At 40.7% G+C, this 144179-nt stretch overlaps 1 protein-coding gene and 1 long non-coding RNA gene across 4 annotated transcripts; both read right to left on the bottom strand.

Moving 5' to 3' along the window:
* Positions 1 to 56463: 56463 nt before the first annotated feature.
* LOC140466626 (uncharacterized) lies at positions 56464 to 95555 on the bottom strand. The gene is made up of 3 exons (XR_011955235.1): positions 95469 to 95555; positions 59690 to 61336; positions 56464 to 57678 (listed from the first exon to the last, which is right to left on the bottom strand). It is a non-coding gene; the product is annotated as an uncharacterized lncRNA (long non-coding RNA).
* Positions 95556 to 97210: 1655 nt separating this feature from the next.
* Positions 97211 to 133541, bottom strand: bpgm (2,3-bisphosphoglycerate mutase). 3 transcript variants are annotated; one of them, XM_072562162.1, is made up of 3 exons: positions 133448 to 133541; positions 116999 to 117640; positions 97211 to 101375 (listed from the first exon to the last, which is right to left on the bottom strand). In XM_072562162.1, exons 2-3 carry the CDS (start codon positions 117594 to 117596, stop codon positions 101176 to 101178), a joined length of 798 nt encoding a protein of 265 aa, XP_072418263.1. In that variant the 5' UTR covers positions 117597 to 117640; positions 133448 to 133541; the 3' UTR covers positions 97211 to 101175. The 3 variants fall into 3 exon arrangements, with proteins under 3 accessions (XP_072418263.1, XP_072418264.1, XP_072418262.1); XM_072562163.1 differs by lacking the exon at positions 133448 to 133541 and adding an exon at positions 133240 to 133437; XM_072562161.1 differs by lacking the exon at positions 133448 to 133541 and adding an exon at positions 126810 to 126888.
* Between the last annotated feature and the right edge of the window lie 10638 nt (positions 133542 to 144179).

Here is a 144179-nt window from a genome sequence, read left to right as displayed (position 1 = left end):
GCAACTTATCTAGGTCTCTCTGTAACCTACAACATCCTTCATCACTATCCACAACTCTACAAATTTACTAACCCATCCTTCTATACCCTCATCCAGGTCATATATAAAAATGACAAACAACAGTGGACCCAAAACAGATCCTTGTGGTACCCCACTAATAACTGACTCTAGGAAGAACATTTCCCATCAACCACCACTTCTTCTTTCAACTAGCCAATTTCTGATCCAACTGCTAAATCACCCTCAATCCCATGTTTCCTTATTTTGTGCAATAGCCTACTGTACGGAAGACTATCAAACATCTGAATGAAATCCATATACACCACATCAAGCTCTTTAAAGTTTGGTCACTTTCTCAAAGAACTCAATAAGGTTTGTGAGGCATGACCTACCCTTCACAAAATTGTGTTGACTATCTCTAATCAACTTGTTCCTTTCTAGATGATTATAAATCCTATCTCTGATAACTTGTTCCAATACACACAACCAAAGTAAGGCTCACTGGTCTATAATTTCCAGGGTTGCCTCTACTCCCCTTCTTGAACAACGGGACAACATTTGCTACCCTCCAGTCTTCTGGCACTATTCCTGTAGACAATGGCAACACAAAGATCAAAGCCAAAGGCTCAGCAATCTCCTTCCTGACTTCCCAGAGAATCATAGGATAAATCTCATCCACCCCAGGGGACTTATCTATTTTAACACTTTCCAGAATTGCTAATACCTCTTACTTATGCACCTCAATCCTATCTAGACTAATAGCCTGTATCTCAGTATTCTCCTCGATCACACTGTCTTTTCCAGTGTGAATACTGACGAATAGTATTCATTTAGCACTTTCTCATCTCCTCTGATGCCACGCACAACTTCCCACTACTATGTTTGATTGGCCCTAATCTTACTCGAGTCATTCTTTTATTCCTGATATACCTATAGAAAGCCTTAGTGTTTTCCTTGATCATATCCACCAATGACTTCTCATGACCCATCCTGGCTCTTTTTAGCTCTCTCTTTCCTGGCTAACTTGTATCTCTCAAGCGCACTAACTGAGCCTTCATGTCTCATCTTAACATAAGTCTTCTTCTTCCTCTTGACAAATGATTCAACTTCTTTAGTAAACCACGGCTCCCATGCTTGACAACTTCCTCCCTACCTGACTGGTACATACTTATCAAGGACCCACAGTAGCTGGTCCTTGAATAAGCTCCACATTTCAATTGTGCCCATCCCTGCAGTTTCCTTCCCCATCCTATGCATCCGAAATCTTACCAAATCGCATCCTAATTGCCTTTCCAACAGCTATAACTTTTGGCCTGCAGTATCTACCTCTCCCTTTCCATCACTGAAGGAAACATAACCGAATTGTGGTCATTATTACCAAAGTGCTTACCTACCTCCAAAGCTAATACCTAGCCGGGCTTCATTACCCAGTACCAAATCCAATGTGGCCTCGCCCCATTGTGTCAGGAAACCCTCCTGCACACATTGGACAAAAATTGACCCATCGAAAGTAGTTGAACTATAGTATTCCCAGTCAATATTTGGATAGTTAAAGCCCCCATAACAACTAGCCTGTCACTCTCGCTCCTATCGAGGATCATCTTTGCTGTCCTATCCTCTACATCTCTGCAACTATTTCGAGGCCTATAGAAAACTCCCAACAGGGCAAGCTCTCCTTTCCTGTTTCTAATCTCAGCCTAAACTGCCTCTGTAGACGAGTCCTCAAATGTCCTTTCTGCCACCGTAATACTGTCCTTGACTAACAATGCCACACCACTCCCTCTTTTATCATTTTCTCTGTTCTTACTGAAACATCAAAATCCCAGAACCTGCAACAACCATTCCTATCCCTGCTCTACCCTTGTCTCTGAAATGGCCACAACATCGAAATCCCAGGTACCAACCCATGTGCAGGTTCACCCACCTTATTCCAGATGCTCGTGTCCCTACCTCTGAGCCAAGCGGCCCATGTTCAAGTGTCCCCTGCTCCAGAGATGTGTGGTAACATCCCTGAAAAAGTTGATTAGAAAATATCTACAACTGCCTTGTAATTTCCTTAACTACACTGATAGATTGGATCCTGTCTGGACATGAGGGGCACAAAGGGATTGAGAAGGACTTTTACAATTAACTTTTAAAAAGATTCCTCATGCTAACTACTGTTCATATGGCTCTGAGGTTCCTTTAACTGTGACTCTATGAAAGGCTAGCCCAAATCCATGAATATTATGGAGCACAAGAACATGCCTATTTTCGCAATGGAGCTAGTCTGGTCATCAGTGTTGGGTTTGAACTCATGACATAAACCAACCTGCACCCTTCAAAGGCATTCATGAAAACTGGAAAGACTGTGATTGGAGTTGGGAATCCTGTAATCAAGACATGGCCATCATTAAAGGGGTTAAAAATGTGTTGCTGGAAAAGCGCAGCAGGTCAGGCAGCATCAAAGGAGCAGGAGAATCGACGTTTCGGGCATAAGCCCTTCTTCAGGAATTGATTCCTGAAGAAGGGCTTATGCCCGAAACGTCGATTCCCCTGCTCCTTTGATGCTGCCTGACCTGCTGCGCTTTTCCAGCAACACATTTTTAAGCTCTGATCTCCAACCTCTGCAGTCCTCACTTTCTCCATCATTAAAGGGGTACCGAGTCATCCCAACTTGGTGAAAATCCAGGCCCCCAAATCTGAAATATATTTTAGATTCTGAAGCTGTATAATTTTCAGATATCACAGTGCATCCTGTACAGCACCTGCAAATTATTCTTAAAGCTGCCCTAACTCCCTTTAGCTCCAATCTCAAAAGTTTGTTGCACCAGGGGTCATTTACTTAACTCAACACCTTTTTGCACTTTCACATCTTTCATCAGTTTGATCTATTTCCCAAGACTTCATAGCTCTATAATAATTTAAAATGAGTGTTGTGCATTTCTGACAAGTGCTGCTTTTTCTGAGTCTGAATAAACTCCACGGCAACCTCTCCCTAATTGTTAATTCAATTGTTACTTTCAGCTCCTGCATTAGCAATCATGAAAAATGTCCTTGTTTGATGTCTTTTTGTTACAAATAACTGTTCCTCTGAATTCCATTTTGCTTCAGTACTTGTGGTGCTGACATATGGTGTCATTTTAGAGATTTGTATTTCACATTAAATTGTTTGATAATTAGTGATATTACTCTCCAAATTTCATTGGCATACTGAAATATTTGATTATAAAATTCAAACAGTGAGTTATTTGTTCATTCACTTACTTACCATATTTAGTAATTAATAAGCATACCATCTGGATTGTGTACCTCACGCCATTGCTCACTTTATTTCAAAGCGTCAATTGATGGAAAACTATTTAAACGTGAATTTGGGATGGATTTTATGAAACTGGTACACAGCGTCACACAGCTGGAGCATAATTTTTGAGTTCACATGAGGAGGTCAGTACATTGTGTGGAATTTTTCACCATCTAAAGATTGAAAATTATGTGGGAATGCTAAGATTTGAAATCAAACTGAGCAATTTGCTCCATCAAACCCTGCACCAGCAACCATACTTCACAACTCTTGAATTTTCTTAACCTCCTTGCTGCAGTTCCTTATAATTAGAAAGGGTTTAGAATTGGCACTCAAAAATATTGAACCAATTCAGATTGCTGTACAAAAGATACATGCTCTGATTAGACTGGCATTTCTGGATTACAAGGGAACTGCAGGCACTAGACTCAGATCCAAAGGAAAAACATTTATCTTTCCACCCTGGAGGCTTCCTGCCTCCATTCCTGATGAAGGGTTTTTGCCCGAAACATTAATTTTCCTGCTCCTCGGATGCTGCCTGACCTGCTGTGCTTTTCCAGCACCACTAATCTAGACTCTGGTTTCCAGCATCTGCAGTCCTCACTTTTGCCTAGTTGATTTTAACCTTATTGCGAATCCTCTTGCAAGGATGCCTATCTTGAAGAAGTCCTCCTCCTCTCTCCACAAGAATCTCAGTGAGTCTCTCTCTCACTGCAGCCCCCAGGTCATCTCCTCTGACCTTCCCCCATCCTCCTCTCTGACCTATCACCTCCATCCCCATCCCCATTCACCTATTGCACTCTTTGCTACCTTCTCCCCAGCACCCCTCCCGCCCCCCACCAACCCGCCCACCCCCCATCATTTATCTCTCCACCCTGGAGGCTTCCTGCCTCTATTCCTGATGAAGGCCTTTTGCCCAAAACATCGATTTTCCTGCTCCTCAGATGTTGCCTGACCTGCTGTACTTTTCCAGCACCACTCAAATCTAGACTCAGATCCAGATCCAGTCCTAAAAGCAGAGAGCTTGTGAGGTTCCGCTGCTGAACTCTTAAGGAAAGTCCAGAGAGTTGAGTGGGTGTGAGTGTCTTGGAAAGTTAATAAGGGGGCAGGGCCAGCCTCCTGTCCTTCCTGGTTTCACAAGAAAACAGATTAATCAGTATGAACTGCTGGGTTAGCCAGTGTGTGAGATTACATTACTGCAAGCTGCAATCAATCCAGTCCAAATCTGTGGATGTTGGTCCCATTCCTGTTGAAGTATAATGCCTGCAGCTTGTACAGGTCCAGCCTTCCCCAGAAATAGTCCCAGAACCTCAGAAATCTAAAACCCTTCCATCATCTCTCCAGCCGCACATTCACTGAGGTGCTGTCTCACCAACACTCCTTAGACAGCACCTTCCAAACCCATGAACGCTTCCATCTTGAAGGACGAGGGCAGTAGATACATGGGAACACCATCAACTGCAAGTTTCCCTCCAAGTCACTCATTATCCTGACTTGGAAGTTTATTGTCAAAAAGTGTGGTGCTGGAAAAGCACAGCAGGTCAGGCAGCATCCAAGGAGAAGGAGAGTCACTGTTTCGAGCATATGCCCTTCATTAGGAATGTCACTTTTAAACTCTGATCTCCGATATCTGCAGTCCTCACTTGCTCCTTGGAATTTTATTGCCATTCCTTCACTGTTGCTAGGTCAAAATCCTGGAATTCTCTCCCCAACATCATTGTGGGTCAACCCACAGCACATGGACTGCAGCAAGTCAAGGAAGACCTTCTCAAAGGCAGTTAGGGATGGGCAATAAATGGCAGCAAGCCAATGACACCCATGTCCCAAAAATGAATAGACAATACTTCTGTTCTTCTACTCATTACTGCAGGCACCAAGATTAACACAAAGTCCTCCTTTTCACTGTTTGTGATACTTTATTATTCCTTCTTCCTATTTCATAGATCCCACATGGATAACAGCCTCTGGCTGTTTACCCTCCCTCTTCAGAATGCCCTGTAGCCATTAGCCTTGACCCTTGACCCTCCCTTCTTAGAGTAGCTGTCAGAATGGCTTCAGGACCTCAAAACATGCTATTGCTGTAAAAAGGAGGCCAAACTTCTGCAACAGCCCATTCTACTGTCTCCTCCATGGTCTGCTGAACTGCATCTGTTATGAAGGCCCCTACCTTTAAAGATAGTCTGGTAAACTCCTGGAAAGGCAAGATGACCATTTTTTATCTGATCTGGGTTGGAAATAAGGATTCCAACTCAGACAAGGAGATTGGAGCCCAGTGTTCATGCTGCTTTTATTTTTTTCTAAAAGCTATGTATTCTTCAATTTACTGCGAGTACTGATGATATGATGTATTGTAAGATACAATCCTCCAGTCTTCTCCAGCTTTCATAAACTCCCTGCATGATATTTGCAAACAATTGGTAATTCTGAAGTACGGCACTGAGTAGATGAAACTCCAATGTAATTCCATTCAATTACCTTGATTAGTTTATGGTAAGATTGTGTGAGTGATTCTGATGTTGGTCCTATATTGCACTTTGGTTCATTGGATTTAACTGGTAATAAATCCAACTGGTGACGAAGGAACAGTTGAAACTAGATGAGAAGCAGAAATCTGCTTTCCTATTTCTTAAATGTGTTTAACTAGATCTCCAGGGAGTTAACTAACGTATTCGATTACATAGAGCCCTATTTTTGATGGGGAAGACAATGCCAGCAGTCATGGGCAAACGTAAGGCCAGACTAACGTGATATATATCCAGCTGCCAAGGTAAATTAAATGTCTTCTGGAAATTGTGCAAAAAGGACAGCTGGCAAAGGAAAGGTTCCTAGCAATTTCTTCCCCCAGTACAGACTGTAACTTTTAAAGGTACTTAAGTGGCGATTATGAAGATAAAGAGAAAAACTGTGTTTTTCTCCCTAAATACCATAATTGATTGTAAGACTTCTGATCTGAATGCCAATTTTCTTTTCTGCATCAGAGTAGCCAGCAAGGTGAGTTCTTTGAGCAGTCAGCTACCATCTTCTGAACATCTAACAGTCAATTCATCTTTGACTTTTGCAAAATTCTGGGGCTCAAAGGAATTTCCAGATCAGTTGGTTGATATACAGAGCAGAAATGGTTGCAATGGAGAGACCCATTAGATGGAGAGGCGGAGGTCAAATGACAGTGTGGGGATAGGGAGGAGAACATGGTCAGTGGAGATCAACACTGGGAAGAGGCCAGGTAAAGAGAACTGGGAGATTGGACAAAGAGGATTTTGTTTGGTCAAAAGCTGGTCCTTTTCCAAAAATAAGCCCTTGAGCTTTGTGACCAGCTGTAAGAAATTCTGCCTGTTAGTGTGCCATGAGTCCAACTTACCCAGATATTGTCCTGGCTGCAGACTTACTTTGTGCAATTCGACAATATGCTAGTGGCAAAATACACAGATGATAGAAGTTCCTGCCAAACAAACTTTCTCAATCTCTTTGACGAAGAACAGCCCAAACTGGACTTTGGGAAACATTATAGCATGCTGCACTTAAAATATCAAAAAATAGATTTGGTAAAGATGTTTTGAAAGGTTTTTAATGAAGGGCAAGGCTATAGAGATTCAGCTCGATCTCAGGAATAGATGGATGTAGAATTGAAGATTATTAAAAAACAGTATTTGTTAGTAAATTCAGGATTAGGCAAATTATAAAATGGGGTGCCCTAGGGTTCAATCTTAGTTTCTGGGTCACATCATCTCAAAACCTTAATGTGAATTAGTCAAACTTGCAGATGATATCAAATTCAGAAGAGTAATAAAATCAAAGGAGGTAGAAAATATGCTAACATCTTTATGTGCAGAAAAAAGTGGCAGATTAAATTAAGTATTGTAAAATATAAGGCATTGCACTTAGAGAGGAAAATAAGCAATACATGAATGATGTTGAAATTGGTAAGCAGGAAACAGAACACACATCAGCAATCCTGGTTAGCGTAGCCAAAAACAAAGTATACAGCAACATCAACAAAAGCAATAAAATGATAACCCACATGTCAAATAGTAGAATATCAGCCTGAGGAAGGTCTGATCAAATAATACTCCAATCAGACCACATCTTGAGTTCTCTGTGCAGATTAGTTTGGGAGTAACAAAGGAGAAATTCAGGCGCAGGAGGCAATGTGGAGAATTCAGTGCCTGACCTCTGGCACTGAAGATGTAAAGGAAAGTATGGAGGAAGCCTGGAGATGATTTTTGTCAAAAGGTGAAAACCTGAAGCTCAACGGATGCATTTTTGAAAGTCCAGTTTGAATCCACAATTTTGCTCTTAATTTCTGATTATCATAATTATAATTTGTCTAGAGGAGCAAACCAGGAAACTGCAGGTTTCACATTCAAGTTCTGAATAGTCACAATTACTATGAGGCAGTACATATCTGGCACTTGCACCCATTTTTATTGGGTACTAAGGGCATTGTGCATCAATACTTTGCAACAGTATTTGCAAACAAAGAGAATATTGTGTGTTGATATTAATCCTGAACTGATTAAATGTGAAATATAAAATATGTCTTAATTTTTTGTTTTGTTATCTCACACTCTTTACTGATAAGGAATTATATGCAATACAAGTCTGAATCAATTTCCTTGGGATTATGTGCACAGCCTGATCATAACCTTTTCTTTTCTTAACCTCTATCTATGTGCCAATTCTGAGCTAAACCTTAACAAATGAAATAGCAAAACTATTGCTATGTTCTTTTGTACATCATGTTTACATTCGGTCTGAAGGACTAGTTTGCATTTTCCAATGTAAATGAGGCAGGTCACCAATACTTAATCAAATTTACTTGGAGATACTGCAAAAAGCCTACTGAGATTTATATGTTTAGTTATTCACAAGATCTGAGCATTGTTGGTTAGTCCACCATTTATTGGCAAAAATGAGGACTGCAGATGCTGGAAATCAGAGTCTAGATTAGAGTGGTGCTGGAAAAGCACAGCCGGTCAGGCAACATCCGAGGAGCAGGAAAGTCAATGTTTTGGCCAAAAGCCCTTCATTGTCCATTGCTCATTGCCATTGAGAAGGGAGTTGTGAGCCATTTTCCTGCCCTTGTGCTGTGCATACACCAACAGAACTCTTAAGAGGGGTGTTCCAGGAATTTCGCCTTCTGGCAGTAAAGGCTCTGCAATATCCTTCCCAAGTCAGGAGAAGGTGAGGTTTTCAGGTTGTGGTGTTCCCATGCAGCTGCTGCATTTATCCTTCTTAGTGGGACAAGTCACAGGTTTGGAAATTTTTGTGGAATTACTCTTGGTAAATCGCTGCAGTGCATCGTACAGATGATATACACTGCTGCCACTGTGCATTGATGCTGGAATGAATGAATGTTGAAACATATGGATGGTATTCCAACCAAGTGGGCATTTTCGTCCCAGATAATATTGAGTTTCTTGAGAGTTGTTGGAGGTGCAGTCATCTAGGTGTAATGTGATCATTGTGTTCCTGTGCTTCAGAAAATTGCGAGAGAAAATCATGCTGTAGAAGATTGCTGTACCTGTGCAGTAGAAAGTTTGTGTTATCCAAACAGCGTCCACTATTCGTCAATTGCATTATAACCAATTCACATTGACACGTTACATCAGAAATACCTGTATTTCACCACACTCCTGACTTGTGTCTTGTAGTTAGGTGGATAGTAATCGAGGAGTCAAGAGATGAGTTAATTTGCGTGCAATTCCCAGTCTCCAATCTTCAGCCTGTTAGCCTTCAGATGATGTGTACGTGGGGACTTGCAAGCCTCACTGCAGTTCTGAGAACAGACATTTCCCATTGAGCCCTTCCTGACTTTTTAGTTGTTTTAATATTTATTTGAATTTGCTATGGAAACAGAAGGTACCAGCCCACAGCTTGCTGGAGCTAACGTCACACACTTAAGAGACGATCAGCACAGTGTTTATAGCTTGTGTAAATTACGACTATGTCGTTTGGTTATTTTACACACACTCATTTTCATTTTAACAATTAGCTACTAATATGTATTAAAGTGGGTGTGGCAAAAATTTGTCACAGAATGCTTACCAACTTTTACAATTTTTAATGAAACAGAAAATAACTCATATATAACTCATTAGATATTTGCAATTTGTTAATCAAAAAGCAAAACACATTCTGGATTGTTATTCTGATTTCAGACTAGACCTACTTTACTGTTACGTGACTGAGAATAACCTTTTAATGGGCCATCATTTCATGTTTACTAACTGTCAAGAATCATCCCTTCCAAAGTCAGCTTCTAGAAATGTTTAATGATTTTGATAAGATTGGTGGTTGCAGTGTTAATGCAAGAAAACTGTTTCCAAAACAAATCCAATGGTGCAAACGCATTTATATTCATACAGGTCCCGAGCACCCTTGGGACTCAAACAGTGCTGGATTTCCGATTTTCCCATATTTCGGACAATAACATCAGGCAACCTCTCCTCGCCTCAATTCAGAGATTAATTAATCTATTGTGAGATCTGTGAAACAAAGTTTGAGAAAGAATGAAAGATAAGTTTCTTTTGTACTTAAATATTCTTCCTGAACACACATGAACACAATAAATACCAGGGTGTCTGATTGCGAAAGGTGCAACCACAGTGTTAACAGTGCATGGGCAGAGATCAGGAGGTTTAGTCTGGACTAAATCTGGTCAGGTTGAAGATTAGGCAAAAGTGAGGGCTGCAGATGCTAGAAACCAGAGTTTAGATTAGAGTGGTGCTGGAAAAGCACAGCGGATCAGGCAGCATCCGGGTCCATTCTCAGGTTGAAGATTGCTCAGGTCATTCAAACAAACGAAATAGCAGCAGAAGTAGATCAATAGGCAATTCAAGCCTTCTCTTACATTTAATAAAGTCCTGGCTGATCTGTTTGTGTTTCAGGTTTGACATTTCTATCTACCCCTAGTAAGTATTCATTCCCCCACCATTTCTGTCTTCAAGGTATTCAATTACACACCCTACCAACTTCTGAGGTAGACAGTTGCAAAGACAACAACTGTCTGAGAGAAAGAAAAACTCCTTATCTCTGTCTGAAAAGGGCAACCCCTCATTTTAAACATTGCCGCCATGATCCTATTTAATGTTGGTGCAGATGTGAGGAGCCAAATAGTCTACTTCTGCTCCGCTTTCTTATGCTTTCATAGTTCTGCATTGACCCATGAAAGGATGGGTCTTTTCCACACTGACCTTGTACAGGCCTTTGGGATGTTACACCCTTCAATCAAATCACCCCCACTCTTTTAGAATCCAATGAGAACAAACCCAAACTGTCCACCCATGGCTTTTGAGATAACCCACTCATTCCAGGAGTAAATCTAGTGAGGCTCCTCTGAATTGCATCCAATACATTTACATCTTTCCTAAAGTAAGAAAGCCAAAATGGCACATCGTATCAGGATGTGGTCTCATTAATGCCATGTATAACTGAAGCATAACATTCTTATTTTTATGTTGAATTTCTCTCTTCATAAAGGGTAGCATCTCATTAGCTTTCCTGATCATCTGCATACTAAACCTCTGTGACTCATAGACAATTACACCTAGACCCCTCTAAATCTTGGAAAGCAGAGGTTGTTCTGTTTAAGTAATATTCCATATTTCTATGCTTGCGACTAAAGTGAACAACTTCACCTTTTCCCACAGTATACTCCCATCTGCCAGATTTGTGCCCACTCATCAATCTATCTATGTCTGTCTGTAACTTCCTCACATCTTCTTCAAAACCTACTTTCCTGTTAATGTTGGTGTTGTCTGTGAACTTAGCTACCATGCCTTTGCTCCTGTCATGTAAGTTATTGATGTAAACTGTAATAAGTAGAAGTCCCAACACAGACCCCTGCAGGAGTCCACTTGTCCTATCTGCCAATCAAATGAAGATGCTCTTATCTCCTTGTCAGAAAATCTTCTATCTATGCATTATGTTGCTCCAACATCATGAGTTTTTATTTTGTCAAATGCCTCATCCTAGGATCTTAAAACAAGTTACTGTTGAGATAGTAGCACACACAGGAGCAGTTTGGCACCAGGCGCAGGTAGCTCTGGAGCAGAGATCTCCAGCAGGAGGTAAGTGCTGTAAATGTCTCCTGAAATCCAGAGGTTTACAGGCTCATCTTTATCCTCAGTGCATGTTCGTCTTCAAAAAACTCTAATAAATTGGTTAATCATGACTTCCCTTTGACAAAACCACTTCCTGATTACTTTGGGATTTCCTAAGTACACAGCTAAAGTGAACTCAATTGTTTAAATTCAATTACAGCACCTTCCCAATGATTGATGCCAAACTAACTGGTTTATGGTTTCTCCTATCTGCTTCCCTACCTTCTTGAATAGAGGAGAATATATTTGCCGCTATCCAATCTGATGGAAACCTTTCCTGAATTCAAGAATCTTAGATAATTAACACCAACATATCTAATTTCATTAGCAAACCATTTTAAGATCCAAAGTTGAAATCCATCTGGTCCTGGAGATATGGCAGCTTACAGCTCCATCAGTTTGCTTATCAGGATTTTATACATCCTGAATGATTGTAAATTTGCTATGTTCCTATTCCTTTCCAGCTCTTGATTTACAACTATTATTGAAATGTTTTCGTTTCAGCAAAATTAAAGACAGGAGCAAAACATTTGTTAATTCCACCTGCCATATCCTTTTTAGTGACAATTAACTCCCCATTTTCATCTCAAGAGGGTCAACATTTACAACTTGTTTTCCTTTTTAAATACCTGCAGCACTCTCGCTATCCATTTTTACATTCCTAGCTAGGTTCCTATCATACTCTAACCTTTTCCTCTTGATTAACCTTTAAGACATTCTGAGTGGTTCTTTCAAAATCCTGACGAATCATCTGAACTCCCATTCATCCTCGAAAAGTTTCTTTAAGTTTGGTGCTTTCTTAAACTTTTTTAGTCAATTATGCATGATGAGCCCTCCCTTTAGAATTCTTCTTTCAAGTAGGAATATGCCTGTTTAATGTATTCTGAAAATATCACCTTAAATGGCTGGTAAAGTTCCAGGATTTTGACCCATTAACAGAAATTGATGATACATTTCCAATTTATGATGGTGTGGGACTTGGAGGAAATCTTGAGGGTGGTGATGTTGCAATGTCCTCACCTACTGCTCTCGCCCTTCTAGGTTATAGAAATCTTTGGTTTGGAAAGTAATGAGAAGAAGCTGCGATGAGTTGTTGTAGTCCAGCTTATATCTGGTATGTACTAGTATTACTTTGCCGTTGGTGAAAGGAGTTAATATTATCGATACCAATTGAGTGGACTGCTTTGTCTTGTATGAAGTTGAGCTGTTTGAGCATTGTTAGAGATGCTCTTATCCAGGTGAAAGTAGAGTATTCCAATGCTGACTTGTTTCTTGCAGATAGTGAACAGGCTGTAGGGAGTCAGCAAGTGAGTACTCTTTGCATGATACCCAATGATATGCTTTTGTAGCCACAGTAATCTTATGACCAGTTGCAATACGTTTCTGGTCAATGGTGACCCCAAGAATGCTGGTGGTAGAGATTTGATGAAAGTAATATTATTGATGTCAAGATAAGATGGTTAGAAGATCTCTTTTGTTAAGGATGACATTTTTACATACAGATGTGGTGCAAAGACTTGGACATACAGCAGCAAGTTTTCACATGATCAGATGAATGTCAACATCGCAACACACACAGGAACAGTTTGGTTGAGAGGAACAGATCATTCTGGAGCATAGCTTAAAAACCAAAATGCTGCTGTATTCAGTGCGCATGGCTGCATCATAATATCACACGGGATATTTGAAATGACTGAAAACTGATTTCTGAGTCTGAGGGGACTTCATGAGGAGGTCAACATGGATCACACGCTGGCTCGAGACTTTAGTGCAACACCTCCAGCTTTTCCTGCTCTCTTTTGTGAACAGCCATTGTTGACATCAATGCTGAACCTGGTCTTTTCCTTGTTTGTGGTCATACATTCATTGAAATAGTACTTAATGTTAGAATGTGCACAACACTGGCAAGGTTCTACTTCCTGTCAGTTCCTAATGGCCTTAAGAAAGATGGTGAGACTCCTTTTGAAAATATTTGTAATTGTGTTGGAGGAGTATAGTCCTTGATGCCTAACCCTCAATAGAATATCAAGGCCGTGCCTGTGCAATTTTCAATATGCAATCCAGACGGCTGAGTCTCGACGGGAGATCTGTACACGAGTGAAGTTCATCTGCAGACATCTGACTCAGAGTGGGAAGCTTTTCAAAAGCTGTTTGGTTTTCTTGTATTCAACACTGAAAGAAGAAATTTGACATTGAGTTATTGTCTCTCTCAGATTCTTTCTTTGACTAGACACTGCATATAGAATGCTGTGATACCAAAACATAGAGTCACAAACATATTTTGAGTTAAACATTCAAGAAAACCTCATTCTCTATTTGAATGCCCAACATTTAGCTCATTGGGAAAGAAAATCTGAAAGAATGACAGATGCTGCAAATCAGAAACAAAAACAGAAATTGTTGGAAAGCTCAGCAGGTCTGGCAGCAAGTGGGGAGAGAAATTTGAGTCAACATCGTGGGTCAAGTGACCCTTCCTCAGCATTGTTCCAACAATTTCTGTTTTTGTTTAGCTAAATAGGTTCAGGGATAAATGCCACTACTCTACCTGCCCATCAAAACCTTTTCTGTGCTTATCACTAGATCACGGCTTGGCCTGGTGTCCTACTCCTCTGGCACTTTCTCCACCTTCCAGTATCTTAGCTTCTTCCACCCTCTATCTCTCATCTAAAGTCCTATTCTCCCCTACCCTCCCAAATACAATAAAAATGTTATCACTAAGACTTTTTTCCTGATTTCCTTCATCAGCATTGACTGACTCCACGTCCTCAAAGATTTAACCCACATCTCAACTCATCATGCTCTTTCACATGAGTTCATTGCCTTCTTACCTTCTTTAACTCTCTTTCTCACTCATCATGTGAAATTCCCAATACAGATTGACAGCCATCTTCTTCACCTCATCCTCTCAAGTCCCATTGTATCAATTATAGATCAGATCATTTATGCTCACTTGCCAGCATAGTTCTCCTTGGACCACATCATACCTGTTTCTGTATCCATCCCTCAAAAAAAACTATCCCTTAATTCACTTTTACCAACATTCTCAAAATGCCAACTCACTGACCTAGGTGTCTCTGTTTGCCTCAACAGTTCTGGAGCTACTAACCATCCTTTCCTCTATACAGAGCTGTATCTTACATTTTTTGGCTGACTGAATTGCGTTCAGATTTTTAAAGTGGATTTCTGCTGCAAGGCCTAACGAGGCCTATGGTGGTGTGTTTTCTTGCCATGACTTACCATAATTGCCTCATTGGCTATCTATCCTGCTCCTATAGTATTCACCACATCTTATTCTGGCTCTGCTTTAATGTGGATGTTCCCAGAAAAAAAATCTCACCGCTCATTGGCTATCCTGAAATTCAGCAGAATCCCTTGTGTACGTGTCACCTTTAAAAGCCCGTTGTGCACCATCAATGCAGAGCCCTCTTTTGCCCTGAAAATGGCAGAAAGGAGGAACTTGGTGACAGGGCAGGGATCAGGAGGACCTGCTGGACAGGACAGTGCAATGGTAAGGTGTCCTCCTCCTTGAGAATCAATGGTGGACATCACAACACCAGATCACGCCAACCTTGTCCAAGGTTGCCACCTGTAGGTCTCGGCCATCCAAAAGAATGTCCATCCCTGTAGGAAGAAAGCCAATTCTCCACTTTCCATCATAAGTGTCACCATTTTCTCTCCGATACCTCACACTCATTCTATCTCTGTGACCATACCCACGACCCACACAGGCTTTACCACTCTCCCCATTGCCTATAACATCGTCCCTCACTCACTCTCACCCAGCATAAACACCAACAGCACTAACCTCCATGTCCTCTGTGCAGTCTACTCACTCAGTATTGATACCTCTCCACCTGTAGCTGTACCACCCACTTTCATCTCCCTTAACAGCTGCCTCTCTCTCATTCCAGGAGGGAAACAATAGGGCAGAAAGGTGGGTGTTGGGCTGCCTGGCATTCAGCTCCTCATTCCTGATGTAGAGAGCATCCTGACTCTGACCATCCCGAGTGGTCCACTGGCCATTTCCAAGCCCTGGTATCACAGAAAGGCAGAGCAAGGAGGAACACTGTGAGCATCCAGTTAAGTTCAGAGCAAATGTGCACGATGATGGAGCAAAAAACACAGAGCTCTCAAGTTCAGTCTAGCACTGGGGGTGTATGTCCCTGAGCACAGGAGTGTTCTGGCTGCAGCATTACAGTGAGACTTACCAGGGTGGCCCCAGGTGAAGCATTGAATCATAGAAGTGTATTGTAAGTGGGTGGGAGATGTATCATGAGGACCCTTGGACGCTGGTACATATTGGATGTCAATGCCTCAGGGCATGGCATGCATACGTCTGGTGCCCATAGAGTGTGCCCTGAGAGGTTGCTCAAAACAAGCAGAGAGCTGAAGTTGGCAGGTGTCCATTCTGGTTTCCATGTTTAATTTTTCTCAGCATCAAACTGTTTGGCAAGTTTGGTAAAATAGAAAGCTGATAATTAATGAGGTGAGTTAGGCATTTAACAGGCAATAATCCCCTTAATTAGAAACTCATTGCTGCTTAGCAATAAACTCACAATGGTGCTTGCATAAAAGATATGTTGAGACACTCCCGACATTGAGATCAACCTCATCTCCAGTCATTCAGATGCCTATAATTTCAACCCATTACTTAAAAACCATTTCTTTCTCTCAACATGCACATTCTTCCTGGCTGAAGGGCTTTTGCCCGAAACATTGATTTTCCTGCTCCTTGGATGCTGCCTGACCTGCGGTGCTTTTCCAGCACTACTTTAATCTTGATTCTAATCTCCAGCATCTGCAGTCCTCACTTTTGCCCCATTGCCCTGCCTCTGGTATAAGGAATGCAGACTTGAAAGAATATTTTTGACAAAGCGTTGAGTCATCTGAGACCAAATCTGGCTGGATGTTATCCTGATGTCTGTTAATAAAACTGCTCACAAATCCAGGATCATCTAAGATAACATCATTCTTTTACTTCCGAAATTACAAATTATTTTGCTTGCCTGTCTTCTTTGTCTCCCACCCCATCCTTATTCCAATAATAACTGTGAGGATCGAATGGACTTTGCTGTCATTAAGATCAAGAGAACCAGATCAGCTATCCCTACACTTCCCTCCCTTCCATTATAATGATGCAAACCTTTGCCTAAATGTCCTGCTGCTCTAGTCCTGAACTCACATTTCTTTCCTATCTCTTGTTCTTGCCTCTCCAAACTCATTTTGTCTTTACTTGTTTGGCACAACATTCACAAACATTCACTCTCTCCACCACCAAAGCAGTAGCAGAGGTATATGCCACCTAGAAGATGCACTGCAAGGCTACTCAGACAGTATCTTCCAAACCAACTCCCATTCCCATCTAGAAAGACAAGGGCAATAAGTACATGGGAACACCACCACCTGCAAGTTCTTCTCCTAGCCACACACTAACCTGATTCGGAAATATAACGCTGTTCTTTCAGTGTTGCTGGGCCAAAATTCACAAATTTCTTCCCTAATATATTGTCAGTGTCTCTATACTAATTGGACTGCAGTGGTTCAAGATGCCATTATCTTCTCAAGAGCAGTTAAGGATGGACAATAAGTGATGTTCCAGCCAATGAAGGCCAGATGCTCTGAACAAACTAAATAAAAGTTATATAGTTTGTTTTCCATACATAAATAAATATTTATGTGTATTTTATATATTTTTGACTTAGCTCTTTATCCAGGTTGGTCTCCTAGTTTATTTTCTTTTGCTCCAGTAAAGTATCTTGGAATGTTTCAATATAGTTGAAGACATAAGCTGTTGTTGTTGTATTTTGGTAGCCAAATTTATTCTGTGTAGAACTCTCCGATATCAATTTTGTTCTTGTCTCTTAACTGTTTATCTTGTCTCCTGGCTGTATTTTCATGAATTAATTTGAACAATTTTTCATGCTTTTATAGAGTCATAGTCAGCATAGAAATAGGTCCGTTGGCCACTATGTCTTGATTAATATACACCAAACTACAGTGATCCATTTAACTGCACTTGGTCCATAGTTTCCCATGCCTTGACATTCTAAGTGTTTGTCCACTGTTTGTCTTTTTATGAATGTATTAACTTCAGTAGTTCCACATGTTCACATCCCAACAGCACAAATTTGACTGTAGATATTAAAATTAGTTCAACCAAATAAATTTAAAATCTGGTGTCCTGGATTCTAATTGGTTTCTATTGTTTGGGTAATGTAAATGAGGAAAATAAAATATTCATTCTGATATTAATCTTGTTGGGATGATATGCATTTTGTAAAACAATATTTAATCAGCTGTCCATTTGCCAGCATTCCTTAAAAAAAATAACAAGTTTTTTTTAATATAACTTATTACTGCAGTTATTTGTACTAATGTAAACTTTCAGAGACAAAAGAGAACTGGTTACAAAACAGTATTGTTTACATATCACTTCTCTGAATGGAAACTTTCCTAACCTTAGATGCTCAGACATATTTCACAGGTTGCCATATGACAGGTTTACCATAACTATGATGGTGATAACAGTCCAACCAAAGTGGAATGTCAATGTGAGAATGCCTTTGCATGATTAAGGAAATAGCTTCGTCAAACCACTCTCTATATGGTCAAGTCTGGAATCAATATGCTTTCACAATAAGCCGTCAACCATATGTCTGCAAATTTGTATTTCTCTTGGAAGGGACAATGTCTACAAAATGCTCAGTTCTAAATAAAGTGCAGTGCCTGCGGTTACAGAAATCCATTTACAGCATTCAGTACGAAAAGGACAAAGTTTACTTCTTTTAATAGAATTGATAAATATTTTTGTCAAATAAAATATACATATTTTATGGAATTAATGTGGCACAGTGTGTTAACACACTGACCTCTCACCTCGGAATGGTGTCTCCAGCGATTTTTTGTGAAATAGGCTTGTGTAATCTGGAGTGGGTCCCTGACAGGTACGGGACCACGACATGAAATTCCCACCAACTAACAATCCCATTGCAAGTGAAGCCACACAATGGCTGCTTCTAGAAATCAAAAACGTCCACACTTGTATAACAGGGTACCGTCCTGATGTGGAGTTGAAGCAAAATGGTTCCTAAATGAGAGTCAATGAAAGAAATTTACACTTTCTGCAGACTTGGTACTCTGGTACAGGCCTAACCTGTCTAACAGTTTCAATAAGGCAATCTGCTCATTCCAGGCTTTAATCCAGTAGACATGCACCCTATCAATCAAATATCTCCAATCTCCAAGCACTGCAACTCAGACCCAAACCATACAATTCCAGTCTCTCTCACAAACTTGGCCTTGTTGCAAGCCTCCCATCCATTTCACACACCTTGCACACATTCCCTAGCTATTTAACAACAGCAGGCGCTTTGCACAATGCTTCCATAGACGCTTCTGAGAAACAAAGGCAGTATGCCATTTCCTGAGAAACAATAACATATTAGGCTGTCTTCTGGGAGTGTTACGCAGAATCAAAGAAAAAAATTCTTCTTGATTCACTTCATAGCTACTGTGACAACCTTCAGAGAGGGACTTTAAGTACTTTGCCACATTGTCACTTGTCACAAATCCACTTCATGCCTTCACATTGTGTTTCCTCTCATTTTATTTCTACAGAGCTCGCACTATCTTAGTAAACAGTGACAGATAATTGAAATCCACTTTGAGTCTTTTGAACCAATATTGACCTCACGCTTAGGCAATTACTTTAATTTGGGCGCGGTCATTTAAATTTCAGCTTCCAGCCAGATTTTCCACATGCCCAATCAGCTCACTTCTGGCGCCAAGATAGAGCTGTGTGCATCTTAACTATTCCAGTGAGCTGACCACAGAAAACCACAGGCAGTCAGCTCCTTGTGCTTCTGGCGAGCGTTCCTCTGGCAGTGATTATTCCTCAGTTCATTTTGTCAGGGTTGCAACATAAATCAGTGGCTTCAAATTCTTTCCTAATGCCGCTTCAGAACCAAAGCACTTCATAAAATGGTTTTGAACTATCCTATTTTTGAATGGTTGCCATTTCCTTTCGCACTATTTACCAATTAAAAATGAGAACAATGGTGCCAGCAGTAGCAATTAGAACAATATGGGTGAGTGTCAAAGCCAAAAAACACAGTCAGAAAGGTTCAATTGTAGCATCGTTGAGTGCGTTCTACCTCCTCGTTTTTTTTTGTACAGCCTTTTGCTAATATTTTGCTGACTCACTTTTCTTTTGAAAAATACAGGTATGTACTCTTAGATTCTGTACCCAAGAAGATTTGATATTTGTAGAGTAATAAAGACTAAAGTGTCTATTTAGCCATTTATCCGTGAGTTATTCATCTTAGTTAGGGAACACTACTTGGTTCAGACAGTAAAGAGCATCATTCAAATCAAGAATGATTTGGAGTTAAGGCCTACAATGTTATAGCTCCATCTCCCATCTACTCTCATAATTAGCTCAGAGTATAAGAGCAAGGAGATCATGTAGAACTTGTACAAGACTTTTGTTAGACTTCACCTGCAGCAGTATTGTGGGCAGTTCTGAGTGTCACATTATAGGAAGGATGTGAACATATTGGAGAGAGTGAAAAAATGATTTACAAGAATGATTCAAGGGTTGCAGAATTTCCTGTATGAGGATACACTGAAGAAATTGGGACTGTTCTCCTTGGAGAGGAGGAAACTAAGAGGGGATCTGATGGAGGTTTTCAAAATCATGAGCGGGTTGGATACCATAGTTAGGGGCCTTTCCTGGTTCCCTTTTTGTATGATGTATTGAGTAACTCATGAGGGTGTAGGAGTAGTTATCATGATATAGCATTTGAAGATGTTTTCACTAACTTTGACTACTCTGGCACAGATCAATCGTCCTCATGATCACTACAAACACTCTTGTGAAATTAAAGGAATGGAATGGTACCCCATTTAAGCAGTGACAGGAATGCATGTAACAATATAGACACAAATGAAGCCACATACCAAGTGGAAAAATAAAAAGTTTCCAACAAACATGTAATGCTCAAACATGGCTAAAGGCCAGGTCTGCCAAACAGTCAAGCATCCATAATATATTACACACTTCACCAGGGGGAATAGTGGATTCCCCAAAGGATCGATTTGAATAAAATTTCAGAGACTTTCATGAGTTGACAGTGTCAGCTGCAGCAAAGTATGAAAGATTGCTTTGCCTAGTTCGGGGACTTACTAGAATTCATGGTTGCTTACCCCTGATTACAATGTGGTGTGCTCACAGGTAATGTGGCTTCATTACAAATGAAGAGTTATCCCTAGAGCCCATCCTTATTATCAAAAAGTAAAGGCATTGTTAGAGATGGCTTATTGTGAAGTATTTAACAGTCAACTCATTTATATTGTTGGCTTTTCCTCTCGTGATTGTTCCACTGCTTTCTCAGCTGAGCTCAGTAGATAGAGTTGCTACCTTTGAGTCAGAGGTCATATTTCAGAAACTGCATATCTCGACTAGACCTGATTTTTGTCTCCCAACGAAGAGAGGAATAGGGTTAGGAAATCCAAAACCTCAACATTCTTGACATCAGAAATACATTTCATTCTGGCCTCCACACTTGGCTGACCTATGTGTAACTCAGGAAGGCCTTGTGCTATGACATAGACACAACGAAAATAGGAACTGTAGGCTAATCAGCCTACACCATTCGATACGGTTATGGCTGGTCATCCAATTCAATATCCTTTTCCCACTTTCTCTCCATATCCTTTAGCCCTAACAATATATCTAACTCCCTCTTGAAAACATTCACTAATTTGGCCTCAACCTCTTTCTGTGGTGAGAATCCTACAGGCAGACTCTCACTCTCAGGCAGACTCCTAAGTTTGAGGCTGTCACTGTGAGCGGCGTGGTGGCTCAGTGGTTAGCACTGCTGCTTCACAGCGTCAGGGACCCTCGTTCAATTCCCGCTTCAGACAACTGTCTGTGTGGAGTTTGCACATTCTCCCCGCGTCTGTGTGGGTTTCCTTCGTCCCACAGTCTAAAGATGTGCAGGTTCGGTGAATTGGCCTTGCTAAATTGCCCGTAGTGTTAGGTGGATTAGTTAGGGGTAAATAGAGGGGGGTAGGTTTCTCTTCAGAGGGTTGGTATTGGGTCGAAGGACCTGTTTCCACATTGTAGGGAATCTAATCTAATTAGCCCTATAGGAAATTTGGAATCCCTCCCCTTTACCACTATTTTCTTGTACTAGTATAAGTTTTGGAAACACAAATAAAAGCCTCTCATTGGAGAGGCCATGATCACCAGAGGAAGTCTGATAAGGTGGTAAGGATTTTCTGACAGGTAGGTGTTAGATATTTTGACAACTTCAAAAGTTGTCACTATTAGATGCTCCTTAGGAATTTAGGTGTGCTTTAGTTGCAGTGATTTATCATTACGCCTGCCCAGAAAAAGTCAAATTTCCAATTTAAAATTGTTCAAGCATGGAGTTCCATTACAGTACATTTCCATTTGGGAAAAGTACTGCTTAAACTTAGTGGACTGGACCATAAGCAAGAATTCAGTGGACAACTTAGATGAATGTGTCACCAACATCACAGACTATTTTTAACAAGTGCGTGGATGACCGATTAGATTAGATTCCCTACAGTGTGGAAACAGGCCCTTCGGCACAACCAATCCACACCAACGCTCCGAAGAGTAACCCACCCAGAACCAATTCCCTTTGACTAATGCACCTAGCACTACGGGCAATTTAGCATGGCCAATTCACCTAACCTGCACACCAAGGAAACAGGAGCACCCAGAGGAAACCCACGCAGAAACAGGGAGAATGTGCAAACTCCACACAGACAGTCGCCCGAGGCTGGAATCAAACCTGGGATCCTGGTGCTGTGAGGCAACAGTGCTAACCACCGAGCCATCGTGTCGCCCTAACTGCATGCCCATGAAGTCAATCCGGATGTCAAACCTTGGATGAACCGTGAAATTCACTCCCTGCTGATGACCAGGAGAGCAGCATTCAAGTCAGAAAGCCCAAGCATGACCTCTGCAAAGTCATCAGAGATGCCAAGAGGCAGTACCAGACACGTTAGAGGCCCAAATCAACCAATCAGACAATCATTACCTGTGGCAAGGCCTACACAATACAAAGCAGAGCAAGATAGCAAACAAAAACACATCCCTTTCTGATGTGCTCAATGCTTTCTATGCTCGGTTCGAGCAGAATGCCAGTGGCGTGGTGTCACCTGTCCTGAGAGCTCCAGGCACACCTGTTCCCTCGGTCACCGCTGCAGACATAAGATTGGTCTTCCTGGGAGTCATGAAAGTAACTGACCTTGACTTGTCCGACCTGCCTATCTTCTTTTCCACCTATCCACTCCACCCTCTCCTCCTTGACCTATCACCTTCATCTCCTCCCCCACTCACCCATTGTACTCTATGCTACTCTCTCCCCACCCCCACCCTCCTCTAGCTTATCTCTCCATGCTTCAGGCTCACTGCCTTTATTCCTGATGAAGGGCTTTTGCCCGAAACGTTGATTTCGCTGCTCGTTGGATGCTGCCTGAACTGCTGTGCTCTTCCAGCACCACTAATCCAGTATTTGATTTTCAGCATTTGCAGTCATTGTTTTTACCTTCCTGGGAGTCAGCCCAAGGAAAGTGATGGGCCCAGATGGAGTCCCCAGCCTTTTACTTTGATCCTGTATGGACCAGACAATGGAGGTATTCACTTGACATCTTCAACCTCTCCCTCCTTCTAGCCGAAATCCCCACCTGCTTCAAGAAGACCACCATCATTCCAATACCAAAGGAAACATAAGCAATGTGCCTTAATGACTACTGTCCAGTGGCTCTGACCTCCATAATCATGAAATGCTTCAAGAGACTGGTCATGACCCACATCAACTCCAGTCTCCCAGCCTGCCTCGATCCCCTGCAATTTGCCTACCGATATAACAGGTCCACAGCAGATGCCATTTCCCTAGCCTTACAGTCAGCTCTGGAATACCCAGATAACAAGGAAATCTACGTTAGACTTAAGCTCATCAACTACAGCTCCACCTTCAACACCATTATTCCCTCCAGACTGATCTCAAAACTCCAAGACATAGATCTTGACTCCGCCCTCTGTAGGCTTCCTGACCCATAGATGGCAATCAGTAAAAATAGATAACTGCATCTCCTCCACAATAACATTCAACACTAAAGCCCCTAAAGGATGCGTCCTCAGCCCCCTACTGTTCTCCCTATTCACCCACAACTGTGTAACCAAATTCCGAATGAACGCCATCTACAAATTTGCTGAAAACACCATAATGGTAGGATGGATATCAAACAACAATGAGTCAGAATACGGAAGGAAGATAGAGGGCTCAGTGTCATGGTGCAATGATAATAACTTCTCTCTCAATGTCGGCAACATTAAAGAACTGAACATTGACTTCAGAAATAATGGAGGAGGACATGCCCCCACCTACAATGGAACTGAGGTGAAGTGTGTAGAGAGCATCAAGTTCCTAGGAGTGACGATAACTGACAACCTGTCCTGGACTTCCCACATACATACAATGGTCAAGTAGGCCATTGTATGTATGTGGGAAGTCCTCAGGTGGCTTAAGAAATTTGGCATGTCCATAAAGACCCTCACTGACCTTTGGACGCACCACACAAAACATACTGTCCAGGTGCATAACAGCCTGGTGTGCCAACTGCTCTGCCTAGGACTATAAAATAAGTATAGAAGATTGTGTGCACAACCGAGACAATCACGAAAGCCAACCTTCCATTCATGGACTCCATTCACACTTTTCAGTGACACATAAAGGCTGCCAACATGATCAAAGACTCTTCCCACCCCTGTAATGCTCTCCTTACAACCTCATCTGTCAGATAGAAGATATAGAAGTTTGAACACATGCACCAACAAGCTCAAGAACAACTTATTCCCTGCCATTATTAGACTGGCAGGACTCTGTAACTTCAAATAATATTGATCTTATTAATGTTGTTCTTGATCAGCTCTCCTCCTGTGCAGTTATAACCCTGTATGCCTTACTCTGTCTAACCACCCTGTGATCTTTATGTCCTTGTTTGCTATGATTTTCCTTTACTGCTCGCAACATAAAGTTTTCACTGAAATTAGGTATATGTGATTACAATAAATCAAACACTAGAAAAAATTAGAAGATTAGAAAATGAGTCTAAAAAGCAAAAATTAAAATAAAATACAAATTAGTCATTGGCTGGTCAATGATGAAAGCACAGGGAAACATTGCAGCTGTTAAAGCGCATAGTTCCAGTAGTGCTGCCTTTGGTTGTTGAATAGATATTTGGAGATTCTTGGTTTTGCAGGGAGCCAAAAATTGTTAGTCCAGATTCCTTTAACAATGGCTCAGGGAGTGTTTAATTTTTTTTCCTCGACCCACAGGAAGGTCCATTTGCTGAGCACACTATATGCTACGATACACGAGCATACACAGACTAAGGCTTACAATTGGTTTTTAATCCTCTTCCTTGTGTATTCCTGGAAAAGTAATGCACAACTCGCCTTTCACCCAAAACTGCTATACTTTTGACTTGTATCTTGCCGACAGACAGGGACACAACACACAGGAAATCACAGTTCAGTTTTTTTGAATGGCATCTCTCCCTTTGAGGTATTGCTGTCTGAAGCCCCCTTAACACCCTTCATACGTAACATCTGATATCAGCAAAGGAATTTTGACAGCCATTGAATTTATAACCTTGGACACTGTTTGGCATGTCTTTCTTTTAAAAAAAACACATTGTTCTTAAAAGTTTGCTTTATCTGTAACTATTTCAGGGTTATGGTCCATTTTCATGACACAGTGAAAGTGCATCTAGTTTGCATTGATCATAATAAAATTGATTTTTACACTTAGTTTGAGGGAGAGAGGTTATTAATATTTTAAACTTAATGAATGCCAATAATAAGAGCATTAAAGCAGAGCCAGGAAATTAGGTTAAGGGATAGGTCAATCGAAACTCAGCAGCAGACATTTAAAGAGTTATTTCATTCCAACAAGCAAGACTTCCAAGGGGTGGAACTGTCATCCGTGGTTAAATACAAACTGTAAAAGGCTGTGTATACTCAATGAAAAAGGCATATAACTGTAAAGATAGAAAATTGGACAGGTTATAAATAACATCAAAGAATGACTAAAAGATTAATAAGTACGGAAAGATTAGATCCTGAGAGAAAACTAATTGCGTTAAAAAAACAGATTGCGAGACTTCTTCCATTTGAAGAAGCAAAGCTAACACAATGAGTCTTGGTTTTCTAGGCAATGAGGGAGGCTGGGGATTTAATAATGGCAAATAAACAAGTGGCAGGTGAATTGAACAGGTTGAGCATTAAGTAATCTTCACTGTAGCGGATACAAGTAACACTGTGGGAAATAACAATAAATCAGGAAACAAAAGGAGGGAAGAACACATGTAAATTACAATGAGCAGGGATGTGGGAGTGTAGGCGACAAATACCACGGCTCTGATAGACTTCCTCCTAGCCTAATGATAAAGGTGAATAGTGAGATCATTGATGCTTTGGTTCGAATTTTACAAAATTCTCTACATTTGGGAAGGTTACATTAGATTGTATTCAAAAACGGAGGAAGACAGAATACAGGAAATGACTGACCAGTTATTTTAATGTCTGTATAAGAAAACTTTTATAATCTATTATTAAATAAATTGTGGGAGGGGACTAATGAACGTTTAAGGTAATCAAAGTCAACATGATTTTATGAACTGGAAATCAGATTTAACACACTTATTGGAATTCTTTGAAGAAATGATGTGCTGTGGATAGAGGAGAACCAGTCAAAGTACAATACTGAGATTTCCAGATTGCATTTGAAAAGGTGCCACAGCAAAGTTTATTGCAGAACATAATGGCTCATGGTGTGAGTGTAATGTAGTGACACGGATAGAAGATTGTCTGGCTAACAAAAAAGAGTTGGCATAGATTAGTCCTTTCTGGTTGACAAGCTGTAATGAGTGATATACCACAGGGATCCAACGGGGACATGAACATTCACAATGTCAATGAATGACTGGGATAAATGGAGCAAAGTTTTGGTTTCTAAATTTACTCATGACACAAAACTAGCTAGAAAAGTAAGCCATGAAGAGGACATAAAGAGGCTATGGGGAGATATAAACAGGTTATATGAATTGGCAAAGATTTGGTATATAGCCTATAATGTGAAAAAAGTTAAATTGTCCATTTTGGCAGAAAGATTTTTTTTAAATCTCAATGGTGAGAGATCACAGAGCTCTAAAATGAGAGGCATCTGGGTGTCCTAGTGTATGAGTTACCAAAGTCCAAGCTGCAGGTACAATGAGTAGATAGGAAAGATAATGGGAATGGCATTGTCTATTGTGAGGGAATCAAATACAAATGTAGGGAGGTTATGCTTCAGTTAGGGCACTGGTGAGATTATCTGGAGTATTTGTACTGCATTAGTTTCCTTATTTAGGGAAGGTGTCAATGCATTGGAAATAGTACATAGAAGGTTTACTGGACAAGCAGGTGGGTTGCTTCAAAGGAAAGATTGGATAGAATACGTTTGTAGCTGTTGGAGTTCAGAAGAGTAAGAGACAACTTTATTGAAAGATATAGGGTTGAATCTCATATTGCTTTTATGTACAATTTGCGTCAAGTTTCCTGGAGGATTAATCAGCACAAAGGCTAAAGACATTTCTTGTAAAACTTATAAAATGTGTCTCATTAACTACCTACCTTGCCTCTATACCATCCCTCAAGTCCGATTGTAATGTCATCTTACTACACAACATCCCGAGAATAGCTTGCCATTTAATGGATATCTGCCAAAAGACTGACATACCTTGCACATGTGAGAATACCTCAGAGAGGCCTCTGTGCATCTGGATAAAAACGTTGGCAATCTGGCATTGTCTCTCACCAGCAACATAATGGCACAGCAGGGTACCCAAGGCACAGAGCTGGCATGCTGACACTCCTTGCACATGCCACATCACTCTCTCGCCTGAACTGCCATTTACCCACCAGACTACGCATTCTACCTGTCCTTAGATAAATCCCATCTGAAGACCCTTTCAGAGTCCCTGCTTCTCTTTCTCCCATATAGAGGCCAGGTAGGTGGTTAATGGGACACATATCATAAGTTTTGCGATAAATCTGTTTCGCCCTTGTGGCAATTATACCTCAAGGAAACTTGATGCAAATTTTACACAAAAAGATTCAGCCCTATATCTTTCAATAAAGTTGCATGTTACTCTTGTGAATTCCAACAACTATAAATGTATCCTGTCAACCTTTTCTTTGAGGCAACCCACCCGTTTGTCCAGTAAACCTTCTATGTAGTATTTCCAATGCATTTACACTTCCTGTAAACGAGAATACTAATACTGTACACATTACTCCAGATGATCTCACCAGTGCCTGAACTGAAGCATTACCTGCCTAATTTCATTATCTATTCCCTCGCCATAAACAATGTCCTTCCTATTATCTTTCCTATTTACTGACTGTCCCTGCATTCTAGGGACCAGGTAACTCATGCACTAGGAGACCCAGATACCCCTACATCTTAGAACTCTGCAATCTCTCACCATTGAGACTTTTAAAATTCTTTCACTTCTTCCAACAGTGCCTCCTCCACCCCATGACTGAATTGAGGGGTAGCCCATATCCAGTTTCTGACGTGGCCATTGGGTTGAATACCCTTGCAGTGTATTTGCTGTGCAGGCAGCTGGATGTAATTGTTAAAGTGACGTCCCAGTGTGTAGTACATCAAGATGTCTGCCCCACCCACCCCAGACAGAGTCCTACTCAGAAGAATGATTAACAGCTCTGACTATGTCTCTGTGCTAAAGAATGCTTCAGTACAGCAGTACTGTTAGCATTTGGTTCTGACTGAATTCCTAGTGCTCTGACAGACATGGCACAGCATGGATGCTGTAAGCATGTAGGTAGGGTGCAAATGTACTCATCCCCGAGATATAGCCTTGTCCAATATGTGAGCTGAGTGCCTCTCCCTGTGTGTAATGTGCCCTTACTTCAACCTCTGGAGATGGTCGAGTATAGACTGACAACCCCAACCCAAAACAGAACTGTGCTTGATGTAACATACAGAATTCCATGGAACATTCTTGAAGATGACAGCCAATCACAGCATGCACTTGAGAGCAAAAAAAAGCAATGATCACTGTAGATATAATCAAGAACATGATTAAATAATGATTACATTCTCAGGAGTAACTGCCAAAAACACGGTCTCTCTTGACCTGGGAAAAAAACACAGGCTAGTTCATATTCACTCAGTTTGCTGGGTTCTTAGGCAAACTCCCTTGACTGAATTTTGAACTAATTTAGCATTTTTACAAGATTGCAATTGTTGGTACTGTAATTAGTGCAGATTTGAATGGCATGGTATTATAACTATATGCCAAAATACACAGACAATTTCTTCTTCACATTACAAAACTGCTAAGTTCCACATTCCATTCAATTCACTGCATATATGCATGAAATGAACTGTAACATTAGACTGTGCATAACTTTGGGGGTTGTTTTGGAAGCACTGGTCATTTTGATGGCAGCATGGTGATACAGCAGGTTAGTTCACTAGTGCCGGCTACTTTGATGATTTAGAATGTGAATGCTATTTCAAGCAAGGCCAAGTTCCTGGTCTCAGTTGTCTGGAAAAGGAATCAATAAACAGATGTTAGGGAGTAGAAATTTATCTCAGGAGGTGGTGCAAACTGGGTGGCTTTGGAACCAAAGTTAAACACAGGCTCTGATATTTATTTCCATTAACTGCAATGAACTGTATATCAGGTGCTGCCTGAGACAAAATTTTAGAAGGTGGAAGACAGCTGGTGAATATGTTGCCTTGTGAGCCGTTATTGATTATAAATCAGCATTGACACAGACAAACCATTAATAGAAATTGACCTCCAAACAATTTGAAGATAATTTGAAACAAAGAAGTGACTTTATTTGTAGTCCGCATGACAATGAGATCCAAATAACGCTCAAAACATTGTTAAGGAACACATAGACATCTTTGCCACCAACACTGTCGTCATTCATTTAGTTGCATCTTTCATAATTTTTCCACCCCCTTGCCCACCAAGCTCAGCTTCCTCCAAGCCCACCTATGCATGGATTATTCCAGATTTGACATTCTCTATGATTTGCCTTTGTTATGGCCTCACTATACTCATCTTGTTCAGTAGACTGACTTCCTTTTTTTCACATTTCTATCAAACCGTTGACCACCAAATATCCTTCACTGACCCCAATGCTAGCCGAGATTGGGAAATGGCTCATTCTCCTCAGGCATTGTTCTGGACCCTTTCAAGCTTTTAACAATTCTAACTTCTCTATTCCTGAAAATAACCACACCATCTTCAACTTGCCATTAATCTCAAAGTCTTTAGTCTCCCCAGTTTGTGTCCACTTTTCCTGATCACGTTTACAAATAAGTCACACTATTATCTCCAACATGTTTCCTTTGTTGGCCATTTTAATGGGGCTGACTTTGCCTGACTCAATTTTGAGTTAGAACTGAAGAGTGCCCTACAATTAATTTTCTTTCTGCCCTTGCACTATTGCCTCTGAAATCCACATGGACCGACCTTTGGCCCCTGTCTATTTCCATTGACATATCGCCCTTGACATAGTCAACTGCACTTAATGTCATGTTCCAACAGGGTGCAAATGACTCCTAGTTCCTCTGTACCTCCAGAACCCATCCCAACTCTTTGTTAGTTGACCAACACAAGCACCAACATCATTTCCTTTGGTGAAATAAATAACCTTATTTCTAACAATAGTCCCTTATGTTGCAATCTGGGTTGTTACATTTGGATGCTGTTCACTAGTGTCCTTCAGTCTGCTGTAGCCTGAGTAGCTGCAGGTGTAGGTTTTCAATAGATTGACTTGTGTCTGTGTCAGTACAGGCATATCTCAAGTCCTGGCCAGTGCAATAGTTTGGTCCCTGCTTAAGCCTCCTAACCAACAGACTTCACTGGATGTTCTATGAACCTAATATCTAGGAAGTCTGGCCAGGAAAGTTATTTTGCATCCATTTTATCCCTGTGATTGCTTTAGTTAATATCTGTTTGAAAGACATCCTTGAACTAAAAGAATTCTAGAAGAACTAATCTTACATTTCTTGACCTCTGTGTCTCCTTTTAAGCTTCAATTTTTGTTTTAATTCTTTGGATGTAGGCATTGCTAGAGGGGCCAGCATTTATTTCCTACCACTAACTGTCTGGTGGATATGGTTGTTGTGGGACTGGAGTCACATGTAGGCTAAATCAGGTAAGGATGGCAAATTTCCTTCACTAAAGGACATTTCTGAACCAAATTTTTTAATGACAATTTACAGTAATTATGTGGCTGCTATTGGATTCGCTTTTGTTTTTATTCCAGCCTTTTATTAAATTCTCTTGCTGCCATGGTGGGATTCAAATTCACATTCCTAGAACATTAGCCAAAGGTTCTAGATTACTCATTAATCTAGTGGCATTACCACCATCCCATAATTGTCATCCCAACTTGAAGTGCTGAGAAGGTGGAAAATTCCTCAGGTAACTAACTGGTTACATGCTGTCTGGTTCCAGTAGACGATGTAAGAGTGCAAAAGTTTTCTGAGTGAAAAAAGAGATATATAGGTAATCATTGAAACCACTTGACAGCAACTGTGTACAGATTACACCTGGTACAAGAATCTGTTACTAATTAAATCTATATTTGCTAGCATGTCACACTTGGAGACAAAACTGTTTTGATATTATTCATCATTGTTTTCTTAGAGTCATAGAGATGTATAGCACGGAATATGGACAATACCATACATAGCAATCAGGGTCTTCTGCTACAATACAAGCCTTGATACATCAAGGCCACACCTGGAGTATTGTGTGCAGTTTGGTCTCCTTATTTGAGGAAATGTGTTCTGGCTATGGAGGGAGGGCAACGCAAAAGTTTAGCAGATCTATTCCTGGGATTTCTGGATTGATGTATGAATAAAGATGGGATCCAGTTAAGACTATACTAACTGGAGTCTAAATGATCAAGTGGAAGGAATCTCATAGAAACCTGTAAAATTCCAACAGGTCGAGAGTGAACACAAAGGAAGAATGTTCCTGATGACTTGGGAGTCCACGAGCAAGGATCACAGTTCAAGAAGGTTCGAGAAGGCAGCTCACCACTAGCTTCTCAAGGGCAATTATGGACAGGTGATACAAAACTACTGGCCAGCAAGTTTTGTCCTCATTTTACAAATGAAAACAGAATATGTGTAGGTCATGTAGGACTAAGATGAGGAGAAATTTCTTCAGAGAGTGGTGAGCCTGTGGAATTCTCTGTCACAAGAAAGCAGTTGAGGCCACAACATTGAATGCTTTCAAAAAGAGTTAGATAAGAGTTCTTTTGGGCTAAAGTGATCAAAGGGTATGGGAAGAAAGTGGGACCAGGGTACTGAGTTGGAAGATCAGTCTTGATCATATTGAATGGCAAATCAAGTTTGAAGGGCCATTCCTGCTCCTATTTTCTAAGTTTCATGACCCATTTTCACAATAAATTAGAATTTAATGCAAAATATTACCAAGATAAGTACTTTGAAATGAATTAGTTTGACAAGCCAATGACATATAACTCATACAGTCAACAGCACTAATGCAAAAAACAGATACATAGGCATAATTTTGTATTATTTTCTTATTCCATAAATTTTAAAATTACTGTAAAATGTGCCACTTAATCATTACCAGTAGCTCTGCAAAATTGCAAAACTCTGATAAATTCCAGAAATACAGTTTATATAAACTCATATTTCCATTTCTTTCCCGATAATTGGAGGTTTGGCTATATTTAATCCCACTAAAACATAGCAGAAGAGATTTATGCATTTTTTCACCATACTGCGATAATATTGAATTTGATCAAAGTTCTTTGGTTGGGTGTACAGACAATTTCCTTCCTTCGACACTGTAATGTAATTGTGGGAATATTAACACCCATTAACTCCACCCTGAACTATAGCAAGAGGAACCAGAACAATTGTATCCACTCCTGTTAAATAAATAACACTTTTCAAAAATGCCTGGCAAACTATGAGAATGTCATATAATTTAACTATGAAACACCACAAATGGTTTTATTGTAAATCAAATCCCTCATAAATTCTGTCAAATTACTAAACTAATTCAATACTAAGGCCTCTGTTGTTCTCTTGTGAGCAGAGTCATAGAGTCATAAAGTCATAGAGATGTACAGCATGGAAACAGACCTTTCGGTCCAACCCGTACATGCCGACACGATATCCCAACCCAATCTAGTCCCACCTGCCAGCACCCGGCCCATATCCCTCCAAACTCTTCCTATTTATATACCTATCCAAATGCTTCTTAAATATTGCAATTGTATCAGCCTCCACCACTTCCTCTGGCAGCTCATTCCATACACGTACCACCCTCTGCGTGAAAATGTTGTCCCGTAGGTCTCCCCTCTCACCCTAAACCTATGCCCGCTAGTTTGGACTCCCCCACCACAGGGAAAAGACTTTGCCTATTTACCCTATCCATGCCCCTCATAATTTTGTAAACCTCTATAAGGTCACCCCTCAGCCTCCAACGCTCCAGAGAAAACAGCCCCAGCCTGTTCAGCCTCTCCCTATAGCTCAAATCCTCCAACCCTGGCAACATCCTTGTAAATCTTTTCTGAACCCTTTCATGTTTCACAACATCTTTCTGATAGGAAGGAGACCAAAATTGCATGCAATATTCCAACAATGGCCTAACCAATGTCCTGTACAGCTGCAACATGATCTCCCAACTCCTGTACTCAATACTCTGACCAATAAAGGAAAGCATACCAAACGCCTTCTTCACTATCCTATCTACCTGTGACTCCACTTTCAAGGAGCTATGAACCTGCACTCCAAGGTCTCTTTATTCAGCAACACTCCCTAGGACCTTACCATTAAGTGTATAAGTCCTGCTGAGGTTTGCTTTCCCAAAATGCAGCACCTCGCATTTATCTGAATTAAACTCCATTTGCCACTTCTCAGCCCGTTGGCCCATCTGGTCCAGATCCTGTTATAACCTGAGGTAACCCTCTTCGCTGTCCACCACACCTCCAATTTTGGTGTCATCTGCAAACTTACTAACTGTACCTCTTATGCTCGCATCCAAATCATTTATGTAAATGACAAAAAGTAGAGGACCCAGCACCGATCCTTGTGGCACTCCACTGGTCACAGGCCTCCAGTCTGAAAAACAAGCTTCCACCACCACCCCCTGTCTTCTACCCTTGAGCCAGTTCTGCATCCAAATGGCTAGTTCTCCCTGTATTCAGTGAGATCTAACCTTGCTCACCAGTCTCCTATGGGGAACCTTGTCGAACGCCCTACTGAAGTCTATATAGATCACATCCATCACTCTGCCCTCATCAATCTTCTTTGTTACTTCTTCAAAAAATTCAATCAAGTTTGTGAGACATGATTTCCCACGCACAAAGCCATGTTGACTATCCCTAATCAGTCCTTGCCTTTCCAAATACATGTCCATCCTGTCCGTCAGGATTCCCTCCAACAACTTGCCCACCACTGAGGTCAGGCTCACCAGTCTATATTCCCTGGCTTGTCCTTACCACCTTTCTTAAACAGTGGCACCACGTTTGCCAACCCCCAGTCTGCCGGCACCTCCCTGTGACTATCGATGATACAAATATCTCAGCAAGAGGCCCAGCAATCACTTCCCTAGCTTCCCACAGAGTTCTAGGGTACACCTGATCAGGTCCTGGGGATTTATCCATTTTTATGTGGTTCAAGACATCCAGCACTTCCTCCTCTATAACATGGACATTTTTCAAGATGTCACCATCTAGCTCCCTACATTCTATATCTTCCATTTCCTTTTCCACAGTAAATACTGATGCAAAATACTCTTTTACTATCTCCCCCATTTTCTGCGGCTCCACACAAAGGCCCCCTTGCTGATATTTGAGTGGCCCTATTCTCCCTAGTTACCCTTTTGTCCTTAATGTATTTGGAAAAACCTTTTGGATTCTCCTTAATTTTATTTGCCAAAGTTACCTCAAATCCCCTTTTTGCCCTCCTGATTTCCTTCTTAAGTATACTCCTACTGCCTTTATACTCTTCTAAGGATTCACTTGATCTATCCTGTCTATACCTTACATATGCTTCCTTCTTTTCTTTAACCAAACACTCAATTTCTTCAGTCATCTGGCATTCCCTATAACTACCAGTCTTTCCTTTCACCATAACAGGAATATACTTTTTCTGGATTCTCGTTATCTCATTTCTGGAGGCTTACCATTTCCCAGCCGTCAATTTACCTGCGATCATCTGCCCCCAATCAACTTTTGAAATTTCCTGAGTTTGGATTAGAGTGGTGCTGGAAAAGCACAGCAGGTCAGGCACCATCCGAGGAGCAGGAGGTGTGGTCTGGTAGTGTGGCCGAGCAGTCTAAGGCAGTGGATTAAGGCTCCAATCTCTAAGGAGGCATGGGTTTGAATCCCACTGCTGCCATCTGTGCAAGTTGCAGGTTGCACTTGTGTGTTAAAGTTCACGTTAAGCATGGCTGCATTTAAGCTCAGCACCACAAGTTAGGTTTGCTTCAGTCTGGTAGCGTGGCCAAGTGGATTAAGGCTCCGGTCTCTAAGGAGGCGTGAGTTTGAATCCCATTTGTGCAAGTTGCAGATTGCACTTCAAAGTTTTGAAAGTTTTTGCCTAATACCGTCAAAATTGGCCATTCTCCGATTTAGAACTTCAACTTTTAGATCTGGTCTATCCTTTTCCATCACTATTTTAAATCTAATAGAATTATGGTCGCTGGCCCCAAAGTGCTCCCTCACTGACACCTCAGTCACCTGCCCTGCCTTATTTCCCAAGAGTAGGTCAAGTTTTGCACCTTCTCTAGTAGGTACATCCACATACTGAATCAGAAAATTTTCTTGTACACACTTAACAAATTTCTCTCCATCTAAACCCTTAACACTATGGCAGTCCCAGTCTATGTTTGGAAAATTAAAATTCCCTACCATAACCACCCTAATATTCTTACAGATAGCTGATTTCTCCTTACAAATTTGTTTCTCAATTTCCATCTGACTATTAGGGGGTCTATAATACAATCCCAATAAGGTGATCATCCCTTTCTTATTTCTCAGTTCCACCCAAATAACTTCCCTGGATGTATTTCTGGGAATATCCTCCCTCAGCACAGCTGTAATGCTATCCCTTATCAAAAATGCCACTCCCCCTCCTCTCTTGCCTCTCTTTCTATCCTTCCTGTAGCATTTGTATCCTGGAACATTAAGCTGCCAGTCCTGCACATCCCTGAGCCATGTTTCTGTAATTGCTATGATATCCCTGTCCAATGTTCCTAACTATGCCCTGAGTTCATCTGCCTTCCCCGTTAGGCCCTTTGCATTGAAATAAACGCAGTTTAATTTATTAGTCCTACCTTGTCCCTGCCTGCCCTGACTGTTTGACTTGCTTCTGTTCTCAACTGTACCAATCTCAGATTGATCTCTTTCTTCATTATCTCCCTGGTTCCCCCCTTTACCCTCCCCCCCCCTCCCCCCATCACCTTACTAGTAAACTCCATGATTGAAAGAGAATATGCCTAAACAGCTGATAAAAATGGAATATTCCAGCCCAGGTGTTTGCTAACATATGAGAAGCTGAAAGGCCCTCAGTTGGTTTACTGTGGCCAATTCTGGGCACTGCACTTTCCAAAAGTGCCCAGACCTTGCTGGACAGCAGGAACATCAATATGATGCAGAGGCTAAAGAAACTGAGATTATCCCTGACAGCAGTGAAAAGTGCAGATTGAACAGAAGTGTTGAAAGTTACAACCATTTTGATGGAGTAAGTAGAGGGATGAATTTGTTTCCACTTACAGAATGGTCAGCAATCAAAGGATTCAGGTTAACGATAACTGGCAAAACATCTATGGGAGAAATGAGGAGAATTTTTTTACGCAATGAATTGGAATGTGTTGCCGGAACAAATGATAGAAACAGATTTAAGAGAAACGTCCAACAAATAGTTAGATAACTGCATGAACAGGAGAAATTTACAGGCCCATGGGGAAAGATGAGGAGAGTGGACTAATTGGACAGATCCTTCAGAGTTTTGGCACAGCCACAATGAGGCCAATGGTTTCCTTCTGCATCGAATGACTCTGGGAGCTTCTGGAGAACCAGGTTAAGGTTACTTTGGATAAGAATGACCTTATGAGGATGTCTGAAATTGAAGATTCCTTTCACAAACACGATGACATGGGAAGAACCCTTTCCTTTGGCAAGATAAATGGAAACATAAAACAGCTGCTGCATATAACTCAGAAAAGAAAACTGGGCCACTGTCCAGGATCCTGCAGACTATTCATTGTCACATAAATCTCACATTGTATGGAATCCTGTTCATAATCTTTGCATCAAAGAGCCCCTGGTCTTTTCAATTTGATGTTGCAGTTAGCACTCGTACTAATTTGTATCTCATTCCCTTCATAGTCCAGGGACCCGTTAGGTTGTTGTGGACAACAGCCAATCCCTCAACACGATTGCCCTCAAACTTAATTGTCACTATTTCCCTTCCAGCCACAGAGAAAGTTGTCTCTCTCCAACTTGGAAAGCTGGGTTTGACAATGTTTACTGAAGCCAAATAGAAACAGTCAGCATTACTGCTGGCTGCTACCACTTAGATTCTGCATTTGTGAATTCAAAATAAAAAAGTGAATCTTACTGAAAATCTAAAGATTTTCTCCAAACATATTACTAGTAAAAGGAGGGTCAGAGGAGGAATGTGGCAGATTAGGGATCAATGTAGAGATAATTTTGGAGGCATCATTGAGACATTAAATGAAGGTTTTGCTAAGGAAAAGGACATAATTGCCAAAGTTGGCATGAACAAGGAGATTAGGAGAAAGTGAGGACTGCAGATGCTGGGGATCAGAGCTGAAAAATGTGTTGCTGGAAAAGCGCAGCAGGTCAGGCAGCATCCAAGGAGCAGGAGAATCGACGTTTCGGGCATAAGCCCTTCTTCAGGATTTTGGCACCCTCCTTATGAACAAGGAGATTGCTGGGATATTGGATATGATTTAAAATAGATAAAATGGAGGTACAGGAATCACTATAGTTGTAAAAAGTGAATAAGTCATTCGATCCAGATGGAATCCATCTGAAATTGCCAAGGGGAGTTTGGATAGTAATAAACGGAAGTGGTGTCCACGGTCTTTCTATCCTTCTTAAGAGGCACGGGTGGTATCAGATGCCTGAAGGGTTGCAACAGGCTCATACCTTATTGAAGAAAAGATGAGTAACTAACCAGTACTGGTCAGAGAGTTTAATATCTCTAAGGAAGTCTTTAGAATGAATAATCCAGGAGTACATTAAGAACCACTTAAATAAGCACAGACTAATAAAGGAGCTTCAGCATGGATTAGTTCAGGGCAGATCATGTTTGGTTAATTTTGACAAGAGTTTTTTTGATGAGAGGATAAATAAGGACAGTGGATATTTGCAATTGGTAAATTTCCAGATATTTCTGAACAATCCTGCTGTGTCTGAAAATATTTAATAAAAGCCTGGCCTATGCTGCTGCAGTGAACTCCACCATTTTTTTATTCATTCACAGGACATAGGTATCACTAGTTGGCCAGGATTTTTTGCCCATCCCTAATTGCCCAGAGGGCAGTTAAGAGTCAACCATATTGTTGTGGGTCTGCAGGCACATGTAGACCGGACCAGGTAAAGTTGGCAGTTTCCTTCCCTACCTTTGCTGACAATTGTTGCATGATCACCATTAGACTCTGAATTTCACATCTTTATTGAATTCAAATTTCACTATCTGTAGTGGTGGGGTTTGAACTCAGGTCCCCAGAACATTACCTGGTTAAGATTATGATATTACAGCAGGTCTCACTCATCCCTACTCCCCAAATTTCACACCGTCCCCTAATTGAGATCATTCCCTCTTATTCATTTTTGCCTTATTCCATCCTTATGTCTTCCAGAGGAAATGTTAAACCCAGGCGCCATCTGCCTTTACATGTGGATGGACAGGATTGTGTGGGGCACCAATTTGAAAAAGAGTAGGAGAGTCATCTCTAACCAGAAGGAGGATATAGGTACAGAATTTGAGAAAATGCTAGGGTCTGAGGTTTTTGAGCAACGTGATATGGGGAGTGGGGAAGTATCGGAGTTTTTGGCAAGTTTAAAGTGGACAAACCCCCAAGTGCTGATGAAGTGTATCCCTGGTGACTGTGGGAGATGCAGGAGGAAATTACAGGAACCCTGACCCAAATTCTCATTCCTTTCTGGCCATAGGTGAGGTGCCAGAAGACTGGAGGTCAACTGATGTGGGAGGGAAACTTTTGGAGAAAAGTCTGAGGGAATTAATCTTGATTAGAGAGGCAAGGCTTAATCTGGGGTAGTCTGAGTGGCTTTGTCAGAGGGAGGTCATGCCTAAGAGTCTTAATTGAATTTTAAAGGAGGTGGCCAAGTGGATAGATCAGAGTAGTGTAGTTGATGTAGTTTATAGGAATTTCAGTAAGACCTTCAATAAGGTCCCATTTAGGACATTGATAAAGACGGAAAAAGCACTTGGAATCCAGAGTAACCTGTCAAATTGGATCCAAAACTAGCTTTGTGGTCAAAGACAGAGGGTGGTGGTGGAAGGCTATTTGTGAGATTGGAGCCCAGTGTGAAACAGTATACCACAGGGGTCAGTGCTGGGTCGTTTATTGTTTGTGATATTCATAAATGATGTAGGTGAAAATGTGGAAGGGGTGACAAACAATATGGTGGATTCCACAAAGATTGCTGGGTGGTTGACAGTGAGGAGGAAGGTCTTGGGTTGCAGGAGGATATAAATGGTTTGGTCAGATGGGCAGAAGAGTGGCAGATAGAATTTACCTCGATAAGTGTGAGGTGACACACTTTGGAAGAAGAAACAAGACAAGGGATTACTCAATGTACAGCAGTACACTATGAAGTTCAGAAGAACAGACGGATCTTGGGTAACTTATCCACAGATCCCTGAAGGTAACAGGGCAGGTTAATAGGGTGGGAGAAATTGAGGACTGCAGATGCTGAAGAGTCCGAGTCAAAACGTGTGGTGCAAGAAAAGTACAACCAGTCAGGCAGCATCTGAGGAGCAGGAAAGTCAATGTTTCAGGCATAAGCCCTTAACGACATATGGGAAACTTACTTCTATCAGACATGACATAGATTATAAGAGCAGGGAAGTCATGCTGGAGCTGTTCAGGACTTTGACGAGGCCACAGTTGGATTACAGTATGCAGTCTGGTCACCGGGAGGATATTATTGCAATGGAGTGAAGGGGAGGTTCAGAGGAGATACACCTGAATGTCACCTAGGATGGAGCATCTCAGCTCTGAAGAGAGGCTTGATAAGCCCAAGTTGTTTTCTTTGGAACAGGAGGGACAGACCGGATAGAGGTAGATGAGACTATGAGGAGCATAGACAGGGTGGATAGAAAGCATGGTTCTCCTTAGTTGAAGAGTCAATAAAAAGGGGGCATAATTTTAAGATGGAAGGCAGGAGACTTAGAGGAGACTTGAGGAAAAATATTTTCACCAAGAAGGTGGTGGGGGTCTGCACTGGAATGGGCTGCCTGGGAAGGTAGCTGAAGCTGAAACCTTAAATTATTATTTAACCTCTATTCTATGAATATTTATCCCTGAATCAATGTCAGAGTAAAGCAGCTTTTCTGATCATCAACACAGATGTAGGGCACATCATCAATTGCTATGTGCGGTCCTATAGTAGAGTGCAAGAGTCCAGGTGAAAAAGTTGTTATCCGTAAGTACAAGTTGAAGTCTGAGCTGTTAAATAAGGCTGTAAGAGACCTTCAAGTAAACTGAATCCATGTAACTGAAACCTATCAATAAGGACCAGAAATATGAAAACTCTCTCACCATGAGCATGACATTATTCCGAATGGTTTGAGTGAGACAAGGCCCGGGGTGTGACTGCGAGTTCAAATCTGGATCTTACATTGCAATGTTCATGGGGAGTTAAAGAGTTTGCCACCTGCTTCAGCATAACTTGTGAATCATGCCATAAGTTAAAGCCAACCCTTATTTGACTGAAAACCTTCCCTTCCTGATTGCACTTGGCTTGACGTAAGCAATGGCACCCAATAGCAGGCATACTCTGACTGCACGTCACTTCCTGAACATGGACACTAATTTTCCACATGGATGCATCCACAGTTAGATGCCAGGAACAGATGCGGATCAACCACAGGCACATCCTGACCATGACGACCCTGTTGGACATCAGTCCCATCTTTCAATACAGTACGACTACAGAATATTACAGGCGCTGAGAGCCTAAATGATTTTCATTTCCTCTTCTGGAGTTTTGTTTTCAAGAAGCTCTTCTCAAAGAACACAATACACACATATCAGCCAAACAACACTGCACCCAACTGCAGCTGGTTTCAGGCTTCAGCCAGCTTCCAGGGAGGTACTGTCAGAAAACAAAGAGGAGAAATCCTGAAGCGATTAACAGTCAATTAGCTCATACAAGTTTGGCAATCGCTAAAGATGTTACATAATTTTAAAGTGCAGATGGGTTAGGGTTAGCCATTTGTCCCAAAATGAACGTGTCAGCTCTTTGCAAACACTGCCTCATTAGTACCAGTCTCCTGCTCTTTCCCCATGGGCCTTGCAAACGTGTCAGACTGATAAAGGAAAGTAACAAGTTGTTGAAGTAATCCTGTTTTTTTTTAGTATTGGATTGTTGACCAGACCGACAATATTTATTGTTGATTCCCAGCTTCCTTGAAAATCTTTGGAAGGTAATCCTGTCATGTGTCACTGGAGACGCGTGTAGGCAAATTCCTTCCCTTAAATGATTTTAGTGAACCAGTTGGGATTTTATAACAATTCGGCAGTTTATAGTGATCTCGAGATAGACTATTGAACTTAATTTCAAAAGTTGGAATGATGGATTGTGAATTCACAGATTGGTTTATAATGACTAGGCTACAGCAACCTGGGCATTGCGAATGCTGGCTCCCAAAGTAGAGCACATCATTGTGCTAATGCTGCTTACAACCCATGGATGGAAATCTGTAGGAATGCACACCCTTAAAAATCATAGAATAATAGAATCCCTACAGTGTGGAAGCAAGCCATTGGGCCCATCCCAAACTTCCCAACAGCATCCCACCCAAAACCCATCCCCCTACTCTATCCCTGCATTTCTCATGGTTAATACATCACCCTGCACATTCCTCAATACTACGGGAAATTTAGCCTGGCCAATCCACCTAACCTGCACATCTTTGGACTGTGGGAGGAAACTGGAGCACCTGAAGGAAACCCACTCAGATACGTGAAGAACATGCAAACTCCACACAGGCAGTTGTTTGAGAGTGGAATCAAACCCGGGTCCCTGGCACTGTGAGGCAGTAGTGCTAACCACTGTGCCACCCAAAGTGATCAGTTACACCTTCAGACCGAATGCATTCTTTGAAATTTTGATGTTTTTATCAAAGCTTAGGAAGGAGAAGTAGCATTGGGATTTTTTGCTCCTGTGGGGTGATTAGTTGAAGGGCTAGCATTGGCACCGTGAAGCAAATTATATTCTTCCTTGTAGGTCTATCATGCTGGAAATACTTAATTTCTCCCCTAAAACTGCAATTGTAAATAACTTCAAGCCGATACAGTTTTTAATGAAGTGCTTTTAGTTTAAAGGGATAAGGTACAAACTTCCTACCACATGAAGCATTCTTCTTGTCCAGATTCCTTTGATTATCTTATTTTTAACAGCCCTCAGATGAATTTGTTTTTTTACAATGGCTATGTTTCTCCCTTTCCTGGTTTAATTGATGCATAGATATTGCTGCATGGAAGGATAGGCTATTCAGCCTATTCTGCAGAAGATCCTAGCTCAACTGACGTTAATCCCATTTTCTCCCTTTCTCAAATTATTCATTCGGATATTCTTATCCAAGTCTGCTGAGATTAGACATGGGGTAGCAGGTAACTGGATAGGGTGGCGTTGAACCTGAACACTGTGTCTTCTCATCTCGGCCAGAGATGATTCTGGGAAGGCCCAGGATCAAGCTAGTAACCCACTGCCAAATGAGGCTTTTGTGTGGCCAATTAACTCCCATTTAAACACTTCGTTCCACTGGCCTGTAATGCTTGGGCCTGTAACCCATAGTGTCCATGGTAGATAAAACTATCCAAACAACTTGTCATCTCCTGAGGTGGGGAGGTGGCCCTTGGCACCTGATGAAAAAGGAGGGCCCTGCTGAGAGCCCCATCCTTGTCTGTAACCGTCTCCGTGTTACCCTCTCTACAACACTAATTATCTGTAGCCTGGCATGCTCCACAATCTTGAGCCTCCATTAGGTGTTTATTCTGTGCCAGCCATCACATCCCCTGGGGCGCTACTAAGCACAAGAGCTGCCAGCCTCTGATTGGCCAGCAGCTTTCAATAGACAAGACTTCCTATCCTTGAGGGTTGAATGGAGGGGAATCCCTATAGATGGCCTTAACATTACTGGATTAGTTTATGGTTTTGTTGGTCTTTCCAGACAAGAGATCGCACGGGTCTGCCCCTTGGTACCTCCACAAGATTTTACTCCACATCTACCAGATATTATAAGTATCCAGATTTTAGGAAGCCAGTCTGTTTGAAGAATATCTCTAACTTTGATAGCCACTTGTGGGGAAGCGTTGCACTTACATTGTCTCAAGACTTTTTACCATTATTTTTCCTATAATTTAAGACATTGCTTTCTCCTGATGAGAACAGTATAACTGACTTTGTGGTTAAGGCTAAACTTAGGTTGGAATGCATAGTTGTTGTGCCAAATGTGCTGTGAGCTGACTGCCTGCAATTTTGTAGAGGGCAGCTTATTTATATAATTGTTTCATAGCTGCCTGTTCAGCTTTTCCTTGTGCCGAGGACAATGAGGAATCAGAAAAGTACAAGCTGAAATTCATAGGGAACGACCACATAGTAGAGAGTCACTCATTGACACAATCAGACCCTATGTGTAGGTTTATACATCACCATCACTGTCCTCGTGAAGAAAATCTTCACATTGAAAAACACTCCACACCAGACAAGCCTGTACCTTTATGTGACATCCTGTCATATGAGTTTTCAGTATAAAGGTACCTACTTCACCTGCAATTACTGTCTCTGTGTAATGGAGTCAATGCAGTCAGTCAAAATCGTTCTCATTGTCCTGCCATTAAATTGGAAAGGGTGCCAGAAAGAGTTACTGTCCTCGTGAAGAAAATCTTCACATTGAAAAACACTTTTTGACTGATTAAATACTTTCAAAATGTAATCCCTGTCATAGAGAAAGAAATGCAACAGCAAATTTGCAAGTTCCTCGAACCAGCAATATGATGTTAACCACACCATCCACCTTCATGATTCGGTTGAGGAATACATCAGGACAAGGAACCCTTCTGGAAGACAATAATACTATTGGTTTCTTTACATACACTTGAGAGGAAGAGGGTCTTAATTTCACGTGTTATCCAAAAGAAATTCCACTAACAATGCAATATCAAGGGAGATTCTACAGAATATTCCACAACTTAGATCTGCATTTCGGTTCATTTAACAAGGTGCACCATAACTGAAGGGCAGCAGCCTTTGGAAACCTCACTAATTAAGGTTAGATAGCAAAAGCAAGTCTCACACACTACCATGTCACTACTCTGTGTACTCATAATTGGCTAACCATTCTGCCATTCAATCCCACCTTAGAGTGAGGTGGACCTCTTTCAATTCCTTCCTCCACAATTCCTCTCCATCTTCAAACACCTTAAAGACAAGAACTAAAAGCCAACTTTAACAGGGCCTGATAATTGGGATCTTCAGATCCCCTTTCAGAGTCAAATAGTTAATTTAGTTTCACCGTGGAATGAGGGCATCTCTGGAAAGGTTAACGTCTTTTGCTGAGCCAAATTGCTCTTGAACTGAATGGCTTGTGTTGTTTTATGTGATAGACTCCACACCAGACAAGCCTGTACCTTTATGTGACATCCTGTCATATGAGTTTTCAGTATAAAGGTACCTACTTCACCTGCAATTACTGTCTCTGTGTAATGGAGTCAATGCAGTCAGTCAAAATCGTTCTCATTGTCCTGCCATTAAATTGGAAAGGGTGCCAGAAAGAGTTACCAGGATGCTACCGAGACTGGAGGGTTTTAGTTATAAGGAGAGGCTGGATACCCTGGAGTGTAGGAAGTTGAGGGGTGACCTTAAAGAAGTTTATAAAATCATGAGCAGCATACATAAGGTGAATTGCTGAAGTCTTTTCCCCTGGGTAGTGGAGTCAAAAACTAAAGGGCATAGCTTTAAGGTGAGAAGAGCAAGATATAAAAGGGACCTGATGGGCAATATTTTCACGCAGAAAATATTGTATATATGGAATGAACTGGCAGGGGAAATGGTAGGGGCAGGTACATTGAATTGAATTGAATTTATTGTCATGCGTACTGAGACACAGTGAAAAGCTTTGCCTTGTGAGCAATACAGGCAGGTCATAATTATAACATTTAAAACCCTTTGGACAGGTACATGAATAGGAAAAGTTTAGAGGGTTATGGACCAAAAGCAAACAAATGAGACTAGTTTAGTTAGGGGAACACTGTCGGCATGGACGAGTTGGACCGAAAGTTATATTTCTGTGTTGTATGACTCTATGATTCCAGAGGAAGAGTCCTTTTTTTCCACACATGCTGCCAAACATGCCGAGTTTCTCCAATACCCACTGTTCTTTGTTTTATTATGAAATGTTTTTTTCCAAGCAGGTCATCAATCTGTCTGACTTCAGAGGTGAAGTTACAACTACAACTAAGATTAATGTATTCCAACCAACTTAAGGCCGCATACCTACACTGACAGCAGTGAGCATCCTCCTATACTCTCTTAACAAATATAAAAATGGGATACAGCAGCCCTGATTATAATGACTGCAAAGATCCTGGCAAAATATTGAGATCAACTTAAAGTTCAAATCAATTTCAGGATACACAGCTCTGAGTTCATGTTATACTGCCAACAGACAGGTCAAACAATCAACTGCTTTATAGGCAGATGTTGATGCAAAGGTGCAGAATATTATTTCATTGAAGCTAATGGAACTGAAAGACTTCACAAGTCCAACATATTTACAATACAATAACACTTGTTATTACCTCTGTACTGTATAAACTCCTAGGAAATACACTTCTGGAGAAACCAATAGACACACAACTTAAAGAAACACTCAAGCTCCAAGCAACAAGAAGAGCAGCAACATCTCTGTGCTTGGATAGCTATTGTAACCGTCAACAGCTTTTAGTGGAACATTTAGGTCATCAATATGTAAGGCTCATTTCTTTCACCAAGGCATTATGCTTCATTTTATGACATATTCTACTGAAGTCAACCAGAGAACATTAGGCCAAAATGTGTATGAAATCCAATTGCCCAGAAAAATCTTAAATACAATCTAATGCTCCACAATGTTATGCAAAGAAAAGCCAACAATGGAATAGGTCGACAGAGCATCCAAAGTTGTAACAATGGCACCTGAGAAGGTCAACAGTGTCTAAGAGCTAACTGGAATGTTACAGCTTATAGACCCCAATGAGATAGTGCATAGGGTAATCTGGCATACCATGTGGACACCAGAAGGGAAACTGAAACGTTTATGTTCATACAAGTGATATATCCCAAAAGGAATGAACAACACTTGTGACAGCACAAATATTATCCATATTTGCAATGTGCACTCGGGAAACTGGCGCCAATGTTATATAAGGTAAGCCAATTGCATATGACAGGTCTTATGTCCTATGCATTGATATTATCCATTTTAAATACTAATATGGATCCTCAGGATGGACTCCAAATACGTTTTCCTTCTTTAAAGAAGCAAGTTGTAATTCGATGAACCCTATGTCAAGACATGCTGGAATATATTCACATAGGTCAATGGGAGCAGAAAAAGTGAAGAGCTTTGTGTGTGAATCCATATATTGTCCAAACATTAACATAGACGTGGATCAACAAATTAAGTTGTGTCAACATGTTAATTCTATCAACCTGCACAATTGAGAAAACATCTCCTTTCACAAGAGATTCCTTCTGAGGCATGGTGCATGATGGTGACTGATATTTTCCATATCCAAAGACATGACTACATTCTGGTGACTGATTATTTTACCAAATTCTCTCTCACATGACATATGAAAGACTCCACAAGTCCAATATATTTACAATACAATGACACACTGACCATCATATTTGCTATGTTCAGTGGTCCTTATCAAATTGTATCTAACAATAAATAACAGTACCTTAGTGCAGGAATCCAAATGTTATCTTTTGTCATCACTACTCTCAGTTCAGCAGTGGCATACAATGCATTGCTTGTACTGTAAAAACCCATGATCCTGAAACAGAAAGTTACTTGTCGAGATTTTTGGATAGCTATGTTAAATCTAGGCAATGGCTCACCCTCACCAACAGTTCTCATGACTGGAAGACAGATCCACACAGTCACTTCCCTCCATACTCATCACACAAACACGTGGGTATTGAAAGGAAGGGAGAAAATAGTACAAGATCAAGCATGCATACTGTTTTCCCAATTTGAACTAGGACAATTCATTTGAATTTGACATTTTCACTCAAGCACATGGGTTATTAGAAAGACATCACGTCTCTAGCCTAGGTCATATGATGTTGTGATGAGCAATGGTCAAATCCAGTGAAGAAATAGGTGACATATCCAAACGGAATATTATCAACCAGCTATCAGAGAGGATGATGACTTGAAATCTGGTGATATCATGCTAAACAACAACCACACATCAACGACAAATGATACACATCTATTGTGATGACAGACGACACAACACAACACACTCATGATAACTAGACTAGGGCTAGATCTGGCCATGCCATACCTCCTCCAATCTATCGAAATGTACATAGGCAATTACATGTGTATATCCTTGTACATGTTATCAAATAAGGGTTCCCATACTTTAAAGGGAAAAGGGGGTTTTGTATTATGGTATAGAATCCAGACCAGACATGACAAGACCTGTACCTTTAAGATGGTTACATGACAACACAACATGATATTTTAGTGTAAGGGTATCCACCTGTTCTGTGGCTATTCTGTCTGTGTTGCGTTAATGCTACTCCTTTAACAATGTTATGTTGTCCCTGGCTTTGTTTCAGAGAGATCATAAAAGACACAGACTCCAAAAAGTCGAAGTTTGAAGGGTTTGAGAGCCAGTTTGATTATAACTAACAGATACTGCCTCAGGAAAAAAGGCTTTCAATTAAAAAAACCCTTGTACAATGAAAAGGGAGTGGCCAGTTCTCCCAGCTCAGCTTGATGCTGGTTTGATTTGGTTTTTGGCAATATGGCTATTCATTGAAAGCAGTCAGGCAGTTTTGAAGCTGCAGATCCAAGCAACAGCTACATGGAGAGAATACTTTCCATGCACATTCCTGATGAAGGGCTTATGCTGCTCCTGCTCCTCGGATGCTGCCTGACCTGCTGTGCTTTTCCATGTTCCACACCTTTTGACTCTGATCTCCAGCATCTGCAGTCCTCACTTTCTCTCCACCATCTCTGTCTCACTCTCCTGTAAGACCCTATGTTTGATTTTACCTTTTGTGCCAAAGGGTGTTCATGGGGATTGTTCCAAATACTGTATTTGGAACAATATCAATAAGTTGGGATGTCTGTTGGGTTTTCAGATAGGTTCAGTTATTCTTTATTTTGTTCTCTTTTGTTTATGTTTCATTCAGTAATCTTGTAAATAAATTCTGTTTTGTTTAAAACTAAGTGGTTTGACCAGCTGCATCCCTCCTGGAATATCTGCATTACACCTGCTTAAAACAACTAGCAAAGTTAGGATCTGGACTGCTTTCTTGATGTGTTTTGAGGGGGTCTGGCCTGGTTCATAACAATATACTCCTGCTAGTGTATTATATACAGTAATATCAGTAATCATTGAACATTGTGTGTCTATCAGTGATATTGTTGTGTTGTAAATATACTTCAAGATATCTTATACGACAGAACCCAAAAGTCAGTAATATATGTTACGTGGCTGAGGTAAACTTGGCATAGTCTTACCAGACCATAGGGCTGTTCCCTCATTACAGAGAGAGAGAGAGAGGGATAGAGAGAGATAACTGGCGATGCTTTAACTTGCAGGTGACTATGCCTTAGGTGAGGAGAGAAGTTGAGAAAAAGAATCCTCCATATTAACCTCAGCCAAGGAATTGAAGCTAGACTGTTGGTGTCATCTGCATCACAAACCAGCCATCGCATGGTAGATAGAAATCTACAAATAGCATGCCTTACCAGGGGAATAAGAAATCAACCACATTGCTGTGGATTTGAAGTTATATGTAGGTTAGATGAGATAAAAATAGCAAATTTCCTTCACTATTAGTAAACCTGATAATGTTTTTACAAAAATTAGTGACAGAGTCTGTCGTGACTCTAACGAGGTCAGCCAGGTGGACCTCATAGAATTTGAATTGCGTGATTGTTGTTGTTAATTTGGTCCAATCCAGGAGCCCTGGCTGACAGATATAAACAGGAATATCAGAGGTTCTGTTCACTCTGAGAGCTGGCTCTGAGGCAGCTGGATCTGTGTCAAGGACAGTCCATGTATAAATGAAGGACGACTTGGTAATGGGATATCGACCTCTGTGGAGTTATTTCAGTTTCATGGTCAACAGCATGATGACTAGCTTTCTGTTCCATTTTATATTAAATTGAATTCTAACATGATGGAATTTGAACTTTTGACACTATTATTCCAGGATCAATAGGTGCATTACTAAAAACTATGTAAGAAAGCACTGCGAACAGAAATTTACATTTAAACATCACACTTAATACAATTAATGTCTTGACAAGAGAGTTATCAAAAAACATACTTTTGGTACTTCAGCATATACTTAATATTTGGAAAGATGACCAATACCTTGAACAAAGAGAAAGAGCTGAAAGAGCTTCTTACAAAGAGAGGCAGATGTTCATGGAAAGAATTCACTAAAATGAAATGAAAGATCTGTGGTAACATTCAATCGTCTATTTGCAGTAGCATAACTAATGAGTCACCTTTCCACAAAAGTATTAGCTTGCCCTTGTGAGCTGGGAACTCTTGAAGTCAAGTAATCAAAGTACTCTCTTACATTGCTGGACTCAGAAAGCAACATACATTTCTGTTCAGACCCCGAATCAATTCAGAGAGCTAACAAACCATAGTCACAGAAGGAACTTATGAACAAACACGTCATTTAAGATGAACGCTAGTGCAGATTAATTTGAAAAGTGTGTTACTTTAAACACTCTCATAACTACAATGTTATTACAAATTAGTCCATGGGAACTTTACAAATGTAGATAATCCATTATATGAAACAAAGAAAGATCAACATGGTGAAATAATTAGTTAACATTAGAGAGAAACAAACATTACAGCAAGCTTTACGTTTCAGAAATTTGCAGCGCTTGACAAAAGGCTCAGACTGGTTTAAAAGGCTCCTGTGACATTTATGATCAACCAAGTAATCATAGGCCCTTTGAATAGCAGCCCTGACCTTGCTTACTATAAGCTGGATGGTCATGCAGTGGTGTTATCACTGGACTAGAACCTCAGACTGATGCTCTTGTGAAAATGAGTTCAATTCCAACCATAACAGATGGATAAGGAGCTAAAAGCTAGTCAATTGCTGCAGAAGCTGTCTGGCTTGCTCCGGGAAAGGGAAATTTGTCACCTTTACCTGGTATAGCCTACAGCTATCTCTAGGCACACTCAGAAATGTGATTGACTCTGAGACAACCAATCTGTTCAGGGGCAACAAGTCTTTTGAAAGGAAAAACAAAATGGTGCAGTCTAACTTCATTCAGAATCTTCTGACACAGCGATTGAGTCCCTATGTCTGTGCCAGAAGGTTCAAGTACATCATTATTTTGAACGATTTGCTGTGACACATCTCCAGGGCAGGTGAGACTTGAATCCAGATCGCTAGCACAGAGGTAGGGACACTACCACTGTGCCACATGACCCTCTTGGATGAGCGGTATTGTAACATGTCTGAACAGATTGGTTAAAATAATTATGAGGACAGACAGGGAAGCACCAGCTGGTTTATTATAAATGTACTTTCGAGCAATGCAACACAACCTCCTATACTCCATACCCTCTGCCAAATGTGCATCTTGGTTACTTGATCTCCTAAAGCTTGTGGTTTGTCTGCGTGACTGCCTGGGTGAAGCAGAGCTCTTGCATTATATGAAGACTTTGTGATGGACTGTGCAGTATTCTTTGTTATTTTTCAGTGTGGAATGATAGCATTCTTCCTGCAATTAATTGAATTCTTTGTGAACGCCATTGATTTGTAATCAAGCAGATCACTAAGAAGGAGATAATTATTTATTCATTGTTGTAATCATGAATTTCTGTACAGTTATCTCTACCATTTTTGATACATTGTGCACCATTACACTTCCCTCCAAGTCCCACTGTTGATTCTATTCAAAATTATGCCAGCATGGTCACTACACATTTTCAAACAACTTAGTTTCCTGTGTGCACACAGATATTTATCTGAAGAGCCTTAAATCACCATTTTTGGGTGTTTCTGATCCTTTACTTGTGTATTTCCTCTTGGTGATATTATCTGTAAGCATGTGGCTAGCTAGTACATGTGTTGAGAAGTCTCAGCTTCTACCGTCAACCTCAAGTCTATTGCTCTTCTTATATGGGCTGATTTTCCTCAGTCTGTCTTAGAATCCGCAATGGTATCAGCACCAGGAAAGTATGGGAAAGTTGGAGGATGCCCAACATGTTTTTTGACATGTTAACATTCATGTGCTTAACAATGTGAGACAATAGAACAGACCATGATTGCTCTTACCACTGGAATTGATTGGTTTGACCTACTTCTGATGAAGATTATTGCATATACAGTGGTCTTCACCAGAAGGAACCAATCAAATCTATACCTCACCATATGGTAGGTTTAACACTATCGTACTCTTTAACTGTATAGGGCCTACTGTTCTAACTAGAGAGGCTCTCAAATCAAGCAAAATGTAGTTTATAGCATGTTAGCAACTACTTATGGGTTACATTGGCATGATAGACATTGTGTTAGCAACTGTGAGCAGGATCAGGATAGTCTGTCTTAGTCCTTCAAATAGCAAAAAATTCTGTCACCAAGAGGTTTGTAAAATAATGAGGGGCATAGATAGGTTGAATAACTAAAGCTTTTTTTTTCCCAAGGTACATGATTCCAAACTACAAAGCACAGGTTTAAGGTGAGACAGAATAATTTAAAAAGTATCTGAGGTGTAACTTTTTCATGCAGAGGGTGGTGTGTGTATGGAATGAACTGCCAGAGGAAGTGGTGAGGGCTGGTACAATTACAACATTCAAAGGGCATCTGGGTGGTTACATGACTAGGAATGGTTTGGAGGATGTGGGCCAAAAGCTGGGAAATGGGACGAGGTCAGATTGGGATATCTGGTTGGTATGGACAAGTTGGACCAAAAGGTCTGTTTCCAAGTTGGTCATCTCTATGACTCCATGACTCTCAGTCCATACAACATCATTGTAGTGGATCATCCTTTCCGTATATCTCAGCATTAAACCTTTTAAATCCTTAAACACCAATACAACATGTTCTCCAATGTTGTTTGTTTTCTGTTATTAACATAATTACATAATAATTACTATAATTACATTTACCACTGCCCCATATTATCTCAAGTTTCAGACTTCACAAGTTCAGATGATTTGAAAATTTGATGATTCTTCTTAAACGTATTCATTTCAAACTTAGAAGTTTGGAAGATCTCATAACAGAAAACAATTGACTTTGCTTCTTTTCCTGACAATGTGATGACTGAAAGTCCTTTCATTGCAATATTCCTTCAGAAGATTGTCCCAATCATGCAATGATGGGTGAATGACTACATTGGTTTGGAGATTCTTTAGACAATCCCTTTGGTAGCAAGAACGATATTTGTTCACTGCTGTTCTGTAGCTACTTGGACAACTGTGACTTTCCTGTTAAGATATCTCAGCCATCTTGCAAGATGATGACCATTTCTGCGTGTGGCTTGCTACACATAGTAAAATTGCTTCTTACATACATCTTGATAATTCCAAGGGTACAAATGTGGAGTCAACTTCTTCAATAGGATATGTCTGATCCTTAGGAGAAACTGAGAACTGCAGATGCTGGAGATCAGAATCGAGGGTGTGGTGTTGGAAAAGCACAGCAGGCTAAGCAGCATCCAAGGAGCAGGAGAATCAACATTTAGGGCATAAACCCTTCTTCAGGAATGAGGCTTGTGAGCCAAGGGGGTAGAGAGATAAATGGGAGAGGGTGGGTCTGGAGGGGAAAGGTAGCTGAGAGTGCGATAGGTGGATGAAGGTGGGCGTAATGGTGATCGGTCGGAGAGGAGGGTGGAGCAGATAGGTGGGAAGGAAGATGGACAGGTAAAACAGGTCATGAGGGCAGTGCCGAGTTGGAAGGTTGGATCTGGGATAAGATGGGGGGGGAAGGGGAAATGAGGAAACTAGTGAAATCCATATTTGATTCCACGTGGTTGGAGGGTTCAGAGGTGGAAGATAATGTATTCTTATATGTTTCTTTGTGATTCAATATGTCATCCATGTAGTGCATGATTCCTGAAAGTCCCTGTACAATATTGAACATTCAGAAAACACATGCCTTTGACAACATCTTATGTTAAACCAAAAGTATGTCTGCGAGATCGGACCCTTGATGATCTGATTGAATGCTTTTGATCTTTTACCAACTCTTCATGACGTTCATGGTCCATTTCTCAGCCCAACTCTGCATTTATCCTTCACATACATCAGCTTATGCAACATTTTGTCACTCGGTCATCTGACATATCAAACAGCTATCACTCCTATGAAGCTGGTTTGCAGATGCAGCAGGCAATTAAGGCAAATGGAATATTGTCCTTCATTGCAAGAGGGATGGAGCTTAAAAATAGGAAGGTTATGCTACCGTTGTATAGGGTTCTGGTGAGGTTGCACCTGGAGCACTATGTGCAGTTTTGCTCTCCTTACCCGAGAGAGGATGTACTGCCACTAGAGGGGTGCAGATGAAGTTCACGAGGTTGATTCTAGAATTGAGGGGGTTGGCTTATGAGGAGAGACTGAGTAGATCGGGACTATACTCATTGGAATTTAAAAGAACGAGCAGGGATCTTTTAGAAACATATAAAATTAGGAAGGGAATAGATAAGATAGAAGCAGGGAGATTGTTTCCACTGGCAGGTGAAACTAGAACTGGAGGACATTGCCTCAAAATAATGGAGAGCGGATTTAGGACTGAGTTGAGGAGGAACTTCTTCATCCAGAGAGTTGTGAATCTGTGGAAGTCCCTGCCTAATGAAGTGGGTGAGGCTACCTCATTGTATGTTTTTAAGGCAGAGATAGAAAATCTGTTGAACAATAAAGGAATTAAGGGTTATGGTGGGCAGGTGGGTAGGTGGAGCTGAATCCACAAACATATCAGCCGTGAGCTTATTGAATGGCAGGACAGTCTCGACTACTCCTGCTCCTAGTTCTCATGTTCTTACGTTCCCATTCATTTTGAGTGCCACTGAATCCAGTTGGCTGCAAAGTCTTCATATTCATCTTCAGGTCCCTGCAATACCTCATACAACCCTACTTGAATAGTCCTGTTCCCGCCAAGTATCCCACATGGACATATTAAGTCTGGATTAATGCTCATTGTTTATCTATTCGATTTCATGAAAAGTTAATCCCTTCTGCTATAAATAGCTATCAAAAGTGTCCACCCACACTGACTGAAAGATAGCATATGGGTCTGGAACTATGCAATGTACAGAATTTAATTTCCTTTGATTTTCCGCAATTTGAATGTATAAAGCATATCTTTAATAGAGAAAATAAAGATGCTGCTCAGCAAGTACTCAAATAAAAATAGGCACAGAACCACATTATGAGACAAAGTTGGGGGGCTGCGGGAGAGAATTTAGGAATCAAAAGGCTCAGTTTTAAAACAAGGTACTGCAGATGCTAGAGATCTGAAACACTCAATCACAGAGACTGCTGGAGGAACTCAACAGATCTGGCTGCATTTGTGGAGATAAAAGAGAGATACCATTTCAAGTCTAATGTCCAACAACAAAGAAAAGGTGCTATTTATGCTGACAAAGGAAAGTGGGAAAGAAAAGGTGTGAGTGGATAGATCGAGAGCCCAGAGAGAGAAAACAGAATAAAAAATAAGTTAGGCAAGCAAGGAGATTGAGATAGCAAGGCAGGGAAGCAAAATAAGTGATAGTGGGGGCCAATATGTTGGAGAATTTGAATTGGCTGTGCTGAAAACAACCCTTATCATGACAGGCCACCAACTGTGGGATGATGGGGAGAATGCACAAACTGGGGAGGGGATGATGAATATTTTAGAAATGCGAAAATTTGGAAGAGAATAGAGATAAGGAGAAGCAAGATCATGAAGATATTTAGACACAAATATGTGAATTCAGGGATTTTTTTGTTCTTAAGTAAATATTGCAGTTTGCCAGTATTTTAATATTCTTCTAGGGCAGCCAACAAGGTTATTTGGCACATTGCCCCTTTATCTAAGCAATGCTGACACAATCTGTCACAAGCTGTGTATCCAATTGTTAAACATTAATGCATTAATAGACATTGGAGGAACTTAAATAAATAGATACTTCTCCAGATTGGAGACATTCAGACACTTATTACTGCAGACTTTAAAGTTGCATTTGCTGAAGGTAATATCCTCTATTGATTGACATTGTACAGGGAATATCTTAACTTACTTGCATTGCATTTCAGTCACACTCATTTACTTGAAATGTCATTCATTGTTTTGTATTCTGCTCACTTTGTAACAATGTCAAAAACATTCATGTAAGAACGAGCTGTGTGAAAGTGTACAAATTAGTTCAGGGATTCCCTTTGCTTTGTCAACATCACAATTCATTCAGGATGCAAATGAGTAAATGCTATAACCTAAAACTTCTAGGATGGTTCTTCACGGAACATGACCATGCATTGAGAATTCAGCCATGGAGGTGAGTGTGGATCAAAGCTGCTACAGCCTGCAGCAATGGGTGGACAAGCCCTGGCATCAAAACTCCTGATGTGTGACTTTAATGTATAATGTTCCAAACTGGGAAGTCACAAAATTTACCTGTATTAACTGCAGCAGCTGAATTATAGACAAAACCCTCTACAGGCGATTTTAGTTTTGTGTTGTGACAAAATCTACAAGTTAATTAAATAATCCTCTATCTCCAAGCAGAAGTCTTGCATGAAGCATTTTGTTTGATTGTGGTCCTTGGACAGAGTGCAATCACCAGTGAATAATACTATATACTTCTATAATACTAGTCCGATAAAATCCCCAAGTAAGATTTACCAAAAATTCAGATTTCAAAACCAGGCAGCTGTTGAATCTTCCCTTTGTATCTTCCTCTGTAGATTTTCTTCTTCTGAGGATTTCTCTTTCGCAGGTGGTTGCTAGATAAATGTATCTTTAAGAGAGCTAATTTTCCGGGCAGTCTGCAGATGTTGGTGGTTTGGCAGTTCTCTCTCAACTGTTCACGTTTTCCCAGTCTTATACCCCAAAGCATTGGATTGTGTCATTGGTTTTTAATATTGTCAATATACTCAATTCAAACTTGATTGGAGTTTGGCATTTTCTGGGGTATAATTTAAACTGATTAGCCACTTTCAAATTTGTTTCTGTCTCCAGGCAACCAGCTACACTAGCTGCTGGAGCAAAACGTTATGTTATATCTTGTTCAGAACACATGGTGCTGTCAGGTAGTTCTGCTAGCTTTTAACTCTCTTAAAGGTATAGTACCCCTTACACCTTCATAACTTTCACCTCCACCCTTAAGAAAAAATGAACCATCATAATAAATGATTCTTGTTCTTTAAAGGCATTACCTTAACATACAGAAAACTTTAATATAAGTTCACCTTAACTTCTTCCCATATACCATAAAACATTAAATAAACACAAATTTCATCTAAACTTTATCAGTTAAATCCATGATAATGCATTTGCAATTATATTCTTATAACCCGCAATATGTAGATTTTTTAAAATTAGAAGTCTGTAACTTAAGTATCCAACGAAATAGTCTCATATTTTGGCCTTTAAAGCATTCTAAGAATGTAAGAGGATTGTGATTCATGTGTACAACCATCTTCGACACATTATTCCTGATATACACATTAAAATGTTGTAAGGCCAGTACCAAACTCAATAGCTCTTTTCGATTGTGAAGTATTTCCTCTGGTGGATGTTAAGCATTCTCATCTTCCTGTAGGAGTACAGTTCCAACTCCAGTGTCACAAACATCAATGGCGATCTTAAAAACTTTTGAAAGGTTTGGTGTAGCTAAATCTAGTTTGATGGTTAATATTGCTTTTAAATAGCATTGTTCTGTCCATCGAAACTTTGTGTCCTTCTTCATCAAGTCGGTTAACGGTGTCACTACACTGCTGAAGTTTGGAAAAAACTTCCAATAGAATCCGTTGAGTCCTAAGAATCGAAGCACCTCTTTCTTCGAGGTTGGTCATGGAAATTCCTCAATGGCCTTTGTCTTTGCATTCCGGGGGGTCAACCTTCCATAACTGATGTTATGTCCCAAGACCATTACCATTGCTTTTGTGAATTCAGTTTTATTTAAGTTTATCACCAGTTTTGCTTCTCATTGTTGTTCAAAGAGCTCTGCCAACTGTACCATGTGATCTTTCCAGGACTAACTAAAGATCACTACATCATCCAAATAGGCTGCACAGTTTGCTAACCCAGCCACAACTCTGTTCATGAGTCTTTGGAATGTGGCGGGTATGTTCTTCATTCCAAAGGGCATCACTATAAATTGATACAGCCCATTTGAGATACAAACACAGAAATTTCTTTCACTGTCTCTGATAAAGGTAGTTGCCAGTAACCATGCATTAAGTCCAACTTGGTGATGTAACTGGCTTGTCTGACTTTCTCAATAAAGTCCTCCAATTTAGGAATTGGATATGAGTCTGATTTTATAACGGCGTTGATCTTCCCATAATCCGCGCAGAATCATTGAGTCCCATCCTATTTGGGAACTAAGGTGATCGGCGAACTCCACTCATTCTGGCTTCGGTCGATGATGTCCTCATCAAGCATGGTCTCCATCTCCATTTGGACCTCGTCTGGCTCTGAAAGGATTAAGCCAATAGGGGTATTATTTTATTGGAACAGTATTCCCTACGTCTACTTCATGTACGATAGCATTAGTCCTCCCCATCTGATTCTTACATATGTCCATATACTGCAGTAACGAATCTTTCAACTGCGTTTTATGCTCCTGAGACAGATAGCTTACTAACCTATCCCACTCCTCAAGGACTTCTTCATTTTTTAGTCTATTTTGAGGCACATCAAAATCCACATCATCTGGATTTGATTCCTCACACTGTGGGGCAGTAACTAGCACCTGTTTCTCCAGTTTTTTCTCTCTAGTATAATACAGTTTCAACATGTTTATATGACATACCCGATACCTTTCTTTCCATCTGGCATCTTTTCTAGATAGTTCACCTAACTCAACGTTTTCTCAATTTGATAGGGATACTAAACCTGACTTCAAAGGGATCTCCTATCATTGGTAACAGTACTAACATGTCACCCCTTGAGAAAATGTCCAAGTCTCAGAGCTTTCATCTGCCACCGAGCTTCATTATATAGTATGCCCTCTTTAGGTGCTGTTTAACTAACTCACCGACTCGATTTAATCTTTTTTTCACCTCCAATACATAAATCTAAGTGTGAGGTCTCTGACTTTGGTCCTGTCAATTTTTGTTTATTTAATTTCAAAGGGCCTCTCACTTCATGTCTGAATATTAACTCAAATGGGGTAAACTGAATAGGTTAATTTGGGATATCGCTAGTGGCAAACAATATGAATGGGATACTTTCGTCCCAATCATTCGGGTAACCCTGACAGTATGCTCTCAACATGGTCTTCAAGGTCTGATGCCACCTTTCTAAAGCTCCCTGGGATTCAGGATGATACAAACTATATTTAAAGTGCTGTATACCTAAGCTAACCATAACTTCCTTAAGCAGCCTAGCAATAACGTTTAGTCCAACTGAATCTCTCTGGGTAGCCCAGACAGTGTGGAGAAAGCTACAATTTCCTCTACGACTTTATCCCACAATGCCTTTCTTTAATGACCAGCGCTGTGACTTTACGTGTCCAACCCTCTGGCAGTGAAAACACCTTTTCCCAGTGCCCCTCTGAAACCACCGGCACTGTAATTTTCTGTGTCTCACTCCATTACAATGAAAACACTTGAGGCCTTTCACCCCCTGTCCACCCTCTTGGGCTTCCTTAACCTGTGGTAAAATCTTACCATTGCTCAACTCTTGGTTTCGTAGTCTCTTTTTGCTCAGCAAAGAAGCTTCTCTCTTTCTTTTTCCTCTCTCTAACTTTCTCTCTCCCTTTCTTTTCGGTCTCTTTGCTCAGCTAAGAACCTTCTCTCTCCCTCTCTTTCTTTTTCTCTCTCCCTCTATTCTCTCTCTCTTTCTCTTTCTTCTCTCTCTTTCTCTTTCTCTCTCCCTCTCTCTTTTCTCTCCCTCTCTTTGCTTATCTTCTAACTCCATTTTCCTCAATTGTAATTTAAGCTTTTCTACCTCTAATGCACTTGTCTGTTTCTCTGACACACCTCCCTGACAATTTCAGCTTTACGTTTGCCCCTGGTTAATCCCAAACCTAACTTATTTGCTTTCTAAAATTTGGCCATTTTCTTTCCTTCTAAACTTTCTTGGCAAATTTGAGAATGATCTTCAAATCCCCGTACCTCTTTAATTTAATCAATCGCGAGTCACTGAAATTAAACAAACTGCCTTATTGAAGATCTAGAACAATAACCTGCAAGTGTTTAAATCTGCTGGGACTTTTCGTACCTCCAAATCTATTCAAATCTGTCTAAACCTGTTCAAATCCCGACAACAAGCCCCCAGACTGTTACAATTCAGGGCAAACCCTCCTCCTTAATTTAAACCAGCAACACAGAAAAGATTTATCCCATGCAGCAATCTGTGAAAATTCGAGAGGCCAAGAATAATTTAAAGTACAAATTAACAACTTTATTTCTTAAAGTATAATGGAGAATAATTAACTAACAACTATTTACAACTCCTTCCTCGAACGTAACTTTTACTTACCCTTCTATAATGCTAGTCCGATAAAATCCCCAAGTAAGATTTACCAAAAATTCAAATTTCAAAACCAGGCAGCTGTTGAATCTTCCCTTTGTATCTTCCTCTGTAGATTTTCTTCTTCTTAGGATTTCTCTTTCGCAGGTGGTTGCTAGATAAATGTATCTTTAAGTGAGCTAATTATCCGGGCAGGCTGCAGATGTTGGTGGCTTGGCAGTTCTCTCTCAACTGTTCATGTTTTCCCAGTCTTATACCCCCAAAGCATTGGATTGTGTCATTGGTTTTTAATATTGTCGATATATTAAATTCAAACTTGACTGGAGTCTGGTATTTTTTGGGGTATAATTTAATTTATGATTGGCTGCATTCGAATATGTTTTTGTGTCCAGGCAACCAGCTGCACTAGCTACTGGACCAAAAGGTTACATTGTATCTTGTTCAGAACACATGGTGCTGTCAGGCAGTTTGTTAACTTTTAACTCTCTTAAAGGTACAGTACCCTTTACACCTTCATACCATATTGCTGTTTTTGGAGCTATGCGGTGCATCAATTTGTTGTTGCATATTTACACTATAATAGTGATGACATTCAAAAGTACTTCATTAGCTGTCAAGTGTTATGAGGTCCTGACTGGCACCATGCAAGTGCAAGTCTGTCTCATTATAGAATATGTGATAGTAACAACAAATACTAAAATCTGAAATTCCTCCAAATCACAGCATCTACATTTCCCACAAAGCTATCAATGCCAAAAATCAGGAATAGCAATGAAACCTCTGAAAATAAGTAGCGCGACTATCAGCTCCTGAAAAGGATTCATGTTTAGGATGGATGCTGTTGATTAGAACCCTGACTGAGAGCGATTAGAGTACTGGCTAGTAATGGTCTACAGTATTACCACAGAAGTGAATTTGGGCCTTTTCTTGAGATGCTGCCAGCATTCCCTTTAAGAGTCCTTGGTTTAGCAGATGATGCTGGTACAAAAGACAGAACATCCATCAGTACCAGAAAATTAAAAACAAATAGTCCTCGATAAGTGGCCAAGGTGCTCCTTCCAATGGTTTTTAACCATCAAACAACTCTTTCTTAGGGAAGAAATGGGAGGATAGCTGTTTAAAAACTCACACCCATGTTCAGAGTGACCTTCTGAGCAGTAAGGTGGAGGTAGGCAGGTGTCAGTGGGAATGAAGTCCAACAGTATCAGTTGTAGTTCATCACACGATGAAGAGCCTTTTTGAACTTTTATCATTTTCTACTTCTCCTCAGAAGACATATTCACAGTTGACAGAATCGGCAGCTAACTGTGTCCCAGATGTTGTCAGTATTTGATCCCAGTAAGAGGTAAATAAAAATTAGTTCTTGCTGATTTCCTGTCCCTATAAAATAACATGACTGAACTTGGGAAGTTATGCAAGGACACATGCAGAACTTGATCACTTCATTCTTTCAGTTATTTCTGTGTCCTTTCAAAATGTTCAGAGAAATTAACATTTCTATTTAAGAGAGAGATGTTCATCCAATAACCAATGTAATTATTGTATTCTGAGTAACAGACTCCTTTTATGGGTCCACTGTTTCTACATTGTTTCTTGCTGAAGTTTAATAATTATCCCACAGTTTGAGGTCAGTCATCAGAAGGCATCAATGGCAAACTGCAGGAGGAGAACAATGAATAAGTAAGCATTAGCAAACAGTGTGAAACAAGGCAACAGTGAGTTGCTGTTAATAAAATTCACAAGGTGAATAGTAAGGTGCAAGGGGCCATTCAATTGAAAACAAGAATAGGAGCAAGCTTATTAACATGTGACCTCGTGCACTTTGGTCGGAAGAAAAGAGGCATGGACTATTTTCTAAATGGGCAGAAAATTCAGGAACCTGGTGTACAAAAGGGCTTGGAAGTTCTAGTCCAGGGTTCTCTTAAGATAAACTTACAGGTTGAGTCAGTAATTAGGAAGGCAAACACAATGTTGTCATTCATCTCAAGAGGACTAGAATATAAAAGCAGGGATGTACTTCTGTGGCTTTATAAGGCTCTGGTCAGGCCACATTTGGAGTATTGTGAGCAATTTTGGGCCCCATATCTCAGGCCGGGAGCGGGTCCAGAGGAGGTTCATGAAAATGATCCAAGGAATGAAAGACTTAATACATGAAGAACATTTGAGGACTCTGGGATTATACTCAATGAAGTTTAGAAGGATGAGGGGAAATGTGATTGAAACTTACAGAATACTGAATGGCCTGGACAGAGGAGATGTTGGGAAGATTGGCAGGAGAAATTAGGACCCAAGGGCACAGTCTTAAAGTAAAGGGAAGTGCTTTAGAATGGAGATAAGGGGAAACTTCTTTAGTCAAAGAGTGGTGAATCTGTGGAATTCATTGCCACGGAGGGCTGTGGAGGCCAGGTCATGGAGTATATTTAATACAAAGAGAGATAAGATCTTGATTGCCAAGGGGATCAAAGTTTATTGGGAGAAAGTGGGAAAATGGGTTTTGAGAAACCTGTCAGCTATGATCCAATGATGGAACAGGCTCGATGGGCCAAATGGCCTAATTTCTGCTCCAATCATTTTATGGTCTTCTTAAAATCAAACTGGAAAACAACATATAGCGTCCTGGCACAGTAAAAAAAACGGTGTTTCATAACTTGAGGTAAATCTTGAAGCTGCACTACATTTATCATGTAGCCATGACCTAAAAGTGTTTGAAATTATCAGCAGCTTTTTTTTGCTTGAGATAGTGCTAGCAAAGAAGTCAGAGACAATAATGAGACAATCAGTGAAAAATGCAGAACAAAATTATCCCAATGAAATGTGAGAAGGGGAACACAAGACAGACATAATACTGGTTGCAAAACCTGCGATAAGAATGTAACTAGTAGCAACATACTGGCATTCAAAAATTACAAACATGAGCGAAACATTGAAAACAAGGATTACTGAGGGTTACAAAGAAGAACAGCTCAGAAGTGCCTAACTTGCTGATTCGATTTCTCTCTCTGAAGGAAACTTTTTAACTTCTACGCCATCCGCAAATATCCAATTTTCCTCAGAGAAAAATCTTTTTGCAGAGGATTACTATATCATGGTACACTTTACAATTTGGTGACTCAGGTTAACTGTATAATTATTTGAAGGGGCATAATGAATGAAATTATAGGAAGAGAATGGGGAAATGGGATTAAATTAAATAGCTCCATTTATAGAGCGAGCACCAGTCCTGGCATAATAGACTAAATGAATGAGCTTGAACTTATATATTTTGTGATTCTAAGCGGGGATTCCAGACCACAGCAGAATCTTACCCCTGTGGATAAAATCAAGTGGTTGCGGTTAGAGTGGGAATAGGAGTGGGCAAAGAATTTCAATTCTTGCTTTCCAAACACATAGCACCATGTTAGGGCAAATTCTGCTCGATCATTTGATCATAGAATCTCTACAAGGTGGAAGCAGGCCATTCAGCCCATCAAGTTCACACCACCCCTCTGAAGAGCATCCTATCCAGATCCAGCCCTCTATCTTATCCCTGCATGTCCCATGGTTAACCCACCTCGTCTGAGCATCCCTGGATACTATGGGAAATTTAGTATGGCCAAACCACCTAACCTACAAATCTTTGGCTTTGGGAGGAAACTGGAGCGCCTTGAGAGAATGTGGGAGAATGTGCAAACTCCACACAGATAGTTGCCCGAGGATGGAATTGAACCCAAGTTCCTGTCACTGTGAGGCAGCAGTGCTAACCACTAAGCCATCGTGCAGCCCTTGATGAAAGTTATTAAAATGGTAATCTGAATTTAATTGCCATGGCTGAAACTCAAGCACATAACTACAAAGAATAGTTCCCATTCTTAATAGCATATTTCCTGACAGTATTAGATCGATGTGGATCATTCCTGGCACATTCGCTCTTAATAGCAAAACATAAGATTATCTGTGCTCTCTGTAAGAATGTAATCATAAACAAGATGCTGTGGAAATGCCATTCAACTCCTCCCTTATCCGGTTGTCATTATACAACTGCCTTTTGGCTTGGAAGATAACATTGCTGGACGGTGCACTCTCCTGATGCAGTAAAAGCAGAGAATCCAGGGAAAAAAAAATCATTCAACTTTATTTCATTTTTATCGTATATGAAAATAATTGTATTGAATTAATTAATGTTTCTTATTTTGTAACAAGGAACTAAGTGAACAGTCTTTAACTACATAGAGGATTGCAAAATTCCTGAATTGCATTGAAATAATGATGAAATGTGCTCACTACATTGAAATAATCGATTGACTTATGAATGTTCAATATATATGTTTTAAATAGAGGGAAGGGAATAAAATTACATTTTTTTTAATGTTATAGCTATCAGATGTTTTGAGCATTTTTGGGTCAGATATGACTTTACAGCAAATGCAAGACAAATCTTTTACTCTGCTGTCTCAACGTGTACACCAGCTGTATTGCAAGTTAATGCAGATAAATATAAAATATTGTGTTTGATGAAAATAAAGGAAGTGTGCCTTAAGTAGAAATTTTAGGAGAGCAAAAGAAAATAATTGTTAATGCATAGTTTTTAGTTTGTTTATGCTTTATTTTCCGTATCCAAAATTTAGCCAAATGGAAGTAAAAGGAAGGAAGCACTTCAAATATAAGTTGGGTCTGGTGCAAAGTACCTTGACTAGTTTAATAACATGCCACTAGAAGCTATGCACCCCCCACCTCATAACCCCTACCTCCAGAAAAACCAGCCATCCACGCAGAGAAAATCAATCCCCCTTTCAATTTTATGTTCAACTTTCAAGGAAGTCTAGAATTCAAATCGATTTTAAGGTGCAAGGCTCTAATAGACCTAATTTAAAAGTTTATAATGCTAATCAGAAGCAAAATACTGTGGATCAATGTAAGTCTTGTGTAACTTTTATGAAGTTATTTCTAGGTTTTGAAACTGGGTGACTCACAGACCAGAAATTCTTAACAAAAATTCTTATTTGTGAGAATATCCCGTTTTCAACTGTATGAAGAAAACTGCATCAGGCTATGACTCTTAAATATATCAAGGAATATATTTAGAACAGGAATATATCTTTTTAAAAGTGATGCTCCAAACCATGTCAAATTATATTGGCTTGCAATAGATTTGTCTTCAACAATGTACAGATGAGTACAAGAAGAAACCCAAGCAAAAAACAAAACACTTCTGAACGCTCAGCAATTTGAGTGCAAATTGTGTCCCAATTGTTGATTGTATCAATAGCAGAAACTCTTGGCTTAACGGTGACTCAAAAGTGAAAAGTATGCAGAAAGAAAGCATTAAAAAACCAACTGAGTTTCCAATTTTATATTTGTTATAATGTGTGGCCAGTCCGAAATCAGCCATTTTACACCACTGCTGAAAGTTAAAATGACCCCCAAGGAAATGTCCTGAACATTTTACAAGCCCGTTTTAAATGTTTACAACCAAACTACATATTGTAGCTTTGTTACTTGTATTTATGGGTAACAGGCCTTTGACATTGCTTATAAGTGTTACTCAGCAGGATGCATTTCTGTTTTTGTCTTCCAGGCTACTATTCACATCAGGCTCCAGATGATAATGCAGTTTTCTAGTTAATGCTTATATCAGTATTATGAAAAGAATTATGACACTTACTGTTACCATGCTGCTCACTTCCCTAATTGTACAGGCAATGTTACTCATGATGTTTCCAGGCCCCAGTAAAATCACAAAACAGCTTCATTAATGTTACAAGTTTTCCCTTCACCATTCTAGTATTACCAAGTGTTCTTTATTAAAATTTAATGCAGTGGCAGCGAGCTTATTAAACCCAACGATTGAACTGGAGTAAGTACAACATTCTGAGACACTGCATTGTCTGGCTCTGCTTCACAGAAGTATAGGAATTCCTGTGAGAAATTTGTCACTGTGTAATCAGCTTTAGCCATCTTGGAAATCTTTATAAAATACATTCCATAAGGAGCATGGCAAAAGAGTGGGTGGTGTACAGGGAGAAATGTTCACATTTCTCCACATCTGTTCCTAACCTTGTTCATTAAAAAAAAAGGAGCTGCCAAGTGGAAGCCTGTGAATTCCTCTGAGGGAGCAAAGGTAAAGGAACTGGGGGAGGGGTAAATCAGCAAGGTTTCTTTCACATACCTTGTAATGTTCAGATGATGAGCAGACGGGAGTGATTCATGGCTGTCTGTCATTCCACCTAATGAATGGGGCATAACAATGAGGCAGCCAGGAAAAATGGGAGTGAATACAGCACAGTAAATGACGTTGAGTCAGAATGTTTCCACTATGTCTTTAAATTCATTTATAATCTTAAGCGCGCTTTGCAAGCATTTTATCTTAATTCAGTCACTAACAGTAAAGATTGCTTGAAAATTATAAAGTTGACTCGTAAATCTGTTCTTCTTCAACAGTTAAACTGCATACTGAGGCCTGGGAAATCCACAGAAACTCTCTGAATGCCCACTATAAGTACGAATGGAATCTATCCCAATCTCTGGAGTATATGTGTAGGTATAATGCCAGCTTGAATTGCATGAGCTGTGCACTTTCTCATACCTTGGTGCAAAGATGCCAATCCACCACATGGAATAACAGACTGACTTTCCCCTTATTTTGTCTATGTATGAGAGCCTAAGTAACCACATTACCATTCAAACTACAACCAGGAAATCGAAATGTAAATAGTAGGAAACCGAGGAATATTTACACACTAGAAAAAATAATAAATTGGTTTATACAGTCCTGGAGAAAGATTGACAGGAAAAGGCTGAAATGGCAAATGCAATCTGTAATATCCTAAGTGTGTTTAAAGGAGTTATACATTAGATATCTGAACACTGATTTTATAGATCTTCATCCTTGGTAAAGAGCCCAAAGCAGAGGAGCAAACAGAGGAGAAACAGCCAACATACAGGGCTGGATTATTTCAGCAGAGTCAAGTTTGGACTTGGGCTTGATAATAATTTCTCACTACCAGCTGACATGCCAGTCCGCCCTGGCCCATTTTCACGGATGCAGATTTGACAAACGGGTAGCCCACCAGCTGGTGGGTAGCCCTGTAGCTTGATTAAAGGGTTAATTGATGTCCCTTGTTACACGTTGCCTGGAGTTTTCCCCATGCGGCAGCAGCCCATGGCTGGAAGGCTGGCATCCTCCCGATGAACAGGCTAGGCAGGGGGCATTGGTCATCATCAATATCAGCTGCAAAATAGCCCAAATGGAGCTGCTGAACTAACAGTGCCATGGCCATCAGCTCTCCCTCTGAAACGATGGCCTAGCTGGTAGCTCGCAGATTATTTTGTTAAACATTCAAATCTTCAGAAGGTACCTCCACATTGAGGTGCTCCTGTGGGCCCAGATCTGCCTCAATGGGGCAGCCACATCTTCAGAGTTACTGGCTTCTGATTTGACCTGCAATATTGAGAGCCCACCTGCCAGCTGTGGTAGGCTGGCTGCTGGAAAGTCACTGAGCCAGCCCGGGTAACAGATGATGTCAATATCAAGGTCCTGAAGACCACGGGAAAGTATAGGCAAGCCTGCAATTTTGTGAAGTATGTTCTTGGTCAGCTAGGTGTACGTATTATGAGGTTCATCCTCAGACCCTTGCTCATGACTTATATCAGAAACAGCTCATAAATTATTCAACTTAGAGGGAACTCAGTGGTCGAAGTCTTGCTAACAATATCATGGCAAGTCATTTAGGCAACATAGCTATTACTTAAGCTAGAAAATCTAATGTTAAGAAGTGGATGAGACAATAAATGGACCAGGCAGTGACAAGTTTAAATGTTCAATGTTCTGAAAAAAGTATAAAAATTTAATATCTCAGAAGCCACACAGTGATGTATCATGCTTCAATAGAGTCATGGAACTTGGTAAATTTTCAGGCTGGGCCTACATGCTCAGCTCAATTCTAGTGCCCCAATTTCCTGTATTTTCCAGCAGAAGTATCCAGTGGACATAGGCTCCAGTAATGCATCAGATGATGTTGCTGAGAAGACGATAAGAAGATAGAGGGGTCCAAAGAAACTTGACAAATATACAGGACTTACAAAAACAAATCAAGAAACGACATGCTACATTTATCAAATGTAACAAGTGGTCAGGCACCTGTGACTTAGAGAGAGCTCTCCTGATGTCACACAATGTACACGTCCCTCCAACAGACCAGTCACAAGTCATCCCCACCATTGCATAACAGTTCGCTGTTAGACTTTCCGATTTTTCACTTTAACTTTTCCTGAACTTACAACAAATCAAGTTCAGTTGAGAGCAAATTAATCCTTTTTCAAATTAAAGCTGAAAGTGACTGCTTGTGATTCGAAACCTTGAAGTTTAATCAGCGAAACACATTTTGAATAAAGGAATAAAATATTTCAAGGAGCATAAGCTTGACTGTCTTCACCGGCAATTTGTAATGCCAAAAAGAGATGATGTGTGTCACATTCTTAATGCATTCTTCTTTGTTTAATTTCCAAAGCAGGAATGATGTGACAGTCTGCTCCAGAAATGGAGCACGTGGAGCAGCTCAAATTGTGGCTGTAGCCATTCTCTTCAGACCATCACCGATTCACTGAACTTCTGCCCTGCCAGATTCATTCCTGGTAGAATCTCAACCATTTACATTGTGTCTGCTGAAACCACTTCATACATGAAACCGCAACTTCTTCCCCGGCCATACCATCGTCACAGTGATACAGGTGACTGAAGGTGGCACATCGAGGCTACCTCTATAAAGAGGCAAACTACTTCCTGTACCAAACAGAGAAAATACTGGGCCACAATGGGCGGCACGGTGGCACAGTTGCTAGCACTGCTGCCTCACAGCGCCAGAGACCTGGGTTCAATTCCCACCTCAGGCAACCGTCTGTGTGGAGTTTGCACATTCTCCTCGTGTCTGCGTGGGTTTCCTACGGGCGCTCCGGTTTCCTCCCACAGTCCAAAAATGTGCAGGTCAGGTGAATTGACCATGCCAAATTACCCATAGTGTTAGGTGTAGGGGAATGGGTCTGGGTGGATTGCTCTTCGGAGGGTCGGTGTGGACTTGTTGGGCCAAAGGGCCTGTTTCCACACTGTAAGCAATCTAATCTAAACAATTTGATCAGTCTTAGCTCAATTCTATTGTTTTTGCCTCTAAACCTGAAGGATGGTGCCAAGCTGCACAGATTTGAAAACTTCCTTCGGCTGGCATTCCACCCAAGGAAGGAGTGCCTGTCAGATGAAGTGATAAACCGAGGATCTGTCTACTTTCTCAATAGAAATCCCAAGATGCTATTTGGAGAAATTTGGAGTTTGTTGGTGTCTTGAGCAAGGTTTATCCCTCAACCAATACACCATTTTAAGTGAAGTCATTGTCTTTGCCGATTGGTACCTCCATGGTTAGTAGAAACACAATTCAATTTTGCATTGTTTAGGGCATTGTTGGCCTGAAGTGACACCTTCCACCCCTCTGAGCTAGGAGATCCTGCCTCCAAGAAGGGTTGGCCAGTCAGAGAGCTGCCTGCACTTCTGTCGCACCAGTGTTGCCAGAAGTGATGACCACTGCTGGAAGTACCAGACCAACCACAACGGTGAAGGTCCTGGAGAGCAGTAGATAGATGTGTTTGGAGCTTGCCAAGCTCTGTGGGCCTGGTGGAGGGACGTGTACATTGCGTGACATCTGGAGATACCTCTATAGGTCACAGGGTGCCTGATCAAGTAGGAACCATACCAGCTGGCAGCCCAGGGAGGCTGCCTAGTATTGCTACTATTAGTTGCTTATTTTTGGATCCCAAGTGCCCTAAGAATGAGAAACAACACCTACACCCTACACTGCCATTGATAGAACACTAGCAGATGGGGTGAAGTGATGAGTCTGGTGCCCCCTGCCACCATATGCCCCCCCACCCTAATTTTATGCACTCTTCTGCCCCCCTATCTCCCATTTCTCAGACCACTCCGTTATGTTGAGGAGGATGGTGTAAAATTCCAATCTTCATTGTTTTTTGAAGGACAGTGCCGAAATTGCTGCATTTCCTATTTTATTACAGAAATTAAACTTTAAAGAGCAAAGTGTTGAGGGACATCTTGTAGGTTTAAAAAGTATAATATGAATGCACATTGTTTTCTATAGACCCTGACAGTTCACAGAGCACACTGCTGTTCACACATGGTGCAAACTGGTGTCATTATTCTTTAAACCAAGAATTAATACCCAACTAGAGTTTTTAAACAAACATTGACCAAGGGACAGCTATAGGCATCATTAAAAATGTGAGTTTGTTGATGTGTTTCTGATTACTGGTTTTGTTTGCTAAAAGGAAATACCTTTTCTAGCATCAGGTTGTTCACTTTGTATTCCACTGTCTAGCCGAGAAATTGACCTTTCCAAGCCTGCCAACTCCATTGTTAGTTTCATTAAATATCACAGCCATGAATAGCTACAAACGTATGCTTCCACAATACCAATAATTCCTAAGAAGGAATGCTTCTTGCTTCTTTCCTCTTTGAAGCACAGATGAATCTTCAAAATGGCATAGATCAGTAACTTTCAAAGAAATTTTTCAAATACATCTTCAAGTCTCAGTGCCTTCTAAAAAAACCAGTAATGTTAACGAAACCCAAACCAGTTACAATTCACGACAGACCTTATCTCAAAACAGCTAAAGCTGGTTCAAGCCTCTCCTGTAAGATTAAAGAGAACAAGACTGACCCCACTCAACTATCTGACAATTCTTTAAGAATCACGAAAATGAATTCTTTCATAATCATTAAACAAGTATCTTGGAGAGGAAAATGCCACATCATACTTAAATTTCTAGATAACTGCAGTGAGGATTTCTTTCTACATTTTATAATAACAAACTGACTGTTCAAGTCAACTTGGCAGAAATGTTTTACACTGAATTGCAAATTGGGAACACTGTACTGTGCAAGGCCATTAGTCCTAACTCATGATGGGACTGAAAAGTAACAAATTCTGATTATGTAGCGATTATGGAGAAACACCCTTCTGTTTAACACCACAAGGATTTTTTTATGTTGCAAAACAATAACTGAGCAAGCGTCATCTGGAGAAAACTAGCTTGTTAAAGTGATAACACTTACATCACTGTCAGGTAGTGGCTGTCTCATTGATACAGAGAAGTCCTGCAAAATATGGAGAAATTGTTGCCATTTGCTGACTCGTGGTACGCAGTCCACTCTACGTGTGATCAAACACCTATGTAACACCTAACACTGAATTCATGTGGATTTATGAACTGAAAAATTCATTCCACATTGTTACAAGAATTAGAATCCCAACAGTGTGGAAAGAAGCCCTTTGGCCCAACAAGTTCACACTGACCCTCTGAAAAGTATCCCACCCAAACTCACTCCCCAACATTTATCCCTGATTCATGCACCTAACCTATATATCCCTGAACACTACGGGCAATTTAGCACATCCAATTCACTTAACCTGCACGTTTTTGGACTGTTGGAGGAAACCGGAGCACCCGGAGGGAAACCCACGCAGACACGGGGAGAATGTGCAAACTCCACACGGACAGTTGCCCAAGGTAGGAATCAAACCCGGGTCCCTGACGCTATAGGGCAGCAGTGCTAACCACTGAGCCACCGTGCTGCCCCTAACAGTTTGGAATCTCAAGTATTTTCTCTTCCTGTTTTGGACATTCTTATTTGATTTGCATTGTGTCCCTTCCACTATAAAATAACCTATTATTTTTGTCATTAAAATTCTAAGTCTGGTGGCATTACACATTTCATTAACTTGTCAGTTTGCCAAAGGACTCACATTAACATGTGCTTTTAATGCACATTGCGAAACAGCTGTGTTCTTGTTCATTTCATATCTGAAGACATTCCAACACCAGTGAAGCAGCAAGGAGTGCTCACCGATGTTGGTATTTCTCATTATTGGGATAACACAGCTTCATCATTCCAGCCCCTGTAAGAGCAACTCACAAAGCTGTCTCTTGGTTGGCATCAGGCAGGCATTGGAAGCTGAAGCAGCATAATAAAGGCAGCAGCTCCTGCAAGATCATTTTTTCTCATTTATTGCCCATCCCTGATGGCCCAGAGGGCAGTGAAGAATGAACCACATTGCTGTGGGTCTGGAGTCACACATGGGCCAGACAGAATAAAGATGGCAGATTTCCATCCATAAAGAACAATAGTAAACCTGATGGGTTTTCCTGACAACTGACAATGGTTATCATTAGGCTCTTAATTCCAAATATTTTTTATTGACATTTTTTTATTCAGCTTAAATTCCATCATTTGCCATGGGATTTGACCCTGAGTCTCCAGAACATTACCTGACGCTCTAAATTAATAGGCTCGTGATAATGCCATTAGGCCATCACCTCCAGTAAGAGTGTACCTGCTTGGCAAAGGCTCAGTTGAACTCATGACTTTGAAGCAAACAGACAGAATGGTTCAAATTCAGTGCAAGGAGAGTTGAGCCAGGGAATTATTCAGGGTGTCAAGCAAGGAGAATCTTGGAATTGCCATCTGAAATGTCAATAAAAAGTAATAACAGGATATAAGAAAGAGACAAACAGTAGGTATTTTCTTTTTGAAGATTGGTGCATTTGCATATCATTTTGATGGCTCTCCTCACTTGCTGGGTTGAAGTCATCCTTCCCCACAAAGAATATGAAGTAATATTGCACACTTAAATAATGGTCACTTGTCAATATTGAAGAGGCTTGTTAAACTGATGTTCAGAGATGCTGTAATAATGTTCTTTCTGGAAAGAATCTTTGATAATTTCCTGATTCATTTCATGTGCTTCTGCCAACCAATTCTCCTGTGTCACTTCCTCTCTCTCCTGGTTTCTCTGGAATGGTGGAAGACTGATGGGCCAAGCCTTTTCTCTCATCATCTCCAATAGTTGGAAGCTTTAATCCTTTCCTCAAAACAAAGTTATTGAGCATATAATATGTTGATATAATTATTGAAACCCTGACTGAGCTCTACAGCAAGACTTTTTGCAATTTATCCAGAAAACAAAAGTGGTCCTGCAGATTATTGATGATCTGAAGTTGCAGGCCTCTTACAAATCTCCATGGTATTTGTTGTTGGTATCCATCTGCTGATGATGGAGTGATGCCCTGTGGTTCGAGTAAGTAACCCTATTCCTGTGTTCTAAACAATGATCACATTCTGATTCAAAAATGCAAACATTTTTGATTATCACAAGACAGACAAATTTTCAGGATATCATGCAGCAGGGTGGCTCAGTGGTAGGCACTGCTGCCTCATGGTGCCAGGGACCTGGGTTCGATTCCACTTTGTGTGTGGAGTTTGCACATTCTCCGTTGTTCTGTGTGGGTTTCCTTCAGATCCTTCAGTTTCGTCCCACAGTCCAAAGATGTGCAGGTTAGGTGGATTGGCCATGGAAATGCAGGGTTATAGGGTGTGGGTCTGGGTGGGCTGCTCTTTGGAGTGTTGGTATGGACTTGATGAGCTGAATGGCCTGCTTCCATACTGTAGGGATTCTAGGCATTCATACCCAGACGAATGTAAGGTGCAGGAGTGAGCTATTCAACTTCCCAAGCTTGCTCTGCCTTCCAATAAGATCATGGTTGGTCTGACTGTAACCTCAAATCCATATTCTTGCTAGCCCCAATATCCTTCCAGACCACTGCTTAACTAGAATCTATCTACCTCTGCCATCAAAATATTTAAGAACTCCAAGAAATTATTGAAAGGCCCTTTCACAAAACCATGCTGTCTCTGCTTGATCACGTCGAACATTTCCAAAACCTTTACAGGAGAAAAGTTTGAAAGACCCGTTTGAGAGAAAATACTTTGCTTAATCTCTGTTATAAATGTTTTATAAACAGTGACCCCTCATTTTAGGTTCTTCCCAGAAGAGGGAACATCCTCTTCACATTTACCCTATCAGGATGTTAGATGTTTCAAGCAAGTGACCTCTTACTCTTTCAAATTCCGGCAGATACATGCATAGTCTGTCCAGTATTTCCTCATGACTCTGCGTGGCCAGTTTATGCATAAACCTAGAAAACCTTCTCTATGCTGCCTGCAATGCATTTACATCCTTCATTAAATACGATGACCAATACTATGCACTGTACTCCAGGTACAGTATCATCAAAAACCTGTACAAGTCAGGCAAAACCTCCCTACTATTTTTATTCGATTCCTCTCATGATAAATGATAATAGTCTATTAGCTTTCCTAATTATTGCTGCACCTGCAAACTAACCCTTTGCCATTCATACACAATGACATCCAAATCCCTATACAACCTCTCACCGTTCAGATAATCTGCTTCTTTTTCATTCTACCAATCAAAATGCATAATTTCACATTGTCCAACATTATACTTCAATTTGTACATCATAGCCTACTCATGGAACCTGTCATTATCATTTTGTAACCTCCTGTGCCTTCTTCATAAATCATTTTCCTGACTATCATTGTGTCATCAGCAATTTTGGTATTGAAACCTTTCGTTCCTTCGCTTGAGGTGCCAGTCTCTGTGGCATCCCACTGATGACGTCTTGCCAACCTGTAAAAGACCCATTTGCATCATGGTTTTCTATTAGCCAGTCAATCTTCCCTTCATGTCAATACTCAACTCCTACACCATGAGCTTATATTTTATGCAATATCTTTTGAGGTGGTGCTTTATAAAAAGCCTTGGAAACTAAGTAGAGTACACCCATTGCTTCCTCTTTATCCACAGAATGTGCTATTGTCTCAAAAACCTGGGCAGCATGGTGGCTCAGTGGTTAGCACTGCAGCCTCACAGTGTCAGGGACCCAGCTTCAATTCCAGCCTCAGATGACTGTCTGTGTGGAGTTTGCACATTCTCCCCATGTCTATATGGGTGTCTTCCATGTTATCCAGTTTCCTCCCACAATCCAAAGACATGCAGGTCAGGTGAATTGGCCATGTTCAATTGCCCATGGTATTAGCTGCATTAGTCAGGGATAAATGTAGGTGAATGGGTCTGGATGGGTTACTCTTCAAAGGGTCAGTGTGGGCTTGTTGGACTGAAGGGCCTGTTTCCATATTGTAGGGAATTGAATCTAACCTAAAACCTCCAAGAAATTACTGAAAGATGATTCTATAAAACAACAAAACCATGTTGTCTCTGCCTGATTACAGTGAGCTTTATCTATAACTTGTTTAATAATAGCTTATAACATTTTCTTTATGATGGTTTCTAAACGAAATGGCTTCTAGCTTTCTATTTTCTACCTCCCTCCCTTTTTAAATAAAGGAGTTAGATTCACTATCTTATTGGGACTGTCCTCGAATCAAAGAAACTTTGGAAAATTAAAACCAATGCAGCAATTATTTCATTAGCCAGCTTCTTTAAGATCCTAGGATAAAGTCCACTAAGATCTGGGCACTCATTTGTCCTCTGCTCCAACAACTTAGAGAAAATAAAGACAAGTAAAACTAGGTAATGAGATATTCACTGGTCTGAATCATCTGGTATCAGTCAAAATGGAGTTCTGATACAAGCAACATGGTGCATTTCCATTATGAAGGTCCTTAATGATTTTTCCCTCTGTCTTGCAAAATTGATATGTGTCATCAACCGAATCTATACTTACATAAAAGGCAAATCTTTTCGCTTGACTAAATTCAAAATGTATTCAGATTAATTTCAATTTAATGACACATGGGTGACACTCCAACTTTGACATTTGACAAGATTTAAATGCTTCTCCTCTTTGCTGTGGTGAATCCATGGAGAAGCAAATGAAATCTGAATCTTTGCCTGAATGCGATGTTCAACATCTGTTTAGTGGTGATGTACTGTTGGTTGACTCAGAGGATTTCAGTCTTCTGAAGCTCCCTGAAAAACCTGGCAGCAACACAATACACAGCTGCTGTCACCTTTACAGCCACAAACAAACTATGTCCCTGGTAGAAACAGTCGGCAGGTTCAGCGTTAACTCACATATTCCATGCAGATGAAATCCCAGTCTTATTGCATACAGCGGTCAGAAAAATCTCTTAATAACTGAGATCCTAGTGTCCATGGACTGAATGTTACCTGTGTACATGAAGCCAGAATCTTCTGACTTCTACCCTACTTCAAACTTGTTTTATTTGTCAAACTATGGGCACAATAGACTTCCAAGGGAAATTAATATTGTCCTGTGTTTCCCAATGTAGTCCTGCATTATTGAAACATTTTTTTCATCTACGTGACATTGTCCCTTACAGTTGTCGTCGAAAAGTGTGGTGCTGGAAAAGCACAGCAGCAGCAGGCAGCATACGAGGAGCAGGAGAATCGATGTTTCGGGCATAGGTCCTTCGCCCACAATGTTGATTCTCCTGCTCCTCGGATGCTGCCTGACCTGCTATGCTTTTCCAGCACCACACTCTCAACTCTGATCTCCAGCCCTCACTTTCTCCATTTCCCCTTACCTTTAACTGTTAAAGAGGCCACAATCTGATTGGTTTTTATTCCAGTAACTTTGAGTAATTGTTCTGTTCTATTTTCCTTCTTGGAATTTCCACTTATTTTGGTTCATATTTTATTCCGAATTAATTTTGTTCCTTTAACACTTCAGCATTTCTTTTGACTGATCAGTTGCTTACTGACTCCAAGATGAGTAGATCTATTCAGTTCCACAGCCTTGGAATGACTTCACTTTATAACTTCCAGCCCTCTACCTTCTAAATTGCGCTTACAATTTTCTATTGCGTACGTTGACATACCATGTTCACAGGAACTTGTATCTATTTCATTCAAATCCCCAATTGCAAATTCAACATGGCTATTCCCCAAAGTACTCTCTTGCTTCATTCTGTACCAACACACTCCAGCAAATACAGCCTAGAGATCCAGTTTTCTACAAACTGTTGTAGGTTGAATATCCTAAAATCTAAAATCCTAAGACCGGAGCTCAATGAAAACTCCATTCTATAATTAGAATTAGAAAATCGTACTGTACAGTTATGACAAGTAACTAGTCCTGCTCTGTAACCCCGCCCTAATCTCCTCTGACCTCTGATTGGCTATTCTTTCATCCATGCATTAAACATTTGTCCTTTAAAATTTCCTTCTCCTCAAGGCTGTCAGACTGCCGCCTTGCTAATCTTAAGTGGGGCCAGGCCGACCTTCAAAATTATTGGCAATAGAACAGGGTTTAAGCATTGACAGCTTCTGAGGGGTCTTTGCAACACAGTGATGTTTTGTTGAGGGATGATGTTGGATTCTGTGTGGTAATTAGAAGTGAATATGGGAAGCATCCAGTGCTGAATGGCTGCAATTTGCCAGCACCTCATCCAGGAGCTATCTGTTTTTTAAGCCTGCTTTCCAGTTTGGGGTCTTTTTACTTGAAATTCGTTTTTCAGGGGTTAACTTCTTGAGAACAGCCTGGGAGTGGTGCACTTAACTTATGCATCGTAAAATTGTGAGCAGAGATTTCCCACTCCCAGCACATACTTGTAAAATAACCTCAGCATTTATTCTCATAGCTGAGCCAGAATATTGTGGGTTCGAGTCCCATTCCAGAGATTCGAGCACAAGATCTAGGCACTGCATTTTCAAAGACACTGCTCTTTGGATGAGACATTAAACAGAAGCCCGCATCTGTATTTAAGTGGATGCAAACTAATCCCACAGTACTGTTTCAAAGTAAAACAGAAAGATTCTCAAGTTCAAAATTTATCACGTGACTGGCATGAGTAAAACAAAAAGTCATATTTTCTAGTCATTGTCGGATTTTTATTTGTGGATTCTTGTTGTCCGCATATTGGCTGCAACACTTGGAAAGTACTTTATTGGCTATAAAGTGCTTGAGGATGACATGAGATTGGGAAAGGCATTGAACAAGTGTGAATCTTTTAAACAGCTGGTAGTTTTAAAAATTTCTCTTGCCCAGTGGACCAACAAATACCCACTGTAACCAGTGAATCATGACTGATATTAAATACACAATGTGCCTTCTTATACCTAGGGAAAATAATACAGCTACCTTCTAATATTACAAACACAGAACTATAGGTAAGGGAAGTATAATGACAATTGGAAACTGTCTTTCCATTCAATACCATTTTATTCTTGAGGAAGGAAACACTCATTTTAACAAAATACTTCAGGGACAAAATATTTGAAAAGAAGTTGGTTTCTTGGTAGAAATCAAACTTTATTTTTCTAATGATGTTTTCCCTCAGATTACTTTTCTGCTTAGTTTAATTCATTTTCTTTGTGCAGCCTCCTACTGTATCCCAATAAGATATAAACGTTGTTGTTTTTATACATAAGCTGTCTTGACACTTTTAATGTTACTGAAACTAACGCAGTATACATCATCAATATGTGTGACTGATTACTAACTCCTGATTAAGTTATGCATTGGGAGAGGGGTATCAATGCAACCGCCAGTCCAAGAGGAAATTGGCACTGATGGGCCAGCATTGTGGATCCTTGGTCTAACCTGTTTGGGGCTGGTTCCTTAAGTGCCCTAGTGCCAATGACATCTCATGAATATCGCAAAAAAACATTTATGATTCTTAAGTCAGGATAATGAATCATAGAGTCATACAGCACAGCCCTTCGGTCCAACCAGTCCATACCGACTATAATGCTAAACTAAACTAGTCTGACCTGCCTGCACTTGGCCCATATCCCTCCAAATATTTCCTATTCATGTACTTATCCAAATGTATTTTAAATGTTGCAACTGTATCCACATCCACCACTTCCTCCAAATGTTCATTCCAAAAACAAACTACTCTATGTCAAGAAAAAATGCACCTCATGTTTTTTTTAATCTTTTTCCTCTCACCTTACAAATATCCCCCTGGAGTTGAAATTCCCTGCCTTAGAGAAAAGACCCTTCCTATTCACTTTATCTGTACTCCTCACGATTTTAGAAATTTCTACAAGGTCATGCTTCAACCTCCTACACTACAGTGAAAAAAGACCCAGCCTATCCAGCCTCTCCTTATAACTCAGACCTTTCACTCCTGGCAACATGGAAAATCATGCACAGTTCCAAAAGAGATCAAACAGCTCATAATCTTTAGGCAGCAGATTGCAAAATATTCTTCTCCTTGAGATCTCTGTCCAAAGGTAGCTCCTTAGTAATGATTTTCCAAACCATGGCAAAATGAAAAAGTTAAAAATCCCACAACACCAGGTTATAGTCCAACAGGTTTAATTGGAAGCACACTAGCTTTCGGAGTGACGCTCCTTCATCAGGTGACAATCACCTGATTAAGGAGCGTCGCTCCGAAAGCTAGTGTGCTTCCAATTAAACCTGTTGGACTATAACCTGGTGTTGTGTGATTTTTAACTTTGTACACCCCAGTCCAACACCGGCATCTCCGAATCATGGCAAAATGAGTTTTTTTTTAATATGGGTCTGGCAAGATGGTTGGCCCTGAATCTACCTCAATTCAGAAATGGTATCAAACTCAATATTCTTGGCATTAATCCAATCCTTACATTATAGCTGTCTCAGCAACTAAACTAACAAACTCTGCTTAAAACAAAGAAATTAGAAATATGTTTTCACCAGCACACAGTATTGTTCCTTCAATGAAAATTTGAGGCAGTTGTGATATGATTGAGTTTCCTGATACCATAATGGGACTATTCCAAAAAATATCCCTACAGACACATTACAAATGTACAATAAAGATGGATGACATGCACATTCCACACTGGTGGATTATTTGTGAAAGAAATTGGGATATTTCTTTTGTCTTTTATCGAGTAATTTTGGCATGTGAAAGAAATGAATGCACGTAGTTAGTAGCTACACCAGAAAGTTGGAGAAAGAAGGCACAATCCAGACTTTTTTATTCAACTGATCAGAATGTAATGGCAGCTTTCTTGTGATCTTCAAGTGCACGCAGTTATACAGTCATTCAGCATGGAAACAGACCCTTCAGCCCAACCAATCCACATCCACCACATTCCCACATTAAACTAGTCCCACCCCCTGCACTTGGCCCATCTCTCTCCAAACTCTTCCTATTCATGTGCTCATCTAAATGTCTTTTAAACATTGTAACTGTACTTGCATCCACCACTTTCTCTGGCAGTTCATTCCACATACAAACCACTTTCTGTGTAAAATAAAAAGTTGTCCCTCATGTCCTTTTTAAATCTTTCTCCTCTCACCTTAAAAAATTTTGAACTCCCCCACCAGGGAAAGGATCCTTGTCATTCACTTTACCTGTGCCCTTCACGGTTTTATAAATCTCAATAAGGTCACCCCCTCATCCTCCAACATTCTAGTGAGAAAAGTCCCAGTCATTCCAGTCTATTTTTCTATCTTAAACCCTCCATTCCTGGGAACATCCTTGTAAATTTTTAATAAACCATCTCCAGTTTAATAATATCCTTCCAATAACACAGCAACCAGAACTGCATACAGTACGCCAGAAAAGGCCTCACCAAATTTGGAGGAACTTATTTTCTGCAGATAGAGGCAAAGAGTCATAGAGATGTACAGCACAGAAACAGACCCTTCGGTCCAACTTGTCCATGCTGACCAGATTTCCTAACCGAATCTAGTCCCATTTGCCAGCAGTTGGCCCATATCCCTCTAAACCTTCCTATTCAAATACCCATCCAGATGCCTTTTAAATGTTGTAATTGTACCAGCCTCTCCCACTTCCTCTAGCAGCTCATTCCATCCATGCACCACACTTTGTGTGAAAAAGTTGCCCCACAGGTCCCTTTTAAATTTTTCCCCTCTCACCCTAAACCTATGCCCTCTTGTTCTGATCTCGACCATTTGTAAAATCAGACCCTTATTAGCATAGCATCTTTATTTGAAGTATCAGAGCTTAGGGTCAATGTTGATCACAATTGCCAAAATTGTGATCTTACAATAATAGACAGACAGCAAACTCCTGCAAGGTTATCCCAGTCAAAGCTAGTCTACACTACTTAGAGACAGTGTGCACCAATTAACGAGGATGTGTTTTGAGGCTGGAGAGTGAGCTGGACATAATTCTATAATTGATATGCATGGCAGAGAGTGGATTCTCCAACAATGCCTTACAGGCCTTAATACAGGAGGTGGACAGGAAGTGAGAGATCCTGCAAGAATCCATGAGGTTCTCCCAATAAACATTACAAAAACAGTGGGAACAATTCGACTTGGCAATCCATGCAGGTGGCTTCATTGACCTCACTGGAGTAGTCAAGGTAGCAAATATATTTTCAAATGCCACAATCCCTGCCATTGATTGGCACCACATTAACAAGTAGCCGCTCCTACCATCACCGAAGCTCAGTAGTAGCAATGTGTACTATCTATGATGTAATGCTGAAATTCACTAAAGATCCTTAGACAGCACATTCTAAACCCATGACCACTTCCATCTCGAAGGACAAGGAATTCCATTAGAATTCCAGCAAATATGTACAGGCCACCCCCACCACACCCCAAAATATTATTCAAGAGGTTTTTAAATGTTGTTTCTGAGACTATTTTCTACAATATTCTACACTGCTTACAGAAAATGAGAAACCAATGTCTTCTCCTTATATTAATTAAATGCTGTTAGTCGCTTATAAACAACTGATGAAATTCTGTTTCTTTTTCACAATCTGGTTTTGGGAACCATAATCCATTCACTTTTCTGTGACAAACAGTTGCCTTTTCAATGACATTATTATTATAAGTGTTATTTCCCATGCTGTTTCCCCTATTTAAGTACAAAATGCAGTAAGTGATTACTCTCTAATGCACATGGCCCGAGGCAAAGGGCAGAATTTTCATGCTTTTCCCATCAGTGGGAGCCGACTTCACCTTCTCCCAAAATAATCCATGGGATATTTTCTTAATTTGGTGCTGCGAGTAAAGAGCTAAATAGTTCTCATGCCATCACACAGATCACAAATGGGAAAGTGAGGCACCGCCATATGGATAAATACCACAATTGGTCAATTTACTGGGAAACAGCCACGTAAAAGGTTTACAGACTTAGTACATATCCATATTTATGACATTGCATGGAGCTGGTAATAGTCCACCATTGCAGGTTTCTGCTGAGTAATGGTTGGTGGTATGTAAGAATGGCATTTGACCTGAGCCTGTACCTTTCCCACTGAATGAGTTTGTAAAATAGCCCTATTTCATGATCAGAAGCTTCAGCTGCACTTCTTGTGAAGTAGTTCTGAGAAATTTCTGAGGGGAGGCACGGTGGCTCAATGGTTAGCATTGCTGCCTCACAGTGCCAAGGACTGGAGTTTGATTCCACCCTAGGGCAACTGTCTATGGGAGATGTGGAGTTACAGGGATAGGGATAGGGGTGTGGGTCTTGGTGGGATACTTTTCAGAGTATCAGTGTGGACCCGAAGGGTCGAATGGCCTGTTTCCACACTGTACAGATTCTATGAATTTCCTGAACTGCAGTGTATACAGGAGTAAAGTTTCTGAATTAGCACTGTGAGCACAGAACTTTGCAAATTAAAGTGGGGAGTTGGTGGTGGGGTGAAGGTTTAGAGGTCAGGAGCTGGGATTCACTGCCTGCAAGAGCTGGCATCTACTAAAGTCAAAACTGGAAACTTGTAGACTGCAATCTGCAAGGAAGTGGGAGTGCTGATTCATACAATTTATCATAGCACCATTTACATCACTCTTTATGGCACAGAATTCACACAGGATTTCTGATGCCCAGATAGAAGTGGAATCTGAGCAGGATGAAATCAAACGTATCAATAAAGATTGTGGAATTTTAAGTGCGAGTGAGTTGTTCTGAGAAACACTTTGTGCTCCTGTATCTCTGATCTTTTAAATTGCTCAGAGAGCCCACTCATAAAACTACATAGGAGCCAGAACAGAATGATGGGCTCCTGCCAAATTATCCACTTTTGAGATGGTCAACACAGCATAGAGAACTTCAGACAGCCTTATTGACATTAATTCATCAGCATTAGTTTCAGATCTGTCTTTTGTATGTAATTCTTATAACCAGGAGTCAATTGAAACCAATTACAGCCAAAGAACAGCATTAAATCAGTCAACTGAGGAATAGCTCATAACAGTTCACAAAACAGCGTTTTCTAAGTATATTTAGGACAAGACAATAACCAGGGAATGAATAGGGCCCATTCAGGACCAAAGTGGCAATCTGTGTGTCGAGCCTGAAGACAGAGCTGTGGTTTTAATCGAGTACTTGGCATTGATACTCACTGTAGAGAAGGATGCTATCGATCTAAAGGAACTGTAATAAATATGAGCAAATTAGCATTGAGAGGGAAGTGGTATTAATGGTTTTAGCAGACTTCAAATTAGATAACAGCCAAGGTATTTTCCGCAGGGTAGGGGAGTCTGAAACTAGTGGCATAGGTTTAAGGTGAGATGTTAAATACTTAGAAGTGACTTGAGGGGCAACTTTGGACAGCTACATGGATAGGAACGATCTAGAGGGATAAAATGCAGAGAAATGGGACTAGTTCAGCTTGGGAAACCTAGTCAGCATGGAGGAGTTGGGCCGAAGCGCCTGTTTCCATGCTGTATGAATCTATGACTATATAAATCCCCAGGACCAAATGAGGGGCATCACAGGCTGCTGTGGGAGGCAAGGGAGGAGGTTACAGGGACTCTCTCACTTATTTTGAAATCAGCTCCAGCTGCAGGAAGACAGCTAGTGTACTATTATTATTCAAAAGGATGGGAGGAATAAACCTGGAAATTGCAGGCCGGTCAGCATAACACAGTTAGAAGCAATGAGAAATTTGCAATAGCAACAGTATGTTTAAATTACCTACAGTGTGGAAACAGGCACTTCGGCCCAACAAGTCCACACTGCCCCGCCGAAGCGCAACCCACCTATACCCCTAACCTAACACCACGGGCAATTTAGCATGGCCAATTCACCAGACCTGCACATCTTTGGACTGTGGGAGGAAACCCACACAGACACGGGGAGAACGTGCAAACTCTACACAATCAGTCGCCTGAGGCTGGAATTGAACCCGGGTCTCTGGTGACGTGAGGCAGCAGTGCTAACCACTGTGCCACTGTGCTGCCCATGTGATGGATGGCAGTTATAGGAAAGGGGGAAAGTCTCAGATATAGTCACATAGATGGATTAACTCCAGGAAAGGTAAAAGAGGTAAGCATTTAGTGCAGGTGTCTATTGTGGATATACCCATTTCAAACAAGTACGCTGTTTTGGAAAATGTAGGGTGTGATGGATTCTCAGGGGAACATATCCCGAACAGCTAAGTTTCTGGCATTGGGATTGGCTCTAATGCAACGAGGGGTACGTCGGGGTTCAATTGTGCTAGGGGATTCTCTAGTCCGAGGTACAAACAGACCTTTCTGTGACCAGCAGCGAAAAAGCAGAATGGTGTGTTGCTTCCCTGGTGCCAGGATCAAGGATGTCTCAGAGAGGGTGCAGAATGTTCTCATGGGGGAGAGGGGCCAGCAAGAGGTCATTGTCCACATTGGAACCAACGACATAGGAAGGGAAAAGGTTGAGATTCTGAAGGGAGATTACAGAGAGTTAGGCAGAAACTTAAAAAGGAGGTCCTCGAGAGTAGTAATATCTGGGTTACTCCTGGTGGTATGAGCTAGTGAGGGCAGGAATAGGAGGATAGAGCAGATGAATGTATGGCTGAGGAGCTGGTGTATGGGAGAAGGATTCACATTTTTGGATCATTAGAATCTCTTTGGGGTAGAAGTGACCTCTACAAGAATGGATTGCATCTAAATTGGAAGGGGACTAATATACTGGCAGGGAAATTTGCTAGAACTGCTGGGGAGGATTTCAACTAGTAAGGTGGGGGGGGTGGGACCCAGAGAGATAGTGAGGAAAGAGATCAATTGGAGACTGGTACAGTTGAGAACAAAAGCAAGTCAAACAGTCAGGGACAAGGTAGAAGTAATAAATTAAACTGCATTTGTTTCAATGCAAGGGGCCTAACAAGGAAGGCAGATGAACTCAGGGCATGGTTAGGAACATTGGACAGGGATATCATAGCAATTACAGAAACATGGCTCAGGGATGGGCAGGATTGGCAGCTTAATGTTCCAGGATACAAATGCTACAGGAAGGATAGAAAGGGAGGCAAGAGAGGAGGGGGAGTGGCATTTTTAATAAGGGATAGCATTACAGCTGCACTGAGGGAGGATATTCCCGGAAATACATCCAGGGAAGTTATTTGGGTTGAACTGAGAAATAAGAAAGGGATGATCACCTTTTTGGGATTGTATTATAGATCCCCTAATAGTCAGATGGAAATTGAGAAACAAATTTGTAAGGAGATCTCAGTTATCTGTAAGAATATTAGGGTGGTTATGGTAGGGGATTTTAACTTTCCAAACATAGACTGGGACTGCCGTAGTGTTAAGGGTTTAGATGGAGAGGAATTTGTTACGTGCGTACAAGACAATTTTTATTGATTCAGTATGTGGATGTACTTACTAGAGAAGGTGCAAAACTTGACCTACACTTGGGAAATAAGGCAGGGCAGGTGACTGAGATGTCAGTGGGGGAGCACTTTGGGGCCAGTGACCATAATTCTATTAGATTTAAAATAATGATGGAAAAGAATAGATCAGATCTAAAAGTTGAAGTTCTAAAATGGAGAAAGGCCAATTTTGACGGTATTAGGCAAGAACATTCGAAAGTTGACTGGGGGCAGATGTTCACAGGTAAAGGGACAGTTGGAAATGGGAAGCCTTCAGAAATGAGATAATGAGAATCCAGAGAAAGTATATTCCTGTCAGGGTGAAAGGAAAGGCTGGTAGGTATAGGGAATGCTGGATGACTAAATAAATTGAGGGTTTGGTTAAGAAAAGGAAGGAAGCATATGTAAGGGAAGGACAGGATAGTTCGAGTGAATCCTTAGAAGGGTATAAAGGAAATAGGAGTATACTTAAGAGGGAAATCATGAGGGCAAAAAGGGGACATGAGATAGCTTTGGCAAATAGAATTAAGGAGAATCCAAAGAGTACTTGCGGAGTGGACTCGATGGGCCAAATGGCCTTACTTCCACTCCTATATCTTATGGTTTAAATACATTAAGGACAAAAGGGTAACTAGGAAGAGAATAGGGCCCCTCAAAGGCATTGGAAAGGCGCCACAGGTCAGGCAGCATCCAAGGGGCAGGAGAATCAATGTTTCGGGAATGTCCTGATGAAGGGCTTATGCCCGAAACGTCAATTCTCCTGCTCCTTGGATGCTGCCTGACCTGTTGTGCTTTTCCAGCACCACACTTTTTGAGTCTTCATCTCGCCTGATCAGCAATGATTTGGTAATGCATACCTTTAGCAGCCAAGAGCCCTACATGCTAATTTACGCAGAAAACCCAGAGGGGGCACAGATATGAGATGATTCCTCAGTAACTCTCTTTGAATAGCCAATTCTGAGAAGAAAACTAACAATCTTGACAGTATAATTTGACTTGAGAAAATCTAGCAGACTGAATCATTCCGGTGGCACAGTGGTTAGCACTGCTGCCTCACAGCGCCAGAGACCTGGGTTCAATTCCCGACTCAGGCGACTGACTGTGTGGAGTTTGCACATTCTCCCCGTGTCTGCGTGGGTTTCCTCTGGGTGCTCCGGTTTCCTCCCACAGTCCAAAGATGTGCAGGTTAGGTGAATTGGTTATGCTAAATTGCCCATAGTGTTAGGTAAAGGGGTAAATGTTGGGGAATGGGTGGGTGGCGGGTCGGTGTGGACTTGTTGGGCCGAAGGGCCTGTTTCCACACTGTAAGTAATCTAAACTTTTAAAAGTCAAATCGGCCTTTTCTCTTTCCAACACTAGTAAGTCTCCTGATCAATTTTCACATTTTTGCTTGTTATTTTGTTTTGGATGCACACAGAGCATCAGCCAATGATCATTCAGATAGTGACACTTAGAGAATGCTGGGGTTGCATATGTGAAATGGCTGCTCAAGTCAATACTTGTGGACCTGTTAGTCAGCACCCATATCTGGCTAATCACTTCACATCTGAGTCACAAGGAATGTTCCTGAGCTTTATCTGGTTATGCGATCTAGAGCATCATTGTCCAAAATATGTGGTTTGAATAGTTGTTTACAGTTGCTACTTGCATTTACTGGCATTAATAGAAAGACCGTAAGAGTATTATCCAAATAATCAGCATTTAATATTCTTGGAATGAGGTATTTGCCAAAAGAATCGCAGATACAGAGGGTACAGGCAAATTTGGCAGTGTTTTCAAGTCATTGGTTAACAGAAATACAAACCTTCAAGTGAATTTGGAATGGAAAACTAGTCTCATTAACATGACCAGGAAACTATCCTTGATTGTCAGAGAAATCTGTAGGGTTCATATTAGGGCAGGGAAGCTACCAGCTTTACCTGGTCAGATCAACTTTTAATTGCAGACTTAGAACAATATCAAAGGTCACAGTATCCCTACAATGTGGAAGCAGACCGTTTGGCCCACTTAGTCCACACTGATTCTCCAAAGAGCACCCCACCAGGATCCACCCCTCGATCCTATCCCTGTAACCCTGAATTTCCAATGGCCAATCCACTTAGTTGGCACATCCTTGAACATTATGGACAATCCATCCAACCTGCAGACTTTGGAAATCTTTGAATATGATTTAGTATTAACTGCTCTTCGAAATGAAAATGTGTTGCTGGAAAAGCGCAGCAGGTCAGGCAGCATCCAAGGAACAGGAGAATCGACGTTTCGGGCATAAGCCCTTCTTCAGGAAGGCTTATGCCCGAAACGTCGATTCTCCTGTTCCTTGGATGCTGCCTGACCTGCTGCGCTTTTCCAGCAACACATTTTTCAGCTCTGATCTCCAGCAACAGCAGTCCTCACTTTCTCCTCGAAGATTCTTTGCTCTTCGAAATGGTCTTGCAAACCACTTACTTATAACAAACAGCTACAGAAGGTTCATAGGGAATATAACAAGATGGATTAACTCACACAATTTAAGCACCAGCCCTGATGACACTGCAAAATCCTCCTAATTACAATCTAGAGGCTTGGGTCAAATGTGGGAGAGCTGCCCCAGGAGCTAGTCAAACAACATAATAATAAAAAATAAAAAAAAACCCTCAAGTGTTGGAGATCTGAAACAAGCAAAAACAGAAAATGCTGGAGAAACTCAGGAGATCTGGCAGCATCTGATCAGACACACGGTTAATTTTTCAAATTTTAGTGATCCTTCTTCAGAACTTCAGTTCTTTAAAACTGTTCTGAAGAGCTCTTTCTGGACTCAGAACACTAACACTGTTTTTCTCTTCATATATGCTGCCAGACCTGAGAGTTTCTCCAGCAATTTTCTGTTTTTGTTTATTTCTCGTAAAACAACAGCCTGAAAATAGTCACTCGGAGAATTATGATTCACAGCTAATGTGCCACCATCAGGGCAGACCCAGAAGAGATGGTTGCACAGGGATTCCAGTCAGTTTGTAGTTGCCTGGGAATTCTTCAACATTGACTCTGACCCCTTGAAATCTCAAAGTATCAGGTCAAATACAAGTGAGGAAACCATCTACAGATTACTGTCTATCACCCTCAGTGTTGAAAACCACTTCGAGGAAGCACAGCATGGCAAGGATACAGAAAGTACTCTGGGTGGAGGAATCTAATGTCCATACAGTGTGATTCAGTGATAGTAGTAGGACAGAGCTAGCTGGGTCCTGAGGGACGTTTTGCCAGATTACTTTGGCTCGCTCCAGATGTTGATAGAATCAACGAGGAATAAACCGATTAAACCTTGGTCTCACCAATCAACTTTTTACTGTATCTGTCCATGACAGTATAGAGGAGTGACCACTGCACACTTGATATAAAGATGAATCCTGATTTCCTGCTGAGCACAGCCTTCACTGTGCTGTGTGCCACTATCAAAGTGCTCAAGAGGATAGATTCAAAACAGGACTAAAAGCTCCAAACTGGTTATCCACGAGGTGCTGTTAGCCATCAGCAACAGCAAGCAATACCAATCAGTAACTGTATGGCTAGCAGGCCAAGCCTTGGAATAAGAACATAAGGACATGAGAAATAGGAGCAGATCCAAGTCATCTGGCCCATTGAGCCTGCTCTGCCATTCAATAGAAACATGGCTGGTCTATTCATGGCTCAGCTTCACCTACCTGCACACTCATCATAACGCTTAATTCTTTTACTGTTCAAAAACCTGTCTATCTTTGCCTTAAAAATACTCAACAAGGTAGCCTCAACTGCTTCAATGGGTAGTGAATTCCACAGATTCTCAACTCTATCTCAACTCAGCCCTAAATCTGCTCCCCCTTATTTTGAGGCTAAGCGCTCTAGTTCTAGTTTCACCTGCCAGTGGAAACAACCTTCCTGCTTCTATCTTATCTAGTCCCTTCATAATTTTATGTATTTCTATAAGATTCCTGTGCATTCTTCTAAATTCTAATGAGTATACACCCAGTCTACTCAATCTCTCCTCATAACAGATCTGCTCCACTCCAGAATCAAGCTAAGGGGTCAAACCTGGTTCAATGGTGAGTGTAGGATGGCATGCCAGGAGCAGCACTAGGCACGCTGAAAAATGAAGTGTTGGCCCACTGAAGCTAGAACGTGCATGCTAAGCAGTGAAAGCAGCATGTGTTTGCTAAGGTTAAGCAATCCCACAACCAAGGAATCAGACCTTTGCTCTGCAAGTTTGCATTACCCTGTTGTGAATTGTAGTGGATAAATTAATAACAAGTAAAGGAAAATCCACCAGTACCCCTATTCTCAATGAAGCTGTCCATGTCCAAATGCAGAAATCCCTGGTCAACATAACATTAACCCAGTACACTGTGTGCATTCAATGGAACAACACAGAAAACAAGGTGCTTGAACAACGCAAAATTTATTTTGCCAACTGATTTGTCAACACAGGAACCTTGATTATCCGAACGACACGGGCAGGTTGCACTTTGTCCAGATAATCGAATGTTCAGTTAATCGAATGTTCAGGTAACATGGTTTAGCCAAGCATCGGGACCTTGCAATCTTATTCGGATAATCGATATTTGGATAATCAACATTCCTCTGTGAACATGACTGTTCCTCATCTCAAAAAAGCTGGCTAGTACTCCACCTGGTGGATGAATACATATAGCAATGTACAACTAAATTGTGCAAGATATTTGGGAAGAAGCAAGTAATAGCGTTTTGGAAGACAGAGGGAAAAATCTCTTCCCCTTTATTTGTTGACTGAATTCAACTGAAAATCCAAAACTAACAGCAATCCAATTTTATCGCAATGGTCAGTCAGATTACACATAATAATGAATAAACTCAGTGTTTTTACTCCATTTGGTTAAGCTTTCAACCCTGTTTCAGGCCCATTATAAAGCACTCCTGTGTCAATCTTTTTAAAATTCTCTACATTGCCCTCATCCTCACTCTTCTGAATTTTGAGTTTGATTTTCCCAGTACTTTTCATGCTAGCCTCTTGAATTACGATCTAAATGAAACACTCAGAAGCCTGCTGCTCTATCCAATCATGTATTAAATCCTCCATCAATTTTGATCTGACTGTTGGTTCCTCACCACCTAATGCTTTTTTAAAAAAAAGTTGTCAATCACTTTTTCATAGACACACTTCCTTACTTCACTCTTCGTCTTCAACCATCACCAAATTTATGCACCAATAAGCACCCTCCAGTCAACTGCAATGTATCATCTAATCTTCTCATTTTGGCTTGTTGTGTTTTAGCCATTGCATCCACCTGATTAATGTTTTCTCTCTGACTGTGTAAAACAACGATCCTTGAGCCATTTATGCCCTTTGTTTTAGAAACCTTCTTCCTCAACCTTGTCACCTTAACCTTACTGTCCATTGTTCAAAAGCCTCGCCACCTATATACCTTTACTGACCTCCCATAACTTCTTGTCTACATCCTACTAATCTAACCTTATATCACAAAGTTTAAAGGTGACTGCAAGTACCTTCATTCTATTTTATCTGTTCACAGAATATGGGTGTCTCTGGCTACACTAGTATTTATTTCCAATCTCTAATTTCCCTCAAGAAAGTGGTGGTACTATTAAACTTGTTGACCTGAAGTATTCATTTCATCCAGTTCCCAATCTATTACAATCTGTGATTAGACGAATAAAATTCAAATAAAATTGTGTTTGTGGTCATACCTCAAATAACAGATGACAGTCAGAGTTCAATTATAGAGTTATGAAACACAAAACTGTTTCAATTTGGTTTTAAACATATCAAGGAAAGCTTACTGTTAAAAGGACTGGGGCATATTTTTAAGATGAAAAGAGAAAGATTTAGAAGGGAATTGAGGGGCAACGTTTTCACACAGAGTGTGTTGCACGTTGAATGGACTGCCAGAGGAAATAGTGGACACAGTTACATTTAAAAGATATTTGGACAAGTACATGATTTGTAAAGGTTTAGAGGGATATGGGGCAATGCAGGCAAGTGGGAGTAGTTTAGTTTGAGAAACATGGTCAACATGGATGAATTGGACAGAAGGGATGTTTCCCTGCTGTACAACTCTATGACTGTCACTCTAATACAGAATTATATTATGGAAAAGAAATGACTTTTGTAAAATTGGAAATAAACTACAAGATATTCCAGCAAATCTTTCTGGGTCATTAAAATAGGACCTAACCTTGGAGCTATGGAGCTCAGTTAATAATTCAAACATTTTCTCTAAAATATTTTATTTTGCTGTGTAAACAATGCTGATGAATCCTGATTGTCAGGGAAAGTGGTGAAGGGTCTTTTTCTTGAAACAATTAAATAAATGAGTGACATACTAGATTTACCTCATTAAGGGTCCAGTATACAGTACTAACTAGCTACATGGTGTCTCGGTGAGATATGTGGCTGGTTCCCTTCCCTGCTGTGAGCTTCTTTAATAGCTTTAAAAGTTTGTGTCCGTTATAAGCTGATCACTTCACCAAGTCCGTTAGAATGAAGGACAGTCAATTGCAATGGGGTTTCTAAAGCAGGGAAAAACATAGAAAATAGGAACATGAGTACACCATGTGGACCTTTGAACCTGCTTAGTCATTCAATGTGATCACGGCTGATCATCCAACTCAGTCCCCTGGTCCCACTTTGGCCCCATACCTTTTGATCCCATTAGCCTCAAGAACTATATCCATTCCCTTCTTGAAAACATTCACTGGTATGGCCTCAACTGCTTTCTGTGGCTGAAAAATTCCACACTCACCACTCTCTAAGTGAAGAGATTTCTCCTCATCGCAGTTCTCAATAAGCTTCCCCATATTCTGAGACTGTGACCCCAAGTTCTGGACTTGCCTCTGTTTGGGGACAGCTTTCCCATGTTTATCTGTCTATTCCTGTTAAAATTTTATACGCCTCTATGAGATCTCCCCCCATTCTTTGAAATGAGGTTAGTTCTGCCCTCGCAGAAATTAGTCTGGTAAATCTTTGTTACATTCCTTCCTGAGCCATAACAACCTTCCTCAGAAAAGGAGACCAAAACTACATGCAATATTCCAGGTGTGATCTCACCAACACCCTATACAATTACAGCAAGACATCCCTGCTCTTGTACTCATAATCCTCTTGGTACGGAGGCCAACACACCATCTGCCTTCTTCAATGCCTGTTACATCTGCAGGGCTTACTTTCAGTGACTTGTGTACAATGCAACCCAGGTCTCGTTGCACCTCTCCTTGTCTCAATCTATTACCATTCAGATAATAAACTGCCTTCCTCTTTTTGCTGTCCAAATGGTAGTCTCACAATTATCCACATTATCCTTCACCTGTCATACATTTGTTCACTCCTTCAATTTGTCCAAATCACACTGAATAATCCCTACATCTTCCCTATTAATTTATCATCCCAGTAGTGTTTCCTCTAATTCTTACCAGCTATACAGGGCTCCAAGGCTTTCTAATTCGGCTGCGAGGCAGTGATCAAGAACATTGGAGCAACTGCAAAGCTTAGAGGGTACATTGCCTTCCCACCCAGCTTTGTGTTTGTCTGCAAGCTTGGAAATACTGCATTTAGTATCATCATCTAAATCATTAATATGTCATAAATAACACTGATCCCTGGGGTGCCCCACTAGTCACTGGCTGCCACTCAAAGTTACCATTTATTCCTTATTTTTGTTTATCAGCTAATTCACCATCAGTATACTACCTCCATCCCATGCAACTTTACTTTTACAAGAAAATCTCTTATGTGGAACTTTTCAAAAATCTTCTAAAAGTCCAAGAATTTAACATTCACTGGTTTCCACTTATCAAATCTATTAGTTACACGTTTGAAAAATTCCAATAGATTTGTCAAGCATGATCTCCCTTTTGTATTTTGGGCGGCACGGTGGCACAGTGGTTAGCACTGCTGCCTCACAGCGCCAGGGACCCGGGTTCAATTCCCAACTCAGGCGACTGACTGTGTGGAGTTTGCGTGTTCTCCCCGTGTCTGCGTGGGTTTCCTCCGGGTGCTCCGGTTTCTTCCCACAGTCCAAAGATGTGCAGGTCAGGTGAATTGGCCTTGCTAAATTGCCCGTAGTGTTAGGTAAAGGGGTAAATGTAGGGGAATGGGTGGGTTGCGCTTCGGCGTGTCGGTGTGGACTTGTTGGGCCGAAGGGCCTGTTTCCACACTGTAAGTAATCTAATCTAATCTAAATCCATGCTAACGTGCCCAATTCTTTCAGTTTTCCAAACGCTCTGCTCTTAAATCTTTTATAATGGGTATTAGCATTTCCCCTCCACTAATGTCAGGCTAACTCATTAGTAATTCCCTGTTTACTCTCTACTTCCTTTTTTTCAATAGTGGGGTTACATTAGTTACCTTCCAAATTACACGAAGTAATTCAGAGTCGACAGAATTCTGAAAGATGGCATCCTCTAATTCAAGGGCCACTTCTTTATGTAGTTTGAGATGTAGATTATCAGGCTCTATGGATTTGTTGACCTTTAACCCCAACAATTTTACAAACACCATTTCCCTACAACAACACTGATTCCCTTCAGTTTCTCTCTCTCATTATGTCCAATGTTCTCCAACTTTTTTGGAACATTATTGGTACCCTTATTTGTGAAGACAGAACCAAAATATAAACAAAAACAGAAATTGCTGGAAAAGCTCAGAAGGTCTGGCAGCAGCTGTAGAGAGAAATCAGAATTAATATTTCAGGTCCAGTGACCTTTCTTCAGAACTGATTGCAGCTAGCAAAAAAGTTGATTTTTATGTAGAAGACAGGGTGGAGGTAAGGGTTAAGGAGTGAACAATAGATGGAGATAGAGCCCAAAGAGGGAGAAGAACAGTTGACAAAGGAGTGGATAACAATCAGCCTCGGAGAATGAATGGCTACTAGTAGAAACTATTAGTGGCTAACGAGTTGCGTGTAATAGCAGACCATGTGATAACAACGGTGTATGTGTGTGTGGGGGGGTAAGCACGTGTGAGAAGGTGCCTCAAGACCTAAACTTGTTGAACTCGATATTGAGTCCAGAAGGCTGTGAAGTTCCCACGCAGAAAGTGAGGTGCTGTTCTTCCAGCTTGCACTGAGCTTTGCTGGAGAACTGTAGCAAGCCTGAGAGCAAGATTTTTGCCAGGGAACAAGGTGGTGTGTTTGAAGTGGCAGGCAACTGTGCTTTTTAGGGCTTGAGGCATCTCAAACCATTGTTTACTACTAATGGTCGCCATTAGTAGCCATTCATTCCCCTGGGCTGATTGTTATCCACTGTTCTCTCCTCTTTTGACTTTGATTTCCAGCATCTGCAATTCTTTTTGGTTTTGGAGTGGGAGAGAGTTGAATATGATCATTATGGGCGTCCAATAATAGATGAAAGATAGCAGCAAGAGCTCCACATTGATTGCTGTTGATCTTCTGCTGAGACAAGTAACATTTCAAACTGGCTTGACCAAGGGTTGGAGAAATAAAAAGTAAGTGCAGTTGTTATTGCCTGTATTTGTCTTCAACAAGATTTAAGAGATTCTTTTTAGCAAACAGATACCCCTCCATTAAAGGATAGTAACTTGCATTGTCGTACATGTCCCTTCCTCTCTTTAAGGGTTCAGCTCTTACTGGCAAACATTTATGCTTGTGAGAGAAGGCCATCATTTCTTATTGAAAAGACCAAAAACAATGTCCTATTGTTTTGGGGGTTTAATTAATATAACATTAAACAATAGAGGAAAAGTTCTAGCTTTATTATAGTTATAAAGGATTTTGCATGTAGTAGTATTCTTCTTGCCCTGTGTAGAGATTTGCCTAATCCCACTAATCACACACTAATTAAACGTGGAGCAATATTCAATTAGTTCACAGCTAGCTCATCAACATCATTTTACAAACTGACTTCCTAGACTTGAGTTAACATTGTTGTTCCAATTAAATAGTCTTTGAAATTATATCTTTAAATACTCATACAGAGTTTCAGTATGTAGTTATCCTGCAATTGTGTCAAAGTACAGATTTATTTTGTACAGACTTGTGAACAATTCCCATTGTAGCGAAAATGCATGAGTATTCACAATAGCAATCCATCCAAGCTATAAACCTGAAATATAAAGTGAATCAAAAATCAACAGATCCATTTTAATGCAGTAATTAAATCTGCACAATGATCGGCAGTCAGTTTTAAAACTAAAGTATACAATTAAATTATGTTATCCTGATCAGAGTGTGTTTAATTAGTTACCATTGAATTGAAAAGGTAGACAAGACGGTCTTCGCTGTAGCAAACAATAGTTGACCTGAAGTGCTGGACTTGCTAATCAGATATATTGCAAAATTAAAGTGATTACTGTCACTGAATGAAGATTGGTCCTGGTTCAAACATATCAGTGTTGGTAGATTAAGTTCCTAGAATACCAGTACTCAGGCATTTACAATTATCATGAAACATACCTGAATGTTGATTAAGCTGGAGTGGAAACAGATTGTCTTTAAGTCTCCTACTTGTCCATTTCCAAAGAGTTAAACAGTTGAATTAACTTTGATGATGCCCACTTTGAAGTTCCAAAGCAAGTTTAGAGAAAGGTATGCCTGGTATGACCAGGAACAAGTATGTTAGACTGCATTCCAATCTTGTCAAGTTATGGATAAGAAAGCTCTCACAGGGAGGGAGATTACAGGCAGTGGTTTTGTTGGTATGTAGCCTTTGTGCTGTCATGCAAATTAACAGTGTTTCTTCACTTTTATTACATAACTAAACCTTTATATGTAATATTTCTTCATAATGTTTTCATTAACTTTTGCCAGTAATATTTTTATCATCGCAATTTGTTTTGACTTATTCAAATGTAATATATGTGCAAAGGATCAGGGAACATGTCTTAAAAAGGTACTGCACAGGAGGAAGCCACTCAAATAACCCTACTGTCCTGCTCTTTCCCCACAGACTTGCGAATACTTTCCAAGTATTTGTTGAATTCACTTCCAACATATTTAGTTAGTGTCTTCCAGATCATAACTCATTGGGTAATTCTTCTTCCTCACACTGGCAAATGAAGTAGAGACAATTATTTTAAGTCTATATCTTCTAGTTACTATACTGCCACTGGGAACAGTTTCTGCTTAATTGACAGTGAAGTGAGCATGACTACTTTCAACATTAAGGCATTTGTTTTGAGTGTTATACCAAGGAGCCCTCGTAAAACTGAAGAATCTGGGGCAGGTTTGGGTGGACAAGTGGAAAATAATTCTGTCACACAAGTGCCAGGCAATGACCATCTTATCACAAGATTGTATCTAACCACATTCTCTTAATTCTCATAGGCAATACCATAACTAAAATTTCCCATAAATCTCCTGAAGGGCTGTTCATTGACCAAAAGCTCAAATGAACTTTTGTTCATTGACCAACAGCTCAAAAATGATGTAGTTACTAGAGATGGCCAGTGGCAAAGTAAGCTGTTATGAGTGGCTCAATTTCTGATGTCCCAAAGGCTCTCTACTACCGACTAGGTACAAGACAGCTGTGTGGTGGAACATTCTCCATTTGTTTGAATGGGTGTAGCCACAACAATGGGCAAAGCTCAACACGATCCTGGATAAACCAGCTTGCTTGAGTGGCAGCCAATATTTATTCACAACTTTCACCACCAACACAATATGGCTACACTGTTTACTGTCTACAGCATGCCAAGGCTTTGAGATTTTCTTGAATCTCATCACTTTTGCCACCTGGAAGGATAAGGCAATATATAGGATAGGACATCATCTTGTTTCAAGCTGCAGACCATGCCAATTTAGACAATTAACTCCATTACTTCATTGTCACTGAGTCAAGATCTGGAACTTCTCTCCGACAACACCATGGGAGTACCTTCACCACATGGACTTCAACAATCTGAAGTGACCTACGGCAAAGAGGTGTTGACAATAAGTACTCGTGTTGGTAGTAACATCTAACTCTGGAGAACATTGTTAAAATTGTTTTTTTTTAATTTCTGATTTAAACACTTAAGATTTGGTAGGTTACAATTAGGTTCAATACTACCCAGAATTCTCATTACCTGCTTCAAATAGTGAAAACAAACAAGGTAACTGGCTCAATCCAAAGACAACATTTGCACACTTAATTATGACAACTATTTAATAAACATGCAAAATGTTAATGGTAAAAGTTAGTGATAAACATATACTCCTTTACAACCAATCCAAGTTTTAATAATGCACTGGTCACAGCAAACCACTCATGCTCTTATAAAGCCATACCAGACGTGAAAGATAAACCTTAAGAGTTCATGATATCTGTTATTCAAAATTTACAATCAGACTTTTTGTGCTTACTCAGATAAAATAGCAGATTTGAGATGTGCTGTTGAAATAGACTGAGGGAGATCATTCTGTCTCCTCTCCAGGAAGAAAGAACAGGTAGAACATGTTTAGTTCAAAGTTACCAAAAAAGTATTCATTTAGTTGCTTCTTCAATTAAATTATGAAGACAGTATTACTATAGTAGAGTTTATAACAATGTAAAACATTTTCATAATAAAAGACCTGCATAACATTATGATCTGGATCAATGTCTAATCAATAGCAGAAAGATGATTGGTTTTGGTGATGTAATCTGTAATTCAGCTTTAAATGAACAAAAAATGGTATTGACAATACATGCATCCTTCCTGAAGAAGGGCTCATGCCCGAAACGTCGATTCTCCTGCTCCTTGGATGCTGCCTGACCTGCTGCGCCTTTCCAGCAACACATTTTCAGCAATACATGCATCTATATAGCTTGAGGCACTAAACCTTCTCTATAAATTTACGGTGGAGTGGTCAAATTGCACAATAATAGGACCTGCCAAATTATAGCTTTTTTTGGATTAAAAAGTCCATATTGGAGAGACATTCTGTATTCAAGAATAAGAATATGTTCAATATATTGTGCTAAAGCAATGACCAGATAAGGACCTAAGAATTAGAAAAAGGAGTAAACTATACATCCTCTAGAGTTAACTTGCGTTTTTCAAAATCATTGTTGATCTTTGACTTTAACTCTACTTTTTCACCTAGCCCCATAACCTGGATTTCTCAGAAGCCCAAATCTGTATCTATCCCAGTCTTGAATATACTCAATGACTGAGCATCCACTCATGTTTGAGGTAGAAGACTGCAAAGATTTAATGATCAGGAGAAAAAAAAATCTCCTCAACTCAGTCTTTAACAATCAGAAAAAAGGGTAAATTTGGCAATTCCGGTGTGCTCAAAGGAACAAGATATAGGTCAAAATATTATAGCAACTTGCTACAGTCTAAACTATTAGGCTTCTCATTCAGAGTAAAGGATGGTTGAATTTAGCAGTTAACCTCTAACTTTTAAAATGAGCTTGGCTGAAGAAATTTCAAATTTACTTCCTTTGAGCATTTAACTGATGAAGATGTAACAAATTATTCAAAAGATTGCACCTGGTGAATGCAATATTATAAAAATACAATTACACATTTTTATTATACATACCAAACTTTAATAACTATTTTGATGCTATTCTGCAGCATCAAAAGGTAGGCTAACTATATTCAATACTTTTGCACACTGTACTAACTGTACAATAAATGACAAAGCAATAACTGAAATATTATGTTCAGATTGAATGTTCTAAATGGTGTTTACAAAATAAACTGAAGATAACAGCAATGTAGACCTGAAGTAAACTGAATAGTTTTGATAATACAGCCATCATATATATCTCAACCAAATTAAAAATACTGAAATACAATTTTTATAAAAGATGCCAGTTGTTATACTTATATTGTTAAAATTGCATGTTTATACTCTTCTCAGGAGCTGGACATCCTGGCAAGGATGACATTTATTGTCTAACCCTTATTGGATCTTCTTGAGTCACTTTAGTCCATGCAGTATAGTTTCTGGTTCTATTCCCACTTTTTTTGCAGTAGTTAGATTCAACTGTTACACTTGCCAGGCCGCTTCAGAAGCATTTACATATGGGCCTGATTAGGAAGAATGGCAGAATTCTTTCCCTTAAAGACATTGTTGAATCAATTGGATTTTTAATATCAACCCAATAGCTTGAAGTCACTTTTACTGATATTGATCTGATTCTTATACTAACTGCATTTTAAATATTCAAACTGCCATTGTTAGATTTTAACTCTCATTCGTTGGATTATTTATCCAGTTATGCATCAGATTGATTAATTTTTATTGTTCAATTTTTACTTTTACTTTTATTCAGTAGACATGATGTGAACAGTTCATACAGTAAATGAAACAGCAATGAAAAGGGCACCTTGGAGCTTATATGTCTGTAACATAATTCAATTGACAGTAAAATACAGGCTTCCATCCTTTTCCATCTGTAATTTGAAGTATACCACATTACAAAGATAAAGTACATTGTTAATACACTGCTATCCGTTGAGTTGCTCTTCATCCTTCATAGAAGTATAATGCAGACATCATTCTGTCTCAAAAATATTAAGTACTTGCCAGTTATAGTTCAGCAAGCATGAATGGCCCTCCATTTCTTCATCCAAGTGCTCAATGATCTTAAACCAGCCTTAACAAGTGTTACAATGGACATTCCTGATGAAGGGCTTATGCCCAAAATGTCAACTCTACTGCTCCTCAAATGCTGCCTGACTTGCTGCGCTTTTTCAGTGCCATACTTTTCGACTCTTACAATGTACATGTTAAAAACAAGACAATGTAACATGGGTTGCTAAATGGCAATCGGGGCATAGGTATGTGTGCCCTCCATAATTACCTCTATCAAGAAGGGTTAGCTCAACATAAATGAAGTAACAAATCCAAAGGCTATCCTGACCTATACAGCTCAGCACTTCATGAGCTAAACTTAACTGAAACATGGATGCTGAAAACACAGGAGGTATGAATACTTATCTTCAACTAATTTAACTATAATACAATAATATAAAGAAAATTGATAGTTTTCTATTTTCAACCATTTGAGAAGTTACTTTAAACTCAAAAAATGTCTACAGCTTCATAAAATCAAAACAAATTGATATTGTAAACTCAAATGTAAAATGCTATGGTGCTATTTCTACTGCAGACTACAGTACAGTAGCATTCTCCCATACTTCAAGGTATTATTTCCTCAAGATTTCTACATCACCAACTACTGAGCACTCCATGTTCAAATTGCATAATGGTCACTGCCTTTTCAATGAATTTCCATTGATGTTGTTGGAATTAGATTGCAGATAATTTGATTCAAATAGCAATTAATACACAATTAAGATCTAAAGGAGGCAAGGGCTCTTGACACTTCTCTATTTTCTTCAATAATTAAATGTGGCACATTGCAATATATAAACTTTTTTATACTGTAATGTCTTATTTGCCAGTAATGTCTTCAAGAAAATCTTAAAATGCTCTGTCACTTTTAGGCTTCCTACAGGACCCATAAATCTTTACTGATTACTTATTATCCTATTACCTCTCTCCATTCTTTCTGAATCAACTATTTGAACCTTATTAGATCAAGAAAATCTGTTCAATTTACCCTACTCCTGTTCAGGGAAATTAGCACATACAATTTATCTTGCTAATAAATGATCTGCTAAGGTTGTTTGAAAAATGATTGGCATAATGGATAAGGCTCAGATTTTGTACTTTTGGGACATGTCAAGCAGAGGGGCATGTCTTCATAAGTTCCAAGGCCCAATGGAATCAAGTGACCTTTTACAGTTAATGAGCTGCAATTAGAGCTTCCCTGTGATGCAAATCTAAGCAGCGCAAAACCTATCATCTGTTGAAAAGCGTACCTCCTGCAAACCTGAACTAACATAGCTGGGCTCTCACAACTTACATTATAAAATATGATTAACATCCTTAATTCTGCCTTGTAAATTTTACTTAAAGAATCCTTGATACAATAACAAAACTATCTTCCTGCATATGAAAACCTATATAGTTCTAGCTTTTTAAATAAATTAGCCTTATTAAGACATCAGTGCAAAGCAGCAAATAATAGTTCAACATATTTCACCAGTGCCAAACCTAAGACATGCTCACCAACTGCAACAGATCTATGCAGAATGTTCCAAACAAAATAAACTTCTCCTCCAAATAGTTTTTAAATGGTTACTAACTACATCTCCCTTCCAAAGTCAATAATTGAGAGTTAATTGGCAGAAACAGATATGTTCTTTCCTGGAGCAGCTGCCTTGCCCTGATCCTCCACCTTTTTGATAGCTGCCTGGATGGCCTCCTGATTGCCTAAAAATCTATGTGGTCTAACTGGATGAAGGTTTTCATCCAATTCCAGAAGAACTGGCACCCCAGTCGGCAATGTCACATTAACTATTTCATCATCTGGGATACCTAGAGAGGAAAAGAAGAGAGAATTAATTAAAGGTACAAACTGGATGACTGAGAGAAGATCCTGAGGCAAGTCTGCAAATATCACAAAAAGGAAACCACTAAGAAAACAGCTTGGAGAATTTTAAAATCCTGTTTACACTGTACTGGGAGCCAATATAAGTCAGTGAGTACAGAACTTGGTTACCAGTTAGGAGAGTACATTTTTGGATGAGCTCAACTTAATAGAGGATGGAAGGTGGGTTGCCACCTGGGAAAGCATTGGAACATTCAAGTCTGGATGTAATAAAATGCATAGATGAAGGCAGTTATAAGTAGGGATAAAATTGATTGATATAAATAACAGACAGATGCGGTCTTCAAGGACATTGAAATACAAGGTTGGAAAGCTCATTTGGAGGTCAAGAATGAAAAAGCTGCATGATGGTACATTATCCTCAGACAAACAATCACCAGAGACAGGGATGAAATCAGAGGCTAGGGTATAGAATTTCTCATGGAGTCCATACACAACACTTCTGGGGTCTTTTTACTAAAATGTTAACTGTGTACACTCTAATTGAGAACAATAGATTTTGAAAGATAATGTATAGTAATCTAGTCAAGACTTGAAACAATTTTAAAACTGGTGTGCCCAAATATTTTGTTTTCACTAATTCTATAGTTACACATTTGGCAGCCACCAATGTAGCATAATCAAACAGCAGATAGTCCTAGAACTTTGTGCTGATTAAGTATTTATCCAGTACTATCTTAATAAAGATCCACAAAGTTCAAGGAGGACAAATACACAAATAAGAACTACAAATAAAGTTGAGTTACTCAATCTTTGAGGCTGAGTGCAAGAGTAGTTAAATGATTATTGACAATCTTTTTCATGGACTATAAATATTAAAATTATGAAATGTAACTGTCAAATAAAGCTGAAGTTTTAAAATTTGAAAAATATAAATAGGACATAAATATGTAGTAAACAGGCCAGTGTTTCAGCAAAAAGATTTCTAACAATTGAATGTGCAACTCAGTTATTGACTGAATTACACTTCCAGAAGTTAAAAAACAGCAAACTTTCACTAAGTTAAGATAGGTCTATTCTAGTGCAAGCATTTTTAAAAAACACCTCTCTAGCACTGAAAATTAACTTTTACAAATGTGGAATATGAATCCTTCATAAGACCATAAGGTATGAGTTTAATTAAGCCATTTGACCCATTAAGTCTACTCCACATTTGATCATAGCAGATATGTTTCTCAACCACATTCTCCTGCCAATTCAAATGTTAATTGTTGCACTCTGGGCTGAATCTTACGGTTTTTTTGCACAAGTGAGAGTCATATTGAGTTTAGTGGAGCAATGTGTGAGGTATCTCGCCATATCTTACCACACTTGCTGCATTAAGTAATATTCATGCTACACAAATGCTAAGTAAAGACTATTTCCAACAAAAGATTAATTTTGAATCAAGGTACAATATATCAATTTCTATAGTAACTAGGATACAGATCAGCTAATTTCTATTTATGAAGCTGATGAAGGCAATCAAATTTTTTTTTAAATGTTCTCAATTATTCAATATCTTCATACAATTTTTGGAATAGCAACAAATATATTTTTAGTCTTCAAAGATACATAAACTGGACACTTGAAATTTTTAAAATTCTGTAATATGAATTTCACAGATGTGCCTATCAACCAATCATACATGCCTTAAATGCCATATTTTATTAAACTGTCCATCATTGTTAAGCCTGCCAGGACAAGCCAACTATTGTAACACCATATAAAGGCACTTTAAAAATAGCAAGTAAACTTAATTTCAGGCTGTTGCTTGTTCTTATTTAAATACAAAATACTAATCTTGAAAGAATAGTTTAAATTTCAATATCTGATGCTGCTTACAAAACATACTATATATTGTTAGAACACATTAGATACTTTCCCCTCCAGAATGATTAAAAACTTCAGAGATAGGGTGATTAAATATTAAAGCTACAACAAACAGTCAATAGTGCTTAAAATACTGGTTGTATAATAATACCAGTATAACCAATATAATATACTGAAGTAACTCTTCAAACATCTAGGCTGTTTATAAATGTAAAACAGGAAGTATATTTAACACAGAAAAAAAGAAATTGTAAGTATAACATGCTGCAAAGCTCCAAAGTATTACAGAATAGTACATAAAGATTGAGAATATTAATGGCAAGATGGATATGAGTTTATAAATCTAGGAAGTTATGTTTTCAGCAAATAAATTGAATGCTCTATATAAAGTGCACCTGACTAACAATGGAAGCTAATTTGGAGGTGGAGAGAGGATCCAGTGACTGAAAAATGGAGTGTTTTTGGCTAGCATAATAGGTTAAGGAGTTAACAGGCTATGCTTCAACCCTGGTAGCAGAAATTGAATGCTGTCCTTCTTTGGAGAGCTCTCCCGCTGACATGCACAGATCTACTGCAGCTCAGGGTGATGAGATTTTCCTTACTTCAAATACTGGATGGGCACAACTACATCTCACAAACAAAATAGTGAAAAATAAAGTTGAGATTAATGGAGCAACTTTTCAAATAGTTGGATAGTTTCCTTTCCACTGACTGTAAATAAAGACAAATAAAACTGAGAATATTTTAATGTTAGACTAAATATTTGAATTTCAGTCTTCATAACATAAACTAAGGTTAAATACTGCCAATCAGCCAACTTCATTCTGCTAGTCAATTTATTTACATTAAATGAATGAACATCTTTTGCTTTGGGATCAGCAGTAACTATTCCTGTGTTTTATATGTATATATTGCTTCATAGTACACATAGAAAGTAGATCAGATGATGCTGCAATCATGATTTCACTTTACAACTTTAGAAATTTAAATGAAAACTATGGTAGGACTGATCGAATTGAGAACAAACAAACAGAGATAAATAAAACGTGCTACACTTTTTAGTGTAGACTTATTAGCACAATTGAAGTTGATGGAATTAAAAGTGGCAGCAGTGCCATGGATGTGACATTTTCTAAGAAATACAATCACACACAATTGTTTTTTTCAGACTGGAATGAAGTATGTTGTCAAGGTGCCAGTGTTGGACTGGGGTGGACAAAGTCAAAAATCACACAACAGCAGTTTATAGTCCAACAGGTTTATTTGAAAATACAAGCTTTCGAAACACTGCCCCATTGCCAGGTGAAGTCTACAGTGGTGTCCCACAGGGGTCAGTATTGGAACTCCTGGTCTCTTTGATATATGGACTTGGCTGTAGAGGGCATTGTTTCAAATATCGCAGATGACAAAAAGCTTGGAAATTTAAGAAATAGTGTACAGGGAGGGCAGAGACTGAAAATAAGCAGATGTAACCCTATACAAATGGCCAAGAATTTGGAGTACAGGGTGCAATTCCAAAATCTGGGGAGGCGACAGCCTAATGGTATTATCACAGGACTGTTAATCCAGAGATCTAGGTCACATTCTGGGAACCCAGGTTCAAATCCTGCCATGGAAGATGGCAGAATTTGAATTCAATAAAAATTTGGAATTAAGATTGTCAGAGAACAAAACCCCACCAGGTTCACTAATGCCATTTAGGGAAACAGACGGCCATCCTTACCTGATCTGGCCTATATGCGACTCTAGACCCACAGCAATGTAGTTGACTCTTTACAGCTCTCTGGACAATTAGGGATTGGTTAAATGCTGGCATAGACAGCAGCACCCTCATCGCACGAATGAACAAACAAAATCAAAATTGCAGTGACAATGTTCTAATAGCTTAGTTGGCTAGATGCCTGGTTTACAATGCAGAGTGATGCCAACAATGCAGGATCGATTCTTGAACTAGCTAAGATTGCCCTGGAGGTATTGCCTGAGGTGTGGTGACCCTCAGGTTGAACTCTCGACTAGTCATCTCTCTTTCTAATGAGACAGCAGCCCTATCTTACAAGGCTATGGGCCATGTGCTGGAAAATGGCATTCTAATAGACGGTCATTTTGATTGGGAGGACCTTTTCCTATACTGCAGAGCCCTGTGACTCAATGGCACAAAACTTAGAAGAGAATACTGTTAAGCTCCAAGAGATGTGGACTGGCTGGTGGAATGGTCAGACAAGTGACAGATGAAATTTGATGCAGCTAAGCATTAAATTATTTATTTTGGTGGGAAGATTGAGGATAGGCAAGTGTAAAACAAAGGATATAATTGTAAAGTATTTGTAGGTACAAAGAGACTTGGTGATGTGTGTACACTGAGGATCTGACATCTGAATACAGGCTGAAGTAACAAGTTGTAGTGAGGAACTACAATTTAATATATGCTATTACTAACACAGGCAGCAATAAAATGGCTTCTAGGCTGGAAATTGACAATTCTGCTCAAAGCTGCACAAAATGGCTTTTAACCCTGCTAAAAGCTGAACTAACCATAGTGTCTCTCAACAATGATTAGCAGACAATGCCTCCTTCACAGCATCGAAATAACTAGAAATAACATTGAAATAAGATGTCCTAACTGACCTTGCAAGTGCAGGTGCAGAGACTAGGATCGTGAGATAGGATACTTGAACATTGGAAAAAAAGATTGGTTCCCAGGAAATATCATTGGGCTAAGTTGCTGTCAATAAAGTCATTTCATTAAAATTGATTGGTAATTGTTTGAATGTGTTGTGAGATTATGGCCTGTACCTCTCTCAAAAAAGTATGAAAATGTTTTTGTCTGAAGCCATGTGCGCAGTTTCTCTGAGGAACACGGAAGTGTTTAATCCCTGTGTTAATGGATAATGTGTACCTGGCTGAGATTGAATAAAGTGTGAAATCTTACAGAACCAGACTGAATTGCTAGTGTTTACTGACCTATCGCGGAACAGAGAGACACCTCCCACCCCCCACCACTGTCCAGATCTTCAGCACCAATCATTGAAGGTGGTCATTGAAGGTGGTCAGGCAAGTTAAGAAAATACTGAAAACAACAAATGCTAGAGATCACAGCAGCTCAGACAGCATCTATGGAGAGAAAGAGAGCAAGCTAACGTTGAGACTAAATGATTCTTTTTCACAGGTCAAGTGAACAATTGAGGGGACAGCATTTATGCTACAGTTTGGGGTGCTGGTGATGGGAGTGGTGGGTGTAGGGTGCTGGCAGAGAAAAGATGTTCGTAGTTCAGATTAAGTGATCGGAATGTGAGAAGAGCAGAACAATGCTGTTTCCTATCAGACTTGAAAGGGGAGACACTTGGATGGGGGAGGGATGAAAGGACATGATAACAATCTAAAAGAAAGGGAAGAAATGGTTCACAATTTGAAGGTGTTGAACTCAATATTCTCCAAGTTCCTTCATCCTCGTCACATCTGTTTGTTTGATGCCTCACTCTAAAACAGAGCTGTGCTCATGGCTTGCATTTTCCATAGCTGTGGTTTCCCACCCATTGTGCTTGACAGGTCCCTCAACCGCATCCAACCTATCACCCATGCATCCGCCCTTGTCCCTTCCAATCACTCACAACAGCATGATCAGGTTCCCACTAGCCTCTTCATTCAATGGAGCATTCTCTGCCATTTCAGACAACTCCAGCAGAACACTATCACCAAACACATCTTCCCCTCACTCCCCCGTCTGTATTTCATAGAGATTGTTCCCTCCAGGACACCCTAGTCCATTCCACAACCACCCTCTCCATGGCACATTCCCATGTAACTGCAGAAGGTACAAGACCTGCCCCTTCACCTCCTCCCTACTCACCATCCATGGGCCTGAACAGTCTTTCCAGGTGAAGCACCTCTACCTTCTCCAATCTTGTGGTATTGTATTTGCTGCAACCAACATGACTATTCTGCATTGGAGAAACTAAACCCAGACAGGGTGACCACTTTGCGAAACACCTGTGGTCTGAATGCAAGCACAACCCCAACATTCCTATAGCCGGTCATTTTAACACAGCATCCTGCTTGCACGCCCACATGTTTGTCCTCAGCATGCTGCAGTGCTCTAATGAATCACAGCGCAAACTGATGAACAACATCTCATCTTCACACTAGACATTTTACAGCCTTTGAGACCTAATATTAGAGTTCAATACCTTCAAATTGTGAACCATTTCTTTTTAGCTTATCATGTCCTTTCCCCCCTTCCATTATCCCAGTGTCTGGCCTTTCAATTCTGGCAGGAGAGACACCATTGTTCTGCCACTCTCACATTCCAATGACTTAATCTGAACTATCAGCATCTTTTCTCCACCAGCAACTCACCAGCCACACCCTCCCCCACCGCTGTCCCTGCCACACTTCAACTCAGCTCTGAAGAGTCACCTAGACTTGAAATGTTAGCTTGCTCTCTCTCCATGGATGTGGTCTGATCCATTGTGATCTTCAGCATTTGATGTTTACAGTAAGATTCCAACATCTGCAGTAGTTTCTTCTAAATTAAGAATAGTGGCAGGCAAGGTTTATGGGATCATGGGTTTTATAAGGAAGAGCATATGATAGAAAAACAAGGAGGTATGGTTAATCTGTGCAAGACCATTGGTCCAACCCCACCTTGAATATTGTAGAATGACGTGAAGGCATTATTTGAGGATACAGGAAAGATTTAGGAAAATGGTTCAGGGATGTGGAACATGACCAATGTGAACAGACTGGAGAAGCTGAGACTGTTCTCCTTGGAGAAATGAAGGTTTTGATCATTTCAGATCAGAATAGATAAGGAAACATTTTATTCCCATCAACAGTAGCGTCAAGAATCAGAAGACACCAATTTAAGCAGTTTAGCAAAATAAGTAATGGTGACATGACAATTTCTCTTTCATGCAACAAGCGGTTGGGATCTGAAATGCTCTGCTTGACAGTGTTTGAGGTTCAATCTAAGCCTTCAAAAGAGCATTGGATAATTATCTGAAATTATCACATTACAGGGAACTAGCAAGCAAGTTGCTCTTGCAGAGAGCTAACATGGACATGATAGGTGGAATGGACTATTTCTGTGCTGTATTAGTTCTGTGAATTTATGAAATGTAAAGTGATGAATGTTTGAAGCAAGGCTAAGATAGACAATACAAGCAGTACAATTTTAAAGAGAAGGACCAGCATTTACATTATCATCTTACATGAGCACCAGAAGGCTCAAACCACTTTACAAGCAATGAAGTACATCTCTGAAATGCAGTTACTGTTGTAATGTAGGAAACAAGGCATCCAATTTGCACACAGAAAAATCCCACAAATAATGATTGGGTAATTCTTCTGTCTCTGATAAAGTCTAATTTGTAAGATGTGGCTACAAGCAGCACAGTACAATCTCAGAACTTCGCTGGAATGTCAGCTTATATATTTCAGCTTCGAAGTCCTGAGGTGGGTCTCAATTCCACAAACTCTGACTCAGAGACGAGAGTGCTATGACTGAGCACCAGTTGACACTGACCACTTTAAAGAAGATCGGTGAGGCTTGAGAAATCTCAAAAGTCTTGTACATTATAATAGCTGATAAAATCTCAATATACTGGATCCCCAGCCTTCAGAGCGTGCAAATGAAATATGTTATGCCAACCCTTGATCATTCACTGCTTAGGCCTCAGCTGCAATAAATATCAACAGGATTTCCCAGTTTTGGACTGAGAAAGAGTGTTTCTTGGAGATATCTTGCAGCTCAAGGTTAGAAAGCCTGCCAAATCTTTCTTTAATCAAGTAGTTGAATGGGTTTGGGAGGAATCTCTGCTGGAATTACAATTTGGCAGCAGGCAGTCCTGCAAAATAAAAGAGTTGCTGGCCTATCAAAGATTCATCATTCCAAAGCTCTACAGATCCATGCAGAGGTCATGTCCAATACTAAAACACCACTTCACTGAAACCTAGGATAGAGGATCACTGCAAGAAAAGTAGGTGGTGTTTGGGGTAGGGAAGATTTTTTGGGGTTGGAGGTTGTGCGGAGGTATGCAAGAAAGTTGGAAGCAAAGGCAGACAGGATTGTCACTTAGCACCCTTCCCCCTGCATTGGGTTCAGTTCTGTGATCTTATGCAAATTATGCAGACTGAAGGAACACCCTCTTTCCCCTTACCCCACTACTCCAACTTCAAACTGACGGTCAGTCCAGGCTGGTTTACCAGTTGGGCAGGTCGACTCTCTAATTCCACTGGAACTATAATATTGCAGCACATGGTAGGTGGGATGAGGCTTTTAAGTGCCTCAATTGATGGTGGGTTGGGATGGTTAAGCTTTGGCCTTCTCACTTAGTTTCCTGTGACAGGAAAGCAATGGATAACTTCTCAATCCCAACCACTCAATTATAGTCCCTTCCCACCACTTTCCTCACCCACTTTTCAGGAGAGGGAGCTTCTACCATTGTGTCAAATTCTAAGCAACACCTGGATAGATGTAAAGGACTTGGAGGGGGTGCAGCGGACATATACAGAATAATAGCGAGGAAAGCCTGCTATTAAGCAGAGAGATGGAGGTCCTCAAAATTTTGAAGGGCTTAAATTGAGTAAATTTTAATACAATAAGTTTAAAAAACTATTTGGCTTGAAGAGGGTCACAGTGATCACAGCACATGGTTTGCAGGTAAATGCCAAAAAATGAGAGGAGATGCAAAGAAATAAAAACAAAACACTGTGGATGCTAGAAATCTGAAATAAAAACAAAATTCTGGAGAAACTCAATAGGTTTGGCAGCATTTGTGGGAGAGAGAAACAAAGTTAACATTTCAAGTGCGATATGATTTCTTCAGAAGAAGTGATTTGAGTTAACAGAACGTGTGGTTGAGTTGGCAGAATATCAAAGGTCAGGTTTGAAGTCAGTTCTTATTTTTCTCTCAAGGGTGGGACAGAGTATGCAGCAAGAGCCCTCCAGAAAACACGAAGTATTTCAAGAACTACACTATCATTATGTCTTAAACAAGTGCATGTATAAGGGTGTATGATGTTACAACTCTAGTGGAAGAAATGCTGTTAATCAAGACCCATTATTCATAAACTATACCAAACATGTAAAAGTCTTATTTAATCACCAAAATGGTCAGTTTATTTCACTTTAATACGGTTATCTCGAAGAGACTTTAGCAAGGTTGCTTCAATAAACTCAATAATAATTTTTCATTAAAATCAAACTTATTCTTTAAACAAGAGACTAAGGAAACAATGCAACCAATGAAGTATATTCCTCTAATTTCACACATACAAAACGAGAGCTCTACAACAGTATTACGGATTTGAAAAAAAAAGGCAAAAGAAAAAACAAAAGCAATCTTGTAGGCCAAGAGCTCAAATTCATAAGCTAGAATGGGTTGACATTTCACAGTTCCTCTGATGACATTTAATTGTTGATAGTTGCAGGATGACAAAGTCTTAAAACCAGACTTTGGATGTGAATAGGAAACAGAAATTTTGATATTTGAAATTTTGTCAGTTTTTCTTTCAGACTGCTTCACTATAGAATAAAGAACTTCCTAGCCAGTTTTGTTTTAAGGATTATTCTCTCACCAACTGAGAGAGGGAGATAGTGATGCTTCTCCTTTTAACTTCTCATTTCCAAGAAATCACAGGACAAATTCCTCTTCAACCAGTAATATCCAAGCAATTCCCTATTCCAATTCCTCAAAATCCATAAACATGTGTTCCTAACACTGCATAATTTCCACACATCTAAATCATCAAGTACTTCAAATTTATTGCTGCATGTTGCTTAATTCCCAAAAAGTATAACTTACAAAATTTATGCAATCCCTGACTTCCACATCTATTGAAGGGACTTATATCTGCCTTTGGTGAAATATTTCCTCTTCCTCTTTCATTTACCACTGCTACTGCTCACCCATGCTCAATGTAATATCCAGTATGCCATTTCTTTGAACTTCTTAGGATGGATGGCTATATGCTGGTGTTTTCCTCTGTGAAATGTACTGCTAATGTGCTTGATGAGATACTTTCTGCCAACTGGAGAATGCTTGTTGCAGATTCTGTCCCATTCATGGATAAAATAATAGGCTCTGGCATTATCATTTGACATGGAGCTACAACATTTTACACTGCTGTCTCCACTGTTGGGGATACTGCCAGATTGATCCAACTTGCTTCATTACTTATGGTCAGCTTAATGTTGTTTCTGAAGCTGAATGTGTCAACATTTGCTGTGTTCAATACTCACGTCTTTTCATTTCTTCCAATACCTGATAAAAATGTTTCAGTCTTTCATGGGACGTGGAAGTTGCTAACTAGGCCAGCATTTGTTACTTACTCCCAATTTCCCTTCAGAACTGCTGCAGTCCATCCAACGTTGGATACGAAAATGATCAGGAAGGGAGTTTCAGGATTTGGGCCTAGTTGCAGTGAAGGAATGGTAATAAATTTATAAAACAGGATGGTTCAGGGCTTGGAGTAGAATTTGCAGGTGGTAGTGCTCCCATATATCTGCTGCTCTTAAATAGGTAGCAAGAGTCATGGGTTTAGAAGGTGTTTTTGAAGAACTCAAGGTGAGTTGCTACAGTGCATTTTGCATTTGGCAAGCATTGTTGGGAGAGAATGTGCATGTTTATGGCGGTAGATAGGGCACCAATCAATGTTGTTAGTTAGGTCAGCACCAGTTTGCAAGAACAGTAAAAGACTAAAGATTTGGAAATGCACTGCAAATTTGTCAGTACTAAAAAAAAAGGTGCCATACTGTATGTTTTAGTATAATGCTACGTTGTCAGTTTAACAAGTACGTATTAAAACAAACTGTACGAATGGCTGATATCAAAAATAGATATTTCATTCCTATTTTTGCTCTAACTCATGCAATGTTTTGTCTAGACACTATATATTTAATAAGCTGTTTGGAATGTAACAAATTGTATTCTGTTGTTCATTGAGAAAAATTTTTTAAAATATTTATAGTGTTTCATAATATTCTCAAGATGCTCCAAACTATTATTTCTACCAAGTCAAGAATTTGAAGTTATTTAAACAAATGTAGTGACCAACATGTGCAAATCAGATCAGAAATTAATCAGTAGATACGCCCTATTATCTGCTTTCAAGTGTCAGTGGTTGTGCAATAAATTTAGCAAGATTCAGGTAAGTCCAGTGCTTAAACTTTGCCATGCAATTTGTTTCTTCAGATCCACCGGAACAGGAAAACCAGCTTTTAGTTTAATGACTAACTTGATATTCTGGACAGAAGTACAGTATAAGGTCACATTCATTTTGAAGCATTGGCCTACAACTTTACGACTAAAAAGAGGGGACAGTGCTGCCAAAGTGGCACTATGGACAATCAGCTTAAGGTTTTAACAAATTATACAATTTAAAGAATTCTATTTAAAAAAAAGCTTATTTTCTATGAAAAAATGTCCTACAGTCTATCCTGATTGAATGGAGGATTAGATTTATGGGATTATCTCATACCAACAGGTTAATTGCAGTCCTCCAGTACTCCTGCAAACTGCAACCTATTAATAAAGCAAGTAGTTGCAAATATGGCCTCGGATGTTCTTCCATTTCTAAATGTCACAAAGTTCATTTCAATCTATCTGTAACACAAGCACTATGGCATATCCTTTGTACAATGTATACTTTTAACAGATTAGAGGTTAGAAAAACACATTTTAAGATAAGGATTCCAACAAACCAGACAGCCTTTATAAACCAGAAAATAAATGATGCAATACAAAGCTGGACATGATAAATATTGGCCTTCAGCACTGCAATGGTACTGCAGCTGCTTTATGTCCCCAAACCAGAGAGGGAAAAGAAAAATCAGAAATAGATTCAGTGACACCAGTGGAATGTACGTGTTCAGCACTGGCAGAACTAGACTAAGCCTTTTACCTGATGACTGACCAACTTACAACAGGCTGTGGGACTTGTACCTAATCAAAGACCACATGGGTGATACTGGCAACTGTGGGATTGTGTTCTGGTATTGAACAGGAAAAAAATTGGGAGAGGAGCACAATTTGTATTTTGATTTTCATTACTGTGAACTGGTAATATTTCTACTTGATTTGTTTTGTTGAGCTTCTTTCCTCCCACACGATATCAAGAAACAGTTAGAGACACTGGATGCTGCAAAGCCAAAGGGCCCAGACACTATTCCAGCAATAGTACTGAGACGTACCCTAGAACATGTCACTCCCCTAGCCAAGCTGTTCTGGTACAGTTACAAAACTGGTAATATGGAAAACTGGCCAAGTATGTCCTGTATATAAAAAGCAGAACAAGTCCAATCCAGCCAATTCCCACTCATCAGTCTACTCCCGATCATCAGTAAAGTGATGGAAGGTGTAATCAAAAGTGTTTTCAAGCAACTCAGCAATAACCTGATCAGTGACACCCAGTTCGAGTTCCACCAGAGCCACTCAGCTCTATCTCATTACAGCCTTGGTCCAAACATGGTTAAAAGCTCTGAATTCCAGGGGTGAGGTGAGCGTGATTGTCGAATACAGGTTAGATGTCAAGGACTGTGTGACATCAAGCGCCCTAGCAAAATTGGAATTAATGGACATCAGGGGTGACGGTTGGAGTCATACCTCTCACATAGGAAGATGATCGTGGTTTTTGGAGGTCAGTCAGCTCAGCTCTAGGACATCTCTGGAGGGGTTCCTCAGTGTAGTGTCCTCTACCCAACAATCTTCAGCTGCTTCATCAATTACCTTCTCTATCGTAAGGTTAGAAGTGGGGATGTTTGCCAATGATTGCACAATGTTCAGCATGATTCGCAATTCCTCAGATACTGAAGTAGTCCAATTTCAAAGCAACAAGATCTGAACAATATCCAGGCTTGGGCTGACAAGTGGCAAGTAATGTTCACGCCACACAAACGCTAGGCTGTGACCATCACAAATAAAAAACAATCTAACCACTGCCCCTTAGCATTCAACATTGTTACCATCATTGAATCCTTCGCTATCAACATCCTGAGGGTTACCATTGACCAGAAACTCAACTGGACTCACCACATAAATAGTGGCTACAAGAGCATGTCAAAAGCTAGGAATACTGTGGTGAGTAACTCACTTCCTGACTGGTCAAAGCCTGTCTGCCATCTACAAGGCACAAGTCAGGAATGTGATGGAACACTCCTGATTTGCCTGGATAACAGCAGCCCAACAACACTCAAGAAGCTTTACGCCATCCAGGATACAGCAGCCCTCTTGATTGGCATAACATTCACAAGCATCCAATTCCTCCAAGACTAACACTCAGCAGCAGTGTGTATTATCTACAAGATGTGTTCAGAAATTCACCAAAGATCCTCAGACAGCACCTTCTAAATCTGCGAACATTTCCATCTAGAAGGACAAGGACACCAGATACATGGGAACACCACAACCTTAAAGTTCCCCTCCAAGTCACTCACCATCCTGACTTGGATATATATCACTGATCCTCCACTGTTGCAGGGTCAAAATCCTGGAATTCCCTCCCTAATGGCATTGTGAGTCAACCCATAGCAGATAGACTGCAGCAATTCAAGAAAGCAGTACACCACCACCTTCTCAATGGCAACTAGGGATGGGCAATAAAATGCTGGCCAGCCAGTGACACCCACATCCCACTAATGAATAACAAAAAGGAAAACCCCTCATTTTCTAATGTTATCAGCATAATATTCTTTCTTTTTTCTCTCATATTCATCCAGCTTCCCCTTAAATGCACCTTCTGCAAAGCTCAAGCATTCCTAATGACAGTCCAATATGCTAACTATTCTGAATTTAAAAATAAAATTTCTTCTGACTTCCTTATTTGGATTTACGAGGGACTACTTTAAAATATGACTGTGGAGTTGATATTCAAAAGTGGAAAACAGGTCTATCAATCAAGCCTAATCATAATCTTGAGGAGATCTACAGGATATCCTTCAAACCTCTCTTTCTAGAGAACAGTCCCAGCAAGTATGATAGGTATAATTATAATTATGATAGCAGGCACTGCTCATTTAAAATGGGAGAAATTCCACTGGGTAAACTTTAAAAGATAGCAAGCAAACCTCAGTCTGTGCCAGAGAATTTGCCAATAAATAAAAAGGAAAAGAGAACGTTGTGCCAATCAAATGCTTAAAGTTAATTCTTGAAAGCATTTTCAGCCATCATTTGTTTCCAGTCAACTACTTGTGTTCTTTTTCCTCCACTGAAGATAATTTGGGCATTTCTGAGTTACAGAAGCCAAGTTGTTGTGGACATAGGGAGATCTCCAGCAACAACAGTACTATCAAAACCTATTTAGGGAACTGAACCAACATAAGGGTGTCTGCACAACTGTGATAAAAATCAATACATTAAAACCTCTAAACAATTGTCGAGGATATTGCTACATGATTTATTTTATAGCTTTATTGGCTTTTTCATGGACACAGAATTTCCCCAAATTGCTCAGCAAAATTAATGACCTATCTAATCCACTGCTTTATCCTTCCCCTGTACTCCTCTGTGTCCCAGACAGCTACTGTGAAAGAGCACCCCAACTACTCTTTCTGTAAGGTTATAAGCCTCCTTTTTCAAGGACTGCAATTTCCCCTCCCATGTGGTCAACAATACCCTCTAATGCATCGCCTCCATTTCCTGCACCTCCGCCCTTGAACCCCCACCCCTCCAAATCGCAACAAGAAGAGAAACCTTCTACCCCACCAACCTCTGGATACAACAAATAATCCTCTGCCATTTCTGCCACCTACAAACAGACCCCACCGCCAGAGATATACTTCCCTCCCCACCCCTTTCCACATTCCGCAGAGACCATTCCCTCCGTGACTCCCTTGTTAGGTCCACACCCTCCCACCAACCCACCCGCTACTCCTGACGCCTTCCCCTGCCACTGCAAGAAGTATAAAACCTGTGTCCACATCTCCCCCCTCACCTCATCCAAGGTCCCAAACTATCCTTCCACATCGGACAGATTCTCCTGAAATCTCCATACATCACCTACTGTGTCCATTGCTCTCAAAGTAGTCTTCTCTACACTGGGGATACAGGATGCTAACTTGCGAACATTTCAGAGAACATGTCTGGGACACACACAAAAAAACCCTACCGCCCTGTGGCCGAACACTTCAACTCCCCTTCCCACTCTGCCAAGGACACGCAAGTCCTGGGCCTCTTCCACTGCCAAATTCTAGCCATCTGATGCCTAGAGAAAGAACACCTCATCATCCGCCTCCAACCGCATGGGATCAATGTTGATTTCACCATTTTCCTCAACTCCCCTCACCTTATCTCAGATCCAACCCTCCAACTTGACACCAACCTCTTGAACTGTCCTACCTGTTCATCTTCCTTCCCACCTATCCGTTCCACCCTATCACCCTTTACCTACCTATTGCATTCTCAGCTACCTTCCCCCAACCCCATCTCCCTCCCATTTATCTTTCATCCCCCTTACCACACCCACCCCCACATTCCTGATGAAGAACTAATGCTCGAAAAGTCTCCTGCTCCTCAGATGCTGACTGACTGGTTGCGCTTTTCCAGCACCACATGTTTTTATTCTTTCTGTAATCCATTTAATTCTGTAATCTGTAAACCTACTAAATAAAAAAGACTTAGTGGAAATGGAGGTCAAGAATTTAACTGTCTATTTCAACATTTCATGGCAAAACACAACACGTTATAACAACTTTTAAACCATAATGCAAGGAAATTTTTAAAATTCTATAGATATATTAGTTTACCTTCTAGATGTTTAAGAAGAGCCCTGGCACTGTTTCCATGCGCTGATATTAGAATGCATTTCCCTTTTTTTATTTCTGGCACAATTACATCATACCAATATGGCAGCAGTCTATCAAGAACCTCCTTCAAACTCTCAGCTTTCGGTAGTTTTTCTTTTGCAACATCACAATAATTGTATCTTCGATCATTGTAAATTTCGTGGAAGTGCGAATGAGATTCATCAATAGGAGGTGGAGTGATATCATAACTTCTTCTCCAAAGCTTAACTTTCTCTTCTCCATGAATTGAGGCCAACTCTGCCCGATTAAGACCAATTAATGCCCCATAGTGGCGCTCATTAAGTCGCCAAGAGCTCTCAGTTTGCACCCATTCTTGCTCCATCTCCTGCAGAACTAGCCATGAAGTTTCTATGGATCGGCTCAAAATAGAGGTAAACACAAGATCAAATTCAAATCCGGCTTCTTTTAGGACCTTTCCACAGGTTTGAGCTTCTTTTATACCATTGGGAGTCAACCTTTGATCAACCCAACTGCAAAATCGGTTTTCTTTATTCCACGCACCTTCACCATGCCTTAACAACACCAACTTGAATGTCATACTGATCAAATGTGGTTAACTTATAGGGACAGCATCAAAGAATTCTGCAAAACAAAATAAATAATCTTGAGTTTTATGTAGTCATGCAGTCATCGCAGAATAGATAATCAGCACATAACATACCAAAAGTATATTAAGCTTTTAAAAGCACAGTAATAATTAAATTTCATAAAGATAGGAGCAGAATCAATGTAGTTACTCAAATATATGATCAACACTACAGTAGACATAATAAATTTGCTATTCTGGATCAAATCAAAATGGTTAAAACACATGTTGTTGCTTTTTCATCTGAAGTCATACTTTGTTAACAAACAACAAGCAAATAATCCATGTTCACAGAATGCAGTATAGTAAAACCTAAAAATCAAACTTTCAAATCAGACATCTCTTGTCTAATGAAGGTTATTTCCTCTTTCCAATCAGATCCCAATCTACGCCACAGAAACAGCAGAGTCAAAACAAGGACGTATACTGCCAACTTCCAGTCAGATATATGATTAGATTACTTACTGTGTGGAAACAGGCCCTTCGGCCCAACAAGTTCACACCGACCCTCTGAAGAGCAACCCACTCAGACCCATTCCCCTGCATTTGCCCCATCACCTAACACTATGGGCAATTTAGCATGACCAATTCACCGAACCTGCACATTTTTGGACTGTGGGAGGTAACTGGAGCACCTGGAGGAAACCCACACAGACACGGGGAGAATGTGCAAACTCCACACAGACAGTTGCCTGAGGCAGGAATTGAACCCGGATCTCTGGCGCTGTGAGGCAGCAGTGCTAAGCACTGTGCCACCGTGCCGCCCACATGATGTGGCAAAATCAATTTTTAAAAATCTGAAGATTAACTCAGTATGAAACATTTCAAATGTCATGGTTACCTGAAAGCCTTGACAGAGGAACAAAGCTAGTTTCTAACAAAGATAATACTTTTTTCTATCATATACATGGCAGCCAATTATTTTCAAATAAAGATCATCAACTACTTAAATCTGAGAAGTATTGGTCACACAAGTTTTAGAAATATTTAAAAAGAGATGTAGCAATGTGAACCCTTTGGATTACTTTGCATTCCCAAGCAAATAATTCAAGCCAGCTTCAGGCAATGCAGTCACAGTGATTAAATTTTGAAGAGTCAGATGAAGAGATATATAACGAGATACATAACTGTACGTATACACACAGTTGTCAAGAGGAAGTAAAGTTTGCATAGGGATATGGACAAAAGTTGAGTGAATGGGTAAATATTTGGCAAATAGAGTACAACGTGGATAAATGTAAACATTTGAATCAGCATGGCTTTGTCAAGGGGAGATCATGCCTAACAAATCTGCTGAAATTCTTTGAGGTGGCAACAAGCAAGTCAGACAAAAAAGAGCCAGTGGATATGATCTATTTGGATTTTCAGAAGGCCTCTGACAAGGTGTCGCATAGGAGGCTGCTAAATAAGAGCTTATGGTGTTAGGGGCAAGGTATCAGCAAGGATAGTGAATTGGTTGACTGGCAAAAGCCGGCTGTGGGGACAAAGGGGTCTTTTTTCCAGGATAGCAGCCAGTTACTAGTGGAGTTCTGGAAGGATCAGTGTTGCGACCACAACTATTCAAATCATGTGTTAACAATCTTGATGTAGAAATTGAGGGCACTGGGGCTAGAATACAGATAACACAAAAGATAGGTGGAGGGACAGGTAGTACCAAGGAGGTGGGAATGACCTGGACAGGCTAGGTTATGAACTTTGATAAGATGAATGAAGGCCTAGACTATTTTCTAAATGGAGAAAGGTGTCAGAATTCTGAAGTACAAAAGGACTTAGTTCAGAAATTTCTGAAGGTTAACATGCAGGTTCAATTGGCAGTTAGAAAAGCAAATGTAATATTAGCATTCAATTTGAGAGTGATAGAATACAAGAGCAGAGATGTACTGTTGATGCTATACAAGGCTCTGGTCAGACTGCATCTGGAATATTGTGAGCCCCATATCTAAGAAAAGATATACTGGCTTTGGTGGGATCCAGAGAAGGTTTTTAAGAATAATCCCAGGGATGAATGGCTTGTCATAGAAGGAGCAATTGAGGACTCTGGGATGTACTTGGAATTAGAAGGATGAGAGGGGATCTCATTGAGATTTACAGAATACTTAGAGCTCTGGATAGAGTGGACGTGGAGAAGATGTTTCCATTAGAGGGAAAGACTCTGACCTTTGGGCACAGCCTCAGAGTGAAGGGATAATTCTTTAGAACTGAGGGAAGGTGGCATGTTTACAGCGAGAGGGTGATGAATCTGTGGAACTTATAGCCGCAGAAGACTATGGAGTCCAAGTCATTAAGTACATTTAAGACAGAGATAGCAAGGGTATCAAAAGTTATGGGCAGGAGGCAGAAGAATAAGGTTGAGAGACATATTAGCCACAATCAAATGGCGGAGCAGACTGGCCTAAACTGCTCCGATGTTTTATGAACACTTTGGCAGGAGAATAAGGAAGAATAGAAAAGCCATATATGATTTAAATGGAAAGACTACAGAGCACAGTGGTACAGAGGGATCTGATGTCCAGGTACATGAATCACAAAAATGTTAGTCTGCAGGTTCACAAAGTAATTAAGAAGGTAAATGGAATATTGTTGATAATTGCAAGGGGAATGGAATACAAAAATAGGATGTTCTATTGTAGCAGGGCGAGGTGATATTTGAAGTATGTATACTCTTCATCTCCTTATTTGGAAAAGAAACCTACTTTAAAAGTAATACACGGAAGGTTCACACAGCTCATTCCTGGAATGAAAGGTTAAATTTTGAAGACAGATTTAAGAGTTTAGGTCTGTACCCATTGAAATTTAGAAGAATAAAAGGGTGATCTTATTAAAATTATGGCAAATATGAATGGATAAGATGAATAACCAGATGATGTTTCCTCTGATGGAAGAGAATGAAACCAAGGGACATATTCTTAAGAGTACGATAGTGAGGAAGATAATTTTTTTTCCTCTTTGAGAGTGTTATAGGCTCATACAGTACGGAAACCCTTCAGTCCAACTCATCTGCGCTGACCATATATCCCAATATGCCTTAGCCTCATTTACCAGCATTTCCCCATATTTGCATCCAGATGCCTTTCAATTGTTATAATTGCACCATTCACACACCATCCTGTGCGTGAAAACGTTACCCCGCAGGCCCTTGTTAAAATCTTTCCTCTCTAATTTTGGACACCCCAACTTTAGGAAAAAACCTTAGATATTCACCCTATCCATGGCGTTGTGATTTTATAACCCTCTATAAAAGGTCACTTCTCAGCCTGCGACTCTTCAGGTAAAAAAAGCCTCAGCCTATTCAATCTCCCCAATAACAAACTTCCAGTCCTAGCAACATTCTTGTAAACCTTTGTCAAACTGGAGAGGGTGCAGCAATCTTTTCTATAGAAGAATGACCAGAATTGTATGCAGCATTCTAAAAGTGGCCTCACCATTTCCCTACACAGCAACATGACATCTCAACTCCTATATTCAATGCAACAACCAATGAAGGCAAGCATGCTTAATGCCTTCTTCACCACCCAGCATACCTACAAGTCCACTTCCAAAAACTGTGCACCTGCACCCCTAGGTCTCTTTGTTCAGCAACACTCACCAAGGTCCTAGTATTAACTGTTTAACTCCTGCCCTGGTTTGCCTTACCAAAATGTAAAACCTCTCATTTATCTAAATAAAACTCCATCTGCCATTCCTTGACCCATTGGCTGATCTAATCAAGGTCACGTTGTAATCGGAGATAATCTTCTCCGAGGTCCACCACACCACCTATTTTGGCAACATCGGCAAACTTACTAACCATATAGTCTATATTCAAATCCAAATCATGCATATAAATGACGAAAAGCAATGGAACCAACACCAATCCTTGTGGCATTCTGCTGGTCACAGGCAGAGTCTGAAACACAACCCTCTACCACCATTCTCGGTTTTCTACCTTCAAGCCAATTTTGTATCCAACTGCCTAGCTTGCATTGGGTCCCATATGATTTAATCATACTAATCAGTCTGCAAGGTGGAACTGTGGGCAATATGTTTGCTGCAGTCCATGTGGACAATATCTGCCACTCTGCCTTCACCAATCTTATCACCTTTTCAAAAAACTGAATCAAGTTAGTGAGACACACTCTTTCAGTATGTTGGTTGATTTGTGTGCTACCATGGTGCCTAGGGGCCGGAGTAGTCTGGTTGTCGTCTCAGAGATGTCTTTGACATACGGCAGGGTGGCTCAAGTCTCTGGGTACGTTGTGTCTTCCTGTTTAGGTCTGTTGTGCAGGAATCTATGGACTGCACTTTTCGGGTACCCGTTGTTCCTGAATATGTCTATTAGTTTTTCCTCCGCTTCTTGCTGTTCCTGTGTTGTGGCTCGTTTAAATAATATCCTGATGTAGCTCCATTTGTGTGTGTTGGGACGATTGCTCCAATAGTTGAGTATTTGGTCCATGTGTGTGGCTTTCCTGTAGACGCTAGCCTGCAGCTCTCCATTAGCTTTTCATTCTACTGTGACATCTAGGTAAGACAGTCTGTTGTTGTTCTCTTCCTCTTTGGTGAGCTTTATACCGGTAAGAATGTTATTTGTGGGTTTCTTCTAATTTGTTGTGTTTTGTGATGACAAAGGTGTCATCCACAGAGGACCCAAAGCTTGGGCCAGATCATGGGAAGGGCTGTTTGTTCTAACCTGTGCATAACTGCTTCTTGCTAAACACCCTCTAGGCATCCCGTTGATTTGTTTGTAGATCTGGTCATGGAAGTTGAAGTGGGTTGTGAGATAGAGGTCTACTAGTTTGAAGATGCGGTCCTTGCTGATGGAGTTGATGCTGTCTGGTGTTTGTTTCCTTGGTTCGTCTAGCAGTGAGGCTAGTGTTTCTTTGGCCAGGATAAAATGTTTATTGATGTGAATAGGACTTTCAGGACTTTGTCGTCCTCTACTTTTGGTGACTTTGATGATGTTAAGGAATTGCTGGGTGGAGTGGATGGATTGGGTTGAGTCTTCTACGAGGCGTTTTGGTTTGCGTTGCAGTTCCTTTGCTAGTCTGTATGCCTGTGTACCAGGAAGTGAGATTATGGGCCCCTTATTTAGGTACCTTTGTAGAAAAGGGGTGTTGGATCTTTCAGATTTCAATCTTTGGAAGTCTGTCTTGTTAATTTCACTTGCTTTGTATAGTTTCCTCAGGAGAGCTGTGATGTGGTTTTCTAGCTGTGTAGTCAGGTCCATTACCACCTGTTGGCAGGTATCAGTATCTGCGAGTAGTGTGTTTGCTTTGTCAATGTATTGTTCTGTTCAGGATGACGGTCATGAGTACTTTGTCTGCCGGTAGGATTACAGCATTTCTGTCTTTTCTGAGTCCTTCCAGGGCTTTCCTTCCCAGTGTCAAGGGTGATCCATTCTTTCTTTATGCTTAGTGTTGGTGCTACTGTCTGTGTGGTGGCCTGCTGAGTTTCTTCCGTAAATCCGTTGTCTTTCAGGGTAGATTCCAGTGCTGCTCAGAAGTCCTTTTTGTCCATGTCCCAGTGGTTGAAGTTCATCCCTCATACTAGGATGGGTTTTTCTGTGTCTGTGAGTGGTCAGTCAGACAGGTTCTTTATCCAAGTCTCTGAGTTCTGTATTATTGCTGTGTGAGAGGTTGGTCAGTTTTTCTAGTAGGTCTCGTCATTTCTTTGTCTTGGTCTGCCGTTGTTTAATGGTGATGGCACGTTCTAGTGTTCTTGTCCATTCATGGTCACTTGCGTTAGTGTACAGAGTTTTTTGTCACAAAATTTCCGGTTCACTTCCGGTTCTTTTTCTGAGAGATTGGTACATGGGGTCCAAGTCAATACATTTGTTATTGGAGTTCTGGCTGTATATCAAAGACATCTTGGATATGACGACCGGACTACTCCAGCCCCTAGGCATCATGGTAGCCCACAAACCTGAGTCCTTCCAGGGCTTTCCTTCCCACACTGAAACAGCCCCTGATGAATTTAAAGGGCCCCATACCAACAACCAGCTGAACGAATGTCATATACAAAATACCTTGCAAGGACTGCAACGAACATCACATTGGATAAACAGGTAGGATATGTGATCACCAACTGGCCAACAAAAGATATGACCAACTATCACTGTTATCCATTCATACAGAGGAAGAGGGATACCAGTTCAACTGGGACAATACGTCCATCCTGGGAAAGGCTAAACAAAGTCATGCATAGGAATTCCTAGAGGCCTGGCATTAACAAACATATCAATTTGGACCCCATTTACCAAACTCTCAGAAACAGATGAAGTGATATCACCCACCACAACAGACCAAGACACATAAATAGCAGGCCAGACAAAACACCAATGCTTCATCAGAGGTTTACTGATGATGTTACCAAGCATGGTGATGAAATGTCTGAGAACAAATCTACCAGCTCAGTGAGCAAACTTACAACCTGATCCACAACCAGAGCTACAATTCTTCTCCAAAATCGTAAATGCCTCCTCTTATGTAATATAAACTCTTTTCAAGACATCACTGTCTATTTTCCCAAATTTCCTAGCTTCTGTGTCCTTCTCTAAAGTAAACAGAGATGTGAAATATTTGTTTAGTATCTCACCGATCTCCTGTGGTTCCACATATAGACATATAGTTGATCTTTAAGGGACCCTATTTTTTCCCTAGTTACTCTTTTGCCCTTAATATACTTGTAGAACCTCTTTAGATTCTCCTTAACTCTATTTGCCAAAACTATCCCAGTCCCCTTTTTGCCTTCCTGATTCCCCTCGAGTATACTTCTACCACTCATACTTCTCTTGGGATTCACCCGATCCCATATATCTGATATATCCCCCTTTTTATAGCGTCATAGAGATGTACAGCACAAAAACAGACCCTTTGGTCAACTCATCCATCTGACCAGATATCCTAAATTAATCTCGTCCCATTTGCCAGAACTTGGCCCATATCTCTCTAAGTACTTCCTATTCATATACCCATCCAGGTTCTTTTAAATGTACCAGCCTCCACCAGTTCCTCTGGCAGTTCATTCCATAACACACCACCCTCTTCCTGAGCCAATTTCTCTAGTCATTCAGTATTCCGTACACCTACCAGCCTTGCCCTTCACACTCACAGGAACATACGGTCTCTGAACTGTTGTTATTCTCATTTTTAAAGGCCTCCTACTTCCCAACTGCTATGGAGGCAAAAAGCCTTCCCAAATCAATTTTTCAAAGTTCTTGTAATAATACCATCAAAATTTGCCTTACTCCAACTTGGGACCTTAACTTTTTGATTAGTTCTATCCTTTTCCATAACTATTTTAAAACTAATAGAATTGTGATCACTTGCCTCAAAGTGCTCCACCACTGACACTTACCCTCCTTATTTTCCAACAGAAGGTCAAGTATTGCTACATCTCTAGAATGTAAATCCACATATTGAATAAGAAAGTTTTCCTGTACACACTTAAATTTGTCCCCAAGTCCTTAACACTATGACAGTCCCAGTCTGTATTTGGAAAGTTACAATCCCCTACCATATTTACAGAGATTTCCTTACTTATTTGCTCCTCAATTTCCCACTGACTACTGGGCAATCTATAAAACAATTCCAACAATGTGATCATCCTTTTCTTATTTCTCAGTTCCACACATCTAACTTCACTGAAACTATATCCCAGGAATATCCTCCCTAAGTATAGCTGTAGTGTTATCCCTAACCAAAAACACCATTCCTCCGCCTCTCTTTTCTTCCTTTCTATCCTTTCTATAGCATCAATATCCCAGAATATTAAGCTGCCAGTCCTGTCCATCCCCGAGCCACGTTTCTGAATAGCTATTATATCCCAGTCCCATGTTCCCAACCATGCCCTTACTTTTCATGCCTTCTGCATTGAAGAAAATGCAATTTATCAGTCTTACTTCGTTCTCTGCCAAGGTCTTGTCTGCCTTGACTATTTGACTTGCTCCCTTTATCTATTATCCCCTTAGAATGTTGAATTCTCTTAAGAAGTGTTGGCTGGGTTTTTCAACTGATTCAAGTTTGGGTTAAGTAGATTTTTGTTGGATATCAGAGTCAAGAGTATGGGGTGCAAACAGGAAAGTGGAACTGAGACTAGAATCAAATCAGCCATGACTTTAGTTAAACGACGGAACAGGCTCAGATTCAAATAGTCTACTCCTGCTCCTGTGTTGCTATGACTCAGGACTATGCAGGTGGCTCAATAAACAGAACTTGCTCCGTTCTTGTTCTAGCTTGTTCACCCATCACTGACGTACCCAGACCCCAGTACTTTAAATTTAAATCACTTTATGCTCTTGCTCCTCAGCATCTCTCATCTTCTCTAGCCCAACAACCACTGCATTCCCATGTCACCAACTCATTCTTCCAACACTGTGCAAATGCATGCACACATAGACACACACACACACTCTTTCTCCACCCACCTACTAGACATCTCACTATCTCCCACACAAACAAAATGGAAGTTGCTGGAAAAGTTCAGCAGGTCTGGCAGCATCTGTGAAGAGAAATCAGAGTTAACATTTCATGCCCAGTGATCCTTCCTCACCAGACCTGAAACATTACTCACAGATGCTGCCAGACCTGCTGAGCTTTTCCAGCAACTTCTGCTTTTGTTTCAGATTTACAGCATCTGCAGTTCTTTTGGTTTTTATTCTATATCACTGTCTGCTCTGTAAGATCTCTCTTAAGACAAAGGCCAAAAAATTTAGAGCAAGGTTGGAAAATATCCTAAGGAAAAATCAGTATCCTTTTTATACTTGTAGGTTCATATTGCCACAATAGAAAACTGCAAACATTACCCTACTCTTTCAGATTAGTGTCTCTTAAAATCAAGTCTCGTTTACATCATAAAAAGCCAGTTACACCAGTCTATGTTTGCACAGTTATGCCAGACTGCATTAGCCTGTGTAACACACTTCACGGTCTTAGTATTCGAATATATATCACATCAATTTGAAAGAAACAATATCAATAATGTTAGATTTTCTTTGGAAACAGGCTAATCTATTTACAAAAAGAACCATTTACACAGGCAAACAGTAGAGGAGAGATACTGAATTTCTCTAACTCAACTCAGAAGTTAATCAATCAATCAGACAATTCCCTTTTGAAACCACACTATTTTAAGTTTATGAACAGATATATGCAATTGGAATAAGTACATAGTTCAGTTAGCTGTACTTACCTGGTAGATTGCATTCTATACAGTTTGAGCTACACAAGCGAATGAACTCTCAGCACTGGCCTTTAACCAAACATATCAGTCACACAGGAGAGGTCATGGCAGAATCATGCCTCAAATTCCTACTTGCACTGGAGCTGTAATTTCATCTGCAGCAGGAAATTCATATTCTAACTTTTTAAAACTAGTATTATACGTTCAAGCCTTCTAATTTTCTGCTTTAAAGTATGTTCAGCTCTGCAGTTCTGGAAATATTGTGATGCTGTTCTCCAACATTCAATGTATTCAAGGTAGAATGCCCAAAATATCCTAAATACAATCTCTGAAGTTATCAAGTCAGGAGAAATGTTATGACTTAATTGGGAAGAGTACATACATTTCAACTCCCCCTCCCACTCTGCCGAGGACATGGAGGTCCTGGGCCTCCTTCACCGCCGCTCCCTCACCACCAGACGCCTGGAGGAAGAACGCCTCATCTTCCGCCTCGGAACACTTCAACCCCAGGGCATCAATGTGGACTTCAACAGCTTCCTCATTTCCCCTTCCCCCACCTCATCCTAGTTTCAAACTTCCAGCTCAGTTACTGCCTCCTTGACTTGTCCGACCTGCCTATCTTCTTTTCCACCTATCCACTCCACCCTCTCCTCCTTGACCTATCACTTTCATCTCCTCCCCCACTCACCCATTGTACTCTATGCTACTCTCTCCCCACCCCCACCCTCCTCTAGCTTATCTCTCCATGCTTCAGGCTCACTGCCTTTATTCCTGATGAAGGGCTTTTGCCCGAAACGTCGATTTCGCTGCTCATTGGATGCTACCTGAACTGCTGTGCTCTTCCAGCACCACTAATCCAGTATTTGGTTTTCAGCATCTGCAGTCATTGTTTTTACCAATAATAGTGCCCACTGGTTCCACAAGCCTCCCAAAGTGCATAAAATCACAACAAACGTCTAAAAGGATGTACAAGAGGCTAGAATAGGAGGAGTCCACGTAATCCACAGCAATGTAGGGCTAGAGGAGTTCACAGAGATAAAGATCGGTAAGCCCATAGAGGAATTTTAAAATAAGCTGTAGAATGTTAACATCAAAATGCTGGTTGCTTAACTGGGACTGTCAGTTAGCACAAGGGATGACAAAAAGATTAAAGCTTGGATTTTTAAAGAGTGGTGTGATAATAGTTTTGAAGGTCAGAGGCACAGAAACTGAGGAGAGAGCACTGAACACCATCAGCTAACATGGGAGCTAAAAAGGAAGATGAGCAGCCAACAGTTTAGTGGGAAACAAAGACAGAAAGCTGGAGAATCGCAAAACATTAACTCTGTTTCTCCCTCCACAAATGCTGTCAGACTTACTGAGTTTCTCTTGCAATGTTTGTTTCAGATTTCTAGCATCAACGGTTTAGTTAGAAAAGGCTCAAGGAGGGCAGAGGCACGTTTCATGGACAAGACAAGCTTGATAGGAACCAAAAGAGAAACTAGAGAACAATGAGATATGGCTGGGCAGAACACCACAGGATGGTTGGCCAGGTTGGCGAGAGGAAGGGAGAGTGCTGTTTAATGACAAAGAAGTTGACATTTATTCTTTTCTTAGAAATGTGAGCAGAGGAATCAGTGTTTAAGGCAGTTTGCAGTGGATAAAAGATACCAAAAGTTATCTTTGCATAACAGGAAAAATCCTAGAAGAGTGGGCAGTTTTAGGAAACAACCGCAAGACTTAATAGAGCTTTATGTGGACCAGACAGATGAATAGTGAATAGCTAAGTGGTCAGCAATAACTATTCAAGTCTGAGGGTCATGCCAGCATGACTAGTCAGAGCGGGAGAGTAATGATATTACTGGGTCTAGAACAAAGATATGTGACAGTGGTTCATCCATTTTCCAGCCACAAAAAATATTTCATCTTTTAGATAGCATGAGAAGAGAATGCTGATCATTCGGCCATCATTGGCATGAAGATGAGGTCTTGTCTACTTTTTGATCAAAGTGACCCTACCAACATAAAATGTGGAAAATCAAAAAATCGATTAAATCATTTATTAACAACAACTTACATTATCAAATGGGCAGTACAGTGGCTCAATGGTTAGCACTGCTGTCTCAGTGCCAGGGACCCAGGTTTGATTCCAGCTTTGGGTGACTGTCTGTGTGAGTTTGCATATTCTCCCAGTGTCTGCATGGGTTTCCTCCGGATGCTCCAGTTTCCTCCCACAATCCAAAGATGTGCAGGTCAGGTAAATTGGCTATGCTAAATTGCCCATAGTTTTAGGTGCATTAGTCAGAGGGAAACTGGTCTGGGTGGGTTACTCTTTGGAGGGTCGGTGTGGACTTATTGGGCCGAAGGGCCTGTTTCCACACTGTAGGGAATCTAATCGAATGACAACCATCATTTTTTCAGGGTAGTTCAAGAGTAGTACTGATTTTGGGAAACCACACACTGGTACATTTTCTTGATCATCTTGTAAATATCTGCACCAAACCTTTACTGTTCCAATTTCATGACTAATTTCAACGCTTTCCCAGCTTCAAAGCATCTTCACAAATGTTAAAATATGTCAAAACTTCCAAATTATAGAAATTTAGGAAATTTATGGAATTTGCTATTTCTCTTCCTCCTCCCCACAACACTCAGTTTTCCTGAATAACACACATTGGTAAAACACAGAATCCCAACAAAACATGACCATTATCAATGTGCAAATTGATCAGCAGCCCACATATGATCTTTGTGATTTTCATCGAGTTGTTCGACGTTCACATTAACTAAACTCATTGCGGAAGTTATCAATCAACCCCTTTGCATACCCAAAAATATACAATTACAGAAAACTTTGTTTTATCTGGCAAAAGCTATATGCCTGAAATACACAAGTTTACTGCTTTATTGTGATCTTCGTGATATCCGACTGGTCAGTTGAGGGTACGGGTCTGAAGGTTCTCTGTTGGTAGGCTTTGTTTGAGGCAAACTTTTATTATGCTGTAAATAAAGTATAACAGTAACGTGTATACCCGCCTGCATTACATTTCTATTACCTAGTGTATGATCAACCAGAATATTTGATCATTTGGTACACTCATGGTCTCATTGTGCCGGTTAATAAAAAGTTTACTGTTTATGTGTGGAGACGTATGCTTACAGTTCATGAATTACTTAAAATTGTAAAAGTTGTAACATTTGAAATTAACACTTTTTATAACTTTTGCTTTTGTGTTGTCTTATTTGAGGCAGCCTTAAATTTGGAAACATGTGAAGGAAAATACAATAAACTATTAATATTAATTCAAACCAGTAAAACATTGTCTGAATTTCCTTATTTTGTATATGCAGAAACCAAAATGTCACAAAAGGTGCAAATATTGTTTTAGTTTAATAATCAAAATGTCAACAGATGGATTGCTACGCTTTGGCACATCTGACCATAAGGCATAGGAGCAGAAATAGACCATTCAGCCCATCAAGTCATCTCTGCCATTCAATAAGATCATAGCAAATCAATAATTCTCAACTCCACTTTCATGCATTTTCCCTATAGCCACTCAAATTTCTAATCATTAAGGTAATTGTCTATCTCAGCCTTGAATATGCTTAATGAACCAACATCGACAGACCTTTATGGTAAAAAAAACTTCCACAAATCATAGAATCCCTACAGTGCAGGAAGAGGCCATTTGGTCCATCAAATCTACACCAATGCTTCGAAGAGCATCCCACCATATCACCATATTTACCATGACTAATCCACCTTGCCTAAATATCCCTGGACTCTGCGAGGCAACTTAACAAGGCTAATCCACCTAACCTGCACACCTTTGGACTGGGGAAGCAAACTGAAGCACCCAGTGGAAATTTAAAACAACATGGGGAGAATGTGCACACTTACACAGTCACCAAGACTGGAATCAAACCCAGGTCCTTGGCGCTGTGAAGCAGCAGTGCTAACCACATCTGGCAAAGATTATCCTGCACCTCTAAACACCTTACCTACTGTGTCCATTGCTCTCGATGTGGTGAGCTTTACATTGGGCAGACGGGACACCAACTTGCTGATTGATTCAGAGAACATCTCCAGGATACACGCAAACAACCCTACCCCCCCGTGGGCAAACACTTCAACACCTCCCCTTCCCCCCATCTGCCAAGGACATGCAAGTCCTTGGCCTCCTCCACCACCGTGGGCGGCACGGTGGCACAGTGGTTAGCACTGTTGCCTCACAGCGCCAGAGACCCGGGTTCAATTCCCGCCTCAGGCGACTGACTGTGTGGAGTTTGCACGTTCTCCCCGTGTCTGCGTGGGTTTCCTCCGGGTGCTCCGGTTTCCTCCCACACTCCAGGTGAATTGGCCATGTTAAATTGCCCGTAGTGTTAGGTAAGGGGTAGATGTAGATGTAGGGGTATGGGTGGGTTACGCTTCGGCGGGGCGGTGTGGACTTGTTGGGCCGAAGGGCCTGTTTCCACACTGTAAGTAATCTAATCTAATCTAATCTAAAAAAGCCTAGCCACCCAACACCTGAAGGAAGAATGTGTCATCTTCCCCCTTAGGGCCCTCCAACCACATGAAATCAATGTCAATTTCACCAGTTTCCTCATCTCCCCTCCTTCCACTTTATCCCAGATCCAACCTTCCAACTCGGCCCTGCCCTCTTGAACTATACTACCTATCTTCTTTCCCACCTACCCATTCCACCGTCCACTCTGACCTATTATCACCAACCCCTCACCTTCATCTACCTATCACATTTCTAGCCACCTGCACCCCCCCCCCCACTTCCAATTTTATCTCTCAGCCCCTTAGGCACCCCCACCCGACATTCCTGATGAAGAACTCATGCTTGAAATGTCGACTCACGTGCTCCTTGGATGCTGCCTGACTGGCTGCATTTTTCCAGCATCATACTTTTTGATTCTGATCTCCAGCATCTGCAGTGCTCTTTCTCCTAACCACTGTACTGCCCTCCTTCAGAGAGAGAAAGAAATCCTTGCTCCACAAGATTTTCAACCAAACCCTCTATTGTTTGGGGATCTTGTGGTGCAGTGGTGGCATCCCTATCTCTGAGACAGAAGACATCACTTCAAGTCCTACCTGCTCCAGAGTTGTGTAATAACATGAAATAATTTTTTAGACTAAACAAACAATGGGTAGTACAATGAGATCTAGGTGTTCTTGTCCATCAGTCAATGAAAGCAAGAATGCAGGTACAGCAGGCAGTGAAGAAAGCTAATAGTATGCTGGCCTCCATAACAAGAGGAATTGAGTATAGAAGCAAAAGGTCCTTCTGCAGCTGTACAGGGCCCTGGTGAGACTGCACCTGGAATATTGTGCACAGTTTTGGTCTCCAAATTTGAGGAAAGACATTCTGGCTATTGAGGGAGTGCAGCGTAGGTCAATTCCCAGAATGGCGGGACTATCTTACGCTGAAAGATTGGAGCGACTGGGCTTGTATACGCTTAAGTTTAGAAGGCGGAGGATTGAGACGTATAAGATTATTAAAGGATTGGACACTCTGGAGGCAAGAAGCATGTTTCTGCTGATTGTGAGTCCCGAACAAGAGGACACAATTTAAAAATAAGGGGTAAGCCACTTAAAACAGAGTTGAGGAGAAACCCCTTCATTCAGAGAGTGGTGGGTGTATGGAATGCTCTGCCCCAGAAGTCTGTGGAGGCCAAGCCTCTGGATACTTTCAAGAAAGAGTTGGATAGAGCTGTTAAGGATAGTGGAATCAAGGATTATGGGGATAAGGCAGGAACAGGATACTGATTGAGGATGATCAGCCATGATCATAATGAATGATGGTGCTGGCTCAAAGGGCAGAATGGCCTACTCCTGCACCTATTGTCTATTGAAAATCATAAATAGAACACAAATTGCTGGAAAATCTCAGCAGCTCCAGCAGCATCTATGGAGAGAAATCAAGAGTTAATACTTCTGGGTCAAAAGGATTCTGCAGAAGAGTCACTGGACCTGAAACATTAATTCTGATTTCTCTCCACAGATGTTGCCAGACCTGCTTAGATCTTCCAGCAGTTTGTTTTTGTTTACATATAATAACAAAAGGTCTTTTCCAGGTGCTGGGGGAGTCCAAAACTAGATGGTATAGGTTTTGGGTGAGAGGGGCAAGATTTAAAAGGGGCAACATTTTCACACCAAGGGTGGCACATTTATGGAATGAGCTGGCAGAGGCTGGTCAAGTTACAGCATTTAAAAGGCATCTGTATGGGTATATGAACAAGAAGGGCTTAGAGGGATGTGGGCCAAATGCTGGCAAATAGGACTGGATTAATTTAGGATACCTGGTCAGCATGGACCAGTTGGACCGAAGGGTCTGTTTCCACGCTGTACATCTCGGTAACAAGTCTAAACAGATTGATTTTAAAAACCTCAAAGAGCTTTCAAGTAATATTAGACAGTTCAGAATAATTCAGAAGCCTGCCTTTTTACCAAAGTGGAAGTTGATGCTGATAGAACCACAGTCCCTTCAGAACCACAAAGCGCCAGACGGAGGTTTCAATCGTCCTCACCGTGACCCCGAGAATCTCTCACAAAAACCCCCGCCCCCGGTGAAATGGAGGCGGGAGAACAGTTACAACCCGCCCCGCGGTCTCTGTGCCCCTCCCCGGGGCCGTCACTCACTCACTCACTCACTCACCCCCCCGGAGCTCGCTCCCAGTGCCCGGCCGAGGCCCTTCTTGCCGCCTCCCCGTTCAAGGCCCACCATCACCCGGCAACCGCGCCCCGGACCAATCACCGGCCGCCTCTCTTCCAGCGGGTGGAGGTCGGACCAATCGGACCGCGTCTCACAAACGGCCGGCTGTGAGGGCGAGAAGTTTCTGGAAACCGTCAAAGCGTTTGGTGAGGATCTGAAGGCAGGGAGAATGAGATTTGAAATAAACTGCTCAGGGGGACCAGGTTAGTGCTCAGCAGGTTGATGTAGATCTGAACGGCACCATTAACTGTACATGTACCAAAGATTTCTTTCTATGAATAAAGTATATTTTTGCAATAAAAAGGTTTAGCACATCACTTTACTGAAGATCCACAGCAGTTGAGCACAAAAAGATCATAGAATCCCTACAGTGTGGAAACAGGACATTTAGAGGTTTGTCCGGAGCACCTCTGTGACACAGGACGCCGTGGTGTGCGGTGTGTTCCCTGGGATTCACACCAAGTCAACTGTGTCTGGAGGACCATCAACTCGGTGAAAGACGCTCTTCGAACTGCCTGAAACTTGCTGGTCTTCCAGTTGAAGGAGTTGACCCCAAACAAGTGATGCAGACTGGCACTTTCCAAGGTCCACGGCTATGTTCTGAGGGACACGCTGAAGCCTGGGGCAGCTGCCGCCAAGGCGCCGTGGGGAAAGACCACTGTGTAGGGTCCTTCTGCTGAAGAATATTGGGGTCCATTCAGTAATTGAACCCTGCTGATGCCTCAGCTAAATGCCAAGAGGTTGACTAAATATAGAGAATGTTGAACATCAAAGACTTAATTTGTTCTCTGTAAGTAAAAAGAGTATAGATCTGAACGGCACCATTAACTGTACATGTACCAAAGATTTCTTTCTATGAATAAAGTATATTTTTGCAATAAAAAGGTTTAGCACAACAAATCCACACCGACTCTCTGAAGCGTATCCTACCCACACCCATCTCCCCACAATGGCCTGCTTCCACACTGCCGAGTTTAATGGGGCCGAAGGCTAACATCTGTGATACCTGAGATCTCTGGAAGAGGACAAGGTGAATCGTCTACTCAGTACTTCTAGATGAAGATTGTTGCAAATCTTTTGCACTGATGTGTTAGAGTTTGTCATCTTTAAGGTTGTGGATATTTGTGGAGCCTCCTTCTCCATTTGTTTAATTGGTAGGACTTCAGATCTTTGAACTGATTTGTTAGTTGTGATTTCACTTAGCTCTGGGTATCCGTTGTTGCTTCTGCTGTTTGGCATGTAGCTGGTCTTGTTTTGTAACTTCATTGGGTTGACACCTCATTTTTAGATATGCCTGGTGCTACTCCTGGCATGCCCTCCTGCATTCTTTGTTGAACCTAGGTTGATCCCTGACTTGATGGTAATAATAGAGTGGGAATTTTGTCAGGCCATAAGTAGATTATATCAAAGTACAATGTGGCTGATGCTGATGGTACACAATCTCACATGGGTGCCTAGTCTTGAGTTGCTAGATTTACACAAACTCTATCCCCTTGAGCACAGCGTTAATGCCACACAAAATGATGCAGGGTATTCTCAATGTGAAGATGAGACTTTGGGGTTATCACTTTTACTGATACTGATATTCATAGATGCAGCAAGCAGATTGGTGAGAATGGTGTCAAGTACATTTTTCCATTTTGGGTCCATCACCACCTGCTGTGGACCCAGCTACAGAGCCACTTTTGGTTGTGAGTATTGTGGTCCCCACTACCATTCAGAAGCACAAGAGCAGCAGAATCATGGAAACATCACCACCTGAAAGTTCTCCAAGTCAAACACCATCCGCACTGAGAAATATATTGTCATTCTTCCAGTGCTACTGTGTCAAAATCCTGAACCTGCCTCCTTAATGGCATTGTCAGTCTACCTACACCAAATGGACTACAACTGTTCAAGAAAGGAAATCACCACTAGCTTCACAAAGGCAATTGGAGATGGGCAATAAATGCTGGTCCAACCAGTGATGCCTGTGTCCCATGCATGAATAAAAAAAAGACTCAACAGCTCTGGCAGCATCTGAGGAGAGAGAGAGAGTCTGCAGCAGATTGGTTTTTGAATGCAGTGGCCGTTTTTCCATCAGTATTCCCTCTCTTAAACACCTTCTTTCAGAAGCCTGTTTAAACCTATACTTCTGAACAAACTCTTGAGTCATTATAGTTCCTTGTGCTTTGATCTCAGATTTTATTTTAAAATATTCCAGTGCCTTGGGATATTTAACTATGATAAAGGTATTGCAGAAGTCCAAGTTACTGTTATTATTGATAAGTGAACAGTTTAAAGTTCACTGCTGTACTTGAGTACTAATCAATGCTGCTAACCGGGTGTTGTACTGAGATATTGTGCTGTCGAAGTTGAATTTTTCAGATGAGATTTTAATCAGAGGTGCTGTGTGCTTTCTCAGGTTGATGTTTTGTTTCAGGAGGTAGTCACACCTGGGAGATTAAGTAATTCACGTTCAGTTAGTGATCAGGGACATCAGAATGTGACTGTAAGTGAGGCAGGTAGGGGGAACCTGAGTTCAGGAGTGCAGGAGCCTCTGCCCTTGACCTTGTCCAACAGGTATGAGATTCTTGCTCCCTGTACGGATGAGGAAAAGGGCTCTGGACAGGATGAGCCAGCTGACCATGGCACCATGGTGCAGAAGGCCATTCAAGAGGGGGGAGCAAAAAGACAAGTAGTTGTTATAGAGGATTCTATAATTAGGGGGACAGATAGTATCCTTTGCAAGCCGGATCGGGAGTCTCGCATGGTGTGTTGCCTACCCGGTGCCAGGGTTCGGGACATCTCTGACCGGCTTGAAAGGATATTGGAGCGGGAGGGGGAGGATCCAGTTGTTGTGGTCCACGTTGGGACTAACAACATAGGCAAAGCTAGGGTGGAGGACCTGTTTGGGGATTATCAAACACTAGGAAGGAAATTGAAGTACAGGTCCTCAAGGGTCATAATCTCTGGATTACTGCCTGAGCCATATGCCAATTGGCATAGGGATAAGAAAATTAGGGAAGTAAACACATGGCTAAGGGATTGGTGTGGGAAAGAGGGATTGCACCTCATGGGGCATTGGCATCAGTTTTGGAAACAGGGGGATCTGTATCGTTGGGACGGTCTCCACCTGAACCGATCAGGTACCAATGTTCTAGCGAAGAGGATAAATAGGGTGGTCAGTAGGACTTTAAACTTCTGAGTTGGGGGGAAGGGAAAGTGAAAGCGACAGGGAGTATGGAGTTAAATGGATAGTTAAGAACAAAATTAAATCTATGGCACTGAATGACATAGCGTCGGATGTTGTTGAGTCTGTGTGGGTGGAATTGAGGAACCACAAAGGCAAAAAAACTATAGTGGGAGTTATGGACAGACCTCCTAACAGTGGTCAGGACCAGGGGCGCAACATGTACCGGGAAATAGAGAAGGCATGTCAGAAAGGCAAGGTCACGGTGATCATGGGAGACTTCAATATGCAGGTGGACTGGGTAAATAATGTTGTCAGCGGATCCAAAGAAAGGGAATTCATGAAAGGCTTACAGGATGGCTTTTTGGAACAGCTTATCATGGAGCCACAAGGGAGCAGGCTATTCTGGACCTAGTGCTATGTAATGAACCAGACTTTATAAAAAATCTTAAAGTAAGGGAACACTTAGGAAGCAGCGATCATAATCTGGTAGAGTTCAGTCTGCAGTTTGAAAGAGAGAAGGCAAAATCGGATGTATTGGTGTTATAGTTAAATAAAGGTAATTATGACGGCATGAGAGAGGAACTGACGAAAATAGACTGGAAGCAGAGCCTAGCAAGGAAGACGGTAGAGCAAAAATGGCAGGAGTTTGTGGGTAAAATTGAGGACACTGTACAGAGGTTCATCCCCAAGAAGAGAAAGATTATCCGGGGAGGGATTAGACAGCCATGGCTGACAAAGGAAGTCAGGAAATCTATCAAAGAAAAAGAGAGATCTTATAAAGTGGCCAAGAGCACTGGGAAATCAGAAGATTGGGAAGGCTACAAAAACAAACAGAGGATAACAAAGAGAGAAATAAGGAAGGAGAGGATCAAATATGAAGGTAGGCTAGCCAGTAATATTAGAAATGATAGTAAAAGTTTCTTTCAATACATAAGAAACAAACGACAGGCAAGAGTAGACATTGGGCCACTTCAAACTGATACTGGAAGCCTAGTGATGGAGATAAGGAAATAGCAGGAGAACTTAATCAGTACTTTGCATCAGTCATCACAGTGGAAGACATGAGGAATATCCCAACAATTAAAGGGAGTCAGGGGGCTGAGTTGAGTATGGTTGCCATTACAAAAGAGAAAGTGCTAGAAAAGCTAAAAGGTCTTAAAATTGATAAATCTCCTGGCCCCGATGGGGTACATCCTAGAGTTCTGAGGGAGGTGGCTGAGGAAATAGCGGATGCGTTGGTTGAGATCTTTCAAAAGTCACTGGAGTCAGGGAAAGTCCCGGGTGATTGGAAGATTGCTGTTATAACCTCCTTGTTCAAGCAAGGATCAAGGCAAAAGATGGAAAATTATAGGCCAATTAGCCTAACCTCGGTTGTTGGTAAAATTCTGGAATCCATCATTAAGGATGAGGTGTCTAAATTCTTGGAAGAGCAGGGTCGGATTAGAACAAGTCAACATGGATTTAGTAAGGGGAGGTCGTGCCTAACAAACCTGTTAGAATTCTTTGAAGAGGTGACAAGGAGGTTAGACCAGGGAAACCCAGTGGATGTGGTCTATCTAGACTTCCAAAAGGCCTTTGATAAGGTGCCACACGGGAGGCTGCTGAGCAAGGTGAGGGTCCGTGGTGTTCAAGGTGAGCTACTGGTATGGATTGAGGATTGGCTGTCTGACAGAAGGCAGAGAGTTGGGATAAAAGGTTCTTTTTCGGAATGGCAGCCGGTGACAGGCGGTGTCCCGCAGGGTTCAGTGTTGGGGCCGCAGCTGTTCACATTATATATTAATTATCTGGATGAAGGGACTGGGGGCATTCTAGCGAGGTTTGCTGATGATACAAAGTTAGGTGGACAGGCAGGTAGTACTGAGGAAGTGGGGAGGCTGCAGAAGGATCTAGACAGTTTGGAAGAGTGGTCCAGGAAATGGCTGATGGAATTCAATGTGAGCAAATGCAAGGTCTTGCACTTTGGAAAAAAGAATACAAGCATGGACTACTTTCTAAATGGTGAGAAAATTCGTAAAGCCAAAGTACAGAGGGATCTGGGAGTGCTAGTTGAGGATTCTCTAAAGGTAAACATGTAGGTTGAGTCCATGATTAAGAAAGCGAATGCAATGTTGTCAATTATCTCAAGAGGGTTGGAATATAAAAGCACCATTGTGCTACTGAGACTTTATAAAGCTCTGGTTAGGCCCCATTTGGAGGACTGTGTTCAGTTTTGGTCCCCACACCTCAGGAAGGACATACTGGCACTAGAGTGTGTCCAGTGGAGATTCACACGGATGATCCCTGGAATGGTAGGTCTAACATATGAGGAATGGCTGAGGATCCTGGGATTGTATTCATTGGAGTTTAGAAGATTAAGGGGAGATCTAATAGAAACTTACAAGATAATACATGGCTTGGAGAGGGTGGACGCTAGGAAATTGTTTCCGTTAGGTGAGGAGACTAGGACCCGTGGACACAACCTTAGAATTAGAGGGGGTAAATTCAGAACAGAAATGCGGAGACATTTCTTCAGCCAGAGAGTGGTGGGCCTGTGGAATTCATTGCCGCAGAGTGCAGTGGAGGCTGGGACGCTAAATGTCTTCAAGGCAGAAATTGATAAATTCTTGATGTCACAAGGAATTAAGGGCTACGGGGAGAATGCGGGTAAGTGGAGTTGGAATGCCCATCAGCCATGATTGAATGGCAGAGTGAACTCGATGGGCCAAATGGCCTTACTTCCGCTCCTATGTCTTATGGTCTTATGTAACAGATACTATTGCATTATTTTGAAGACATTATCCCTGATGTCCTGGCCATTATTTTTTAATCAATATCACAAAAACAGATTGTCTGCTGAGTATTATATTGCTGTTTGTGGTATTTTGCTTGGCATAGATTGTTTACTGATCCTACTACATTACTAAACAGACACTATTTCAAGAAGTTGATGTCACAGGAGGGCTGTGATTTGATTGGCTATAAGGGGTCTGATAAATTTTAATCTGTGGTAAATTGAATCTTGTTAATTATTGGTTACAACTTACTTTTTGTTACAACTTCCATAAGCTGAGAAACAGAAACAGTTAAAAATTTAAAAAAACGAATAAAATAAGGACAGAGGGTCAGGTGATATGTTCTTTCTGCATGATGCGGGAGCTGGTGGACTCCATTGTGGGTCCCAGTCGCCATGTCTGTACTAAATATTGGTAGCTGGACGAACTCTGACTCGGAGTCAATGACCTGGAAATATTGCGACACATCAGGGAGGGGGAGGGTTACCTAGGTGCTGTATTTTAGGAGACAGTCATACCCCTTAGACTAACTTGAATTCAGCCAGTGGTCAGGGACAGGAGGATGTGGCTGTAAGTGAAGCAGGTACAGGGATCCAGGAGGTAGAGTTGCAGGAGCCTCAGCCCTGTCCAAGTTCAAGAGTTCTGCTCCCTGCGTGGATGGGACTGGGGACTGCAGGGCGGATGAGCCAACTGATTGCAGCACTGTGTGACAGGGAGCCATTCAAGTTGTGGGAGACAAGGGAAATGTTGTTGTAATTGGGGATAGTATAGTTAGAGGCAGAGACATGTTCTCTGTGACCAGGATTGAGAGTCCCGAAGGTTGTGTTACCTGGTGCTCAGGTTCTGAATATGTCATCTGGGTGCAGAGGAACTTGCAGTGGGAGGGTAAAGATCCAGTGTTTGTGTAGGTAGCAACAACATAGATAAAACTAGGGCAGAGGTTCTGCTAAGGGAGGGTGAACAGTTAGGAGCTAAATTTAAAAGCAGAACCAAAAAGGTAATAATCTCTGGATTACTAAGGTAAAAACAATGACTGCAGATGCTGGAAACCAAATTCTGGATTAGTGGTGCTGGAAGAGCACAGCAGTTCAGGCAGCACCACTAATCCAGATCTCTGGATTACTACCTGAGCCACGAGCTAATTGGCACAGGGTCAATAAGAGTTAAGCAGGTGAATGTGTGGCTCAAAGATTGGTGTGAGAGAAATGGATTTGAATACATGGTGTATTGGCAGCAGTACTGGAAAGAATGGACCTGTTCCAATGGGACAGTCTTCATCTGAACCGTACTGCGATCAGAGTCCTAGCAAATCGCATAACTAAGGCTGTAGACAGGGCTTTAAACTAAATTAGCTGGTATGACATAGTGGGAATCACAGAGACATGGCCGCAAGGGGATCAGGATTGGGAGCTCAATATTCATGGAGAGACACCCTATCGAAAAGATGGGCAGGGGAGTGGGGTTGCCTGAGTAGTAAGAAATGAAATTAAATCAATAGTAAGAAACTAAGTAGGGTCAGATGGTAAAAAATCTGTGTGATAGAATTGAGGAACTGCAAAGGTGAAAAAAAACATAGTTAGAATTATGTCCAGGCTTCCAAATAGTCATGAGGAGCTGAGGTGCAAGGTACACCAGGAGATAGAAAAGATGTGTAGGAAAGGCAAAGTTATAGTGATCATGGGTGATTTCAATATGCAGGTGAATAAAGAAAATCAGTTTGGTAGGGGATTGCAAGAAAAGAAATTTGTGGAACGTCTACGAAATGGCTTTTTGGAGCAGCTTGTGTTCGGGCTTACTAGGGAACAGGCAGTCCTGGATTTTGTGTTGTGCAATGAGGTAGACTTGATAAGGGGGCTTAAGGTGAAGGAGGCAGTAATCATAATATGATTGAATTTACTTTGTAATTTGAGAGGGAAAAGATAGAATCAAAGGTAATGGTATTCCTCTGGGTGCTCTGGTTTCCTCCTACAATGCAAAAGATGTTCAGGTCAGGTAAATTGGCCATGCTAAATTGCCCATAGTGATAGGTACATTAGTCATGGGTAAATGTAGGGGAATGGGTCTGGCTGGGTTACTCTTTGGAGGATCAGTGTGGACTTGTTGGGCCTAAGGGCCTGTTTCCGTTCTGTCGGGAATCTAATCTAATGGAGTCTAATCTATTACAGCTGAATAAAGGCAACAACAGAGTATGTAGGAGGAGCTGGGTAGAATTGACTGGGAGAGGAGCCTCGTAGGAAAGACGGTGGAACAGCAATGGCAGGTGTTTCTGGGAGTAATTCAGGAGACACAGCAGAGATTCATCCTGAGGAAAAAGAAATGTGGTACATGGAGGATGAAGCAATCATGGCTGACTAGGGAAGTTAGGGATAGCATAAAAGCAAAAGAGAAAGCATATAATGTAGCGAAGGGCAGTGGGAAACCAGAGGACTGGAAAACTTATAAAAACCAACAGAGGGCAACAAAAAAAAATAAGGAGGGAGAAGATTAAATATGAGGGTAAGCTAGTGAGTAATATAAAGGAAGACTGTAAGAGTTTATTTAGATATATAAAGAGCAAAAGAGAAGCAAAAGTGAACATTGGGCCTCTGGAAAATGATGCTGGAGAGATAGTGGTGGGGAACACAGAAATTGCTGAGGAACTGAATAATTACTTCATGTCAGTCTTCACAGTGGAAGACACAAGTAATATCCAAAAATTTAAGAGAGTGTGTGGTCAAAGCTGAGTATGGTGACCAACACCAAGGATAAGATGCTAGAGAAACTGAATGGCCTGAAGGCAGATAAAAAACGTGGACCAGATGGACTACACCCCAGAGTTCTAAAGGAGATAGCTGAAGAGATAGCAGAGACATTAATGGTGATCTTTCAGGAATTGCTAGAATCAGGGAGGGTCCCAGAGGACTGGAAACCACTAATGTGACTCCTGAGTTTAAAAAGGCAAAAGACGGAAAATTACAGATCGATTAGCCTAACCTCAGTCATGGGTAAGATCCTGGAAACCATTGTGAAGGATGAGATTTCTGAAGCTTGGAAGTGTATGGTAAAATAGGGCAAAGTCAGTATGGTTTCATCAAGGGTAGATCATGCCTGACAAATCTTCTAGAATTCTTTGAGGAAGTAATGAGCAGATTAGACCAAGGAGAGTCAATGGATGTGATCTACCTGGGTCTCAAGAAGGTCTTTGAGAAGGTACCACACAGAAGGCTACTGAGTTAGATAGGGGCCCATGGTGTCAGAGGCAAGATACTAGCATGTATAAAAGCTTAGCTGTCTGGCAGAAAGCAGAGAGTGTGGATAAAAGTGTCGTTGTCAGGATGGCAGCTGGTGACAAGTGGTGTTCTGCAAGGCTCTGTGTTGCGACCAAAACTTTTCACTTTATGCATTAATGATATCAATGAAGGAACCGAGGGCATTCTGGCTAAGTTTGCAGATGATACAAAGATAGGTAAAGGGACAGGTAGCATGGAGAAGCCGGGTAGGCTACAGAAGGATTTTAACAAGTTAGGAGAGCGGGCAAAGTGTCAGATGGAGTGCAATGTGGGAAAGTGTGAAGTTTGGTTGGAAGAGTAGAAGCCTGGACTATTTTCTAAATGGGGAGAAAATTCAGAAGTCTGAAATGCAGAGAGACTTGGAAGTTCTAGTCCAGGATTTTCTCAAAGTAAACTTGCTGGTTGAGTCAGTAGTTAGGACAGCAAATGCAATCATGGCATTTATTTTGAGAGGATTTGAGTGTATTTAAGATTGAGATAGATAGGAACTTGAGGAGCAAGGGTTATGGAGAAAATGGGGTTGAAAAACTTATCAGTCACGATTGAATGACGGGGCAGATTCGATGGGTTGAATGGCCTAATTTCTGTTCCTATATCTTATGGTCTAAGTGGTTGGAAGGTGCTTTGAGACATCTCGGCATCATGGAAAGTGCAATATGAATGTAACTTGCTTTGTTTCTCTTTTGTTCCCCCCTTCTCTGCCACTATCCTTTCTTAAAAGCTTTGCATCTCTATTTCCAGTTGCAACAAAAGGCTATATCATGAAGAGCTACCTTTTTTATTATTTCATGGAGTGTGAGCATTGGCTAGAATGCTAGCTAGTCTAAAATTGTTGTGCTCCCTAAGTTTGCCTTTGCAAAGTAGTGAATGCCTTTTCGAATTGTATCCGTCTATCTGACGTAGATACATCCGTAGTGCAGTTTAGAAAGGAACAGCATGAAAGATACAGTGAAGGAGAGATGAGGGTGGTGAGGCTATACTTCATCAGCATCCTTGTGTCATGTGATTTTTTTTGGATGATATTAGCAAACTGGAAAATGAGATAGACAAAAATAGATCCCTGGAGTACTTCAGACATGATATTGCAGGAGAGATAAGAACAGCTAATGCAGGGATTCTCTGGCTAAGTATGGATGGGTAGGAAGGGAACCAATTAACAGCAGTCCCACTGAAGTGGATGAGAGATGACAGGCATTGGAAGGAGAATGGTATAGCTAAACATGACAAAGACTGCTGACAGATCAAGAAAGAAGGGGAATAACTTTGCATATTTGCAGTCATTTTCCATGACATCTGTGAATTTGATGAAGTCTGTTTTGGTACTATGGCCAGGTTGGAACCCTGGTTGGAATTCAAAGAGTTACAGGAGATATGGCACAGTTTAGGGAAGTGACAAAATTTTCAAGTATTTTTGAAAGGGAAAAGGAAGTTGTAGATGGAGCTTATGTGTGATCTGACAT

The sequence above is a fragment of the Chiloscyllium punctatum genome, chromosome 44 (assembly GCF_047496795.1).
Source record: "Chiloscyllium punctatum isolate Juve2018m chromosome 44, sChiPun1.3, whole genome shotgun sequence".
NCBI lineage: Eukaryota > Metazoa > Chordata > Chondrichthyes > Orectolobiformes > Hemiscylliidae > Chiloscyllium > Chiloscyllium punctatum.
The sequence above is the reverse complement of the archived record's forward strand: the minus strand, read 5'-3'. Positions and strand labels throughout refer to the sequence as shown.

Coding starts and splice junctions, on each gene's coding strand:
- bpgm (XM_072562162.1), bottom strand. CDS start 117,596: ATGACATTCAAGTTGGTGTTGTTAAGGCATGGTGAAGGTGCGTGGAAT. Junction 101,376..116,998: donor TCTTCTTAAACATCTAGAAG/GTAAACTAATAT, acceptor TTTCCTCTCTAG/GTATCCCAGATGATGAAATA.